Source organism: Chelmon rostratus, chromosome 13 (genome assembly GCF_017976325.1).
Source record: "Chelmon rostratus isolate fCheRos1 chromosome 13, fCheRos1.pri, whole genome shotgun sequence".
NCBI lineage: Eukaryota > Metazoa > Chordata > Actinopteri > Chaetodontiformes > Chaetodontidae > Chelmon > Chelmon rostratus.
This window is the reverse complement of record NC_055670.1, coordinates 8,285,147-8,417,917: the sequence shown is the minus strand read 5'-3', so window position 1 is coordinate 8,417,917 and position 132,771 is coordinate 8,285,147. Positions and strand designations below refer to the sequence as shown.

General features: G+C 43.9%; 4 protein-coding genes and 1 long non-coding RNA gene across 6 annotated transcripts; all 5 read right to left on the bottom strand.

Moving 5' to 3' along the window:
- Nucleotides 1-28,324: 28,324 nt before the first annotated feature.
- impg2a (interphotoreceptor matrix proteoglycan 2a) lies at nt 28,325-51,060 on the bottom strand. Its single transcript, XM_041951036.1, has 21 exons — nt 50,853-51,060; nt 48,538-48,704; nt 48,405-48,420; nt 48,251-48,283; nt 46,646-46,713; nt 46,387-46,542; nt 45,335-45,393; nt 45,206-45,226; nt 42,577-42,785; nt 41,450-41,493; nt 41,269-41,283; nt 40,386-40,581; nt 39,051-40,051; nt 38,075-38,362; nt 37,769-37,988; nt 35,153-35,363; nt 33,650-33,838; nt 32,891-33,092; nt 32,060-32,139; nt 31,506-31,569; nt 28,325-30,410 (listed from the first exon to the last, which is right to left on the bottom strand). Exons 1-20 carry the CDS (start codon nt 51,058-51,060, stop codon nt 31,533-31,535), a joined length of 3,420 nt encoding a protein of 1,139 aa, XP_041806970.1. The 3' UTR covers nt 28,325-30,410; nt 31,506-31,532.
- A 2,584-nt stretch (nt 51,061-53,644) lies between these two features.
- On the bottom strand, nt 53,645-72,108 carry senp7 (SUMO specific peptidase 7). The gene is made up of 23 exons (XM_041950616.1): nt 71,977-72,108; nt 68,817-68,905; nt 67,984-68,049; nt 67,769-67,884; nt 65,106-65,360; nt 63,796-63,917; nt 63,237-63,343; nt 62,466-62,796; nt 61,705-61,865; nt 60,926-61,036; nt 60,800-60,833; nt 59,516-59,743; nt 58,686-59,134; nt 58,246-58,373; nt 57,844-57,960; nt 57,631-57,747; nt 56,709-56,813; nt 56,402-56,622; nt 56,191-56,237; nt 56,017-56,060; nt 55,856-55,924; nt 55,618-55,768; nt 53,645-55,431 (listed from the first exon to the last, which is right to left on the bottom strand). The coding sequence occupies exons 2-23, from the start codon at nt 68,868-68,870 to the stop codon at nt 55,294-55,296; spliced, it is 3,171 nt and encodes a 1,056-aa protein (XP_041806550.1). The 5' UTR covers nt 68,871-68,905; nt 71,977-72,108; the 3' UTR covers nt 53,645-55,293.
- An 8,988-nt stretch (nt 72,109-81,096) lies between these two features.
- LOC121616601 lies at nt 81,097-83,149 on the bottom strand. Its single transcript, XR_006007311.1, has 3 exons — nt 83,043-83,149; nt 82,168-82,257; nt 81,097-81,762 (listed from the first exon to the last, which is right to left on the bottom strand). It is a non-coding gene; the product is annotated as an uncharacterized LOC121616601 (long non-coding RNA).
- A 3,388-nt stretch (nt 83,150-86,537) lies between these two features.
- Nucleotides 86,538-93,872, bottom strand: atp6ap2 (ATPase H+ transporting accessory protein 2). The gene is made up of 9 exons (XM_041950870.1): nt 93,760-93,872; nt 92,170-92,300; nt 91,362-91,490; nt 91,175-91,270; nt 90,936-91,073; nt 90,252-90,305; nt 90,009-90,158; nt 89,791-89,910; nt 86,538-87,405 (listed from the first exon to the last, which is right to left on the bottom strand). The coding sequence occupies exons 1-9, from the start codon at nt 93,833-93,835 to the stop codon at nt 87,211-87,213; spliced, it is 1,089 nt and encodes a 362-aa protein (XP_041806804.1). The 5' UTR covers nt 93,836-93,872; the 3' UTR covers nt 86,538-87,210.
- Nucleotides 93,873-97,412: 3,540 nt separating this feature from the next.
- bcor (BCL6 corepressor) lies at nt 97,413-131,161 on the bottom strand. Of its 2 annotated transcripts, XM_041951185.1 has the most exons (14): nt 130,392-131,161; nt 120,119-120,200; nt 116,710-119,895; nt 115,230-115,286; nt 114,581-114,746; nt 113,182-113,523; nt 111,823-112,107; nt 110,100-110,413; nt 108,585-108,872; nt 102,186-102,352; nt 101,369-101,514; nt 99,001-99,078; nt 98,690-98,843; nt 97,413-98,590 (listed from the first exon to the last, which is right to left on the bottom strand). In XM_041951185.1, exons 2-14 carry the CDS (start codon nt 120,119-120,121, stop codon nt 98,260-98,262), a joined length of 5,517 nt encoding a protein of 1,838 aa, XP_041807119.1. In that variant the 5' UTR covers nt 120,122-120,200; nt 130,392-131,161; the 3' UTR covers nt 97,413-98,259. The 2 variants fall into 2 exon arrangements, with proteins under 2 accessions (XP_041807119.1, XP_041807120.1); XM_041951186.1 differs by lacking the exon at nt 115,230-115,286.
- Nucleotides 131,162-132,771: the final 1,610 nt, after the last annotated feature.

The window sequence follows — 132,771 nt, the reverse complement described above, 5'->3', positions numbered from 1 at the left end:
CCTGGTTTGGATATTCTGGATATTACATTCTTACATGGAATTTGAGAAATCTGGTTATTCATACCTATGTATACATGATTGTTATAGCACCCAGGTTTGTAATTGTCTTTGCGACAACCCTATGACCAAATAAAAAGAGAATTAATAAAGCACAAGCCAGTCAGAGATCAGAAACCTGATGTTTACATACATTATCCTGGAATTCCAAATAGTATGTAGCTCAAAACCAGAATTAGTCAAGCTAGTCTTTCTCATGCTGCACATCACAAACTTGCCTCAAAGGGATTTGTATAAGACACTCTATGGATAAGAAAAATATTCACCAAAAAGCCCTTAATGGGAAAACAAGAGGGAGACTTCAGGAAGAGCAACAGATGGAATCCCCCTTCTAGGATTGACAAACCTGAACTGTACCATAAAGATCTGGATAGATGACAGACTACACATACACACACAAGAGGCAAGACTCAAGGAGGGAAACACACAGAGGGAAACAGATGCTTAGAGACGATGAGACAATTAATTACAGACAACACGTGATTTGCTGAGTTTTAAAGTTGTGCTGAAGTGATGCAAGAAAGCATTATCCAGTTTTCTGAAACTTTTCTGATTCAGTGTTTACACACAGAAACCAAACAAAATGGAAGCTGGGCCAGTGGGGTGCCTGTGAACACACACAGTGTTTTAGCATGTGCATGTACAGTATGAGGGTTTTAAATTTGGAATCTGTATGCTTACTTAAATCCACTTTTTTTTTATCTCTTTCCCTCTTTTCACACACAAAAGTACCTACAGCCGTGTCTTGCATATCTTTAATTTCCCCCAAACCTGACCTTGATTTAAGCCTGATTCTGAATTTTAACCTAACACCAAGTCATAACCCTAAACTTTGCCGTCAAACACAACTTTCTGGTCCCCAGAACAGAGCCAAGTCCCTGTAACGTGACTGGGCTTCCAGGTTTGGGTCCCCACACTGTCATATAAACATGAGTGCGCACTACACTCATGACATTTTGAAGGGTAATTGGAACAGTCGTGTAAGCTGCGTGTATCTAAAAAGTTATGAGTGTATGGGATATGGCTGCCGTAACATTCCACGGAAACAATGTCTCTCATCATCGCGTCTATAAATAAATTCTCTGCCAGTGACAAAAAACACATTAATGTCACGTGCGCCACAGGCCAGCTGACAAAAACATGCCATTGCAGCCATGTGTCGCACATTCAAACACGACTTTCTGGTGCATCACAAACACATGGTGACAGCGCTGCGTCAGGGGCTTTCTTTGAAGTCAAACTCAAAGTATATCCTTGTTTACAGCCAATGACTTCAGTTTTTGTTTCCAAATTTATGTGTGTGACTCCTTGAGCCAGCTTTTGTCGTAGTCGGCCAAAACTCTCAGCCAGAAAAGGGCCTCAAGAGCAAGCTATGTGTGCGTGTGTGCAAGGCGCACACATGTCCGATCGCACGTGCATGTGTGTGTGTGTGCGTGGTCCCGCATCTCCACCCACTAATGTAGTTGATTATATCCCACATGTCATCACACGAGACAGGAAATGATGTCGCGCGCCAGAGGGGGAGTGTCTCCCGAGGAAGTCCCCGAACAGCCTGTTGCAGTGGAACCCCGGCCTTCACCACACCAGAACCAATTAAACACAGATGAATCTCAGACTGAATTTACAAAGAAGTCTGGGGTGGAATCACTTTGACTGAACCTGTTTTGCTGTTGAGATTTGTTTGTCTATGAAGTTGCGGTAACGTTAGGGTGAGGGGAACTGAGCCCAATGAAGACCACCACACTAATGACCCACTATTGTCTCTTTAAACTTCTCTTCCCAGTGGTGAAAAGTAACTAAGTACATTCACTCAAGTACTGTACTTGGTTTCAACTGAAACATTCACCATTACCATTTTATACTACTTTTAAACTTTTGCTCCACCACATTCGTCTCACAGCTTTAGTTTAGTTACTGTGTCTTTCAGATGTTACAAATACTAACCCTGTAAAAACAATGCATTGTGAAACATTAAGTAGTAGTTCCCCATTTTCCTTGGTTTGGGACCCATGCAGATGTCTGTGAGTCATTAGCCGTTCCACCAAAGAGAGATTTCCCTTTCAGACTTCTCACATGGTTTTATTTAAGTAACTGCTGGAAGTCCAAATTGGTAAAATTACCCAGAATTTTCACCAGAAAGAGGGAAAAAATGTGAAAAGTCCAAAAACTGAACACAGATTTTTTCAGGAGAACCTTTGTTTTTTCTGGTTTCCTTTCCTATTAATCATCAAAAGACCCCTCAAATTGATTTGAGACCAAAGACTGGACTGGGAAACACTGGACTAAACCACCAAACTGTGTATGAAGTAGTAAAACCAGACCTTAAACAGCTACAGCAGTAAAATGCTGCAAGCTTGTGAACTAATGCATCAACATTAAGTCATCATATACATTTATGAAACAGACTTACAATCAGTGTTGATCTTAATCATGACTTAAAGTTCCCCTCCAGCAAAAAAAAATGTGTTTTTTCTTCTTTTTCCTTCAGCTGAATGTTTGATGCTGTCTGTGCAGTTTGGTGGAAAGTTCCTCTGCGCTCACTGAAAAGCCCATTTTAAGAGGCGAGCCTACGAGCATGATTTGTGACATCACAAATAGCTCGGAGGCCAGTTCTGGTCCAATATTCTGCTTATACAGATGTGATGTAGGAGCGTAAAGCCTCTGGTCTTTTCAGTGATAAAGGTTAAACTTTGGAAATCAAAAATTATTAAACATTTGTAGATTCTGAAATTGTAAATGAGGGAAAAGGAGTAGATGTCACTTTAAGGATTTTTTAAGGAAAATGAAACTTTTTTATGGAAAAACTATTTCAGACACAAATTAGTAGAGCCGAGTATTTTTTAGATGTACATCTTAAAACATGTTTGGATGGGACCACATATAAATCCTGACTTTGACATGGAAATGATCTCTATAAGTGAAGTCTAGGCTTGGCTCAAGTGATTTTCCTGCAGGTTATTTCAGGGAGTTGTAGTTTGGGACACACACTGTATGCACAGAAGCCTGTGGTGAACCTGTATGAGCTTTATGAGCAACGTAATAATCAATTTCATTTCTGTCCCACCTGGTTCAATACGGTGCAACACACTGACTGTTTTGCCTTGTATGTCAAACCACCATTTAGAGTCATACATGTTGCCTGGCTTTTATCTCCTCTAACATCTCGTCTTTCAAAAGGTTTGCTTTTCTCTTTTCATGCATGGACTGAACCCTCACGTGTGCTGGCATTATATAAGGGGAAATCACAGGGCAGGTGCCGTCAATTTAAGCTGATTTGAGATTTATAGATCACAGGTGCGTAAGTTATAAATGGGATTCTTAGAACCTGTTAAAGCAACGTTTTTTTATGCTCACCATCTTTTATGAATCGAACCTTAAGACAAAGTTCAAGCATAAACTTAAGAACATTTTTATAAATGAGGCCCCAGGACTTTTACTTGTGATGGCACATTTTTCCATGGCTTGCTTTACAGATAAAAGTTTCACATAGAAAACAGATGACAGCTTGTAAATTGCATCCGTACAGATTAAACCATTGTTTCCGAGCCAGAAAGGCTTGTGACCCTGAACGAGAAGCAGTTTGGTCTCTATTTTCACATGGTTCAGATGAGTTGTTAGCAGCTCCACCAAAAGACATTTTCCCTCTAAACTTCTCACACTGTTGCACTGAAATAACTGTTCAAGGGCCAGAGAGGCAGAACGGAAAGGATCAGGGAAAAATCCAAAGAAACACAAAGTGTGTGGGTTTGTTTTTCCTTCTTAATCACACCCCGACTCCTCAGATTTATCTTGTGACTGTTTGGAGGGAGACTGACCTCAGCTCCACCTCCACCAACTACAACAGTAAAAGGCTACTGACACCTTCATGCATTAGCAATAACAATCTGTTTTCATAAGATATACGATAAATCTGCAATTCTTCTGCAGAATGAGTACTTTTACTTTTGATACTTCACGTATGTTTTACTGATAATACTTCTACTTCAGTAGGACTTTGAATGCAGGACTTTAACCACTTCCACCACGACCTCCTCCTCCTCTTCCTCATTTCTTCATCCTCCGTTTCCACTCTCCTGTACCGTCATCTCCTCTTTGCTTTCATCTCACTTTCTCTTCCTCTCTGGGATGTAGTCTGGTTCCTCTCAACAGTAGAACTCACCTGTTAAGTGTTCAAATGAGTCTTAATTGGACTCTAACTGACCTAATTAGTTTTACCAGGTGTGACAGCCTGAAGGGCCTTTGAATGGAGTCTCTCTCTTTCTCCCAGGCTTTCTATGCCATTACTTTTCATTGGTTTTGAGGCATGTCCCTGCTCTTTTGTTGTGGCAGGAAGTGAGACTTTTAGCAGCCAAGCGTTCTTTAATTTCCCCTCTAATGAACAGGGTTTTATTGCTGTTTTTAAATTTTGGAATCCGGGATCGATCATTAGCAGATTTAGGAAGAATATTCTCTGATGCTTGTAAAGTTTGGGCAATTGTGGGAAGTGCATTTCAGCCTGTCAGCCTTCTGACTTCTGCTGCCAGACGATCCGTCACTCAGTCTGAACATTGTGACTGTCTGAGTGAGTTTGTCAAGTAAAACCTTGGAGGTCCATGATCAAAATGATGTCGCTAAGAAACACAGTCCTGACACGGTGCAGGAGTTCAGCTTTTTCTTTCACATGATTTCAGTTTGCATCAGTCAACTATGTGTCTATTCTAACAGTTTGTTTGAGTTTGTTAACAGAGAGATAAGAGGTTTAAAACTTCTCTGTACATACAAAATGGGGACCCTGAACACAGACTAATAGCTGAGACAGAAGCTCCAGCAGCTTCCTGTGTATAAAAAGGGAAGTTAAGGGCACAATGTGCAGGTTTTGACCATATCTGACATTGGTGCTTCCCAGTGATTTGTTATAACAGAAGATATTTGTCTGGATGTTGTTTGGCTGTCCAGATTTGAAGAGAATTTCAACAAATATTACAAAAAAATGCTTCTAAAATGCGTAATCTACTCTAGCTTTAATTTGAGAAAGGTGTCTCCTCCTCGCTCCAGATACAGATCTGATGACGGACATTTAGGTCACATTATCCCTGTATGTCATGATTCACTTGCTGCTTCAATGTCCAGTGCACTTTGTCACAATCTGCTTTTATTGATACACCAACTCTTCCACCTCAGCCACATGTACGAGTTTTGTGTGATATTTAACTTTTTATTAGTGTTTCCATTCAGATTTGAATGCATATAAAAAATAGGTGCATGAATACACGCCTCAGGTAGCAAGGCATGCTAACAGCCCCTCCATGGAGTGCAGCACTGATGTACTTTTATACACCTGAGTATTTTTTTATTCATGCAATAAAGACGCAACACTTTTCAGATTTGAGGTACGTGACTCTTTCAGGCCCTCTGGATCCTTTATCGAGCGCAGGTGAATTTTTAAGGTCTCCAAATGTTCCATTATTCTAATTGTTACCAGACTGCAGCTCTTCTTCACTCCTCTACTGTGAAGGAATACATGCGTGTTCATCACCAACTCTGAATGCAAAGTTGCTATTTTCATCACTGATTTCATGACTGAAGAACTTTGAGTCTACAGTTATTGTTAACAAGCTCTCAGGAAATTTTAAATGTCTTCTTTCACTTTGTCTTGCATCAGTGCATCATTTTATTCCCCTCTCGCATCCATGATCCTTTTCCGGCTCTGCTTTCGTCCCTCAGGGTTAGTGACTGATGCGTAGGATAGATGAGAATGGGTCAGGCACGCTGTCCCTCGCTCTGCTTTTGTCATCACAGATTTGTCATTCTTTTCCCTCATTTTATTGCTTTTCAACACATCATCAGCGCAACCTGCCAACATGCGCCACGCAGCCGGAAAACTGTGTCAGGGATGGGTACAAAAAAAAAAGATTTTTTAAAATGGAGCGGTCTTACACACTCACACATCAGGTCGTGTCTACGTCAGTTTCCATAAGGCTGATGATACTGAAGGAAACAATAGGGTTTTCTCCTCGTCATCCACAGGCTCGCAGCCACTACGCTCCCTGAAGAAGGATCACCTTTACTCAGGTGGAAAAACACTCACCAAAATCTTTCTCAATATGAAACTGACATGTTAAAATTTTAAGATCATGGCTTTTTTTTTTTTTTTTTTTTTTGGTCTTTTTTTTTTGTGCATCCTCCTTGATTTCTTCCTTCCAGTAGCTGCAGGCGATTGGAAAACTATTGCTGCTGTGGCCAAGAGCAGAAGGTCTTTCACAGCTCAGTCGAGCGTGTGCTAGTTTCCTCACTTGGACTGGTTGTGATTTTGAGTATGGAAAAAGACAATAATTTAGATTTTTTTCCACTCACTTTTTCCAATCTGCTGATGCCATGAATGGAGTGGCTTATTAAATTACAGACTTCCATACCAGGTCAGAGCAGTTTGAGGATGAAAATGTTGCAGACATTAAAGGACTCATATTCATACCTCTCACACTCTCCTTCATGCCACACCACAGAAATCACGCTCCTCTGTCATCACTATATTACCACGTTTCTATATTATAGACCTCTATACTGATGCATACTTTGAAAGAATGTCTCTGACTTCTGACCCTGCTCCATTTTTGGAAATTTATTATGTGCCTGTCAGGATGTGTGGTAGTGCAGTAAGTCTGGTTTTCCTGCCAGATAAACGGGCTCTGCATTCTGTAGCAAAGTGGAAAATATGATGTATGGAATATTCTTCCAAATATTCACAGTTTCTCAGAGGTCACCGGCTCGTTCAGTTCCATTTGTGCACACACACTTTCTTTGTCATGTGTAGATAATAGCGCCATATCAGCTCATTCTGCCGCATTGCTGATAATGATATTAAGTCAGAAATATCAAAATCGCAGCAGTACCTGGATGCACCCTGAGGATGACTTCACTGCTGATCACTTCAGCAGTTGTTGTGGTCGTCAACAACTACACAATGTTAAAACTTCACATACGCCCCCACACACTCACACGGAACAGGTGAACAACATGTGTGCATCTTTCCACATCTGCTAAAGATTTTTGAAAAGGCAAAAACCTACATAACAGACAATTCTTGATCGGTATGTTCAAAATGTTCACATTTACACCACAGGCCAGGACCAGTAATTCTTTTGTGAAAATGAGACCCACAACCCAAATGATAGACAGGCCAGTGTTATTGCCAACTGCCATGTGGCAGCAAATCTTTCGTTCTGGAAAGCCATGGGGGACAGCAGTGTTGTGGATGATGAAGCAGAAGGATTTAGGGGGACTAGAGGACAGAGAAAAGAGACAAATATAATTCATCCACTCCAAATTTGTCTCAGAGAGCAAAAGAGAGCAACCAAGAGCTAAATGTGGTTCTCATTTTGTGAGCCTTTGTTTGAGTATGTGTGTGTGCGCGCTCACTGTGTCTGTACTTTATATATATGTGAGTGTGCTTGTCAGGATGGATCTTCCATCTGAAAGATAAATAACCATATTACATGGGAGGACCAGCAGTGCAGCTTACAGCTGACAGCAGATAGGATACTAGACAAATCCACAGGCATTAACTAAGAATCTGGCTCTGATACGCTGAAACAAAAACATGCAGATGTCGGCATCATAAAAGTCACACTTTTTAGACACTTTCTGCCGCGCTACTACGATGTTTTTCACTCCCAATAGATTTAACAATCTTACAATATACTAAAAATGTGATGTAAATGGAGATTGATCCATTACACATGATCCCTTCCCCTTCAAAGAAAGGAGTAGATAGTTAAGGGGATGATGCCACTAGAGTGTCTGTTGCATTAGATTCGCACTCACCATTCTCATTAGCATCATTTTGAGCCACAGCAGGCAAAAAAAACTCTAAGCCTAACTCTGCCTGCACGACAGGCAGACAAAGTAGCAACGAGCAGGTGAACAAATTGGAGCATTTAGCAGCTGAAGGGTCAGATATTTTTTCTCAGGATTAGCTAGAAACCAAAAACACAGCTGAAAGAGAGTGATTGGACCAACGTTCTTCAGCTGGCCAGAAACAAGGCTCCAAATGCAAATAATCTCACTGCTCTAAAGGGCAATGTATGGTAGAAAGTTCTTCATAGAACAGAATAATATGTCAGTGTTGCCTTTAAAGCTTTGGTCTGCTGCCCTCAAGTGGCCCAAAAAAAATCCATGTTTAAGTATTGCCAGGAGATGGTTAGCTTAGCTTGGCATTAAGACTGGAAATGGGGAAGCAGCTAGCCTGGGTCTGTCTAAAGTTATGTATCAGACTTCTGTAATGCAGTGACTATTACACAACTTGCTGTTACCACAAAACAGATAAAAAATGTTAATTCGTGGGCTTTAGGTGCTGGTGGGTGCACCTTCCCCATTTCCTGTCCTGATGCTAAGCTAAGCTAACCGGCCACTGGTTTTAGCTTTATATTTAGTGCACAGACGTAAGAGTGGTGGCATTCTTTTCACCAAATTTGCAGCAAGAAAGCAAATTTGCGCATTTCCCAAAACGTTAAACTATTCCTTTAACAGAACCCAAAGGCTACTCAAGCTGCAGCAGAAAATAATTTCTGCAGAAGAAAAGAATGGATAATGACAAAACAAAAACAAGGTGAGGCTCAATGAGGTGTGTTATTAACCACTCAACCATCATATATTACAATATGGACTGCATTCTCAATGATTCCACCAGTCCATTAAGCACCCAAATGTAAAACGCAGACCAGTCAAACAGGGAAGAGGCTGCATCCTTGACTATAGTTAAAACAGTTATACCTTACGTAACACGTTTATGACTAAAATCATATAGCAGATGCACGTCAGGCTGAAGTCATTTTCGAGCCCTGACACACTGAAAACCACTCACCTCTGCCTCCTTTCAAGTAAAAACCCAGCATCATATGAAGTTTTAAGGTTACAACACGTTTCTGAAATAATGTTTTATGGTGGAACGTTGGCGGGCTTTAGGAGGGCAGTCTTGTACTGTACACAAGTGCTGTAGAGTGGGTCAGTGTGCACACAGCGGAGCAGACACAGGAGGCCTTCAGAAGCCAGCAGATAAACTGTTTAGATGTGTTTGTACACAGTACGCGTCTGCTCGCTTCATTCCTTCCCTGCATTTCATCATTTGTGTTATTGTGAACGTTGACGTGGCACTTTTGTCTCCAGAAATAAAACAAACACTTTGAGATGACATTACAGTGTCTGTTGTCTTACCCAGGAAAAAAAAAAAAAAATTGGATGATGAGTGAATGCTTCTGAAGGGAAAATGTAAGTTTAATGTATTTTTAATGCTTTCTTTCGATCACAGTGACATATCACCCCATGCTAAGGTAGTTTAGAGCCATCTTGAAATAGTGTACGGCCTGTCATTCGACGACAGGAAAATAAATAACAAGGAAGAGGTTCAGCAACTGGGAGAGAGGTGGACGGACAGAAAGCAAAGGAGGAGACAGAACCTCTGATTGAAGTGAGTTTGTTTTCCTGGCTTGGTCATATGATTGAACTAAAGCCTTCTTTGGTCTCGGCTCCGTCTTTGTTCCTCTGGGTGATTAAGACAAATAAACCATGGGCTCAGACTAAGACGGGCTGGAAGTCAGGACGGAGGAAGACAGGACAGATTTGAACATATTTAGTGCAGCCCTGCTTAGTAGGTAAAAGCAAACGGGAAGGCAGTGTACTGGACTGTGGAAAATAATCACCCACTCCACATCACATCATCACATCATTTCACACTTACTGAACAGAAAACAAATGCCACAGTTTACAGTAAATGATGTAACAGCCTGAAAACCGGCGGTGTGACACTTTCTAGAGAAACTAATTGCTCCTTCTTTCCATTTTTCGATTCCTTCATTTATCTGTTAAACCATCTGGTTCATGAGGTAGAAACAAAAAGGGCTCTACCAATGAAGAATTAAACTGGATTTGAACCAGAGTAAATCAACATGTGACACAGGATGAAGTAAGAGGCACTACATAGACACAAAGCAGTCCTTGTTCGACCTCACAGGAGATGCATATAACTCTCAACAGGTGTCTGTGCACGCTTTCATCTATTTGCCTTCATGTCAAACAGTGAGAGGCTGGCGCTGCAGCAGAGCTGCTTAGTGCACAGTGTGCTGGCACAATATTCATAAAATGATAGATTTAGAGAATGAAAGAAGAAGAGACAGAAAGAGTATGATTGTTTAAAGATATATATATAAAAAACAGTAGTTAGAGATGAATGATTCTGTGCCAGTGAGAAACACAAGAAGACAGAAGCCCATTTTCTTATAGGCTGCCCGTAAGAATCAGATCTGAAAATTCCTCCAACTTTGCCCAAAAACCTCCAGATGTTCCCCTTCTAACAAGAAAACGTCCTTGGTGAAAGTGTACATGTGGCAGGACTGTGTTTTGTAACTTCACTGGACTGAATTGGAGAAACAGAGAGGGCACATGGGATTTACAGGGAAATTTAGATTTATTATAACCAGGGTCCAAGTTCACTGTACTCATGTTACACGAGTTAATTGTTGAGACCTGGAAACATGACATCACTTAAAAGAAGTCAGACAAGCCGAGAAACACGAGCAGCCAGGTGATCACACAGGTTGGAAACAAGCAAAGAGTTTGCACAGATTATCAAAATGAATAAACAATTATCTGGAGGTAATCCCAAAATGAGTGCAACAGATATAACAGTGTTGATCCCTGACTGCCACAGCATGTACCGTGAGTCAGAGATCAACCAGGAAGTCCCAGATCTCAGCAATTCACTTGTGTGAGCACAATATCAGTCCATCCATGACTTTATTAATTAGCAAACAATTGTTTATTTAGACATCCATCTGAGAAACATAATCATTGATTTGTTCTAAAAAAAATACCTTTCTATTTTATATGTTTGTGTATCTCATGATCCGACACTCTGGATGAAGGCGCTAGATTACATTTTCTTCAACAATTGTTCGTTATAAAGAACAAACAATGTTTTTCTGTTACCAGTGATTTACAGAGGGATATCCTTAAACCGACAGGGAGACTCATGGAGCAGTGGTCTGTGGTTGTTTACTGTGTTTTTCAATCTCGCCTAATGACAAAACCACTCCATTCTCCTTCACATGGACTCACATGGAAAGTGGATTTCTGTGCTCGGCAGGGGAGGATTACACATGACATAAGCTGGGGAAGAATTGGCTTCCACACAAAGACACTGAGACTGTGACTTGACGCATTTGGAAAATGTTCAACATGTAATGATAACGTATCAGCACCACCCTGCAGCTTCACGAGCAGCAACAAATCCAGTCTGAACAAACGTGTGGGATTACAGACAGTTTTACAGTACGGGCAGGCAGTCAGGGCTTAGAGATGCTTTGCTAACTCCAAAGTTATGACTTTTACCATCTTCCAAAGACATTTAAAGGAGACAGACTGAATATCAGAACTATCCTACCTCATGAGGGCAATGATACTTAAGTTATTATTAATCCTTTGGCCCTCAGAAACAATTGGTTTTGCATGTTTTAGCCCATTAACTGATGTTTTACTTTCCATTTTCCGAAGCACATCATAAGGTGTTTTTAATTGCTTTTCCTAACTTCCAGGAAGCCGTTTGGTTTCAGTTTGCTATAAAAATCAACTTGACTTTTAATTTGCTTGAGATGCAATCCATCACAAAGAACATTTTGTTACTTTTACAGTATTTCATCATTCAAGTTATGTTATGATTGGTTGTGGATTCATTTGTTTGCGGCGGTCTTTTTCTTTTCCTCCTTTGAAAATGTTTCTTGTTGGTGCGCTGCAGGACACTCCGTCCACCTTTTGAGAGTTCAGCTGCTGAACAAAAACTTTATACAAATACATACAAAAACAGTACAAACACAGTATATATAATGTTTCACCTCAACAGCACAATTGATTTTTTAAATATCTGCTTATTCTGAATTTTATGCAGCAATGTGTTTCAAACAAGTTGTGACAGGAGCAACAAAAGGCTATTAACAGGTAAACAGGTTAATTGGTAGCAGGGGTGAGTGGTATACCAGCTTCACATTCTGCCACTAAATGGATTTTGTAATACCATCGTTACCAATGTAAATGTTTCAGCGTGTCAATTATTAATGTGCTTTACTGTGACCGTGACAACATGCAGGTAGGGGGCTACAGACGTACTCATAGAACTGGAGTTACATCCAGTGTTTTCCTATATGCTATAACACAGACTCTGGTAACAGGAAGATGTGGAAGGTAACAGTACGAGCAACACACACCAGTTTCTCTGTTGTTGGCTGCAAGAAACAACACAAAAGAATACTGTGGGACAGTCAAGAGAAACTGTGTGAAGCCTCATCTGAAGCCAGTTAAATAACCAGAGTAGTAGGTTGGATGTGGGCAACTGTTTTTTCACATTGCTTTTTGTATCGTCTCACACAGCCAGAGCTATCGTTATCTCCACACTTCATACTGCAACACAAGCTCAGCTGGTTTTGTTGTTGCAGGACAGCCTCCTCTGCTCTGTGCTGCACGGGTATGTGTGTCTGTTGCTGCCTTAAGTAAATGTACTTGATAGACATGCCCCGCAGTGCACTGACTGTATACGCACTATATATGCACTTATATGCACTTTGGTATGAAGGTTATTATTGTATGGGCTCGCGAACACTTTGTAAATTTGTTGTGTTTGAATGTAGTTTATTTACCAGTGATAGCATTCTGTTGTTCTTTATATTTCACAGAACATCACAACTTTGTTGGGCTGTTCATAATAAGCACCACTTGGATCAGACAGCAATGAAACACAAAGCAGGAGCTCCTGATGCACAGGTATGAACCGCTGTCAGCATATAGGAGACCGAATCCCAGAAAAAGCCAAGGCACACTGCTTCATACAGAAGCTAAAAAGCCTTTACAACAGTGGCTACTTGATTAAAAACAAGAAGCATATCGACCACACACCGGTCTTCCTCTGGGTCAGAATAAACCACACACATAGACAAGTAGAAGCTTCAATCGCACGCGTAATCACACACATTTACTTGTTCTTTTGTTTTCCGACAGTGTTCTTGAACATGTGTGCAATTACAAGCACAGACTTCATCCATTTTAAAGAAGGGAGCACAAGTGAAAACGATCAGATTCCTGGAACGAACCCTTAACTTCACTTAAACGTGCACAACTGCTTCCAGCAAAGATCAGAAAAGTGAATGTATACACACCTGCAAGGCTCCCGCAGTCAATGGAAGCAGAGGCTGCAGTGAACTGCACATAACCTGACATCATGTGCAGCATGTGGGAGATATTCTCCATGGCAGCAGTCGGGGCCAGGTCTGTAATGACCATGCTAATGCCTGATTGCATTTAATTTGATACAAATGAGCACATTATCCAGCAATTTACCAGGAGCAATTATTATATAATACCTCACTTTGTTAACAAACGGGGTATCATGACTGGCGTGTCACATCTAACACAAGAGTCAATAGCGAGCTGGGAATTTTTTTAATCTCCTCTTTCTCTGTTTCTCTCAAGGGATCGAATACTCTCTGGTGTGGTGAGGAGATGTGCCGCTGGTGTAATAAACTATAATTCCCCAAAAAACTGCTGAAAGATTTCTGACAGAAACAGGCCAACATCTAATTGGGCCTGGAGAAGAGGGAAGTTCTAACTCTTAAGTCTTTTTTTTATTATCCATCTCTGTGTTTCCCATTAAAATAGTTTCCAGCCACTGAAAAGAGGATTTGAAACAGCCAGCCTCAGGTAATACCTGCTGGAGCATTTGCCAGACAGTTGGGCTGAACTCTAGACCCTGGTTCTGGTGTTGGACTAGTTGCAATAACTCTTCATCTTTTCAGATAAGTCCATGCTATTTATTTATTCCTCTTTTTAATCCAAAATACACAAGTCACTCTGCATGTAAGAGCTCTATCTGTCACTTCTTTGTGCTCCTTTACTTGGAGCTGAATACTAATTCATCTGCTGCAGGAAATCTAATTTTAAATTGAACGTGCTATATTGTTTTATTGAATTCAATCCGTGTAATAGTAACTAAGGTAAGACTGATCCAGAGCCATATGGGCAACGTGCTGTGTGTGAAATAAGACATTTAAAAGAGGGAGAAATGTACACCAAAAATGGTTCCATCTGTAGGGGCACAAGATTTTTACCCAGCTGGAAAAATCCTGTCTGTTAGAGGAGAATCATAGAGGACCATCTTGTTTGCACATTTTCAATCAGGGGAAAGGCAAAGCAAAGAGACACAGAGTTTGGTAAACAATTAAAAAAGGTGAAATGAATAAACCAGAAAAATAACTAACAACTGGCCAAGCATGTCCAAGATGTTTTTAAAACTACATTTGATGAATTGATGAATAAAACTGTAATTGTCAAAAGGAAATCGACATATGCAGTATGCAGCATGTACTGCACGCTGCTCCGACTGTTTTTCATAGTAATGTGCAGTTAGTTTTTTGTCAAGCTCAAGATTGGGCAACATGGCTTTAGGGTTAATGATAATGATGCTAGCATTTGTTTGTATCCCACTTTTCAAAACACAAAGTGCTTCACCAGCAGTTTCCATTTCCAGCCAATTAACCTTCTGACTGTTTCAGAAGGTTTACTTTTTAGATTTCAGATGGCATCGCAGAAGCAGTGATTTTAAACTTGAAGCTGCTTTATTCAGTGTTTTCACAGGTTTCACTTAAAATAAAACAGCAATGGTGGTTTAAGGATGGAGACAACAACTCCCATCATCCCACACTATTTCACTTCGTCATCAGTCTCAGAAAAATTACATATTGTGCATTGAAGCCTCCCAAATCGTTTAAACCCATGTATTTTCATTTCACTGTCGTGCTCTCAGATATGTCCTCTTGCTCATGAGGTTAAATTGACTGGAAAGTCCCCCCTTTTCTGAACGACACAAGGTATAGCACTCCAAGGTTTGATATACATTTGATTGATAAAACAGGCGTTCCAACCATGAATGTTTGTGATTAGCGCTAACTACACAGGAAAATTGCCCCGAACCATTTGGAAATGCACTTGGAATTATCCATGCAGTGTAGTCTATAATTTAACCTAATCTACGAAGATTTCGAGGAAAGAAAACACCCCTCATTATATTGCCAATTACAGTATGTAAGGATGTGTGTGATGGCTGCCACAGTTTTAGCAGCCAGCAGTCATATTAACGCTTAGAAGTCACACCCCTTTGGCTTATAGTCTGATTAAGTGTGAAGTAGATTCAAGTCAAAGATCATATCCAAATTGCCGACAGAGGATAGGTCTCCAACATTCCTTTTCAAGTCGCAGGTCAGGTTTTTGGGGCTGAATTAAAGGACCTCAGGTTTAGACTCCAGGAAGTTTTGTGACATCCAGCATTTGATATCAACAAGCCGTAGCATGAGAAAATTATTTCTGTTGCTACCAGACAGCAGAACAAGTTGTGTGTTGGCCATGTAACAGTGGAAATTAATATTATACCTGCAAATTATCTGACCCAAAGGACGAATATCAGTAGAAAATAGCTTGGGGCTAGGAAGTGAACCCTGGGGAACACCACATGAGAGGGGGGCAGGGCATGAGGAGAAAGGTCTGCCTGGGTGGTAGAAGCGAAACCAGGCAAGAGCAGTGTCCTGACTACCAGCACATCCTTCAAGGCAATTTCTAAAAATATTGTGGTCAACCATATTGAGTGCAGAACTCAAATCAAGCAGAATTAAAACTGTCCCAGAATCAGCTGTGAGCAGTAAATCATTGCTAACCTTCATAAGAGATGTTTCTTTTTTTGTCTTTGCAGTTTGCAACTGCTCTAAAATTGTTTAAAACAAGAAGGTCAAGTATAGAGGTCAAACTATTGCTTTTTCAAACTGCATGGGACAGATCCTGTCGACAATGAGCAGTTATTAGAAGATAGAATATGTGGACCAACAGTGTGAAATACCTCTGTCAGAAATCTTGTGGGGATAATGTCTCATTGACAGGTGGAAGAATCAAAGTGGGAGATTAACTCCTCTAATTATAGCATTGAAATTTATTCAAAGTGAGACATACTGACAAAGGGTTCAGTACAGATGAGGAGATTTCTGGTCACAGGTGTGATATGAAGCCTAATGTCATCTATTTTATTTATGAAATGATGGGAATAAAAAAGCTCATAAATCACAGTGGCTGTTTCCAAATGCTGGCAAGGAGGAGGTTGAAGGATGAAGGACTCTATGAAGTGCTGCATGTCTGATAGCCAATTAATTGACATGAAAGTGCATTTCTGAGCTGTGCTTCAATGCTTTGATTCTAGTCCTTGACGTGTGTCAGAAAGGCCCAGTCTGGACTGTTGCTGAGGCCATAGATGGAGAGAAGAGCAAAGACATCCAGGTCTACAGTAATTGTGAGCAGGTGACTAACAGTGGATAGCTTTAAAAAAAATATATATAACCACTTCCAAAATCATACCCCATGCCCAGACAGATGCAAACATGCACATGCTGATGCATATGCTTTCACATTTTGCCTTGCTGGTAATATAATGAAGGTTTCATTATATTACCAGCAGATGGATGTGTGTGGACAGCTTTCACTGAAGCGTGGTGCTCACAAACCACAGCATGTTTCAACAAACAATGGAGAGAGATCCACAACAATCAGAGTGAAGGACAACCAGGATACGAAGCGGTCTAAGTAACATCATGTTACACTCCGTATGATACGGCGTACGAGACTGGGTTGTTTATCTTCAGTTGACAGGTTGGTGTGTAAGCCACAATCTCTTGATTGCACACGCTGGTTAAAGCCTTGGAAAATTTGTTTGGGCAAAGGACCATCTGGTTTCCATATGTTTTTCAGAAACAACCCTTATTACTGGCTGAAAGCCAAAAAGTATCAGCAATGCTAAGATCAGCAGTTGGCTGAGGGGCTCGTCGCTTCCTGAAAAGAACAGAAAGCTCTCTGATCTATTAAAAACACAAAGATGGATGCTGAACTCCGTGAGTTTATTTAAAATGAATGTAGCTGAGCTTATTAAAAAAACTCATATTTTGCACCACACAGGTGACTCTTAGTGAACATGATCTCACGGCACAACCGCCCATATCCCATGAAATACATAGCAAACTGTGAAAAATATCAATTTCATTTGTTTATTCTGTTATTGAGTCTTTTTAACTGAGAGTTAGATGAGAAGACTGATGCACCTCTCACATCTGTCATCCAACAAGAAGTTACAGCCAGCAGCCAGTTAGCATAGCTTAGCATAAAGACTGGAAACAAGTGGGAACTGCTAGCCTGGCTCTGTCCAAAAGAAACTAAATTCACCTATCTGCACCTCTAATGCTAATTTCCACTAATTAAGAGATTGTATTGTTACATTGTTTACGTAATTCAGACATAAAACAGAGTGTATGAAGGGCTCATTGTGGTTTTATGGGGGATTATGTGTCTGATACATAATTCCATGTAAAATTGTGTCAGTAGGTGGATTTTCTTTTTTTTTTTACGTTATTTCTGAAAAAAAAATTCAAAAGTGTCAGACTATACCTTTAAACAGGTAAAAAAAACTGTTCAGAGCAAATCATATAGTGTGAGGTATGATAGTTTTGACAGCTGAGACGTGCTCTCAAGTGCTGTGATGCAAATTAGTTTAATACATTATTCATAATTTCCAAAAATATCTTGAAACACAAAGATCCATTGAAATCAAGCAACTCCCCGTTGCTAGAATTGTCAAAGGTTAAGAGTAGTTCAGGGACATGCTTTGGCTAATATGAAAGTTCCCTCTGATCCCATGCGGCCGAGCCAGATCCGTCCTCTAAGCTATCACAGAGCCCATCAGGACAGAGATATCATGTCACCCAGCCAGCTGGACTCGAGCACAGAGAGGAATGTGCCAGGCTCCAATATTCTATCAGATTTTAAAGTCAGTGGAGAGAAGAACGTAGACCGAGAGGCTAAGACGAGAATACGGGGGATGAGGTTGGACAGAGTGAAAAGAAAACATGGAGATCCGGGAGGAAAAAGCTAAGTGGATAAAGAGAGAAAAGGAGTATTGTAATCACAGATGGTTTAAAACATCGTCTCCTGTTAGGACCAGATGGTTATTCCTGCTTAGGTTGGTTGGTAAGTCACATCTTCCTCCTCGGAACTCCACGTTTCTAAATATTATCGCTGTCGACCACAGATGTGACGAGAAATACCTCAACAGAAGGGCCAAGCAAAACGACTGAAACACAGACTGAAACACGACAGGGTCGATACAGAAACAGTTGTGTAAAATCTTTTCCTCACTTGCTTTGAGATCTCTCCTTCAGCCTCCTGCTGCACCGCACCCCAAGAGACATCCATCGCATCGTCACCCTGTTGGAGATTTTAATGTTATTGTTAAGAAGGTCGACAGCAATCTCATATTTGTATGGTTGATATGTGGCTGGAGCCAGCAGCCGGCTAGCTTGGCTCTGGTATAGAGGTATGGTGTACATGTAGGTGATAAGTAACAAGAGATGCCAAATAAGGGTTAGAGGTCGTTTAGAAACAGTATCTCCATGCCATAGTGTGCCCACTGCTGATTTTTGCACTGTAAAACGTCCCTCTCAGTATATCATGTATGTACCGTCTAACAGATCTGCATCTGATTGTCAGTGTAAAAAATATCAGACAAGCCAGAATATTTCACCCCAGAGGGTTTCAGGGTGGTTTTGACCAGCATCGCCGCAGTAACCCGTGCCGGTCGTTTCCATGTGATGTTTGACGGTCTTTTACAGACGGCCCCACAGGTTTTTATGGCTACTCTGAGGCCCGGGTAAGCAGCGCGTCCCAAGAGGAAGAGAGAGGAGCACAATGTGACTGACAGAACTGAACCGTTACGCAACACAATCTTTCAACATGACACACAGTGCGTAGCCTATTTCCCATCTATTTTGTCCCATAAATAACCGAGTAAGATAAAAGTGCCATATGTGTTTAACAGAGATAGTAAAGGTCGCACAGGTTCTCCAACCTCAGTTACATCCCTGTAGTTGGTTGGATAAGCAGCTCAACAAAGCCGAGTTATCTTTTTTCCTGCTGTTGCAAGTGAACATGCTACAGTGGTTTTCCTTGTTTTAGCCCACAAACTAAAAGCTTTGTATATTTCACTCTAAATCCATCCAAGTATTTTGATTGACTTCCTGCCTTCAGGCACCCACTGTTGTCAATTAATTTCAGCACGCTACGAGAAGCTTAGTTGAGATAGCCAATCGATCACAGCGAACATTTAACTGGCTTTTTTGCCGCACTGACGCATGGTAACACAGATGCAAGCTAGGGATGTTTTGGAAAATCTTTCTTGAAAGTGCATTCAAGGAAACTCACAAACATTCATGTTTTTAATGCAAAAAAGCACCAAACAAATAAATCCCTAATGCACGCTGCAGCATTGCGGCTTAAAAAATTGGACTTCATTTTCACTCTGATGGATTATGCTGTGCAAGTTTCTGGTTTCCACAAGTTAATTATCATCTTGAAGTGAAACTGCCAAAAACCTATGGCTAACTGGATGTGCTAATATCTGCCTCAATCTTCTGGTATGCTTTTGAAATGGTCTGCAGTAGACTTCTGCTTAATAGAATTAAAAAAAAAAACAGGTACGATCCACCAAAGACTGTTTGCAAAGTACTGACTAATGGATCATACTGTAGGAAATGGCAACGAGATGTCATCACCTGCATGCATGAGCGTCAGTGAATAATGACAGTGCCAGATTTTTGTATCGCTCTTGAAACGATTCTTTGGTCATCTGTGGACTGGCTTGTCTCTATTCTTTTATTTAGAGCTGCTGTGAAGTACCTTCTCCCATTTCAATTATACTGTTTGTAAAACCAAGTGAAAATGGCCCAGCCCAGAGCATCAAACTGCCAAGTTCTGTGAAAACAATACTGCTTGACAGATGGGAACAGAGAAAAAGGAAAAAAACAGAGGAACCCCAAAAAGCCACCTGCCACGACTATTACTCAACAAAACAAAAGTGTCCAGAGGGAACACACAAACCCTGCTGCAAAATGCATACATCAAGCAGCATAATTACAGCCTCAAGATTACAGAGCAATAAATAACAATTTCTCCTAAAAGGAAAAGCATTAATACTGCGCATGCAGAATGGATATTGTGAACATTTACAGAAAGTTGAGTAAAAACTAGTTATTGAGACTCTGACCAAGCAATTATGATCTCAAAGGGTTTATGTTTGGTTCAGATGATGATGATGACGATGAACAGTCTGATAGTTCTGCTACTGTCTGCTGTTTACAGACTTAGACACTCGATCTCCTCTCTCCACATGTGCAGGAAGCTTTTGGTCCTATCTGGTTTCTACACCTGCACGCTCTCATGGACTAGTTTCCTTTTCCACACTTCCAAATGTTGCCTTGATGCTCCTGCCAGGAGGTCAAAAGTCACACACACACAACACACAAGGCACATGTGGTTAAAATGCACCGTGGGTTAAATGCTAGACGAAGGAGGTGAGTCAGGGGTTGCAGTTGTAGGTCAGACATGTCCAGAATAACAGCACGACACAGATGGCTGATCAGTGTAGAACTCTGTAGGCGGCAGAAAAAGCTTTGCATGCTTACAAATTTATGATTCAACTTAAAATCATGGAGGTTTCGATTTCTAAGTGCTGTAGTGGATGACATTTTGACTTAGAAGCCGCAGGAACATGCTACATTTTTTTTTACATGGAACAATGTAAGAAATGCTTATAGAAGATGTTGGTGCAGAGACTAGTTTCAACGTGAAATCATGAATTTGACTATGTGGTTTTGCACAATCTGCCAAGATCAATAGCCCAACATTCAGGTCACTATGGTGAACAGCAGCCCGATGTTGACTTTGACCATTTCCCATTTCTACTCCTATTTTAGATGCTGTGATGTCACGGGGAGAGTACATTTGGGAATGATTGAGTATTGTTATTCCACACAGAAAGCCACCAAAGAAAATAAGGAGGAGCGTTCATGACTTTGATCTAATTTTATCCTGGATCCTGTCTTGTCCTCTGTGACATTGCAGTCTTCCCTCATTAGCAGTCAGTGTGGAGCAAGCAATTGTGCAACCAAAACAACAAAGACCTGCAGATGATCACTTACGATCTCACAAAACCAACAATGCAAAATCATAATCTCATAAACAGAGAGCCTTTATTTATCATAGCGGAGCAAGAACTTATTGTTTGTTCCTTTACACACTGTGGCCACTAAAAGCTAATGTGAATGACATCAGTTTGTGAGCTCAGTGGATATGTGAGCAGCGTCTCCCCAGTCCAGGAAAGACATGCCTGTCCCTTACTATAAGCTGAGCTGAGGTTTCCCTGCACCGTCCATTCCCTGTGAGGAACTGTGTGTTCCCACCCGGCCCTGCTGAGGACAGAGGGTCTGGAACAAGACAGCTGAGATCATGTTTTTCACACTCTTGATTTAGAAGTTCCAGTGCAGTTATAAATAATGTCACACAGTAAACGCTCCATTACGCCCATACAATAGCAAAGGGACATAATTGGAAAGAAGAAGAATATTCATTCTGCATTTTTTATGCCAGTGGGGACAAATGCCTCATCGCATCAAAGGTTTTTTTTTTTACACTGACTGTCCCAGCCTATGACTGTGGGTAAGTATTTCAACACAACAACAATCACCAAAACAGAAGGATAACTGGTGCCAAAAGTCCAACTGATACTTGCTGATAAATAGCCAACAGGTTTGTGTTTCAGCCAAAGAACCTGTTCTGAATCTACCCCAGACTGAAGAGGGATGACAGTACAAGCTGTTTTTGACTTTAAGCCTCATTCTGTAGCATAGATGCTCAAGTTTTCTCTTAAAACGTCTTCCCACATTGAAATTTATGATATCAATCAATCTGATAAAAGAGAAACTACTTCCTGCGAGGTAATAAATATGCTGCTAGATGAGTATACAACCTGTATACATACAGTACTCCCAACCACGGGTATATGCAGGGCATATGTGGAGTTTGTGGAGTAGCTCAATTAATTAGAATACAAACTACAGTTAGATTTTTATTAATATTTCCAAATACAGGGACAGTTACGTTAACACAACATGTTGCAAATGAGTGTGTGCAAAAGCTAGTCAGCAAGCAAGCAGAGAAGTTGAACCTGCTGCCTAAAAAGTACCTCAAAGGTTTAAAGTGTTTGCTAAAAGCAGAGGACAAAGGTTGAAAGTGTGGCCTACAAGTCAACTGAAACAGTTAAGTAATGAAAAAACAGTTGAAAAAGCTAGATAAAAATAATGGACAGGCCTGAATGGGCTAAATGTAATTGATTAACAGTTGGAATAGCATTAGTTTGTTTTAAAGGAATGAACAAAACCATTGAAATTGCTTGCTAGAAGGAAAAGGCTCAACAGTTGAAAGAGTTGGCTGAAACTTGATGGTTGAAATAGCTTGAAATAGGTTTTAAAAAGTAGATAAGCCCTTGAAATTTTTAGCTAACGGTAATGACATGGATGAATGGTGAAATAGCTAAAAATCAACAGATAAATGGTAAAATAGCTAAAATGGAAATGATTTTGTTAGCTAAAAATAATGGCTAGTTTAAATAGACAGTTAAAAGTAAATAGTGAAATAGTGAGCTTACCTAGAAGTACAGGATAAATGGTAAAAACATTCAGCTTCTGCTACTGGAAGTGATGTTTGTATGAATGGAAAATTTACCAAACCAACCTAAATAGCTCAAAAATGTTGTTTCAGTATAAACGTCTATGTGACTGATCTTCAGTTTGAGATCAAGTCAAAGGGACACTTTTGGAGCTTGAGTTCATCTGTCGGGGCTGTGGGTACACGTCAGACTGCAGAGGTTGGGAACCACTGTGTGGGCTATAGTATAACTTTCCTGCCTTTTCTCGCCGTGATCGTCACTGGAACGGAGCGAAATTCTCCAAAATGGGAACAAAGAGCAGAAAAGCGTTTTTCATTACAGTGCCGCAAGTGTTTCCCCTGCAGACTACCTTGGACAGTTCTGTATCACAGCTAATGGCACTACACTCATCACGCAGGCTTCCCAACAGGATAACTGCTCATCCCAGAACATCTGCATGGTATAAATCACCCTCAGAGAGGTTACCTCACAAACCACCAGGCCTCCGAGTGAGAGAGAGAGAGAGGCCCTTGGCAGCAACCACCAAGCATGAGAAAGGAATTTAACATTCACAAACTGCAATACATCATTTTTTAATTGCCAAAACACTGAAATTATGCTTCAAGTGGGATTTGAGGATGAGAAGTAGAAGCAGGCTGAAAAATGGAGTGATGCAACGGCAAGTTGAAATCAACTCCCCATTATGCTAAATGTATCTCCAGAGGTCTGCGTTGCTGTGTAGATGTTAATCTGTCTGCCTTGGATGCCACTACACTACTATGAATTATATGTTGCACATAAGGAACTCCAAATACTCCACTTTGCTGGGAGCTGGCTCATCTATAACCTATGATTTTTGGGAAGTATCATTAAAACTTACATGAATTACACTTCAGAAATGCTCTAAAAATGTAATACTGAAAATGAAGTGTAAGATGCTTTTAGCAGCTTTCTCTCTTAGAGGAGTAACCTTTAGATCCTGCATACGTATCTGCTGTGTAAATCATGTCCTGTGTTCTCCTTAGAGAAAAAACTACAGACACTAAACAGGAAATGTATGTTTTATCATTTCTGGTTTAATGATGCCCCCCATTTTTGTATTCGTTCGTGAGAATACCAGTAGCTCTCAGGCCACGTAGATTTAGAATTGTTTCCATATAGCCAATCAAATCTTGCATAAAGCAGTGATGTAAGCATTAAATCACAGGCTGAGCACTTAGCTGGCTAGTTTGCTAGTTAGCTGCCCAGCTGCAGCACACATAAAACTTACCAGCAAACGTCACGTCAGCCCATTTAAATGCCGGTGCGGTGCTTGTTCAGTGCCACAGCAAACAAACTACGGCCTGCTCATGACTTAAGCTGCAGCAGTTTGTTTTACTTTATCTCTGGTTTCCTGCCGGGGCTCAGCCTGCCAGCTGCTGTCAATCAAACACTGACACCCACACGCAAGAAAAAGAGCATTAATGCGTTTTTTTCTTCCTTTTAATAATAGAATTAATGAAGAGCACAATTTGGAAGAACACGTTGCCATTATTTTTACTGCAAAAACGACAACATCTGATTTCTGTTTAAGACTGAAGTTGCTCTCGTACGATGAATTGTACGTATCCTCAGATCAGGAGCAGCCAATCAGACACGAGGATTTACCCTACACCTGTTTTTATGCTTGTTCCTGATCTGCTGGTGTTGCAGTTAATAGAACCCTGATTAGAAAATGGATTAGTCTATTGATATTCATAGACTCATAGCTCTCTGTAAAAACACCTTGACCCTCTTAGCACACGATTGGTCGCAGCCAAACTTCGCAGTGCAGCCCCCTGATAGTAAACATTATTTGTCTGTTGGATGGTGCTGAGCAGGTACAGCCCACAGTGGGTTGTTAGAGCTCTCACAGAGGGGCCAGAGTGAACCAAAACAGTACAGCTTCTGTACGGAAAGCCAAACAGAGAGTGAATTATTGCTAATTCACTTACAGCAGTTTGATAAATCAGGTCCCTGGTCTGAGCGTTTTATAATGGGCAGATTTGGGCCCGTGGCCATGACAGGACTTGTGAAAAGCTAATGATGACTTGTATCAGCAAGTGAACTCTTGGTCACCCATTACATGCACTACACTGCTGGTGAGGCACGTGGGCCAAAAAGAGAGCAGTAATCCAGCCACGTGCCTTTTCGGATTCTTTCTCGCTCCATCCGATTCGCCCTCCTCTCCCGTCCTTCTCCCGCTGAAACACACCCACAGAAAACATACTGGAGACATTAATGGGTCCACATCACGCTTCGAAAGAAAAGAGACAGTCATAAGATATACGATGAAATGATGAGAGGAGGGACTGGTGCTATTACAGTGCAAATGATAGAAAGAGATCAAGAGAGTGTATCAGTACTTTGGAAAGTCATCGATGACTTCCATAAATATGCCATGTGCCATAACTTGACTTGACATGATCTTTGATAACAAAAACTTTCCCAAACAGCTGCTGAGAGCAATGAATACAGGTCTTGCAAATGGGGTCACGTTCAGAGGAACCAGCTTGCCGGTAGCCAATGACTGCAGTGATGGGAAACACGCCGCACAGGTACAGGAGATAAACTCTTTCAGGGTTCGTGTGCAGTGTTTCACAGCCAGCTGGTGGGGGTCAGGGCTGCACTTCCCGCTAACTCATTTATCTGCTCATAAATCAGCAGGCTTTTACAAGACACTTAACAAGAGTCCACACAGACACGAGGGAATGAGCGGCAGACTCATTGAGACATCAGATAACTCCTCTGCAGTCTTATCAGTATAATTATGTGCTGTTGAGGAGGGGGACAGGAAAAGACTCATTCTCTTACAGAATCACGACGGAGTGAGGATTAAGTGTCTGTCTAGAAAGTGGGACTATGTAATCTGTTTTTGTTTTTTTTCCTGTGCTGATTCATCTCCAGACTACACTGACTTCTAAACACACACATGTTTGAGGCATGAAAACACAACTAGGGTAAACTGGCTCTGAAAATACTTTAAAAAAAAAAAAAAAAAAAAATCAATAATACCCTCAGTGCCTTGATCTGTGTTATGTATTGTACAGTCAATTTCAAAGCAAAGTAAAAAAAACTGACTTGTGTTCAGCTGAGATTGACGCAGCTGACATCTGAGTGCACACAAACAGATACGTGGCCCCCTTGTGGTTGCACAGAAACATCCAAAACACCACAAACTCTTCACTTCCTGTGAGCTGTGAATAGATGGCACAAGCAAAGGGCCTGAGTATCCTTACATTTATTCACAATTATATTTATCAATTAACTGGGAAAAAACGGAAGTTTAATCAATAATGCAAATAATCGTAAGGTGTAGCCCGAACCTTTCACAGTGACTATATAGTGCGATCGGCCGGCCTGGCTTGGGCTCCTAGAAGAAAACGTCACTGCATTTTGGGGGGGGGCACAAAAGGGTCGAGGTTTGTTGCAACAGAGGCCCTCACCTGGAACCACTATAGTGTCAGAAGACAAGAAAATAATATTTGAAAGAAATAAAAGGTACATTTCTGATAAATACTATTATTATCATTATTATTGCTACTACTACTCGTACAGCATTGAGGTCTGCGGGGCCCCAAACAATATGGGAGTAATCCAAATGTCAGCTAAACACAGGGGTTAAATTAGTCCTGACGTTTTTTCCAGAGACTGGTTGCAAACAATTGTGTTGTCATAAATTACAAGCACAGCAACTTGGCAGCAGCGCGAGCAGAGGTCTGAAGCAGGAGGCAGATGCTTCTCTCACACAGGCAAACATCAAGCCACCATGTCAGAATCATCCTCCGCCACGGGGACTTTTCATCTGTTCCCCGCTCCTCTACCCAAATCATCCTCCAGCATGAAAACATTACATGTCAGTCTCTCAGCATGCAGTAATGACTTCCTCCCGCGCTTTGCGCTCTCCATTTTTCACCTACTGCCCTGCACTGCAGCGACACTGACTCCATGCCGGGGGAAGATCCAAACCGAGCCAGCGCAGAGCCACTTGTTGCTGCTGCTGGTGCTCCCCATCCATCACTGACTTCTAACGTGAAGAGACGCAAAAGCAGGCGCACCCTCCTGCTCCGTCACCATGGTGACTGTGATTTTTTAAGATTAAATTACATTCAGTGACGCCACCACTGGCCACTAACACACCCAGTGACCTCACCAAACCACACCAAATATAATCCAAACCTCTGGAACAATGCTCATGCTGAAACATAACAAAAACAGCAGCTGGATCCAATTTCTTCTCCATGCGTGCAGCAATATGACACACGGTTCACAGTTGTATTGTTAAACCAGGCCAGCCAAATCCTGGCACATGTGAACAAGTGTGTGACCCAGGCTGATTACTGGTATACACTCTTTTAGAAACTGTCATGGCCACAGACGAGCCTATAATCCGTACCTGCTGAGACTAATCTTCTCTTCGAATTATCCACTTGCAGCTAAACACCTGATCCAACAGCATAGTGGAAAAAGCTAATATACCAGTTACTGTAAGAGAAAGAGCAGGTCTCTTCCCACGCTGTGTGTTTTCTGGACAATGACAGCAGCAGTGGTTGAAGCATTCACATCCATTACGTTTCATCTTTCATCCAAGAGGCTTGACTTGCTGTGGCTCTAGCAGCACACAAGTCCAGTTGCCTTTGGAAGTACCATGACCTGGATGGATGTCAGTACCACGGTGTAAAAGCTCTGTTAAGAAAAAGTCACACGTTCAGACATTTTGGGCAATATGCATGCTGTAAAGACGAAGCTACAGTCAGGAGACAGTTCTCTTATCTTAGCATTAAGATGTGGTGCCAACTCATCTGAGATTACAAAAAGTTACCACAACATGTCACAATTTTTTTGTACAGATTAAACAAACAAGACATAGCATGTTAATTAGTGTGTTTTAGAGGTGCCGGTTGGCTGACATTGTTACCTTTGGACAGAGCCAGGCTAGCTGTTTCCCCAAGTTTAGGTCTTTATGCTAAGATAACAGGCTGGTGGCAGTTTCATATTTAGCATCCAGACAAGAGAGTGATGTTTTCTTATCTAACTCCCAACAAACTCACAAAAATTAGGGCAAGGTGCTCTCTAGAGCCAGTGTTTGACTCGTCTGTTCTGGGCTACCATAGAGACGTGGCGGTGCATCATGGCAGCCTCTGTGGAAGAGGATTTGTAGATGTGAAGGGCTCCTTCTAAGGCAACAAAAACACAATGATTCTTATTTTCCGGTGAGTATACACGAAAACATATTTATATGTATTATATTCCATTTCCTCCAATAGATCCCTCTAAATCTTACATACTGATTCATTAAAGTAGCAAAAGTAAATTTAGTCATTTTACTGGATTGCCTCACTATACTATAATGGATATTACATTCTTATTCGTCTTTTTATTATTATTATTATTATTATTATTATTATTATTATTATTATTATTATTATTATTATCATCATTACAGCAATTTGTTGCAGCTTATCGAAGTGAAGCTCTTTGTTATTTGATCATGAATCATCATATTTTACAGGCTGATCACGTTTTGTAAATAAAACATAACCTGTCACATTCCACTACTAGCCCAGACTCCGCATTTAATATAAAATGTTTTTATTTTTGTACATGTTACACTTTGTTATTAGTAATTTACACAGCTGCACGTTATGGTAACACTGTTAAAGTGGTGACACAGTTATCCGTATAAAAAGAATATGTTCATATATTGACACATATATATATTGAAATATACACATATATTGAAACATTTGAGACACACATGATTTACATCCTACAACTGTTAACAATACCTTCAGTGTTATTTACATGACAGAACACTGTATGGGATGATTGGCTGCTTGTCATGGTGGCAGATGTAGACACTGACAAAAACTGTATGCAGACACAAAAAAGCATACATACAAAAATAAAGCTGAATCTGCAGATTGCAGAAGGCATGACACTGTCACGAGTCTGCTTCACTGGTGTTTTTCGCTCGTATAGACCTCTAGAATAAGGGAAAAGGATGAGAAGCATGTAATGTAAACAAGAAGCTAGGACATGATCTACGTGTCTGGTTCTGACCTCCTAAGAGAACTGACGAACAACAACAAACGAAAACCTACCGATCATAATCAGCTGCAGCTGCGAGGTCCGCTCAAGGGACAACGAGGCTCAAACATGAGTCCAGGGAACATATGACAATACCAAAGAAAACACTGGAATTAGTCTGTCAGGCGTTTGCACGGGGCAGATCATTATTGAAGAACTGCTGGTAACCTTGTAAGTTTTTTCAGCAGGAGACGCAGCTTGAGGCTGTCTTTCCAAAGAGCGCACGTTGTTTATCAGCTTGCTTTTCCTGGTCTCCCTGCTCTTTCAGATGCATTACATACGACATCTAAAATCAGACCATTTGATCAAGTCTCCGGGCCGCTTGCCTCACAGCCTTTTTCCACATGCTCTCATTTATTTCTGGATCACAGAGCTGTACTGAGTTCATGCTCTCCGCCTTCCTCCCATCACCGCTGCTTTCGCTTCCTCATGTCTACCAGTCATGCATTTACAAACATACAGCAACGCTTCTGATGGATGGAGCTGCTAGAAAGTCAGAAAGATCACCTGCCAGTAGAAAAGCAGGTGGAATAACGTCTGACTCAACATTCAGACTGTAAAAAGCTGCTTTTACATTGATGAGCAGTATGATACAGACACTAACACTACATTTGGCCACCTTAAAGGAATAGTTCCTCATCTTAGGAAATTGTTACTTGCTGGCAGATTTAGATCCATACCACTTTCATATCTGTATATTAAATAAAGGCTAAAGCCTTTCAGCTCAGCTTAGCAGTAAGACTGAAAACGGGGATACGGCGAACCCTGCTCTATCCAGCAGTCACAAAATCCACCTACCAGCACCTCTGAAGCTTAATTAACAGGCTCTATCTTTTTTTTTTATGCACACGCTTACATGGGCAGATTTTGTTACCATTGGACAGAATCCGGCCAGCTGTTTCCTCCTGTTCCCAGCATTGCTAAGCTAACAGTTGCTGGCTGTAGCTTCGTCTTTAACAGACACATAGTGAGAGTTCAATAGACCCTCATATCTAACTTTTTGCCAGACAGGGAATACGTGTCATTTCTCAAAATGTTGAACTATTCCTTTAACGTACAGCAGCATATACAGAGTTGTGTTGCCTTTAAATTGTAAAAATGAAGTCATCACAGACCACTTCATTTCTAAGAGTACTCTAAAATAGATAGCACCATCGACTAAGAAAGATCAGCGCTCTCTGTGCCTCTGTGAGGAGAACTAAAGAGTACATTTGAGCTTTGTAGAGACAAAGGTAGACAAAACTGTTCAGAATAACATCTTAACTAGCAAACACTCTAACAGCGACACTATATACATATTCACAGTTTTAGTTCTTCCCTTTAAAACTGTACGGATGCGACATGATGAGACTAAACTGCTTGTTCCACTGAGCAAAAGTACTGTAGGACAGTATTGTGATGTGTCTGACAACATTTCAAGTAATAGGATGCGGTCCAGTTTTTCCCAGAGGGAGACGTCCAGTCGATGAGCAGCAAACGCGTCCCCTGATGTCACAGCCGGCTCACCCAGTCGAGAGAAGGCACCAAGGAAGGAGGAAGAACAGTCGACGCTTCTGCCCACGCAGGCAGCGCCGTGCAGGCTGATCAGGAATCAGTCCAAATTCTGAGGGCCGTGGCGAGCAAGCCTTGACGGCAAGCTTCACTTTTCAAACACAGAAGCATGTTTCTGTGCAGCAGAAAGAGTGTGTCAGTAAAAAAACATGTATTAGACATACAGTAGATAGAGGAGGACAGAGCCTGTCTAGCTGCTCCCCTCTGTTTCCAGTCTTTATGCTAAGCTAGGCTAATCATCTGCCAGCTGTAGCTACAGATTTAACAGACAGACAGTGGTATCAACCTTCTCATACAACTCTTAGCAAGAAAGGAAATAAGTGCATTTCCCAAAGTTCTGTTTATCCTTATAAGTCATTTACAAATCATTTTAAAACCATGTTTGCAAATAATGAACTTGAGTGTTGCAAACTGATGCACAGTGTTTGACCACCCGGCATGCTGGGTGGCAAAGGCATGACCCGCCCTGCTCTGCCTCTGATTGGCTTTTATTCCTACCCTAACCCAAACCAGTCTCACTCCTCAAGCCTAAATGTAACCAACCCGGCCAACAAAGACAACAGGTCCTTGCCAAACAGAGTTGAAGTAGGACAGAGAATGACTTCCCTATCCTGAGAAAAATAAAAAATTTGGCATGCCAGCGTGGCTGGTGCGACTCGTAATTAGACTTTTATGAACAAATCAGCACAGATTCCAACAGGGAAAAAAAGTCACATTGTTCTGCAAATTTTGCCCGCTGGGTCTTTAAAAACAAGACCGGACATCAAGCGAATGATGATCACAAGAAATCACTAACAAAGGGTAAGACCACGAGCCAACAGCTGCAAAATATCTGCACCCAAGTCAAACTCAGCCCTTTGCAAGGCACCAGTTACCTTCTTTTCCCAACAACAAGTATACAGACTTTTAACATAATAGACTTTATTGTAGGAGATCTGCAGCCTTTGCAGATCATTTGAAAAAAAAGAACAAAAAACTGAATAAATTAATGTGAACTAGTTCATTTTAATCTGTGTGAACTGTGACAACACTGGTGTTGACTGTAAAATGTGTAGCCACCCTTTTTTTAATGGCATTACACTTGATCTGCCACAATTTCCTGAATTAGATTATATCTATTTATGTTGTATTTTGCCCCTTGGTGTTTTTCTGATCTTGACGGGAACTGTAATTGAAAGCTGTGACACATCTTTAAATGAAGAAAAAATACCTTGTTGTTCACGGGAGAGGTTCGTCTCTATGTAGAGGAGCTCTCTCTGCGGGTATCCAGAGCGCTGCAGCACAAACAAAGACAGTCGATTTCATTTTTCTAGGTACGTTTGCTACTTCCTTTACTACACAAACAAGTGCCCACAACTTAACTCTGGTTTATCTGGCACGAAGGATCTCCATGGCACACAGCGCGGTGAGCTACAGCCAGATACGACTTAAAAACAATCACCACCGTTTAACACGGACACATTGCTACTGCCAGACTGTTGGCAGACGAAGGAATGTCTGTGTCTCATAATGGCCTCTGTCTCACTGTATCAGCTCCGGGCCTGGCTGGTGAAGATTTAAGGATGATAAATCAGTTTCCACACTGGTTTGGCATGGCTTGAGCCCTTCATCTCCTCCAAATAACAAACTAATCCTTTTTTTCAGTGCAATCTTGCCAGGCTCCTGTATCTCTAACTCACTTCCCTTTTTCCTCATATCCTGGTTTGTTTGGCCAACGCGTTGACCTCATTACAGCAGAAGAGGGAAAACAATAGAGGCACTCACGCTTGATGCTGCCGTACAAAATCAGCAAACTGCCGGTCCTTAGCGTAGAGCTCAATAATGCGTATCCTGTCCTGGATTTCCTGCAGAAACACATGATAGCAGTTGGGAGGGAACATCACATCAGAGGCAGATAAACGGTAAACAGAACAGGCTGCGGCTCAATCAAAACGTGACATTTTACACTCAGAAACTTTCCCACTAAAGGGCGCAAAAGGCAGCTGGTGATAGAACCAGAGATGTCCCAATTCAGGCTGTCGCTCGTCAGGTGAGTGTGGAAGATTGAAGTGACGTGCCCCCACCTGGCTCATGACCTTTAGCGAGACACATTTCCCACCTGCACTTTTCAGTATAACAGTATGAATTGCTGTGTGTGAGATGAGTTTCAAAAAAGCACTCAGGCTACGTCCACATCAGGCCAGTTGAATTCAAAAGTTTCAATTTCAGCCATCTGGTCAGACAAAAACAACGTTTTTCCAAAAACTAAGCTTTTCCAAAGCAGCCCTCTGGTCTTTTAATGTGTATGATGTAAGCCAGCCCAGTGAGGGGCGGGGCTGTGCGGCAGTAGGTTAGGAACACAACCTTTAGCTGCCTCTGACTTCCTCTGTGATCACCTGTTTTTCACGTATTCACAGAATAAATGTTAATCTGTGTTTATACTGATTTTATTTATTTAATGGTTTTATTAGCACTGCAGTGTAGCAATGTCATGTGACTGCTGGTCAACATTTAAGGGGGTAGTAAAGGTAATGGGTTAAAAAAAATAATGTGGACAAGACATCTCTTCTAAGTCAAGCAGTGGATAGCAGCCCACACACACACACACACACACACCTCCTTCGTCAGTTCACTGTTCTCATAGATGTGTCGTATCTCCTCGCTGCTGAAGTCACTGGAGGCCTCGGCACTGGCGCTGCTGTACACAGGAGCCTCAGGGTAGCGGCGGTAGTAGTGGCTGTAGCCTGTGGTGGCTTCGCTCTCGTACATGGGGTTGTACTTGGTCGCCCTCTCCAGCGACGGGAGACTCTCTGCTCGCCTGCGGAGCAACACGCAAACATAGAGGTCAGTCGCAAAGTGGAGGGATGATAAACAAAGAAACGCATCGCCCGGGAGGCCAGAAAAGACACCAGAGCTGAAGTGAATAAGACTTCAGCGTTAACCTTTATTGAACTTGGATAAGTCTGACTGCCTGTTGTGTTAGGTGTTTAAGGCTGTTTGGAAATGCCATATCTGATCAGTTAATTGGCTGAGGTTAACACAATGTTTCTCCAAAAGCTGCTCTGGGAACCATGACAGGAACCAAACACACACACACACACACACACACACACACTTTGTGTGTCTTTGTGTCTGCAAAAGGGTGAAAAGGTGAAGGAAGGTCAAAGCGGGACAGGAGGAAAGGGACCCCAAGGCAAATAATCTTAAGAGGATTACATGGAGGAGAGAAAATGTCAAACGCACGCCTCAGAACAGTAAATGAATTTTGGTAAACTCTTATGTCAGCACGTCAAACAGTGACACGGACTAGATGTCAGAGTTAATTCATGTGTCTTTCACTATCGAGGGTGCTTGTTGAAAAGTGGTTCCCCTCACCGTATTGGGTCCTCTGACTCATCCTTGTCATACTGGTCCCGTAGCGTCCTGGCGAGGAAGAAGATGACGCCGGAGGCCACCAATAGGAATCCAGCAACGGAGGCGATCGCAATGCCGACCACCAGCGGCTCAGATACGTACTCCTCACAGTGCTCTCCTCTGTACCACCAGTTCTCCCCCACGCGACACCTGAGAAGACGGTGGAAACCGGTCAAAAACTTTACTAAAACCCTTTCAGCATTGAGGAAACAGCAACCAAATGTTCCAGTATACCCATCGCTGCTCTGCTTTTTAATTCTGTGTTGAATGATTCAAGAATGCAAAAATGAATGACAGAATCCTCAGTCATATCCGTATTTTGTCTTGACATCGTTAAAAACATCCACATTTACAACATTCTGTATGTGTCATTGAATTATTAATGCTTTGTTTTGGAATAACTGGAACCATCTTCAAATGTTTGTTTCCTGTCTCCATGGAGCAACGCAATACTGTCGGTCGGACAGTGTGAACTAAACACCAATCCAGCGGCATCTGGAGCTGGCTGTATGCTTTATGCTGCGGTGGTGGGTGTGAAACAAAGGTTAGCCTTCATCTTGGCGCCCGCTCTCCTGTCTGTCTGTTCACAATCATTTAGTTTAAAGTGCTGCACACACAACAGCTTGAGCGGAGCAAGAGGACACGTTTCTGTCACTGATTTGGACTACTGGCATATCGTCTCACACGCAGTAACCCATGCAAATGTGTTTGGACATGGAACCACAGGCGCAAACATGCTTAGACACAAACACACACAGAACAATTGTTTACAAGTAAGCCTTAGAAATGTTTAGGATAATAAAAGACAGCAAACAGGGCTGTAACAGCATGTAATGAACAACATTTCACTGAAGAAAAATGTGATAATTTGCATCCCGGAGCTGCAAAAATGGATCACAATATTAATCAAATGAAGCAATTATATGTCCCCAGATGGTACTCATTGTTTTCATTTATGCACAATACATTTAGTGCCAGAGGGCAAAATCACATTAACAAAGTACACTGCCAAAGGTTTGAGTGCTGACTAAAAATGTTGACATGCTTTTTTTTTTTTTTTTCTTTAAAAAAATGTTGATCTGGGCCAAAGAATACAAACGTCAGAAGACTGTTAATTGGTGTTTGGAGCCAACTAAGGTGTGAAACAAAATCTTTCCTCCATGTCGTTGGTTATGATTATAATTCATTAGGCTGGAGCACATGTTTATCTCCCAAGTATGAGGAGCCAAGTAAAAGAAAAGCTTTTGAACAAATGTTTGGAGTGCATTGGACATCTCCTGATCAACATCCAGCTATGCAAACCCGCTTTAAATCTAGAAGCTAAGAATCCGTCCTCCTGCGTGAACTGTAATAACATATTTGAAAAGCTGTTTAGTTTCTGTGATGAAGCACCGGCCTCGCAAACCTGCAAACTCAGACACTTTCCCGCACGCACGCAGATCACTTCCCCTAATCCCCACCCACCTGCAGATGGCTCCCTGGCCGGGGATGATGTCACACTTGCCGTCATTGAGGCAAAAGTCAGTCCGCAGCTCACAGATGCTCTGACACGGCAGGCCGTCCACGCTGAAGTAGCCAGCGTTGCAGACACACTCCGCCTCCCCCGACCACTTGTTCACCTTACACTCCGCGTACTCATTACACGCCTGGAACTTACAGGGGTCAGCCTGGTCACCTGGAAATGAAAGAACCAAGAGCGTTGACGTTAAGAGAAACCCCAACAAACAGGTTGACTGCAAGTTATTTATATGCTCAGGTGGAGATCAGCATTTAACAGAGGCGACTAAATTCTTTCACCTCAGAAGATTTTGAATTATGAATATACAACAATTTCTTTCCAAAATGATATGAATACCAATTTTAAAGGATGAGAAGATTATGCAATGTTTGCACAATAAATATGAAGCTACAGCTAGCAGCTCTCTGTCCAAAGGTAGCAAAATGCAGCTATTAGTACCTCTAAAGCTCAGGAACAGATAAAAAAAAAAAAAAAGATGCAAAATGTTAATTACTAGTTTTAGAGATTTGTTTGAAGTCACACTAGCTGTTTCCTTGTTTTCAGTCCTTATGCTAAGCTAAGATAACTGTGTCACACCGCGGTGAGGTTTGTCTCGTCTTGGGTTTTTGTCTTGTTATTTCCTGTTTTATTTTGTGAACCTAACTCTCCTCTCGTTTCAGAGCACTTGCCCTCCTTCATGTGTCACCTGTGCGTCCTCCTGATTACCTATTGTCTCCACCTGTTGCCTATTACCCTCCATGTGTTTAAATAGTCTGCGTCTCCCTTGTCTCGTGCCAGTGTGTTTTTCGTCTGAAGGTCGTTTCACCCGTGCCTCCCAAGATCCACAGCCATAGTTCAAGTCGCCTAGTAAGCCTTTGATCCTCTTCGTGAGCGTTTTGTGTTTTGTAAAATTTCATAGTCTAGTTCTGAGTTTTTGAGTTCCATAGTTATTTCCTTGTAGATTCATAGTCCTCTTTGTGAGTGTTTTTTGTTGTTCAGGTTTAGTAGTCCTTGTCCTAGATATTTCATAGTCCTCCTTGAGAGAGTTTTTCAGTTATTTAAGCTTCTTAGTCCAGTACCGAAATTACCTCGTGGCCTATTCATTATCCTCCTTGTGAGCGTTTTTTGTTCTATTAATTTTCAGAGATAATTGTTGATAGCTTTGTTATTTTTCCTCCATCTGGAGCGATTTCTGTTTTCTAAGTTTTATAGCCTCGATTCCTCTCATCAGAGCGTTTTGTGTTTTTCTAAGTTTATTTTGTTCCCTTGTGTTCTGGCCACTATCTGGTCCAGGACGTTTGGATCAAGTATAAGTTTCATAGCCTTTGCTTTCACGTTTATCAAAGAGGTCATTGGTTATTTTTTGTGTACAATAAAAGCCTGTTACGATATAACTCTGCACCTGAGTCCTCATTCCAGTCCCGGCCTGACAAACTGGCTGCCAGCTGTAGCCACATATTTACCATGGTTACCCTTCAGACATGAAAGTGGTATCAATCTTTTCCTCTAACTCATTGCAAGAAAGCCAATAAGTGCATTTCCGAAAATGTTGAAATGTTCTTTGAAATGACACAAAAAATAAGCACATAATCTGTTACACACAAGATCCTCAATATTTCAGATTATTAACTCAACAATATTGTTTTCCAAAATGCACATATAGACACGTACGAAGACCACTCTCCCTCCCCTTCTAATGCAGCCCTAATGCATGCTGGGATCCAGCTTTGTGCATTGGCTGTGAGTCAGGCAGATTATGGCAGCTGAGTCATGATTGTAAACACAAGCATGAGTCACTGATATCATGAACGGCCGATTACAACCTGACTGATGTTGTCAGACACAGACGCCCCGAGATCAATATCACATGAAAAAAATGTGCGAACAAAATGTCGTGCTGGTCTATAATTGGGCCACATTATCAAAAATGAAGGCATTATAGTGTACACACACACACACAGAGTAAAACCAGAGCTGCACACAGTTATCAGTCAGGCAGAGTGAAGTTAATGATATGTGTTAACTTGGCTGCTGTCCAGGGAAGCCCTGATTATCTCATCCCAGCTGATGTGAGCCTGACATTCGCCTCTCGAGACCAAGAAGTGTCAGGACACTGATGTAACACCTGTTTTCTCAGGCCTTTTCACACACTAACATGTTTTAATGACTGACTCAATGATTTCTAAAAACAATGATCTGAAATTACACCCATTAAGGGAATAGTTCAACACTTTGGGAAATGCGCTTTCTAGCAGAGAGTTAGAGGAGAAGCCTGAAACCGCTCTCATATCTGTACATTTAATATGAAGCTGGAGGCATCAGCTGGTTAGCTTAGCTTAGCATTTAGACGCTGCTACCCCCTGTTTCCAGTCTTAATGCTGAGCTCAGATAACCATCTACTGGCTCCACCTTCATATTTCATGCACAGACACAAGAATGGTATCAGTCCTGTTGTCTAACTCAAGACAGGGAATAAGCATTTTCCTGCAAAGATGCTGTCAGAAACATTTGACATGCTGCCTCCAACAGTTGCTGTCTTGTTGTTAAAACAAGCACTCATAAAAACATTGGCGAGAACCCACCCGACTCGACGTCCAGTGAGTACTTATCGATGGCCAGGTTCATGGTCTGGTAAGCTGTGTTACAGAAGTCCTCCAGGATCAAATAGACAGTGGTAGTGACGCCTTGTTGCACAGGCTTTCCAAATTTCATCCGGCTATTGACCACAATGCTCCCATTCCTGAAGTTCAGGATCTCCAGGTTCTCAAAGTTACTCAGGTTGGACTGCAGGTAGGGCACAAGCTGGGAAAAAAGTACAGTTTGATGTCAGAAAACAGAGGCTTAGACAGAGCAGTTAACCACATGTTCAGTAAAAGTGAGAAGTTTACCAGCTCCAGGAAGCGTTGCTCCAGAGCTTTGTATTCTGGGGAGCTCTTGTTAAAGAGATCATCTGAGAAGATCATGTTGGTGACTCTCAGGCTGAAGAACACCATCAGTGCTCGTCCAGGGTTCACAGGCATGGCGATACTGGCTTGGTCTGTGCCGGGTGCCACACCAAACGGAAAGTCAGTGCTGCCCTCCTCCGTGTGGTTAATCAAACCATAACCATAATGGATCACACCAAAGCCCTGGTCTCCAATGGTGGCATCATCCAGGCCTTCATTAGAGGTCTGGACCTGGGGGATAAAAATGTTGATTTTGATATGAGACTTTTTTATTTCCAACTGGTGTACAACAATGTTTGTTTTGTTTATAGGTCTGCTTTAAAGCCATAAAAATGTAGCCTCAAGCTGACATTAAAATTAGTTTTAGCTAACAAATATGTGTATGTACTAGTTGCTTCTTTTGACTTGTGTACTTATTCGGTCAAAACTCATTACCAAAAAGAAGACATTTAAGTTTTATTGACTTTTCTGCATAGACAGCATGCCCTAAAGAAATGCTCTCCAGTGGGTGTGATTTAGGGCGTAACCTTCAGAAAGTTGTACTCGTATTTTGTCATTCCACCAAGGATATGATTATCGTACGAATACTCTGAAATGTTCTGAGTTTTGGGTCATTTCATTGGTACCATATCTGTGTGCACTAGAAATAGTTTGCGATATTATTTCAATGGTCGCACATGTCTTAGCAACACCAACTCTCAAATGTCAGTCAACTGTTGCCAAGGGAAACTCCCAAAGGTCTGACACCTAGATACAGTTTCTTCATTTAAATATGAACATTAGCAAACTTCAGTTTGACTTTTAACATTGAAAGAAAAAATTAAGACATGATTCTTCTATTTTACTAGAACTGTGTATTTTGTGATCTTTGATGTATTTGCTACTTTTTGCAACATTAACAGTATTTCTTTTTCTTTACCTCCACCAGTGAAGGGATGATGATGTCAGGTTGCCCCTCAGTGGCAGGGTTAACGACAGAGATACTGGTGAAAGGTGACTCCCTCTCTGGAGACAGGGCGGTCGGTCCTGCAGGACTCAGAAAATCTGTCACTGGTGGCTCTGGTTCATCCTTGTTGACCAGTAGGATCTCATCTTCTGTAAGATCCTCTGTTGAGATCTCCGGAGCTGCCGGGGCCTCTTCCTCTACCGCCGGAGCTTCAGGTACAGTCTCTGCCTTCACCTCTTGTCCCTCGCTCTCTGACGCTTCCTCCATTCCACCCTCTTCAAATACAGGTTCCTCAGGATGGGTCAACAACACATTAATGTCTGCGTCTTCCACAGGCTGTTCAGGGTTAACTTCCTCATCCGCAGGTGGAACATCTATGACTTTGGACTCTTCTTCTGTGCCCTCCACCGTTTCTTCATCACCAGGAAGCAGACCTGCTTCTGCTGCCGCTGGCTCAGATGCTTCACTCGCTACATCTACAGCCTCAGGAGGTGGGACTAGAGCAGGCAGGCCCTCTTCTTCTGTGGTCTCACTTGCAACAGTGGAGATCTCAAGCTCCTCTGGAATCTCTGCCTCATTCACAACAACCTCGTTCAGATGCTCCTCTTCCACAGCTGCAGCAGTAGGTTCTTCTCCCACTGCCGCAACCTCAACTTCCTCTGTTTCAGCTTCAGAGGTGGCATCTGCACTGATGGTGATATCTTCTGTTAACAGCCCATCTTCTGAATCTGTCTCCTGAGGAGACACTTCTTCTTCTTCTTCTTCTGTCTCTGTGGGAGTTGATGACCGGACAAGGTCCTCCATGTCATCTGTGCCTGAACCAGAGGCCTCAACCTCTACAGGTGGTTCAGGCAGTGTGACTCCCTCTGGCAGCTCTGGGGCTGGAAGCTCAGCTGGGAGCTCCTCTGGCGGGGGGTTTTCCACAGCAGGAGTCTGCACAGTATCCTCCAGTAGCAGACCCTCCTCCGCAAGGCCTGGAAAAACAAAAGATGAGGAAAAACTCAACTCAGTCTCTGCAGAGCCCACAGATCTACAGAGCCCACAGATCTATCCGGCAAAGCAGACAAAACATTTGATTTACAATTGACAAAATGAGAATGGAGCGATACAGAAAATCATCCATCCCTTTCCTAAGAAGTCAAGTTTTTCGCATTGTGCTGGGGTGCATGCTTTGATGCGGCCACCTCAATAAATTCTCATGTGAGAGTGTCACAAACAAGTAAAACAAAAGGTCGACGTGAAAAGGAAAACTACAGGGGGATAAATTGCCTGCATGAATGAACGCTTGTGTTGAGGAAGAACACTCACTGCCAGCTTCAGGTGTGCTGGTGGTCAGGACAGGAGCTGGAGACACAACTGCGCTTTCCTCCAGAACGACGACGTCGTTTTCTTCTGTCGCCACTGTGTTGGTTTCGGAGAGCTCGGGCAGAACAGCGTCTTTGTTGACATCTTCAGTGTCCTCTTCTAGGATCACGTCCTCTTGTGGCTCATCGGCAGCATTAATCTGCATCACAAACAGGCTTCATTATCGAAACCTTTCGCCGCTGTTTCACTGGACTGTGCCGTGCAGCAGGAGCCTTGATTGGCCAGGTGTTTAGTGTTCACAGGCCAGGGCAGTCAGAGCTCCTGCTGCTGCTCTTTGGGTTCAACAGATGCTTTGGGTTGTTAAAGTTATCAAAAAACTGGAACCGTAAATGTTAAATAATTTTTTTAGCATACTGCAGGCTCCATAGTTCTTATTTCAACTCAAAGAAGGTTTGAAAGAACAGCAGTTGAATCTAAAATGTCCCAAATCAGGGCAGCAAAGTGCTTTGGTGGCACAGTAGCTCTGCACTCTTGCCTGTAAATCAGTTACTGATGAGAAGTTTGCCAAACACTCCCAATTCACATAATGAGTCAAATTAATCACTTAGCAAGCTGGGCTGTAAAGTGAAACAGCAGACACATTCAGTGCAACCCAAACTCTGATTACCATCAAAGAGCACAGTCGACCACGAGACAGCACAAATAAAGAGAGATTTTAGACGGTATTACTTGTCTGAGTAAACTCATATGTGCTGTCTCTCGTCTTTACTCGCTGCAGTGTGGTTCGCTCTAGCCTTTGCCCCAGAATAGCAGCGGATTATTATAGCAAGAGCCAAACTAATCCTCAAAGCTTCACTTGATCCTTGCTGGTGAGCTCATCCCCTACCTGCACCGCTGCGGTCTGGATAACATCACAAGCCAATTACAGGTTATCGCAACATCAGTCATATTACAACTGTCAGCTTCCTTAAACAAAAGTGATTTATCAACCTTGTGGAGCTCAAAGCAGCCGAATAGCCCCGGAGAGATTGCTTTCATGATCGTTGCGGAGGTAGCTTGTTACTCACCGCGGCTCCGTCTGCAGCGTTGACAGAGTCAGGGACCTCAGACACTGTGGAACCAGTGGAGAAACAAATATTAATACGAACTGACACAAAAAAGGCAAATGTGCCAAATAGCTAAAATAATCATGGCTGCAGGAGTCTACAGAATCCTTTTAAGTGTAACCATTTCAGCACAGCCCTCATTTTGACAGGATTACCTTCGGGGGTAAATATCTACAAATCAGTGCTAGAATCTGGAGTGAATATCAGCCGCTGTGAGCCAAGGCTATTACTGCATCACCACCAATGCAGAAAAACAAAGTCCTGCTGAGTCTTTAAGTTCCCAGCCACACATGTCAGCCATATGAGAGTGTTTAGCCATCACTTCACAGGTCCAAGAGTATAATTAATGTGAGTATCAGACCGCATTCATCTCCAGGGGAGCTCGTTAACAGAGTACACTAATGACATGCATTCTCTCAAAAGCATGAGCAGGGAGATATCTCACAGGAGGAGGATATGCTGTAGACGTTATCACAACCTTCAGTCTCTGCATTCTGGAGAGGGGCCCCGGTCACAAGTCAGAGGTAGCTAAAAGTGTGATGCTAAATAGGTAAGTCACTCTTAAGGTCCACTGGGTGGAAGCCAAAATAAAGGACCGTAGCAAAGCAAACGCAGAGCTCAGATTTCAGAAATCCTGTTTGCTTCGTTTTTCTTTTGCAGACCGTTTAATGACAAGGATTTAACTGTAGCACAGAATAAATACACAGTTCCTAAAACTGATGACTCGGTTATTTGTTCATTAAAAATGGCCCACTTTTGAGCTGAAACTTCTTATAAATATGTCTCTGTCGTCTTTGACAGAAAGAGCAGACAAATAAGAAACAGATGAGACTATTAAAACCCTGGAATGTTTTCTCAAGTGGTGTAGCGTATGTTGTAATATCAATGCTGGGTCTACTGTGTCTCTATTTGATATGACACTTGGAGCTATGCCCTGCACTGCATGCAATACCTCTGCCAGCGCATTCCCAGTGACTTCACTGCCATGCCAATTAAATAAATAGCTATAATGGTAGCGTGTGTGTTCTGCTAGAGTGCGGGGAATATCTTTAGGGAGCTCAGCAGTCATGCACTGGCCATCATCTTACCACTCTCCAGCTTGTGGTGATGCAGGGCTTCAGTGGCAAAGTTTTTGACCTCGCTGATGGTGTAGATCACCGTCGGGCGCTCCATGACCTCGCGGTACGAGTTCTCCACCCGGTTTGACTGCAAGGTCAGGTAATCCAGTTGTTCACTGCTCACTCCTGCTCCATCCACCACCACTGTGACAGCGTAGTCCACCACCACGCCATCCAACCTGAAGACGCAAATATGTACTTGTTTCACCCACATACAGAGCAGTTTCAGGGATGCTCATTTACTTTCAGCGAAATCAAAGTGTGACATGCACTCCCTGGCCGCTTTATTAGCTACACCTATACAAACTAATGCAATAAAAAACTGATCTGCTACAAATTTTACATTTAAAAAGATTATAATGTTCAGTTTTTGTTGATTCATCTATAGTTAATTCAACTATATGCTTATGACTGAGGTCGAGGTTAGTGTTGGTGTTGCACTGGACTACATTATATTGATAGGAGTTTCTAATGATTTGCCCACCCAATATGGGAATGAGACTATGATGAACATATTTCAATATAATGCAGTCCAGTTCAGTACCACTGTAAACTGCAACCTCAGCAATAAACGTAGAGTTAATCTAATACCTGTAACTGAACGTTATTGTTTTTGTAAATATATTATATAAATTGTTATTATATCATGTTATTATTAATATTAAAACTAAAAATTGTCCTTAAGATTTTTTATTTTATATGTTTGAACAGTTTGGTTTGATGTAACGTTGGTTGCATTGAAAATCAATATAATTCAATATATATAATATAAAGATTTTTTATATATCAGGGAAATATTTTTATTTACTGTAAGGCCATATTTATGATAAACACATGTACATTGAGAACACTGTGGAATAGATAAAGACTCAATATATGTACAAACAGCTAAATGGACCTTGCAGTGAGACTGATTCATCTACTGAAACCAGGCTACTGTTTCCAAGCTCAACAGAGAACTTTCAATCACAGTTCTCATTTATATTGTGATATTGATTTAACCCAAACTTGGTCAGGAAATTTCCCAATCAATGCACTAGTATCTAAACTTCACCTAAACCCCGTTTCCATTCATTTTATAGACATATTTACAATACGAAACTATAACATAATGTCTCCTGGATGCAAGAGCAGTAAGAGCATGAAAAATCGCTCAGGCATTAGCGTGATTTAACGTCAGACCTGTTAAAAGAGATGTAGAGCGCTCACAGATGACTGATGACTCGGGTGATTTACTCTCGCTTGGAATGCAGGAGAGCGACAGTATAGGCCAAAAAACAGCCGAGTCAGCAGAATGATCAATATCATCATAATAAACATGGAAACCTCACAAGAGATTCCAGGGCCTGGAAAAAGCCATCTATCAGCCTTCATTTGACTACTGGAAGCCCTCCACTCTGACCTAGTTTGTCGGGTTTCTGGCGGACAGCAGAGCATGTGCCGGCCCACAGTCGGCCACATTTAGAAGGAGGTCCAATTTTTCCCCCCCTTTGGTTTCACACATACACAGAGACACGCTGACAGAGCTCTACTCCTGCTGTGCCCTGTGATCTGCAGTTAGCAGCGGCATGCAGGGCTAATCAAGGCATCACTGTGAGATGATATAAATATATTTCCCAGTGTGCTTAATGTACTTATGTTTGCACAATAATGGCCGAAAAGGATACAAAGTAAATTTAACAACAAAAAGAGATGGACATGTGTTTAAAAACTTGTTGAATTTTACTTGTAGCATGGAGAACTGGATTGTGACTAAGTACATTTACTCAAGAACAGAACCTAATTATATTAATTTGAGGTAGTTGTGCTTTTCATTTTCTGCTACTTTGATTCACTATATTTCAGGGGCCAATGTTCTAATAGCAGTTACTTTGCAGATTAAGAATTTACATACAAAACATATGATCAGCAAATAAAAGATGACAAATGTTCAGTTAAATAATAAAGAAAGTTGGTCAGACTGGCTCCTCCGCCCCAGCTACGGCATTAAAGTGCCTTTGAGGTGCTGGTAGGTGGATTTTATTACTTTTGACCAGGGCCAGGCTAGTTGTTCTAAGATAACTGACTGCTGGCTGTGTGAGTGGTATTTCCCACAATGCAGAACTATTCCTTTAGATGGAAATTTAAAATGCAAGACTTTTTCTTGTGAAAGACAACTTTTACACACTTTTACAGAAAAACAGTCACATAATTATGTCTAAGTTCACTCCTTCAATTTACTTAGGTCTTCTCTTTTGCTCTTTTTCACCTTCGCTCTCCTGACACACACACCTTCCCTCTACCAGAGGCTGATTGGCGAGGTCGTAAAGCCCTGATAATCGTCTCTATACAAGAGCACCTGCTCACTCGGTGGGACCCATCCTGATCCCACTTAGCAGGTGAGTGGCCCAACTAAGACCATTAACACAGGCAACTAGTGACACATCTTAACACGTGCCCTCGCTCACAGGTAAACACTGTTCGAGATGAAGGTGACACCACACACACCAGCGCAGATCTAGCTAAGGAATGGTTGATAGGGATCTGTGGGCTGAAATACAAGAAAGGGTGGGGAGAACGATTCAAGGTCATGTTACCACAGCCTGGACTGATGACTCACCCTTGGGTGTCCTTCTGGGGCCTACACAAAACAAGGAGAGTGAAAGTGTGTTAATGCTAAAGTTGAGGCAGTTTGGGTCATCTTGTGGGCACAGTTCTTCTGTCCAGACCCAGGATTAAAGACACTGACCTGAAGTCCAGCACAGACACACTCTTGAATCCAGGAAGGCCCTCCAGAGCATCCTCTATCTGCAAGGACAAATATGACCAAGCATCATAAACAAGCCCCAGCTAGACTTTGATTTTTACTTTGACAGGGCTGCAATGAACTTGCTTGGAAAAATAAATCACATTAATTGTTCCAAAAAGGCTCATTCTGTTCAAAGAAGCTGGAAGGTTTTGAGTCTTTTGTGCTGCGGCCCACATCGTTATTCTCAGGAGGCTTTTTTTTTTTTATTGGTCTACACGGCCTTGCTGCTACACGCTGAAAAAACAATACACGCACTGTTCTGCGGAATAAATGACCCAGTTTATTTAATCCATCAGAGAAAGAGGATACAAAAAGGTCTCCAGGGCCTTTTGTCTCCTGGCTTGTCCTCCCATTCCTCCTTCTCTACGTTCAGTTACTACCTCTGAGCCCTCAGTCCTCCCCTCCACTCACCCCACACAGGTTTATAATCTCTCCAGGGCACGTGAGCTTGCATGTACGCCGTGTGTGGGTATATATGTGAAGGCACTTAGATCTTACGCATATAGCAGATCTCCACTGAGAATAAACAACAGGCCAGTGAGTATAAGTATATGCTGTGCTATGTTGTTATTTACAAAGTATGTGTGTGTGTGTGTGCCCTCCCACACCTGTGTGTCAAGCTGACTGCCAGGGAAAGTAGCCAAACAAAATTTACTGAATTTTCCAAGTACCTGTAACACCACTGAAATTGCCTCCACCTGCACATACGTGTGCATGTGCAAAAGTGTATCTATTCCCAGGACACATCATAACGCTATATTTTCAGCACATAGTTATTTCAAATTCGTACCATAAAATATGCATTTTTGAACTCCTTCCTAACAGTTTGGGCTTAACTACTGCTGCTGTTAAAGTGCGTGTTATTAAAACTAACAATGCGTCCATCACAGACCATAAAGCAGGAGATATAGTGAGTCCAGTGTGGAGCCAGAGAAAGCAGCGCTGAGGGGAGCCATAAAGGGAGCAGAGGGAGCTGAAAGCCAGGGACAAACCTTTTCAGCAAGCTGTCTGCTGAGTGTTTGGTACTGGAGGCTGGCTGGATCGTCGAGGTTGTCGCTGTACATCTCTCCGGTCAGGAGGATGCTGAGCTCCACCACCTGCTCCAGCACGGCGGGGGTGGGGGGCTCCAAGGCGATGTCATTGTCCAGCTGTGACGAGGGAAGAAAAAAGAAAGAGGAAAGAAAGAGCAATATATCAAGTGTGTGCATTATTTAAACATCATGAATTCCAGCAGTCTATATGAGCACTTACAGAACTCTCCTCCGCCTCTGGGACAGTGACAGCTGCTTCCTCCACCTCCTCCCCTTTAGCTGCATCTTCTAGGTGGTTGAGTTCATGTCCAAAAAAAAAGGAAAAAAGGGACTGTTGGTTTATTTCAAGTGAACGTGAGCTTAAACCTCTGGCAAGTGCCGTGCTTCCTGATGGCTGCATGGATTAAACTGTCGTGACCCGCAGCACTTTTGAAACCTCAGGCTGAAGCGGCCTTCAACCACCCAGCAGCCGCACAGAGAGAAAGGTCCTCTAACTTATAGCATAGAAAGATGGAAACCAGGACTGCTGCAGGAATATGCGCACACAAGATAATGGCCTGACACTGAAACAACACTGCTCGAGCACAGGTACGTATTAAACGTCCTTTAGCTGACAGGGGTGACACTAACCCAGCTCAGGAGCCTCAGCAGCCTCCGGCGTGTCTGGTGTTGGAGTGCTGTGAAGCAGGAGAAGATTGCTTTAACGATGCTGACATCACATGACTGAATCCAAAATAAAAAGGATAAACGGGCATTTTAAGGGAGATGCACACTGTGGGTGGATATACGAGTAGGATTTAGAGGATAGGGCTGGGGTCATTAATCAATGAATCCTCTAAATGTGCCAAAATCAATAGATCCATTCACTCTGTTAACAAGTACTGTATTGTCACAGCCAAAGCCTGATATAGATGTCACTAAAATTAATTTTCCTGAATTCATTGTAATACTTTGGGAAACATGTTTGTTTATTTTCTTTCTAAGAGTTAAATGAGAAGATTGATGCCACTCTAATGCTTGTAGTCTAAATATGAAGCTACAGCCAGCAGCTGGTTAGTGTAGGTTAGCATAAAGACAAGAAACAGGGGGAAACAGCTAAAAGCTAAAGAATCCCCCTATCAGCCTAATTGTGCCCTGTTTGCTTAATTGATACAAAAACTGACTGAAATTGTTTTGCAGACGTTACGTGTCACACTGTTTCTTGGCCGGGCACCTTGGGACAGAGCCAGGCTAGCCGTTTCCCCCTGCTTCCAGTCTTTATGCTAAGCTAAGCAATCCTAAGAGGCTGCTGGCTCCACTTTCACCTTTTCTTCTAACTCTCAGCAAGAAAGTGAACAAGTGTACTTCCCAAAATCTATATCGCTTTCAAACATCCATACTGTGGGGGGACATGTTATAGCTTCATGTTGGGCTGACGTCACTGAGCATGCCCAGACAGTTTAGCATTAACAATCAAAGGGAGAACGGACTACACTGACCAATGTGATGAAGAAATATGTAACCTCAGCATCAGCGTATAGAGCTGTGTGGATGACAATAACATGAAGGTATAAACTATATCAGAGCGTGGCTACACAGTCAAAACTTGTTAGCAGGATGAATTCACCGTTATCGGTGGTGATTTTTTCATGGGATTCATTGAAAATCCTAAAAAGATCAAATAATGCCAGTGTCATCTTTCAATCTCCAACAAGTCTAAGACACACAAATAAATGAGGGGACGAATCAAACACGAACACACAAACACGAGACATCTGCAGTCACGTGTGGTAACTGATGAGCGGGAATATGAACAGGTAAGGTTGAAGAGCTTTGACAACCGTACCTGCACATATGTTGCCAGGACCTGGTGGGCTCACTACAGATAGAGGGAAGAATGACACATTTACAAAACACAGGTGATGAGATCATAAATGTATGATTGAAATGGTGGGCTAACACTGGGGAAGAGGGGCGGAGAGTCTTTTACCTTTTCACACCTGGCCGTGACATTCTCTAGAAACGGAAGAGAAACACCAGGTAAGGTACAGAACCGGCCCCCTGCAGAGGTGAATATTTTGTTCTGCACTGCTCACATTTATGTTTCTATTGAACCGTCAGCCATGCACAGACCTTTTTAACCAGAGCCTGATGCTCCTCTGATTGGCTGAAGTAGTTGCCAATATCCTGTGCCGTGACTGTGCCCTCCTGGCACCGGCTCATCCAGCTTTGGTACTCTTCTTGCTCTGGGAGGCGGTCCCAGAAGATCTTGAAAGCCTCCCATATGGTCTCCTGGCACACTGGTCAGACCAGAGAACGGCACAATCCACTTCAAAAACAAGCTGCAGAACTTGCTTCCACAGAAGTGATTTCAATATTATTTTGGTTGGGTTACATATCAGATCAGGACGGACAAATTCAGTTCTCAAAACGTTCTCTTCCAGGCGACAAAGATCACTTAGCATGCTCATTAGCTGGGGAATAAAATCAACTTTAATTCATTCAAACAATGATAGACCTTGATATCATTAGCTGGATGTTCTGAAGCCCAAATCTACTGTCATGACATAACTTCCTTTCATGAGTCAGCCCACTGGGCACTGATCCAAAGTCAGCGCTGACATATGCTCCAGTCTTCTTCCCTACACAACACTATCTGTGCGGCCTGAGACGCCCGTGGTCACCTCCAAATCTAGCTTACATAACAAACCTCAACTTTTCAGCATCACACAGAGTCTATTGGCATCAACAAGCTTAATTCTAGCCGCCCACGAGGAGCTCGCTGACAGGAATTACACCTTGATCTCTGCCCAGTCACGTGCATGACAGAGTGCATCTCAAGCCTCATGGGATCAATATGTCATACATCAGCTTGTGCCCACCTGTGGTGCGCTGCAGCCCCCTTTTGCATCTCTTTCATGAGGTGTCAATTCACCAAAATCACACACAAAAATACATATTTGCTCATTTAGCCTTGGAGGTATCTCAAGGTGGTGGAAGGAGAACTTTGTTTACTCTTTATTTGGATAAAGCTAGAGTTACCACAACATAAAACACTCCATAACAGGTGAAAGTCCTGCAGTCATTGTACTTAAGTAAAACAACACAAATATAATCAGCAAAATGTACTTGAAGTATTAAAACTACTCAGTGCAGAGAAAAATGACCCCCATGAGTTGATCTATATATTCTATTAATGGCTAATTATTACAAACACTTGAGCATTTTACTGTTGTATTTGATTTATTACAGTTTGCACATCTCTCTGAAATGTAATGAAGTAGAAGTATAAAGTAGTATATAAGGATGAATTGTACAGTACAGTATTTGCTTACATTTACTTAATTACATTCCACTGCTGGTTTCTGCTGCTACACCAGTACTTTGCATGTGTGCTTTTCATGAGAAACCATGTTCCTTTCGTTCTGCATCCACAGACAGTGCTGTCAACAGTTTGCTTTGCAGCTATTTTCTACCAAAAAATAGTCCCTATGAAACGTCTGTCATTGCTGTTGATGTTTTAAAACGTAACGTCTGATGCTTTGAGCAGCAGGAACTGAATGACACTCACCTCATACACTTGCGTGGTGCCGGAGATTTAAAGGGGAACTCCACAGGCCTCAAAGTTTGTTTACAGGTGTTGGGGTGAACTATTACACATGTGACAAAAGGTTGTCGCTCCAGACGGAGCTGCGTGACATGTGATGAACCGCCTCATGTGATGTCACTTGAGTCAGCATTAGTTGCAGCTGAAAACGACTAAGTTTGACAATGAAACTCTGCCGGCGTGGAGTCAGAAAGAAGCGAGCTTACCAGACCTCTTCAGCCAGCTCTTCATCTCTACTTGAGGAAAGCGACTCGAGGCTACATTAACCGCTACTAGCATAACACACCTGAATCTCTGTTTCACCTGTCAGAGGTTGAGCTGCATTGTGGGAAATGTGGGCAGCAGGTTTTGACAAGGAAGAAGAAAGCAGTGATTAAAAAAAGACGACATCTCTGGTTGTACCGAATCACTTTTCATACTTTGAGTTTAATGCTAAATCAGCGGAGTACTCTTTTAAGGTTAAATATCTCAAAAGCTGGCCACATTAAACAAAATTATCGCATGAGCAGATACTAAAAGGGTGAGTGAGAAAATGCTTTTTGTTTGTAATTTGGGTGACTGACCCTGTTAGGAGGCACAGCTACCTGAAGTGGACCACAGTCTGCTTGAGTGCAAATCTCATAAGGCCTAATTGCAACTGGTGTCCACACAGATGTCAACTGTCATACCTCTCCTTGACCCAGCTGGATCACTTGATGTAAAGGCGGCAAAGGTTAACACTACTGCCTATTGCACACTTCATTCCTTGCACACTGGGGACACAGAGAGGTTGGAAGGGTCCCCACCCCTCATCTAACCCAGCTACATCTGCAGAACTGCTCTCATTTATGCTCAGTATTACCTCTGAGATGAAAGTAGCTCAGATGGTTTGCAAAAACCTGCTGGGCGGTCTCCTGTGCACAGAGCTTGACTCCGCTCGGGAAAAGGATGTTCCGTTTCCGTCGAGAGATAACTGCATGGCTTCCATGAGATGCCTTTGCACCAGATACACGAACCACACCTGGAAACCCCGCCGGCTCCTGGCTGTAAGGCAGGCTCAGGTAGCCCATAGAGGAACCTTCCAGTGTTGCATCTGGGGTACCACAAAAAAAAACAGCACATGTAACTTGTTTGACTTATCTTTGGCTGAGTAGCGCGCAAGAAGCGTATGGTAATATTGCACATACCTGTCCTTATGTCCAAAAATATGACCACAAAACTAAATACAACCGTGTAGAAAACACATCTCCAAGATACGATGCTCATGTTAAATCCGTGATTGTGTTTAACTCCGCGGACTTGGAAAAGGATCAAGCAGACACGTACTTCCTCTCAAGTCATGGAACAGCAACGTGGACAGCTTCTTACAAGTTTGCATAGTTCAAAAGTCTCCAGACGCAGAAGAATAACAGAAGCCCGTCCAGAAATCATCTGACGACACCATGACACACTGGTTTCCTGCTTTCCTCGGCAGCTGAAGAGAGGTGTGTCCCATGGTGCTGAGAGGACAGCTCCTGGCTCAGGTACATAGGCAGATGGCTCTTGGAGAGAGGGGGATTTTTTAATACTCTCTAATCCTGTTTACTCTAAGCCTTTTAGAAGAGCTCGCCAAGAAGTTACTGGAGCAACACTGGGAAGGGAGGGCGCTTAGTGTGGAGGAAACGTGGACAGAGAGGAGGTAACAAAGGCCACAGACTCAACAGCAAGCCGAGTGATGGACCACATGCAGAGATTGGTTTATGGATTCTTGTAGGCAGTTAGGTTGGAATTTAATGTTTCCTACAAGAACTCAGCAGAGCAAATGTTTCCCAGTAAAAAAAATAAATAAATAAATAAAAGACTTGATCCTGGTCATCCAGTTAAAGGACAGACGTTACTGTTAAAGCACCCTGCCACACAACCAGGTAAATGGCATTAAACACATCCAGCTGTTGGAGCTCAGAACATTACGCGTCCGATGCTCTAAATGCAGAAGAAAGTGCTGATCTGACAGTTTTTTGTTAAAGAACTGAACCACCTCAGATAACTAATCTGTCTCAAGCTCCTTATAAAGAATTTATGCTATTTTGTAGAGACCCCCCCACCCACTCCCACTCAAAAACACTGTGATTATGCATCAGGTTGGTCCAGCAGCTAAGTTGCTGAGCTGAGAAGCGGCAACTGAAATCCTCTCAGTATGTATATATTGACAGCAGAAAGAGTCATGGGCTTAGTCTGGAGCTGACCTTTAACCCCAAATGCTTCCTACAGGGTTTATCCTGTTTTTAAAAGGGAAACCTTCCTCTTCTCATCTTTAAGTAGCTGCGTTATGCATGTGAAAAAAAAACAGAAGAAAGGAGAGAGTAATGAGGGCTAACTAGCTTAGGGTTAAGTAAGGCAGTGCATTAATTTTACGTTTCACCTCATTATCCTCATGCAGTGTGGAGGTGATGCATTTAGAATGCTCCAAATATTGCTTTGCATCCTGCCACCAACATTAGCATGCTAACAAGATCAAAACGAACCAACATGCAAAGGTCCTTTTGCAGGTTTTTAGCCATAAACCAAACAGATGGTGGTGCCTCATGAAAACTAGACAATCACCAGATCATTAGCAGACATCATCTGGGGACCATGCATGTCTGCACAAAAAAACAGCAATCCATCCAACACCGTTTATTATACATCTTTCTACGTTAGGTGAAGAATTCATAAATGAAATATTATAAAACTCCATCTTCTTCAATGCTTCAAAGGCAAAAGTGATCAGTTTGATTGGCCTAACGGCCCCCTTCATGGCGCTGGCTTCTGGCCAAATACCTTGCCATAGAAGTTGGCTGAACAATAACTGCGTAAGCGCCAACGTGTGCTTGATCCTGTACTTTGAGATCATGGACAGCTAGCAGGGGAGCCAAGTAGGGCTAGAGGGCAGCGGTTTGACTCCATTGACTTACTGTATGTGAGCGTTCCTGGGTGGGAGATTTCACTGATGCTATGAGAAGCATTCCTCTGTTTCTAATGGTGCAATTTTAAACATTGAGTTTCAACAATACTGTGTGCAGACAGTGCACAGGGCTTGCTATGCACAAACAAACTAATATACTGGCAGCTTGGGTGTCGATGTTGTGTACGCCGAATGGCTGGCATACAAAATGTGAGGGGGATTACTCAGTCAGAGTGTGAGGGGATCTGACAGACTGAGACAGTAAATACACCTAAGCCGACCATGTAACCCCCTGAACAGATTACACTGGAAAGCATTGTAATGTGCTGTACAGGCATTTCCAAATGAAGCCTTTTGGCCAGAGAAGAGCAAAGTTGGCTCCTCTGGTCAAAAAGAGAATTATTAACAGCAACAGGAAAAAGAAAAAAAAAAAAAAAAAAAAAAAAAAGTTTTGCAGAACAGGAGCCAAAGAAAACTTCTAAAAAAGGAATAAACCATCTGATTTACAGCGCAGACATTCAGTCTCCGTTTTAGTTACCAGCCTCTAATCCTCATCTTGCTCTGAAAACCAGTTAGGACAAGAGGTCACGAGTCAGGACACCCAAAACATAGTCCAGTTGGCATTTGTCATATGATGCGTCATAGAAAACCTACTAGGCTCGTTTAATGCAGCTATCTATGTTTGTGGTTCAGGATGAAAATAAAACGTTAAAAAATAAATAACAAGTGCGATTTGTTCTGCAAGTTTTAATATACAAATGAAACCAAAGATAATTTGGAAGCAGCTTCTGTATAATGAACACAATGTCTAAAAAGAACATGTCACAGAGGATGTCATGAGGTGTTAAAGGAGACTTAACATCTGAACAAAAACCACAGGACTATCAGACAGAAGGAGTGATAGACGGCAACGTCTCTTAGGTCTTACTTAAAAAGGTTTTACGTTTGCATACTGCTTGACATGCTAATGTATGTGCATTGCTGATAAATGGTAGCATACAACATTTCAGTTTTGTTCCAAAGAAAGGTGAGTGAGCGAGTCTAGCTTGTTACTATCTTAAGACACTACCATGTCTCCTATCTAGCACTGGGAGGCTAACGGGATAACTGAGTGAGGCACTGAGTGACGGAAGGAGTTCATTTCTTTGTTCCATGTATCCAACAAGGGTCAAAAGACGGAACTGCTGTTTCATGTTGGGATTCCAGTTCCCGAGGATTTATCGACATGTCACTTTTTTCCAAGTTGCAAGCAGACTCCGGCAAACTGTCAGCGCTAAACCGTCATCAGGCAAATGGTTTGTGACCATGAGATTCCTTCTTAAAAAGAAAGTGCCTGTAAGTCTGCAACCGATAACATTCTCCATGTGCAGGCATAGATACAAAACTACTGTATGACAGTCTTCAATATCATAAATGGAGTTACAAATTACAACACTCTGTATACTAACATTCACAAATGTACTCCCAGAATGCTTACATTAAATGGGTGGATTACTATGAAATGCCCTTAATTATCCCTAATGCTTTGAGAATGAATTTAAAATTTTGGGGATTTAAGCATTCATTTTATCGTTATCTACCCATTGAATGTAAGCATTCTGGGGGTACATTTATGATTGGTACTGGAAACTGTTGCCTTCCTACTGCACACGGGGGATGTGATTGGTTGCAGACTTAAAGCCACTTCCTATTTAAGCTTCCTATTGTCACAAACCACTTGCCTGATAATGCTGTAGCACCGAAATGTAGCAAATAAATTTCTTATTATAAGTTACACAGTACGCAGGACTGTGTTTGCAACTTTCCATCCACTAGTCCCTCTCCTGCACACCTGTCTCATTTTGAGCAACTAAGGTAATTTTATAAAGAAATTCAGAAAGAAACTTAGAATGTATTTTGTACTCTGCCTGAAAATCAGGAGAAAGCGTGCCGAATCAGAACAGTTTTGATTAGAAAGCCCATGACTGAAATATGACGTGAAATGAACTGTCTGACGAATGTCAGCAAAGCAAGTCAAACCAACTACAATTTGCAGCACAAACTAGGCTTTAACGTTACACTTTTACACAATTTGACTTGTGATTCTGCATAAAAAATTAAATACAATGAATCGCTTTTATAAAATATCTTTCAGCATAAAAACAATCAGTAAAAGGTGACGGGACATACAAACATTTTTTGTATCATTTTGTGCCTTCATGTTCACTCACAGGACCCACAGATGGTCAAAGCTTTACACGTTTTATTCAAGTTAACATAACAACAGCATCTAACTTGATGGAAATATTTTCAGTTCACACTGAAGTGTCCGTCGCTCGGTATGAGCATTGATTTACAGTGAAATGGCTACGCACTGAACAGCAGAGCTGCTTCACGTGTCTTATCTGTTACTATCCAAGTTTTGACGTCGGTAAAGGTGCAGCACCAGATCTCTGATTTCATCTCGTTTCCTCCGCACCTGCTGCCGTGGAAACCAACGTACTAGATGTAGAGGGAGATCAAAGTGTACCACAGGGTCCTGAGAGCAGAAGCAGAAGCAATTTCCCATTACTGTGTACACGCCATGAAAACATTTTAAATATCCCAATGTTTTCATGTAACTGTGACAATTTAAAGCTGCTGCTGATCCAATGTTACAATGGACATTTTTATAATACGTCAGACTACACGAGCCCTAGAAAAGAGATGCTGACAAGTTCTTTACCTCCAAAAAACTCTCGACATATTGCAGCAGGTAGAGGCCACAGTCGCTGCTGTTGTCCTGAAGCGGAACGTGGCAGTGTGAGCTTTGCATGCGATCAGGACCGAAGTCCCTCAATGAACCGCGACGGGCCTCCCACTCTGACTCCAAGTAGCTGAAGGGCAAATTCGCATCATCTTACATGCATTTATTAACTCACACAAGCAGCTACAGACAGACAGACTGAAAGCGTCATACTTACTCCCGTAAGAGTTTGAAGACTCGCTCGTGAAGAGAGCGTTTGAGGGAATCCATGACGAGAATACACGGCCTACAGGGCGGAGAGGCACGTCTGTCATTCGGTGTTTAAACCCACAGAACCCGTACATTTTTCTTCTCACGTACGTCTGATCACATACTCACCTCTTGCAAATTGTTTTCTTCTGATAGGTCCGCTCTGTGCAGCTCTACCAACAGAGAAACAACATCAGGCTGAGCAGATTTGGAAGAACAAATAAAGACAAGAATCCCCCAAAAATTGTCTGCAAAAAAAATATCGTTATTCCAAGTGAGCGCAGAGAAGAATGCTTTACTTACCACTGGACCAGGTTTTGGGTCTTTGTTGGATTCTTCTTGAGTGTTTTCTAAAACACAGAAACAACCACTGCTGTCAAGCTTTGCAATCACAACATAAATAATTCACGTGCTTGAAATAAGCAGCAGAAATATCAGATAGTTGCAATTTAAGCCACTGCGTGCTGGTCTTTGATCCCAGCAAAGGAAGCATCTCTCATTTAGTCAAACAGACCTGTCTCAGTGTCCATGTTGTCACTGTGGTTTAATGCAGGTGGTGTAGGTGGTGTCTCTGTGTTTTCATGTGGGCTTGTAGATCCTTGAGCCAACTCTAGATTCTGTAACTCGCCAGTCCCATTGTGGCTCTTTCCCCCCTGTGAGTTTGGACCACTCCAGGATTCGGATTTTGGCTCATCCAGTCCAGGAAAGCAAATGACAACTAAATACCAATGAGCCCTGAATAGACAACAGAGAAATACGATATAAAATGTGATGTACCAAAAAAAAAAACCCCTCTGCACTCCAGGTTTCACGTAACTCACTCCTGATTGACTGGCACAAACAGGAAGTCCTTCTTGAAGATGTCCACGTGGCGTGTCCATGTCTTCACTCGCTGGTGCCGCTTCTGCCTCTGACAGCTGAGAGCACTAAAAAAAAGAAAACAGGGGAAGTTTTTTCACATGACCACAACATACACACAAACAGCTGTGCACACTTGAGAGTAGTGCTGAGATGTTCAAGTCTTATGTTGCTCCAGTGTAAACCAGGTCTGGACCTCTATGTATATCAAACTTTAGAGTTTCTTGAATTCTCAAACATTAGGTGTTATGCATCAAGAGCGCAGGGCTCCTGTGGTCAAAAAATGTGCCAGTCCTGAGTGGAAGTAAAGCAATTTGAGCTTCATTAAATTTAAATTCATGTATGAAACAGTCTCAGCAGCAATTAGTAAACCACTCGGTCTCACAGTGCTCAAGTTAATTTGTGACATCATTCAAGGTTGTAAGGTTTCCATTTTGATTCCTGGCTGTTCGTTTGTTAATATAACCCAGATTCCAAAAAAGGCCGTAAATAAAAACAGAATGCAATCATCTGCAAACAAACTGTGATCCTGAGCCCATGCAGTAACATCCTGAGCCTTTCTAGGATGTCCCTTTCATACCCAATCATGACACTATCACCTAACAGGTATTTCTGGAGCGTTCCACAACTTTCCAAGTCTTTGTTGCTCCCAACTTGTTTGAAACATGTTGCTGCATCAAATTCAGAATAAGCATTTATTTACAAGAATCAATGAAGCTGATGAGGTCAAATATTAAATATATTGTCTTTGTACTGTTTTCAATTGAGTGTATGTCAAAAAGGATTAGCAAATTATCACATTCTGTATCATTTCTGTTTTACACAGGGAAGAAGAGAGCTTCCTGAAAACATGTTTTTCGTCCATTGTTTCCGAGCACTACTTACGTGTCCTTGGTGCCGCCTTCACTGGCATTGTCCCTCCGTGTCAGCTGCTTGTAGAAGAAGCTGCTGAAGATGTGGGAGCGCTCAGTCACAGCAGCAGAGGCGTTATGGAGGAGGTATCTGTTCAAAAAACACAGCGACGCAATCAATTCAAAAGTGGTTCTCTTTTCAGCAAAAGTAAATCTGAAGCCTTTTGCTTGAAACTGCGTTACTTACTTGAGGTAAAAATCAATGATGACATCGTTGAGGAACTTTCCACTGTCAAGGCACTGCAGGTCCTCCATTGTGACAGTTATTCCTCCTTTCAGAGGCGGAGGAGGAAACTGAATCAACCTAAGCAAAGGAGGACGAAAGAAAGATATGAGTCTAATCATCTGCAGGTGGAGGTAGACTTGAATTGTTACAAATTTAAGCAGATCTGGCATTGGCACTCACATTAAATCCAGCTGCTTCATTAAAGCCAATATAAAACTCAATGTTTCATCTATAAGTTACATTCATTCACTCACAGTTGGTGCAGCCTTAATTTTCATTACATTTCTAATCCTGATGTTGAAATACGCTGACTGCAAGAATCTTGCGTGAGAAGCTGCATGTGGGATAATGCAGGTTACTTGCCTTTGAGTCAGGCTCTGATGTTTATACTTAGTCCAGCTGCAGTCTGGTTTACACAGGGACACGGAGTAGGATCCTTTGGTTCTGCGATGGCACAGTGTGTATACAGGAGCGGGTTCCTCCTTTCTCTTCTGTGGGAGCCAATATAAACCATAGGAGAGAAATTTACTTTGTAATCATTTAACTTACCAGATCACATAGATCAAAGGCTCTCAGCCTCACATGGGGACACAAAATAAACCTTATATACCTTTCTGCTACCCACAGTTATGCTTATTTTTCCAGACTATCCTAATTACTTTGGGACACTATGAATGATTTGAATATAGCAAAAATCACTGTAATTGAATAGGTCACAACCATTACACATATACATTCCCTGAGGAGGTAGATACTGCTACATTTTAAGAGGTCGCAAGCCAAAAAAGTTCGGAATAACTAACCTCAGAAGGATGTTCGAGCTCTTGTTCCGTCCGGTCCTCCTCTGGTCTGAGCTGTGTCTCTGTCTCCTGTTCTGTCGCAGTCTGCAGCTCCAGTATTGTCTCTTTCTGTGGATCAACCGAAGGGATGAATGGAGCGGTGTTTTTGTCTGTATCAGAATGTGTCCCATCCTGGTCTGTGTCTAGTCTGGGATCAGTGCCCTCCAGGCCCAGTAGAGACAGCAAGTGAGAGTCTAGTCTAGTTCTTCTTATCAGCTCTATGCTTTCATCCAGAGAAAGAACAGGAGTGACGATTTCTAAAACGCTGACTGAGTCTGCATCCTGGGGAACAATGGATTTTTCATCTGCAAGGCTGTTGAGACAGTCCATTTCCAGGAGGGAGCGCAATAAAGCCCCTTCCATTCCCACCAGAGGATCTCTCAAAGTCAGAAGAATGAAGGGGCTCGCCTTGGCTGTTAAAATAATCAAAACAGAATACCAATGTATCAAACAATATTGACATTTTTATAAGAGCTATGAAACAAAAACCTGTGGCATTTGTAAATTTAAACACTTGGCAAAGCTGCCAGCAGTTTAGAGGAAATCCAGTCTGAATCCCTTAAAGACTTAAACCCCTTAAACACTTTCAATTGCTTTGACTTGATTGTGAATAGAAGTCAAGTTTCCCATCTAAGCTCTGTTACTCATCAACACACTGGTTTACACAAAAATACAGTGAATCAGTTTTGAGTAAATGTAGTCTAAATGCTATGTGGCTCTAAAAACAAGAAGAACTGTCAGGTTGAGCTACTGACTGTACTCTAAACTTGTATCTACCATGTGGACTGTCTCACCGGTATCCGTGGTTCCATCTCGTTTGACGCACAGCTTGAGGAGGTCCTGCTGAACAGCAGCTGCAGCAGCTTCTGACACACAAAACAGAAGGACAGCAGGAGGAGAGGGCTCCTCGCCACCCTGAAAGAGAAGCTCCTGCGCCTCCAGCTCCTGCTGCTCCCAAACACTGTACCTCCGCAGCGCTTTACGCTCAAAGGTCAGCATCACCTCCACCTGTCCACTAGCGTCTGGAGACAAGAGGTGGTCAGGTTAGCTTAGCAGCTTGTGGTGCTGGTATCAAACATGTGTTGATTAATATTGATTTCTTCTTGTTTTAGATTAACAGAAAACATATTTGAGATCTAAAACAGAACACGACTAAGAGTCCACAGCTATGCTAGCAGCAGTGCTTTGAGCTAAAAGCTAACATCTGCACGGAAAAAAGTTTGGTGCCAAGCTTGTCATGCTGGCGTTAAGCTGAAAATATCTGGCGTGTTAATCATTTTAGGTTAGCCTGTTGGCATGCTAACATTGGCCAATTAGCATTAAACAAAGAGAGCACAGCTGAAGCTGATTAGACTATCATTAGTATCTGGTCATAAACCAAAATGCTTGACAAATTGAAGCTGTGATGTGAAGTCATTTGAATTCATCCTCTGGGGACCATGAGTGCATACAAAGTTCAAAGGCAATCCATCCAATAGTTCTACACACAGACAGACAGCCATCCATAGCGCCACGCTGCTCACTGGGTTAAAAACATACATTTTTCTGTGCAATAGTTGGATTGCAGAGCTTGACCGATTACATGCTGTAAATGCTTGTCAAACCTTCTGAAGGCTACGAACAAGCCTTAAGTACTGAGGCATTCAAGGTTATATTAGGCATGATTTGTTTATCTGAAACAAACTTGCACTTGCTAGAAAAATCTGCGCAAGATGTTTTGCAGAATGTGCAAACAATTTGTTTAACGAACACATTTCTTACACACACATAGCAAAAATCAAATCTCAAGGAATAATCACCTTGGTTCCTTTTACAGGTGCTTTCAAAAGTGGAAGCACACTAGAGCCTTGAGGGTCTAATCCAGAAGCGCGCACACACACACACTAACACACTTGCATCTGAAATAGACCACTAAGCTGAGGGTGGATGGTGTGCAGACAGTATAACCAAAATAAGATGAGATGGGCTCCTGTTGGGTCTGACTTTACGCAAGCAAGACCAAAGGTCACAGACAGGCCAAAGCTGCTCTAAGACAACTGTGATTATGCAGTGAAAAGTTTAACTATTTGCATCTTTACCTTTCAGTGGGATGATGATGTTTTGGTCTGCTATCTGTGAAAGGGGAGTTGAAAATGTGTTACACTTGCTAAATGTGATGCTATCAGCAAATTGCATGTACAGTATTTGTGGGTTACATTAATCACCATGAAGTCTCCATTCGATTTCCCTTGGTAACCTCCACAGTGCAGGGTGGAGAAGGCCACGCCCATGCAGCAGTAGTCTATACTTGGGATGAGAGAAACTTCATGCACCCCCTGCAACACACAAACAACAGTTTGGAGAAAATGGTGCAAACATGGTGAAAGGCCAGCATTTTAAAACATGCACATTTAAAAGAAATACACAATTACAACACAATAACCCCCATAATGCAATGAGATCAAGCAATGTGGTTAAAACCAACATTTCAACAGAGACTGTTCATTTCATTTTAAAGCCGCACTGCGCAGGATTGGAAAACTCCTTACTTTGGCACCATCTAGTGGTGGAACCAAGTATGTCATCATAGTGGCACCAACACATGGTGCTGCTTTTTTGTACTAGAAATGTATCTTGTCATCAAAACACCTCTCGCAAGAATATCTTGTTAGTATGACAGGATATGGGGGATAAAAATGATGACAACTCTGTTGGTTACAGCAGGTATTATAAAATGAAGCTTGTATGAAGCTTCTGTGATTGCAGGCCTCTCTGCCCCTCTAACAACATGCTTTTTCAAATACAGATATGTTTTAAAACACATGCAGGCACTATAATCTGTCTGACAAATTTCTACAGTCAACCAGTTATTTTAACACAGACAACCACCATAGTGTTAAAACTATTAACTAGTTGAGTTGAACATTATTGATCTTGTATGAAATGGGAGTGTTGTATTGAAGAGGTTTGTGTTAAATATAACACAGGGACACATTCTGCCAACCTGCATGTCCTCTGTGTCAGAAGCTTCTTTCTGTTTGGCCACATCTTGCTGTGGGGATTGTCTCTGTATTACTGTGTCTTCCACAGGGACCAGTGTATGGACCGGTGATCTGCCGTGCTGAGGCACATCACAGCTCTCCTCGTCATCACTGGACAGCACAACTGAAATACAAGCACGAGGAACACAGTGATCATGATCAAAAAGAGGAAAATATACTCAGCTGCCTGTCTATTATGTACAGCTAGCTAAAAGTGATGCAGTCTAATACAACAGACCTACAATGAATCCAACCTTCATGACGTTCAGTTTTTCTTGAAACTGTTTCGAGTTGATAAATGAACTTCCTGCTCACACTGAAGGACCATCTGTTAAACTGTATTACATTATGCAGAGAGATGTTCCTGTTATGTAGTCTCTGCTCACTGATATAGATAGGATAGACAAAATAATAGAAACACCTCTCTGTATAATGCAATCCAGTTCAACAGCATCACAAACTGCAGCTTCATAAATGACCATGCATAATTGCAAACTTTGCATTTGCAGCCATGTTTGCTTAGCTAAAAACTATGGACTATTGGTACGCTTGTGTGTCCTGATGCATTAGCTGGAAGGCTCTGCCTTAATGTAGTAGATAACTTTATTCAGCTTGTTTTACCAAAGTGTTCTGTAAAGCCAGTTCAAGAAAACATCCACCAGAAGAAATCAGATGCTTTGAGGGGTTTTGTTTAAGCTCACTCATCCTGTGTTGGTGTACTCACTGGGTTCTGAGGGGCTGCTTTTGGTTGTGTTGTCCTGGCTTGACGATACACTTTGGCTGGGAGTACCAATTAGGTGTCCAACCTCCAAATCAGCACTGATTATTGGGACCAGAACTTCTGCTGGTTCATCTGCTCCCACAGTGAACTGTACAATGGTACGATCCAGGCTCTCCAAATCTCTGTCTTCTCCACTTTCTTCCAGACAAATGCGTATGGGGGCCGGTCCTCCATCTCTTCCCTCTTCTCCGTTGAGGTGAAGCACACTCTCACGGTGGCGTTTGGGACTGCCTGGTCCATTGCACTGGGACACTGCGTCCTTTCTGTTCCTCTTCTGTTGAGACAGCATAGAACAGATCACCTCAATGTCGGTGTGAGTTCACCAGACAACCACAGAACGGAATAAAGCCAAGCCAAGTGCAAGACAAGAAGATAGGAGAAATATCTTGATGTTGGCTTCATCTATTTGTAGTGATGGATTTCATGCATTAAAACACAACACACAAAAATTGGTTCTCGTCAAGTTTCACTGAAAAAGAGACACTGAAGAGTCTGATGTTAAGTTTTGACAACGCTCACAGGCTGCATGTCAAATCTTTTTGCCAGATATTCAGAATTTCATCCATCTATCTGCATGAACATGAGGCTGACGTGATAAGATGGATGCACGTTTTTTTAATGCCCTTGTTGGGATGGGTTTTGTTTGGATAAAGTTTACTCCTTGGTGAGACTGTGAGTTCTGAACCCTCCTCTGTGACTCTGTACGGTGCTCACCGAACTGTGTTCTGGACCAGTCCACCTGTTCGAGATGCTAGCTGGGGAGAACTCATCACAACCTTGTGTATCCTTGGCAGACTCCCAGCTCACTGACAACCCACAATCTATATGAGGCAGAGAAACACTGATCAAACCATCATGCTAATGTAAACTTACACAAAGCATCCTGACAATCTGACGACTACTACTATGAGAAAATAGAAAAGAAAATGGTTAATTTGTGAACGGAGATATGAGAGTGAGGGAAAAGCTGAGCAAATTATTTCCGCTAACAGAGCTGCACTTTCCCTACAGCTGTGTTTTATTTTACAGAACTAAAGTGTAGCATCTGTTTATTTACTCAGGAAGTAAGGCCGGAGGAATTTTTCCCATTGGAAGAACCCTTACATTAAGGGACAGCTGAGAGGTCAGGGGAAAGTAGGAAAATATAAGCATGATGCTTTTAATGGTGCAATATAAGAGAAAAGTCCAAGCTTCATTGAAGAAGAAAATGAGGTTTAGAGCAGCGTCACACATCAGCAACCATGTGAGTCTGAATTTCTTCGTGTTTACACACCAACAACTTCAGCGAACTTGTAGTCCTCTCCGCGATCCTTTCCTATTATCACCTCCTCGATATCTTTTTCTTCTTTGGCTACGTCGTCATCAGCATTTTGTAAGCTTCTCCTGAGTCGGGATCTGAAGACATGAGAGAATTAACAGTGTGTTCTGATTAGGCTGTACACACCATTCTCATTTTGAGCATGAATTCGTGTAAACACAAAATATCCGTGACCAAACACATTAAAGAAACACGCAGAAACACATATGTGAACTCGGATCTCAAGTTCTTAAATCTTTCTGTGTGGTATTATTCCAAATAAAATCACCAAGTTTTCTGCCTGGAAAATAAACAGAGCCAAGGATGCAGACTGCCGAGCCAAACTCCATTAAAAGATCATTTCTCCTTAAACTAATCAAAAACAAGCAGAAGAAATTACTCTAATAAAGAATATTGTTTTTGTGGCTGTTTTTGTTCATTCTTCACAGGTCTACACGGAAACCCACAACACTATCCTGACTTGAGGTTCAGGTTTAGCACTTTCCAGAGCAAAATGACCCGACAGGCTTTTCATGAAAGTGGGTCAAATTTTCAGACTAATTTTTCACACTCAGACACTTAATGGTGTGAGCCTCCCATTCTCTGATGCAACTGTCTATCTATGAGATTAATAGCATCATTGCTATTGCAGAGATGCTGCGAGTCCCCAGGAATAAAACTGTGCTGAAGCCACTGGTGGGACTGGCAGCAACTTAACATCCAGGGACCCAGAGAGACTTCATGCCGGTCAGTAATGACAATTTAAAACTAAAATAACAGTAACTGCATGATCAAAATCTGATTTCGGTGTCATTCAGGTATCCAGGTAATCTGCCACACTAAATATGTGCATTTTAACATCCAGGGAGGCAGTTGGAGAAACTGTTTGAGTAACACACTGGGTGAGCAGCTACCACTGGAGTAAATAGGCTTGATGTTGTGACACCTCATCCATTAATGTCTGATTGTGGGTTGAAAATACAGAAGTGGAGTTATGTGTTGGACTTTTTCTTGGCCAGGTGCAGCCACGTCCACTGTCTGCCTAGCAACCCCTACAAAAAAAATTAATCCATTAAGACATAAGGTGTTAATTAATGAGCCTTAGAGGTGCTTACAGGCAGATTTTCTATTTTTTTCGAGTTGAGCCAGCATTTTCCCCATTTCCAGTCTTTATGCAAGCTAACTTGCTTGCTGTAGCTTTATATTCATATAATATGATATGACAGTGGTAATAATGTTCTCCATTATCAGCAAGTCGAACATTTCCTTTAGCGGCGATTTCCTACCTGTGAGAGGGTGAGGAAGTTGTCTTCTGGCTGCGTTTCGGGGTTACACTCTTTTTTTCATCATTCCTGGCGTCCTGCTCACTGGACCTCGTGAGTCGGCAGATCAAGGGTTCCTCTCTGCACCGACCACTCTTCCTCCGCATACTTGACACTTGTCCTTGATTTCCCAAGGTATGACTCTGTTTTATCCTCTCCATATGAGCCTTGCCCTGTTCTGTCTTTAGGACATCTCTCAGGATCAGACAAGGCCTCCTCCTACAGGATGAAAAAGAGAAGCAATTATTCACAACCTTCCTGGGGCAGCGTCTTCGCCGCAACATTGTGGCCCCTCAAAGTATCCTGACTTATATCTCATCTGCCATTGCAGGCCAGGCTTTATGTATGCCAGACGATCGAGAAGGAGGGGTAGGCAAGTCAACTGGTGTAGATAAGGAATGTGCGCAGTCATGATAAGCCAGGCCTTGAGTCATGTTGCTTATAAGCAGTGTTAGCTTTAAGCACTTGGAGCAATGTGCAAAATTAATACTGTACATACAAACAAGAGACGCAATAATCAATATTGAAGAACAGGCAAAGGTGGTTTTGTGTTTGCTGTTTTTCAGTTTCAAAACTTTTTCAAATAAAGTTAACTCTCAACGATCAAAATTATACAAATAAAAAAAACAGCAATAGTACATTTATCATACAGTACATCAATTCACAGTCATCTTATTTATTATCTTAATATCGTTTATGGAGCTGAAAACAACACAGCTGTAATTCACCTCCATAAGACTAGTATTCAGCATGACAGCGCCATCTGGTGAAAGGTTCAGAAACTGCAATGAGCTCCACAGGCAGGGCAGGTATATTTTAAAAGCACTTTTCAAAAATACAGCATTTCTAGGTGCTTCAAATATGACAGAAATGCATTGAAAAAAGACACACGGGCTATATGAAGAGACAATGAAAAGAGTAGAGAAAATAAAAAACAAACTATAAATAAGCTGCAGTAAAATAAATCAACAGTAGGATCAAAATTATGGTGCAGCTAAAGTGCAGTGAAAGATATGAATAACAGTCCCAAGATAAACTTCCTAACAGGCAGCGACAAACACTGACGTTTAAAGCCCTGACTTAAAAGGACTGAGAGTTGGAGCAGATCTCAAGTTTTCTGCTAGCTTGTTCCAGATATGCGGTTTACAAAAACTGAATGCTGCTTGTCTGTGTTTAGCTTTGACTTTGGTGACAGTAAGCTGACACGTCCCAGACAGGCAAACTTTTGGTGACCTCGCTGGCGATATCTGTCTAATCGGCCCAGGCAGAAGAGAGCTGTTGCCTCTTTTTGGAGCGGGCAAAGTGAAGAGGGATCCGTGAGCTGGTTGTCAACACGCTGACACTGAGGCTGTGATGTTTTGTCTTTGTGGTGTAGAGTCTGTGGTGTATCAGGCTGCATCATCTTACGTCTGGTCCAACAGTACTTTGACTCTAGATCTGCTTGGGTGGAGGCCATCTGTCCTGAAAAGACTGAAGTTATAAATGTAATGCCTTTCAGACTGCAGGTTTTGTTGAGCCATGTGTTGAGTCCTGGGAGTCTGCTGACCCTGTTGAGGCCCATTGGCAGCGGTCTCTGCAAACATCACAGGCCCACACAATATCTTTTTCTGTCCCAAGCTGGGTTTTCCATGTCTTATTGCTCCTGTTCCTGCCAGCAGCGTCTCCCACAACCAGTTACTGGTTGAACCATCTTTCAGTTTTTTCTCTTCTGACCCACCTCAGATTGTTTTGCCCTTTTCTGGAGGCTGGCACTCTTCACAGTGCTCCACATCGGTCTCAACTCAATTTATTAATGGTTCAAGCCTGGTGTCACTGTGGTCTTTGTTAATGCCCACCCAAATCTCATTCACAGCACGACTTCATTGGTTTTATTTCAGTTGTACAAGAACTAACTCACTGGCAGAGTGTTGTGGAGCTCAGACGGCGTCTCCAGAGTGAATATCCTTGTCCTGAGTGCAGCAATGTTCTGTAACAACTTACGACAGTCTGTGCATTTTAGTGATTCAGATGAACAATATGCATAGTGCAGATCCAGGTATAATTTTGTCAGTAGTCCAAAGGTTACAGCTTGGGTTGCGTTAATGCTGTGGGAAGCAGAAGCCAGTTCAAAGTATTGTATATAATCCCAGAGTTGTCATAAACTATCCTCCAATGATTTTGTCGTTATGGGAAACCTCCTTAAATGTGTTGTAGCTTGAGTCAAGTAGGAAAACATGGTAAAAACTAGCAAAAGGAAGAGCGTCCAGCTTGCAGCAAAGCAGGAGGAAAAAATAACTGATTGAATTCACAGCCCGGTTTACATTCATCAGTTTTCATTCATCAGACAAGTACAAGCATGCTAGCTAATGGCAGGCTCCATGGAAATAACATTAACATGTAAAATTGACGTTACATCTAAATTGTGATGGCCAGTGTTCAATAATCAAAGTAACATAGCCTTGTCAGGCTAATTACCAGTCCCAAGCTTGGCATTTCATCAATATGATTACGTTTATCGTAACACTCGTGAAAGAGTTTCTTACCTTAAGGTATGCAGGCAGTTACAAACTGACCTTCCAGAAACAGTCTTTAAAAAAACAAACAACTCAGAAGGTTAGTTCTCAGTTCATTCCCCTGCACCTGCTTACCTGGACATTTCAAACGTGACTTTGGCAGCATGGTTGCGAACAAACAGCCTGGATCCATTTTTATGCTGTGAATCAAAATGTCTGCGTTTGCGACCTGAAAATTCTTTCCAAGAAACCTGTTAATAGAGGGAAACAGTGTGAGTCTCAAGAACGGTCATGTTATCACCATATCATTTGTTTGTGTGGTCAGACAGAGAGCAAAGATATGATTATACCTGACTTTCAAACTTCCCACACTCTGATGCAAGACGTGTCATGGGGATTCTGAGTGGGCTTTCCATCTAAAATTCACAGGCTGGTTAGTTACCATGCTTGTAAAAAAACAAATGGCATGCAACAGCCAGAAATTTGTGAACTTTTGCATGGATGTGCAAATACAGCAAGTGCAAATGAGTGAAGCTTGTGACTTTGACCTGTAATGCGTTATGTTGAGATTATTTTTCTATGTGTTGCAAGCATGTGGTTGCAGCTGTTCTGCCTTGGTACTTTTATAGCAGTATACATAAATTGGCACCACATTGCACTTGTGCTCATGGGTAGCAGGATTTGTTCTGTCTAAAGACATCAACTTAAATTTTAACAGCCATTTGGACAACTTTCTGATATTTTATAGACCACGCAATTGTGAGAATAATCAGGAGACAATTTCAGAATGAAAATCATTCTTAGTCCGAGTATCATCTTATTATGGGAACAGTAGCATAGCAGCATCATAAGAGCAGCATGGCAGCATAATGGTTTACTTGAAAATATGCTAATTGCATCTGGTCAGGTGTCCTGCACTCACTGTGATGCAGTATTTCTAACAACAGGGACGTGTGCTGTCTACAACCACAGAATATTAAACAGCATTAAACAATACCAGATTACACTGATGTTGGGATTGGCAGATGATTAGCACAAGTTATGATGGTAGCCATAAAGCAGGCACCACTACAATACTTTGTCTGGATAAAAAACAATTCAAGCAGTGCACTAAAAGCTCGCTAATTAAAATATACAGTATGTCTTGCAAACTAGATATTTCAAAAGCATGAGTCATACATACCAAGTTATCCTCGTCAACAGCAAATGCTATAGTTAAGGCGCTGTTTCGCTCCATCACGGTCAAGGATCTGGTAAGGCACGGCAAGTTCACTGCAAGAAACATGCACAAAAAATTACAGCCTAGTCTATGTCAAAACAAGTCAAACCTGTGTGACTTGAGTTCTGTACTACAAAGCAAGATTTCGTGTTATCGAGGCAACTTCAGGTTTAACCCCGGGTCTTCAGAGGTCTCCAGAGCTGGTTATGTTCGACATAACAGATTGGCGCATATAAAAAAAAAAAAACACCTGCCGGCCAATCCATCTCTTGGAAAATGGCATCACCATTCGCAGAAGAGCTAGGCACACTGACCATGACGGGGTAGCTTTGCAGGGCAAGAGTGTTCAGAGATCAGGGGGTTTTTTTGCTCCCAAGTCCGTTTCAAACTGCCAGAGTTGCAGCAGAACAAATAAATCTAAAATTTTCATACGTACCATAAAAATACATCTAAGCAACCAATTAATTTTATTGCATAAAACATGCATTATAATCAGATCTACTCATGCCCGAATGACAGGGCTGTGGTACTATAAGCCTAATAAAGGTCCAGTGCATAGGATTTAGTGGCATTTAGCAGTGAGACTGCAGACTGCAACCAACTGAACAACCCTCATCTCACCCTTCCCTAGCTAGGCCGTGAAAAATGTGAAACGTAGACACATGACGGTGCAACATGGTGGACTCCATGGAAGAGGACCCCCTCCCTCTATAGATATAAAGAGCTCATTTTAAGGTAATGAAAACACAACCACTTATTTTCAGCTGATTATATACCAATGAAAACAGAACTGTGTATATCACATTTCTGCCAATAGCTTCCCCTTAAATCCTGCACACTGGACTTACACACAGTCTGCAGTTCTTTTGCCAGCTGTCCTTCCTGTGCTACATAGTGTTCTAGCTGTCAATATTTGTCCCTGTCACTGGTCATTTGTCATCTGTCAACCTATCATCGTCAGAAATGTGAAAAACTACCCACAATAGAAAAAAGTCCAAAGGAGAAGCTCTGGACAGGGGCAATGGAGTGACGTATTACAAAACAGAACTTAGTTAATGATACGGTTAGGGTTAGCTAATGTTAGGCTAACTGAAAGCTAACAAAATGTCAGCTAATCGTACACGATTCATTTATGTATCTAGCACAATGAAACAACATTAGCCGACCTTTGTTTCTGACTGTACACTGTGACATTTCATGTTTCGAACCTTATTCAGTATGTGATGCATTTTGTGCTAGTTCAGTTCTCTTTGACCCCACCAGTAAACAGCCAGTGGATGGCACACTTACCCTTGTAGATCACATTCACAGTTATGCCAAGATCCTGAGTAACTATCAAACCATGCCGTCTCTAACTGCGTAACACATATGTTATAGCCTACATAACTACTAAAATGTCTAATTTAATCTACCTACCTAACATATCTCCCCATCTATCTGAAAGTGTGAATATGTCTAAGCCAGGGGTCGGCAACCTTTACCGCTCAAAGAGCCATCTGGACCCATTTCCCACAGTAAAGAAAACACTGGGAGCCACAAAACTCCTTTGACATTTAAAATGAAATAACACTGCATATAACATGTTTTTTTTACTTTATGCTATGTATAAACCAACTGTAATGTGTTGCAATTGTGAAATCAATGAACGACTGCAGAGAAAACGAAATGACATTTCTGCATGCAACAAAAACATTTTGAACTCAGATATAAAGACGTTGGGTTAAAGGTTACTTTCAAGTGAAATACTCAGTGTCTATTTGAGTCCAGCAAACCAAAAATGCCGTCCACTCTCTGCGTGCCGTCATCCGTTTACTGGCGTGTGCAGTCAGCTGTCAACCTGAATAATAAAATGACTATTTCACTGAACAATGAAAAAATGTGAATATATGCTAAATAATAGGCAATTAAAATATTAATCAAACGTGGTTAATGTAATTTCTGCTCCTGAGCCTCAGCGCACAGCATCTGCACATCAGGGCTGTGCGCCGTCACCTGCATCTTTACGCAGGATCTTAAACTGTCATCTGTGAGGCGTGCGCAGTGTTCGTTTCAAAACTAACCAACTAAAATAAAATACATTTTAATTAAATGCTCATTAATTATTTTCAGGAGCCACATCAGAGGGGTGAAAGAGCCGCGGGTTGCCGACCCCTGATCTAAGCCATAGTCACACATTTACTCGGTCTGTCCTTGGTTCCTGCACTCACAGCCTCAGCATGAGCTGTTGGTTTGTTTGTTTGTTTGTTGCTGGTGTGACTGGTTGTTACAGTATACAGTGGTCAGCGGCCATGCTGAAACTGAAGTTTAACTGAGTTGCTCCAACTGAACGGGTTGAGACTACCTAGCTAGCTGGTGTACAGGTGACGGTTGGTATCCTCCAAAAACGAGTTGCTGCTGAGGCGTCACTTTCCCCATCCCCTGGATTGCTATATTTGCTCTTCGTTTGTAAAACATGCCGCTGTGCTGCCAGTAGACTTGTCCGTGTTTGAGACTGGCCACCTGCTGCAAACACCGCCCGTCTAATGTGAACGCGCTCATGGCTAGATTAAAAAAAACAGGCTTGATTATTTTCTTGATGGTGATTATAGGCCTAACAGAGTCAGATAACGAAAAGACATCCTGGGTATGTTGAACTTGCTTCGCGGAAGGTGGTCATGAACATGCAGAACTGAAACAAGTAACATGATCCATTCTCCAAGGGATAACCTATAGGGATAGCTTTTTGCAGAGTAAAAAGGTCCTATTTAGGTGGCACAATCAAGAAAGCTCAGCCAACGTGGATTTAGTTCCATTTAATGTTAAACAGGGTGTTACTATTGAGCTCCGTAAGAAGACACGCGTTTAACAAAACGCCAAACAATGGTGGCCAACAGTGACAAATCCATAAAATCAGGGAAGCTATTGTTTATGTTGAGCAGATGGCACGTGTATCGCGACCAAAATGCCACCAGTAATATAGTAATTTTCACGCTTATTACGGCAATACACGCATTTGAATTTAAAGCTGTCTTCAAGTGTCTGGACACAATAGAAAGCAAAAACCTTATCAGCTAGCGATAGCGTTAGCAAAGTTAATGCTACCTTGTCCAAGATGCTAGCTAAACGTAAGAGAGTGACAGCTTACCCTAGACCAGGGCTTCATTTGTTGTTAACAGAGAATATAGGGAGAACGTAGAAAACTATTTTCCGGCGAACGTTTCCTCCAGCACCTTGCAAACGCAGTAAGTATACATCCCCAGTTGGATTCTGCAGCTACTTAACAGTGGCTCCAATATTCAGCAACATCCGGGAAACACCGGAAGTACATCAGGGAAAAAAGCGAGGAGCAAAAGAGTTAACAATTCGTTCCGGGCAGGATGGTACTATGGATCAATCAAGTGTGCATTATGATTACTAGTGCAGTATCCCTTAAAAATATGAAGTCTGGAATGGCTCTGAGTATAACATAGTCTATAGTCAAGGACAGCACTTATTTATTTCTTTTATTGATTCATCCAACGACTCTTTTAGATTAGTCAATTAATCCAATGTTGTTGCCCATTCTAAAGACTATCTTTTATCACTTGATTAAGTTAACATTGTTGAATTAATCAAGTGTAATACTACTACTACTAATAATAATAATAATAATAATAATAATAATAATAACATACCAAATTTGTAATATGCCAAATTTGTCATAGCAGCTCCCTGTTGCTATGAATTTGAACCCTGAACTGGGGAATCAATATTTTTACTTCAGTATTTTACTTAAAATTGGAAATGGTTATGATATTGGATTTATTTCATCACTGGAGAAAAATGCAGTCCAGATAATCACTGGCAAATTACATTTTGCATCATCGTGTCGCAAGGTAAATAATTGAAACAATTTACAGATAGTAACAACATTCAGTTTGTCATTTCCACACTCAAACATGGCTGTTAAAGTAAACAGAAAATATATAAAAAGGCCCAAAAACCATGTTACATTATGGTCTAATGTAATGTTAATATAACAGACCGTGGCAAGTGTGAATGAGTACAAGAGACAGTCTTATCTGATCTCTCAGTCTCAGACAACAACTCCAAGTGCCTTGAGATCCAACATCTACCTGAGCCAGGCATAGGTCAGATCACAGTAAAGCTGACAGCCACCTTTGCTCAGTATGATACTCCAAAAGTGCCAGTGAGCAATACCATTCATCAGATGGTTTCAAATGAGTAAAGTGAGAAATATGATGTTATTGTAACATCTCGTCTACATTATGTCCAGAGTACTGGACAGAATGAGAGGGCAGTACAGGCAGCAAAATGGATTCTCATGCAGGCAGTTCCGCCTTCTTCCTCTTCTGGAGTCAGTCCTGTAGAGCTGCTGATGGGTCTGAAGATTCAGACAACTTTACTGACTCTGTCTGATTCTATCTGTCTTCTCCTCAGTTCAATGTCGGACAGGTAGTGGCTGTATGGACAAAAATTAAACAGGTTGGTCCTGTCTTGCTGCTCCTGCAGTCTTGAAAAAGTGCTCTGGGATGCTTTCTTGTTTGTGCATAGCAGGTATACTGCTGTCATACAGCATTTCCAATTTGCAGTGCTTACGGAGCATTATTACACACATTATTGGGTCTCTGTAGATAAACACGGGTAAGGTTTTTTGCTGCAGCCTGTAAGGAAATGCGTGCTTTGAGTGGATGCAGCCATCTTTGCTGTTGGAATGACTGAATATCATTACTTGAGGTGATTTGCAATGCATGCAATTGGTCTGTGAGTTTCCGTGGCCCAAACCAGTGCCATAAAGTGGCAATTAAAATCAAAATTCTCAGTCAAAATCTAACAATTCTCAATAATTTATTGCTTATAGGTGATCCAAACTACTTCAGACTTGACACTGCACTTCCTTGGGTCCTTTGCAATACTCCAGCCAAGTGAATCAATGTCAATCAATGAAGTTGATCATGTAAACAATTGTCAGGAAAATTAATGGACAAACAGACATACAGTACGTAGAGTCTGACAGATTCCTTCCTTTGTAGTTAGGTTACAGTGGCCAGTGTGATGGCACAATTGGTTATGAAATATTGAAATCAGTCATCAAAGTCCCAAAAAGTGGACCAGTCCAGACTGTTATCTAACAAATATTGGATGGATTGTCCTGAAGATTTGCACAGACATTCATAGCCTGGCCCAAGCAGACATTCATGGTCCCGAGAGGATGAGTCCTTCTGGTGTTGCTGTGCCCCTAATTTTTCCTCTAACACCACCAGCAGATCAACTTTTCAATGTGTCCTTGGTTTATGATCAAATACTGTAGTTGCAAATCTAATGATACTCCCATCAGCTTCAGCTGTATTTTGTGTCAAGGCTGGATTACCAGCCAGGCCAAACAGGCAAGCGTCCCACGCACAAGACCTCCACGACCTTAGTTTACTGTGCATCAGTTGCTTTTTAATGATTTGCTTACTTGCAATTTGTTTGGGAATTTGAACCAACGAAGTGCAGCATGAAATGTGTCATGCCATTTGTATGGTTTTGTGTGCACTGTACTTCATGGGAATTTGAAGGGTGCAGCGACATAACAGCAATATTTTCCCCTGTTGACCCTGAACAGGTTTATCCAGTCATGCTTTGTTTGTAGTGCTAACATGCAAGCGTTGCATGCAAATGTACGAAACTACGGCAGTGAACATTTTGTCACCAAACTTCAGCATGATACCAAGCTTAGTATTTAGTTCAGACGGCTTTGAGGCTGTAGACTAGTATGGGAACCAGAAAACAGCCTATATTGTTCTAGTTAAATAATGCATTTTGCAACTATATATAAAGAATGAGACAGATTTTATTAAGTTTGTTAAGATATTTGAAAAATAGATGTTTTTGCATTGCATGATTTAAAATCAATTAACATATGAAAAAAATGAATGTTCATTGGTTACATGAACAATTAGAGGTTTTGATCAGTGTTTTTAACAACTTGTAACACATGCTGCTGATGATGATGTTGATGATGATGACGTCAAAAATGATATGTTTTCCAATTTTGACTTTCCATGTAGGGCTGCACGGTGGCTCAGTGGTTAGCAGCATCGCCTCACAGGTTCGATTCCGCCTGGGATCTTTCTGTGTGGAGTTTGCATGTTCTCCCTGTGCAGCGTGGGCTTCCTCCCACAGTCCAAAAACATGCTGAGGTTAATTGATAATTCTAAATTGTCCGTAGGTGTGAATGAGTGGTGTGCATGGTTGTCTGTCTATATGTGTAGCCCTGTGGTAGGCTGGCGACCTGCCCAGGGCCCCTGCCTTCGCCCGAGAGATGGCTGGGACCCTGCAAAGTATTCAGCGGTGTATAGATAATGGATGGATGGATGGACTTTCCATGTCTGACAATAACGGATGATGACGGCAGCCTCTCTCAATTGCTATTAGTGGTCGGTGCTTTATGTGTGCCAGTCAGGTTGAGCAGCTGACCCCTCTCCTCAATCCCCAGTGACCTCCCTCTCGCAGGAGCTGGAAGCAGCAGAAACGGCAACAGCAGTGCAGCAGATGTTGCCAGCTTGCGGCGAAGTTCACTGTCACGGCCTCCATCAGCCGCTCCCTGCTGTGAATTTGGGAGGCCAGTCCTGCCAGCCGTATTCTTCCAATAAAGTAAATTACTTTTACATGGCCTCCAAGCATGTTTGTTCCATCCACTACACACTCTGACACACATGGTGGATCAGATGTTAGCACTGTTAATATAATATATATAGCATTATGTTATATTATTGGTTGGCCAAACATGCATTGTGAGGGTGTCACTTTGGGCTCTGGCTCATGGTGATGAGCATTTCTCAATATTTCCTGAAGTTTTACGAAGCAGCGGACGCGAAACAATCAATTGATTAATCAAAAAATAATAATCAGCACATTAATCATTAGCTTCTGTTCAATACAAAAGAATTCAAAATGAGCTCCACCTAAACAAAGTACAGCAGTAAAATGCTGCTTCAACATTAACGCATCAAAAGAAAACAAAATAAATAATAATAATATGAAATAGTATAACAGTCACATGGGCCATTTTAATACATTGACTTCTTTTACTTTGAATTTTCATTTCAATTTCATTTCCTGATTATACTCACATATTTTCCCTTAAGAATAATGGTAGGTGGTGTTGGACCAGATGGGAATTCATTTCAATGACCAGTTGGGAATTAAATCATAGGAGTTCATTGAATGGATTTAGTTCAGAAACTGCTACTGAACTCAACAGCAGGCAACACCAGAGGCCAAACGACCGGCCCGTTCTGAACTGGCTCGCTTTGAAAGGGAACTGAACAACTGTTTGTCTAATGGGGGGCTGCACTGACAAATGTGACCCTGTGTGGGAAGGAGTTCTTGGATCTGGATCTAAACAGCCACTTCTCACAATATCCTGCAACGCACCAATCCACACATTACATTTAAAAGCTTGTTCATCCACTGTATTTTATTACTTCAAATTTAAAAAAAAATGATTTTTTGATTTTCATATTCATCAAAAACAGAAAAAAACATGACAGACTGTTGACAGCTTTGGCTGTCTGATCAGGTTTAAGCCTGAAGTACTTATATTTGGTGGTTCTGGTTACATTATTACTAATACACACTTTTGGATACACTGGACTGCAAGGTGTAATAATTCATATGAATATAGATTCTATATTAAAAAAGTAGTTTCATTCTATATTATGACCCTCATGCTTGTGATATTGTATAATATATAATAGTACAAATTATGATATGAGTATTAACAATTATGAAGGAAGGTTAACTGGAGACATGTGTGTTATATATTATAGCTACAAGCTCCAGGACAGGAGCAGGAGTCTGAGCAGTTTCTGTCAGTAAAACTAAAGATCAACGTTCCCTGCTGGATTTCTACTGCACACATTCATCATTTTCAAAGTGATGTGACTGCTGTTTTCTATGGTGGCAAGTTTACATATATTAGTCAACTAAAACTGGCCACACCATCAAATGTTTGACTGACTTTATAAATAGTTTCATCATGTTGACAATATTCCGCTGCAGTCAGCCAAACATCTGGCTAACTAACATTAGCATGAGGCGATACCATGGATGGAGCAGGTTGGAAGAAGCGTGCTGTTAAACAATACAGGCCAATGATCACAAGTCGTTTGAATCTTGAATGATTTCATTTACTTACTTCTGCCGAAGAGATGAAGCCACATTCTGCTATGAAAACAGAACTAAACAGGCTTTCATTTCCTGCGAGCCTACAAATTAGATTCCTATACAACTAAATAGCAACAGCAAACATGATTTAAAGGAATCGTAATGTGGACCGAAGTATGTTTTGTGTTAACATAATGAGGAATACTGTTAACTAACGTATCTGACAAGTGGCAAAAACGTTGATATTGAAAATATATTTGCTGACAGTGAAATTTATTTGTTTTCTACCAAAATAAGCAATCCTACCCTGTACTCTCCACTCGTAGTGACCACAGCATTATTCAGCTTTTTTTATGACCGTATTGAGGCACTGACAGCATTTGGTTGCTGATAGAGAAAAATCATTGTCTATTTGAACACAGGAAAAGTCTTTCTCTGACTTTAACCAAAGCGCTTCTGTTGCCTGAACCTGAGGCAACCTCCATTTGTTTTTATTGGCTCTCTTGCATGACATATGCGTTAGTGATGATTGGATCTTGAAGCGCTTACGACAATGTTGGTGAATTTCATCCAAATTATACAAACGGCAAATGTTCTTTTTCCTCACTTGGAGAAAAGTGGTGGAGCATCGCAACAGTGCGCTCCAACAGCACTACACCTGTGGACGGGTGTGTAACTATGACAAACTGTAGTTCCACTCAGTATTCAAGCTCTGTGGTGTTAACCTGTATTACTTTGCTCATTCTGCGCAGGGGTTCAACAAGGCCACCAACGACCTCATCAGAGAGATGGAGGAGGAAAAGAAAGACTTCCTGCAGAAGAAGCTCTCCAGCACAGAGGAAGAGAACAGGAAGTTTAGAGCCAATTTGAAGATGGGAGAGAGGGAGGAAGTACATGCCTTTGGTCTGCAGCGAAGATGCAACGCCGCCATCAATGCCTGGAGCCACGAGTGCAAGACAGCGAAGGAGGACCGGGAAAAGAGAGTGGAGGACATCGTCTCTCTTAAGCCTCCTCACTCAGAGAGGAATCTGAGAGGGTGAGAGCCTCTGTGTATAAATCAGAAGCCTCCAGTGGAGCGAGCGCCATGAAAGAGAGGTGGCAGGCAGAAGTGAGCAAGCCGAAAAAGGTCATCATAGAGAAAGACAAGCAGGTCAGCAGGGCCCAACAAAACAAGACGAGCTGGCGTGGACACCTTTGCCCTGCTGAATAAGACAGAGTCGGCTCTAAAAGAGAGCAAAGCGACCTGTGAGGCTCTTGAGGAGAAATTAGAAGAGCAGCTGGCAGCAAGAGACCAAAGCCACCAGAAGGAGCTCTCCGAGAGGAAGGAGAGCTTCAGAAGGAGCTTTCTGAGAGGAAACGCCTCAAGCAAGAAAGCATCCAGCTTCAGGTTTGCCATCTCAGCTCATGTTTTGGTTTAACAGCTTCTTTCAGAAAAATTCAGACCTTTAGAAGTGAAATTAAAACATGCTGTTCTTCTCTTTTCAGAAGCTCACAGTGAAAAACAACAACAAGATCTTCTGGAGCTCACATCTCTAAACATAATGACCCTCCCTCTTTTTCCCTTCCCCTTCCTATATTACTTGTTAATAGTTGAATAAACTTTCCAAAACAGTGATAAATCTACCTTTTGCCTTTGTGAACAGACGCAATATAAGATAGATATATGTATAGTATTATATATTTATGTTATATATAGAACATGTTGCATTATATGCAACATATATGAAGCTAAAGTATATTACGTACAGAGTTGATAAAATCCATTTCAGCATCCACATCATCCACACTGTGTCTGAATTGTTTGCTTTTTGTTGTGTACACACAGCAGTCCAACAGGGGACGCTGTTTGATCATTTTCAACATCATATCCAGCTTCACCAGACAGTTTTACAAAAAATGATTCCACTCATTGGCTAATATACTGTATGCGAAATGTGGCTAAAATACACAGAAGAGCTTTATGCTGTTAGAGGATCATTATGTTATAGTAGAATATGTACACAGAGGCCAGTGCCAACATGTCTGGCTTGTAATGCATCACTGTTGACAGAAGATGATGCTGCTGTCTGAAGGAATGAAGAACACCATCAACCAAACATGGTTGTTCACAAGCAAATGAACAACCAAAAAAGACAAATTTACAGAGGTGGAAGAAGTATGCATTACAAGTAAAGTCACTGCCCTGCGCTCAGAATGTTACTTGGATTAATATTACAGATGCAATGATAAGTGTAAGTGTAATTTTTAGGTCTGGTGAAGGGTAAGCAAATTTGATTGACTTTATATACTGCTGGGTAGTTTAACCTATAACTATGCATCATGTTTATACAGAAAGCTCATTGCTGTGTTTTAATGCTTAAATGTTGTCGAGTAACAAGAACAACATTTCTCTGACATGTAGTGGAGTTCAAATATAAAGCAACATTAAACAGAAATAATGAAAGACTATACAAGCGTGTTGAAATAGTGCAGCACTTGTTTACTCCACCACAATTGTACCTAAACACACAGAAAGAATAAACCAGTGAAGCATTAGCAGAATTCATACATATTAATTTTTAGAAATTGTTATCATGGATGAAAGGCACAATTCATGATCCAAAATCCTAAAATACTGTCGTTGCTAAAGACTGGACCTTGTTATTGCTCTTAAATTTGGTATTTTAATACAATTACTGGTACCAGACACCTAAACACAGATTTTTATGTTTTTTGATCATATTAGAAATACTTTGTTTTGAGAAATACAATAAATAAAGTAATACTCAAGTCATATACTGTATGCATATCACATGTCCTAAACTGGTATCTGTAATTATGTGCAGGACAGACAGTAGACATGGAGGAGAGGAATGAGAGAGGTGTGTGTGTGTGCATATATACTGTATAAAGGTGTGTGTGTATTTAAGTAACAACGTGGTCCCAACCCAAGATGGCGAGACGTCAGAGGAGTGCCCATACTCAGGGGGCCCCTCTGTCTGTGCTCGCTCACTGGATCTGTGACACAATCCACAGGTATGACTTGATGGGTCACGATCATCTGGCTGCCTGAGGGCATACTCCAATAGGGGCATCGCGTCTTTGACAGCACTTTCAGGGGTGTCTCAGTGGAGGACAATTGTCTAACCACCCTCTGGTCCTCCATGTCATATCTCAGGGACATGAGTCCTAGTTCTGTGTCTCATTCTGTGCTTGGTGCACTGTCAGGGGGGACCTAGTCTGGAGCAGACTGATTTTATGGCATCCAGCTTTTGCTGATATTGTTGCATTCTGGACAAGACCCCCTGGCAGGTGTTGCTTGGCTGTTGGACTGCTGTCACCTCTTGATTTTTTTTTGGCAGGGTTCAGACTATGTTTGTTCTAAGTGAGCAGGGACCACAGCTTTCTCCTCAGGTTTTAAGAAATAGCGAAGCCCAGTGGAGGCAACAGTGGAGCACATGCAAAATAGAAATAGCAGTTTCCTGAATATAACTCCAGTTCTATGAGTATGTGCGTAGCCCTCTAACTGTAAGCCCACCTGGCCCTGGTTGTGTTGCTAAGTTTCAAAGGGAGACAATTCATCTACTTGGGCTTTATAGGGGGAGGGTGCTATCCCCAGGGTCAGGTGGCAAGGCAGAGCATTGTAAGGGTAAACCACTAGCAAAGCCCATTAGAGGGCTAAACACGTACACATAGAACTGGAGTTATATCCGGGTAACTACTATTTACCTGTTTTACACACATATGCAGTTTAAATCTTGTACAAAAATGCATATTGTTGTGTCAGCCCCACTCTAGTCTTTGCTTTTTGTAATTACTCATGTTAAATAAATATGATTTTTATAGAAGATAATTTGACTTATAGCAGGACAAGTAGAGGTGTATTTGATAAAATAATGATGGTTGAATTCCATTTAACTGTTCACTGCTGTTGTCATCATTAATGTGACTTGTTACACCTGTGCTTTTCCTCCCATGTCAAGACAAAATGTTGCTAAAAAGCTTTCTGAAAACAGTTGTTTTGTTTTTTAAAACATAAGGTTTCATTTCTTAGTCATCAGTCAGCCTAATGACCATTACCTTAGGTGCATAAGTAAACAAACATCACCCTGCAACAACTTGTTTTGTTTTTTTTGTTTTTTTTATTGATACAGAAGCAGAAACATCAGACCTGCTCAGCCCCTGGACAGAGGTTGATGAGTCGGCCTTCAAACACTGCTGTTCATAAATATAGGCCTTTCTCACAGATAACATGTTGACTAACCAACATTTCATTAAAAACAAACGTCTCGATTACATTCAGGTGTCTATGGTATTGTGTGTAGCTCCCCAGCAAACCTGAATGGGAAAGAGTCATCATTAATGCGATTAGTTGGTCAGTCAAAATGTCTGCTGTGAAAAAGGCCTAAAAGTGTTTCATTAGGAGCTGGACGTGGATCACTGAGTACAGCCTGGACACTAGAAAGCAGTAGAATAATGTTCTACATAAGTGTTCAATTTTTGCTTTGATAAAATTAACATCTTTGTATGTTGATGGTTCTGCATATACAATCCCCCCTGATAGTGTATTACTGTTGTGTGTAAAGCAAAAATACAAAGAAGACAGTGATATTTTTCCATGGAGGTAACCACAGTCCCAGTGTCCAGCGTGATCTTTAACGTCAGGTGCCACATTTCTGCACAGCTGTCTCTGAGGACGTCCCAGAGCCTGCTGCTCCACCGACACCTTCATTAGGTGCACAGGTCAGTGCAGAACCTGGGACATATCCTCTCGACGCTTGTCCCGCTCTCATTTCAGCTAAGTAGAAAAGAGACGCCCATGTGAGTCAGTGACAAGTACAGTATAATGCTCCTCCATAAGCCTACATGCACTCTCTTTCCCTAACTCTAATACCCCTAATCTCATGGACACGCTGCATGATGTAAGGGCTAGATAAAATAAAGTTAGACAGATTTTGATGATTTGATAGAAAACACAGACTCATCAAAAGGTCACACTGCGTAACATGGATCACAGATTAACAAAGGTCTGATGTTCACCATAGACATCATTCTGCAAAAGCCAAAATATGTGCAGGAATCAATCAGATAAAGTACACAGTTATGTGTGTTCTTCAGTCTACATACAGGACTAATTCTTCTCTACTAGCCTTTGAACTCTGAGTTGCTCCTGTTTTCATAATGGTTGTTGTCAGTATCTTACCAATAGCACTACATGGTGTTATGATGGGCTTTTCCAGTTGCTCTCCCTCAGCGATGGAAGCCCGGATCTTCCTGACCACATAGATGCTAGCTGGAATGTGAAACACAAAATAAGATAAGATTTGCTGTAAATAAGGCAAAAAACAGCGCTAACGTGTTGAGTATCATTTTGCAAATGTATTGCATATGAGCAGGTTGTCTTCATTTAATTGCCTTTCAGAAATATATGAAGATAAAGCTGTTATTTGCACTTTAGATAGATGAATAAGCAGAAATCATGAATACATTTTTGCACATGAATTACTTTACTGTATATTCAGTGGTGGAAGAAGTACTCAGATCATTGACTTGAATATCACTATTACTATTTCTTACATTAAAGCACATTAGCATCAAAATGTACTAATAGTAATTTATAATTACTCAGTATGCAATATGGCCAATTTCAGCATAATAAATCTTACTGCATTAGATTAATTGATGCATGATTGCACAATTCAATGCTGCAGCTGTAAAAGGTAAATCAATGACTTTGGTTGAATTTATTGGTCGTAATTCTGTTTGTACTCATAATCTGAAAAGTATAAAGTAACATGACATTGACTTACTCGAGTAAAGTACAAGCACCTCAAAATACTGCGGTACTGTTTACCTTTCATCACTGTGTATTTGCCTTTCACATAACAGCAGCTCACATAACAAGGCTTTGTTTTCATAAGGCGTTACCTAAGACTAGACAGACAGACAGACAGACAGGCAGATAGATAGATAGATAGATAGATAGATAGATAGATAGATAGATAGATAGATAGATAGACCTCAGTGGGCGTGGTCAACAACCCTGTTAGCATACAATGAGCGATAAAGAAATCCTACCTTTAATTAACAGTCAGACCATGGCTGCTTCCTGCTTTCTTATAAAAAGGCTGAGATGACCTTGTCCGCTGCGGATCCGCACTGCTTTCCGTCTTCGCCTTCCAATATTAATAACCGAGCTGTTACAAAAGCACACCGGATAATAGCGAGGGCGGGACTTACGGCTCCCACCTGCATTCTGATTGGCTCAACTGTTACGCAAAGAGTAAAGTCAAAACGTGATGTAGAGGATGAGCGAGGCCTGAGGGCATATTCATAGAAAAGAGGATTGAGACTAGTCAAAGTGTGCTGAATCATCCCGCAGTCATCAGCCCACAATACACGTTGGTTTGAAAGTCCCCTCTGACTGGCATATTTTTATACATGGCATTATTAGATACTGATGTATCAGTCGGTGAGAGGCAGACTGCTGTCGCCGGTTGAGGTGGAGCTGGTTTAGACAGTTTTTAACTGCTATAAAAAGGGGGGTTAGGTAGCTCAGTCCAGTGGCTTTCAACCTAAAGGTCAGCAGAAAAAAAGGGAAATATTGCATTATTTAAAGAGCTATTTAAATGAAAGCATTTGAGTTTATAGGGGAAATGCCTATTTGGTGATGTAGACATCTGAAACTTCACAATGAGCCACAAGAACACATGTAAAAGTTAACAAGCCAAAAATGAGGGGATCCACTGGCTTATTTTTATCAGCGTAAACCCGATTTATAATTTGCATTTGTACAATTTGTAATTTGCCCAATGTTCTCCAAATGGGGATAGAAACTTGTATTATTTCCAACTAAATACAGGTGGAAACAAATGCCAGTGTAAGATAGGAAGCATTTAAAGCTTATGTAAAAAGACAAATATTTAGATAATACAATGACAATGCAGAAACAAAATACAAACATTACAAAACAGCGATTCTGCAACTTAATAGTGACAAGCTCTAAATTTAATACAGACAACTGACAGAATGGTTCCTATGGAACAAACAAACAAATTACAATCAGGGAGCAAATCCAGGAAAATGATTGACCTGGCTGGTAAAGAAAATGAAAGCCAAAAGAAAAATCAACATATATAACATTATGTATAATGACAACATCAGGCAATTTAACTATACAACCAATTGAAATCAATGATACCTTCAGAGATTTCTCTTAATTACCATATAAGTCAGAATGTACAGAAGTTTGACAGCAACAAGAATTATTTCTCAATAACTGCAACTTCAGACCCTGTCTAAAAAATGGAAAAGAGGCCCAGGATAGTGCATTAACAGTAAGGACTGTTGTGCAGCTCCAAGCATGTGAACACAGAGAAAGCAGGAGAGATACATGGAGTTTTATAAAAGGTTCAAAGAGAAACTCATGCAACCTCTATTAGACATGTATAATGAATCATATAACACTTGCACCATTGTGAAGACTAGCTAAGAGAGCTGCATTATTAAAACCAGGTAAATCACCCACTAACTGTTCGTCTTTTAGGCCTGTTTAATTTTAGCTTAATGGGATGTGATTCTGAGCAAAGCTCTCTCCTAGAAACTGCAGCAATATCTTTCCCAACTGGTCAGTAATGATCAGAACAGTTTTATATTAAAAGGACAAGGTTTTCACAATATCAGAAGAGTACCCAGTGCATTTTTTGAGAACGGTAATGCAAAACTACAATGCAGCAACTGATCAACTGATGATGTCTCCATGGCTGTTTGTCTTTGCAATTGAACCTCTCACAACAGCAGTGAGGACACACAGGCAGACATCTGGCGTAAAACTCTGGAGAAAGAACATGGTATAGTGTTGTATGCTGATAAGATTTGTTTTTTTAATGAATTTGAAGATAGTATTTCAAGTCCGATTAGTTTGACACCTGCCTGGCTAAACACTGAACAAAAATCATTACCAGTAAAGCTATATTTCTAGTCCTCAGATATCAGGATGCTGAAAGAGCTGACAACAACTCTTCTGTAACACTATCAGTAAGGTACTTTAACCAGGTATGGTATGGTCAGAAAAAGCCATCCAGATGATTTAAGATCTTTATTTTGTGGACAACTTTCTTTCATTTGAGCAGCTGTGTCAGGTATCAAATTCACAGGAACAGGAACAATTAACACAAGGTAAAAGTCACTTCAGCTCTCCCCCCCTGGTTGTTTCTGTCTGTGTGTTTCCCCCCTCTCTGTACCACGTTGTCTTTTTACCTTGCGTCAGGCGTTGCAGCCTTTTCCTGGTGTTTTGTTCTCCGAGTATTTTTATACCTTTGTCTTGTTCTCTGGGACCTTGGCTGTTTTTTTGGACTTTTGATTCCTGTCTGCTCCATGATGGATTTTGTTTTGCCTGCCTCACCGTCCTGTAAGCCTTTTGTGCATTTGATTTTTGTGTGCAGAAATATTCACTGAACTGCTTCACCTCTGCCTCTGGTGTCTGTATGTGGGTCCTGCCTTTTGTTTTCCTGCTACTCTGCTTGCACAACGGTATATATGTAGCATATATAAATAACATACAGGAGAACAGATTCTTCTTTTTTATTTATTCTATAATTGAACTTATTTGTATTTAAGTTTTATATATTATTATTTTTAGATAGATTTACATCACATTTGATTCTGATTTTAGCCAGAGAGAAGTAGAATAAGATATCATCACCCTTATACATGTATATATCAACGGTGAGTTTCTCTTACATGAATTTTATGAAAGGAGCTCATAACAGCTTATGAATAAAATACTTTACAGACTGAAGCTTTATAGATGACTTCAATACAGGGGTAGCATCTCTGCTTAGTAGTAAAAGGCACCTTTCACTGCTCTGCAAGTTTTTATGAGCAGATGTTGCATTCCAGAGAAACGTCCATGAGAGATTTGTTCCATTTAAACACATGTAAATATCCATTCATTATATATTTAGAAATTTAAACTCTATTCTGCATATATGTTGAACTGACAACTTGCCTGGAGACAAATTTCAAAGGTTGCATGAAGAATATAGCTTTGGAGCTTTCGATCGTATCACATCTTCATCAGCAAGATGAATGATGGTAGTTGTGCTATTATGAACCTTTGAAGGACTTCTGGTCCACGTTTTCCGAAAACATTAAAATTTCAAATTCAGATTATATTAACTGGATTCCATTATAATTAATTAAGACAATTAGTTGGAAGTGTATAAATCAACAGTCTCCATTTTGTGGGAATTTTTACCAAATTACATTGTCCTTTCCAGGAAGTTCTAAGAAATAAGTTCCTTATCAGTGTCTTCCTTGGAAATAATGAGAAACTGTGGGATCCCTTGAATAAAGCATAAGCCCTGAATCCCCTGCAGCCATTTGTCACTTTTTCAACTTTCAAGGTGAGGCGGAATTCATTCGGCTTTACTCTGAAACTCCAAATGAGACTTTCCCAAAACTGAGTACATGCTGCAAAATGAAATGCCACTACTATTTCTGTACAAGGGAGCAGCCTGTGGAGATACTGTCTATACTAGGGTCTTATTAAGCAAACGCAAACCAGGGTGATCCATTTAATAATTTATTGTCAAGCATTTCATTGCAATTTACACAGCTTCATTTATCTTTGTTCAAGCCTAACAACCAACATTATAATCAAGTATTTATTTAATCCAATATGCATTTACCATTTGGAATAGAAGCAGGGCGAAACCTACCTGGAATAAACACTGCGCAAAACTTTTCACAATAAGAGTACAGCAGTTTCTCATACAGTTGCATTTGTATACTCAATATATACACATACATTTCATTTAACTTAAAACAGCTTCACACAGCAAGACAAGCACAACTTCACACAGAAACCAGACAAATCGCATTCTTTCATAACATTACAATAGTTTTTTTTTTTACAATAAAAAATAAAATTGCAATCACCGTGAAAACAAATGAAACAGTTAGTGAGGAGTTAAAGTCATAAGGAATTATGTGAGGTTGAAGGGAGGAAGTCTGAATTTGTTCAGTGTATACACCAGTGGAGGATGATATTAAACTGCATTGCGTAGAACCACTACTGTAATGCTGATACCTTTTTCCATTATCGTTTCTGTGTTGTAAACAAAGAGGTGATTCCTCTTCCCATCAAGCTGTCACAGTTTTTTCACTAAACGAGACCTCACACGAAACACAAACATTCACTAGAGGGGTCTAAGCGGACAGCAGGTGTGCTGGTGGTCAGGATTTAGTCCATCCTGATCTTCTGATTGGTCATCCTGTAGATGATGCTGTCATATCCTGGGTCCATGTTCCACAGGTTGTAAGCGATGGCGATGACAGCGAGGGCCAGGGCGATCATCAGCCACAGCACAATGTTGAAGACCACAGCATAGTGGAAGTTGTACTTGTAGGCCAGGTTATAAGGGCTGCCAGGGTTACTCTGCAAAAAGGAAATTAAATCCAGAAAGGTAGATGCATTAGTTCAAAAAGGCCATGAGAATAATTAAGAATAAACCAACACTCAAATTCATCAAACTTAAGTGCCGCTCTGCTTGGATATAGTATTAAGAGGGTCTAACAAATATCTTCGTACCTGGCTGGATCAAAAATATGCGTTCAGATTTCACAGTGACACACTTGTCAGCAGGCTTCAACAAAAATTGGATATTTGTACAGAAACAGAGCTGATTTTCCTCCGATAAGTCGGAAGCTGATAATTGAGGCTGTCTTCTCATCTGTCTTGGATTATGGCGATGTTATCTATAGACACGCTTCTGCCCCGACTCAGTTTATCACCTGGCGACAGCTATTCTACTCATCATTGCATCTTGTGAAAAGTTGGGTGGGCATCTCTAACAGCAAGACATAACAGGCATTGGTTTCTCTGTATCTATAAAGTCCTTAAGGACAACATGCCATCATAAATTATTTATTCTTCTTTATTAATCTAGTACCATAATCTTTATTTGGTTTGACTAGTCCCGTATGCAAACACTGAATTTGGGAAAACTGCTGCCTTAGTTCTTGTGCTGCACACACATTTTACAACACACATTCAAACTGAACACAGCTGCACCTATTGATGAACAGATTACTCTTGTATGTAACTGTTTTTAACTGTGTTCTGTTGCTTGTTCTCTCATTAATCATTTTGTGTGTATTTCTTCTAAAACCACTGGAAACATACAGGGGCAAACCCTGATTCTTTGAGATTTCAGTAAAGGAATGCATGAAAAAGTAGCCATTCATACATGGTGCCAGACCTCAGGCCTTTTCCCCTCCATCACTGTACATGCATGAAGTACTCAACAGGATGTGTCATAGAAGAAGGGCAACATCTGATAAGATGCATGAACATGACCATTAGGACAGTCTGCACATGGACCCCCTCACACCCTCTAACCCCATTCCCCCAACCCATTTTTACTGAGCGTGAATGATCAAAGCATTCTTTGGTTCCAGACCCAAGTCATAAAAACCAAGAGGCATGGACTGGAACTGGGTTTATACTTCATGCAAGGGGTTGCCGTAAATACCAACGGTTTTTATTTTTAGTCCAGCTTCAGAATAGCACAACCACGACACTACACACATACTCTGTATTACTTACATGTCTTTTCAACAGTAATTGTCTTTACATTCAGTTACTGTGTGATACATAGGGCACATATCACACAACTGGAGATACATCCAGGGAACATTTATTTCAATGTGTCTAATTACTGAATAGGAGACCACAGCTGTGTAAAAGACTATTTGACCTGTCACAGCAGGAAAAGCACAAGTGAGGTGAATTTTTGTTAACACTGACTCAGTTACATCAAGTGTCCATGCTAGGGACTTAGTAAGTGAACAGAAATCCGGGTGATCCATTTAATAATATATTGTCAGGCATTTTATTGCAATTTACAGAGCTTTATTTATCCTTGTCCAATCCTAACAACCAACATAACGATCAAGCCATGACAGTAACACAAGCAGGCCAAGCCAGACGATCACAGTTCCTCTGGTCTCTGTGTGGCATTTTCAACACACCCAACACGTAGTTAAATTTTTAAGGTTATGGTGTAACTACAGCATGTATGTGCAACAGAGACAGAGTTTCCTGCCTTCAGCTCACACCTACACATGCTGCTATTACTCGGTAAGCACATCTAAACAGCCACCGCTGACCGCTGCAGGACTGCCGACTCTATTTGAACTTCAAGCTGTGTGGCTCGCCCTATACCGATGATAAAAGCTGCATCCAAATGAATCCATCCGTGCTGCCTACAGACTACATAACCCTCCGGTCATCACATTTCAACGTATGCCACCAAAGCTTCTGTCCATGCATCATATTAGGGTAATATGCAATATGATGGTATTCTGATCTGAAACAATAACTTTTATTGAAGTGCCATACACAAAATGGGGGGCCAACCCTCGTGGGGCTTGCATACGGATGCAAGAGAGAAAGCGAGCAAGCACACACATGGCTGTGGATATTCAGGTTTCAAACACTCACTCAGTTGAGAATGTATTAGGCACACCTGACTTAAACTAATGCAGTCTAATACAACAGCCCTGTAATAAACCTCGTCTTAATGACGGTTATTATGTTCAGTGTTTGTTGAAACAGTTATAGGGAGGGGTTGATTCAGCTTCATTTTGCAGGCTGTAATTTGTGTTGCTGTTGAAATGTAGTGCACTACACTGACAGGAGTTTCTAATATTTAGCTAACTCACTTGTAATGCCTTACAAATTAGAATTAATGCCACACTTGAATAACCATTATATTTAAGTTTGGCAAACAGTTAAGAAATAGGTCTGCTTCAGACTTACAATCTGTTTGGATTCCAGGATGGAACGGGACTTCCTGGTCAACGGAGCCTCAAAGGTCTTAACTGTAACAACCTCCACCACAGCACTGTTGCCATAGAGACCATACACATCCTCTCCAAACTACAAAGAAAAAGGAACAGAGTATTATTATATGACAAGGTTCGATTAAAAACTGAGGCGACTAAATAAAAAAAGGCCTATTAAGACCTTGTCCTTACTTTCTGCAGAACAGAGGCAAGAATAGCAACGGCATCACGGTACTGTGGAGAGTCTTGTCCATAGAGCCTGCTGAGCTCCTCCAGGCCAGACAACTCCAAGGAGTACAGGTCAGGAGAGTGGTCCTTCGCCAAATGTCTGTGTCTCTGCAGCTACAAGACATTACAAGCACAAGACACATGTGCCACAATGCAAAGACTGCAATCATTTCCAGGAGAGAGATTCAGCAAACCCAGACAACTTACCAGAGCTGTGATATCGTGCAGCACTTGGACCTCAGACAGGAAGAGCAAATCAGCCTGGAAAGCAAAAACAGTGAAGAGGTAAGAAAGGAAAAGACTGACCCCCAGTGGGCCACTTGATAAAACTTCCCTTTAGTTGCAGATCACCCCAGAATCCTAGGATGATATATATTTTTTAAGTATACTAACCACAGCAACACTTTATACTAAGGTACACATATTCATCATTAACTAGTTTCTTATTAACATGCACATTTGTATGCACGACCATATTCTACAACTACTGGGCCATTAATGCAGAGTTTACCCTCAAAAACCTCTATTAGTTTATTGATAGTAGGGTGGACAGTTGTTGTACATGAATTGTGATCTTAATAACCTATCCCCCAGAATAAGGCATTAATAAATGCTTCACAATAACTGATTGTGACCACTATGCTACTAAAATTCATGCTAATAAGTAGTTCATGGTGAATATGTGTAGCTTAAGGTAAAGTGTGAATCAAAACAACACATGGTGAATAATGTAATCTAACTGCATTAGAATATGCTTTAAAACACCATATTAGTACACCGAGTAACGGTGCTACAGGAAACCCATCACTTTGCTCTCTAAATTTGTGATATACTGTAAAAAGCCAGTACGGCCTGTTGTGTGTGGGTACAATGCTGGCATGTGAAAGTGACCTCTGCATTTCTGCTGAGGGAGCTGAGTGGCAGGGAAGCCAGCACAGAGCCATCCTGGGACAGACGAGCACGGATCTGCTGCAAGGTGACTGGTAGGTCCTCAAACACAGCATTGGCCTTTCCCAGCATATACAACCTCTGAGAGAGACGACAGACGGACAAGAAAATAACAGATGAGCCTCCTAAGAGTGATGTCACAGATGTAAGTGTGCCCTGTTCAGTTTGTTTATTTTCCTTACCTCCTCACTCGGGGCCAGCTGCAGAACTACAGGGGTGTCCTCAGCAAAAAGAGAGTGGACCGTCTCTGCAACACTATCCAAGGTAAATGGCACCGGCTGCAAGGAAGAAGAATTCCCACTGACTAACTAAGCCAAATTACACGGCACACTTCACATCACCATAATGCCACAGTCTAGTCCGACTCACATTCTCCAAGGGATAGGAGGCCACACTCTGAGGCAGGGCCAGGCTATCGACCCCTCTCACCACCACCAGTATATTAGCCCGGGGACGCTGGAACAATGGACCAGCCTGAAGGCCAGGCCAGGACAAATCCTGTACAAATGAACACACACAGTAAAGGTTAGGCTAGCATAACCATCATCTTAAACCTGTTACGACGCAGTAGAAACAAGCTGCGGACACAACATTAACATACCATCACCATTTAAGTTGATATGGTGCACTAACAGTTGCTTATGTACATGGCCAGCAGTTACAGAGCAACATTAGCATTAATTTGAAGTTGTGTTCCTGGCCACCTGGCAAATGTAAGTCTAATATTCACACTTAGCACTGCTTTTGGTCTCTACACCTCCTGAGGGAAAGAGCTTTCTTGTTAGTTGCTAAATGCTCCAACTAGTTGTTAACTGTGTCTGTGTGTCATTTGGTGCTGAGCAGGGAGTGTACAATGGTTTTTTAGGGCTTTTACACCTCTGCCTTCTACACCAAAAGCAATGATATGAGAGCAATGAGAATGAACTAAAACAGTAAAGTTGTGGGCCGGTCAGCTAAACAATGAGATGAAACTCACTACAAAGTTCTCTAAGGCTGAGGGGAGCTGCAGACTCAGGTAATAATTCTCAGTAAGTTCATCACTACAAGCAAGCTACAACAATGTCACACTGTTTTCACGTCATCATTTGACACTGCTATTGTAATAAATATAATTCATGCTTCTGTAAATACAAAAGTGAATTAAAATTATGGTGCATTCTGTGAAATAACAAAGCACCTCTTGAACAGAGAATCCCATGGTTAAAGCCACCAGGTCAGGGATCTTCTCGCCAGAAACAGGCCAGTCTCCTTTCTGGAAGGATACACATTCTGGAGCCTGCAGCACTGTTAAACTGTCTCCATGTACACCTGTGTGAAAAAATGAAAGGACTGTCAAAAATAGAATAGAGTCACAGTACAGATACTTCCAAGAAAAAAAAACATTTTCTCAAGCTAACAAACATGCAAAAACAAGTTCACAATCTGTCAGTGTTAATATTATTGGCTACTGTATGTTTACAATCTATTTTTTAACTAACTTTAATTTTAATGCCATGTTTTAAATCACTACATTTATTTGCCTGCACTATATCTACTTTTTGTGATTTGTCTTGATTGTCCAATTTCTGACCATATTGTTTGTGAACTATTTAGTTCCCTGAAAAAGTCCCACAAAAAAAAACAATGAAAAAAGTACTGTTTGTGACATGTTAATAGTTTTTACAAACCATCCCAATTGTAATGCTTTGCCATTGACAGAAGTGAATATTACAGTTTCACAGCACTTCACATGTCAATGATGGTGCACTAAAATTACTCATAAGTGTCCAAAATGTATTTTTACTGCTCAGTACAGAGTGAACACCTGGTTGATTATTAGTGGGAAATGATTAATGAAAGAGGTGGTAAACATTTCCTAAACTATTGACATGGCATAAATACTACACATGGAGTGACTGTAAACAGCAGGGCCTGGCTTTACATGCCCCTATAATGAAATTGGATGACTACAGATATTTAAATTGGACGTTAACACATTTCATCTTCACCAGTAATACTGGGACACACCAATCACTGAGCTATAAGGCTCAGCTGCTGTTTTGCAATAATAGAACGTAGGATCTCTGAAATGAGAAGTTATGTCACTGCTGTCAGTGTGCTATTGTCATTCATTCTCACTGGCATGTTAGGTGAACACAACAGCAAACACCAGCACCTGCCTGACTGCACTTCACTGGTCAGAGTAAAGATAACACATGAACATCACAGCCGTGGCTGGAGGCATAAACTCGTGACAGAGAGCTGATGATGAATGTTAAAGAGGAACTACCGCTTTACAGACTGTCACATGACAGTTTGGTGTAAATTAGTGACCAGCAACAAGGAAGTATATAAATGTACATTTTCTTTCAATTTCATATATCCACGAACAATTTGTGAGGTTTGCGTTCCAACAAGAAAACAACATTTAGACATTTTCACGCTCACTGATCGTAGTTTACACTTAGCAACAAGCTAACACTATGATTTTCAGTTTTTTAACCCGCTTGTTGGCACCCCATGTCCATCCAGTGATACAATACTACAAGAACAGGAGGATAACTTGACACAATCCCATCCATTTAGCTACGTAAGACGCTAAAGTATCTAGTGTAAGCTTTTTTTTCAGTTAGCTAAACAGCGAATGCTAACGAGGTTCCAAGCTAGGCTAGCGAGTTGTCATTTGCAGATACGGCGGATAAACTACTCAAACGTGGTAGATTTATGTGGGAGGAAAAAACGTCCCAAAGAAGTGAATCATGACTGTCTATCGTTGCACATTTCTTACCGGTTGTTATTGAGAAGCAGAGGACAAACGCCGCGGAGAAAACAGCCTCCATCCTTCGCCAGTTTGTCAGCGACATCTTTCTCCTTGGTAGAGCAGAGATCAGCTGACCTGACGTCACAATGCCGCAAAGAATGATGGGACAGTATATGACACAACGCAGGTACTTACTACTACCAAACATAATAATATTGTAGTATTTTTACTTTTCTCGTGGTATAACATATGATTATAGGACGCCAGGAATACTTGTTATCCCCCAAGTCCAGGTAAATAGATTTTATTCTTCAGTCTGTGCCAGTTGATCATTTTGAGACCTATATAGTTATAGACATATAAGTATTAATGTTTTGGTTTCTATACGAAGTTTTTTTCATATATGTGTGTCATGCGTCCATGGTCTGTGGAGGTTCAAGGACTGGACCTGGAACAAAACCATTAACAAGTCAATGCACAGAAAATGTATCTGCAATTTCTATTTTTTAAGTGTTCGTTAATCAGGCAAAAGGCCTAACATTCCCATCCAATCTCAAATTGTCATCCTGAGAAATTTGCGTCTGATTTTTTTTTCTATTTTCCAGCCTCAAAAGGACTAAACAAATGATTTATTGAAATAACGATTGATCAACAAACAATCATTATTGCAGCCCTGCATGGGATTTAAGGTTTCCAACAGACAAAAATCTATCAAAGGTTCAACAGAGTGGAATATTCCAAATTACATCAACTAAACACTTGTACATCTTTCAGTAACCAGTCAAAACACTGGATGATTAAAACATACACTTGTCAGCCCCAAACTCCCTCTTTGCTGCAGCTATCATATGTCCTGCTGTGTTTGAAAGATCATTATATGTATATGTCACAAGTGCATTACAGTTTTCAATAACTATCCTTTCCGATCTTTTGAGTGCATGCCATGTTTTGTTTTTTTAATGTACTTTAGGAAGCCTTTTTAACACCCTTCAGTGAAAATTCACTTTCACATTTGATTCGCCAAACAACAAAAAGCTTAATTTATTATCATGCTTATCATACAATAATCATTGTTCACTCGAATGTAAAATGAATGAAAAAGAAGCAGTTCAAATGTACTTTGGCAGGAAGTAAAACTTGGAAAAAGCTCTATCTTGAGTCCCAGCTCATTTGGGGAGTAATTTCAACTACAAAGTTTTCAAAAGCAGTTGTCTGTATGACTGGAAATATTGATTTGGTAGACTTTCCCACAACACGCTGTAGAGATCTTTGAATGTTACACATGAGTTAATTCACCGGACGTCTTTCTGTTAATTTCTACGTTAATAATGCAGAAAATCACAAATCACACGTTAAGAACCAAATGGCTTTCACGTTAGATTGTGACGGTGCAGTATAATCCTGTGTAATATGCACGCCTCACAGAAACTTAACAGCCTTTTTTTTTTCCCACCTACACGATGTCCATTTATAAAACATAATAGCTGGCTATTAGAGGCTTATGCTCAGAGCCATGCCTTTATCTCTAAAATTACATCCTGCCGTTCAGTAAAGAGGCTGAATGTGACCCTCCTGCGCCTTCTGCCTCAGGATATGACTCCCTGACTTCGGTGTTTGGGCTGAGAAACTAAGGTCTGCCAGGCTTTTTTTCAGCATCTCAATTAGCTGTCTGACAGCCTCTTGTCACTCCACGACCTTTAGCGGGATACGTGAAATGGGCCAACTCCTCTCTGCCTGGAGACGTCCGCTGAAGCGTCGACCTCACCCCATAAAGTGCTCTGAACTGCGCTGCTAAAAAAAAAACAAGCATTCATGTTACACATTCTTAGTAATCTTCCCAGCATAAAAATAAGTCTTGAGCTCACCCCGGCGCCTGATGATGATTTTAGTCTGCTTTCACCCTTTCTTCAGAGGATTTCACCAGGGGTTTATTTATGGCCCGAGGGGCTGGATTGCCCATGTCCCACTCTAAAGCTCCATTGTCAGCTTGTGGATCAACTAAACCCCCGGCCCCACCCCCCCCCTTAATTTTGCCGTGGCTCTTGGCAGGCGGCCAGGTATCTCTTTGCACCCACTCCGCAGAAAGAGGGCAGTTGGGAATTTAGTGAGAGTCTATCTGTCTTGTCTGGCTCCCCTTTACTTCAGTCGTCATTTTTGTTAAAAGTTCAACCAGATCATGATGCTCACACCCGGCAGCTCATTCGCTGCGTTCTCCAGAGCCTCCCAGACTTATGTGTTTTTCTGCAGCAACCCTTTACAGCCACATTGATCCATACACTCAAAGCATATTCAGGGTGTGATGCAGACCCTCATAGGATTACTGGGGGTCATGGGCCAGTGCTGTGGTACCCCCTAACCTCATATTCTCCCACTCTCTGTACACCATTAATGTACCCAGTAACCCTCTAGATATCTGGGGTGCCTAGAGCCTCAAATATCATCCAGCACCCTGTAAACTGGAATAGCACCGGGCCCCAGGTTTTTCCTGTCTCAAATTATCTTGTGGTAGTTATAAGCCTGTCGATATTCTTTATTTTTGATCTCATGAAAGAGCAGAACCCAATTACCTACTCTGCCTGTGGCTCTCAGCCCCAGGCCCCTTGTTCCTACAAAGACCCACAAAAATGGGTGATAAATATATACTTTCACTTTTTAAAAAAAGGCTAAATGCTTAATATAATTTCTTGAAAGAACAGGCCACTGTAGTTTTTAAGAAACATCACTCAAGCAGGAGTAAATAGTTGGAGTCTATTTTAAGCTGCAGATTTTGTGCTTTGTATTTCTGGCTGCAGGATGGTGTATGTGGGAATGATTCAGATAAAACTGCCCATGGTCATCACAGTGCAGGGACACGTCACTTAGTGCAGCACTGCGCCTCATTTATGTGTTTTTAATAGTTTTTGGACAACAATGGAACTCAGTATTTACACTGGAGTAAAGTATATCAAACTTTCGCTGCACAGTACTTATTAGTTGGATGAGTTCATTCTGGGTTTTGGACTTCTGGTTGACACAAAGAAAAATGTATCTTTTGAAAAAAAAAACCCATTAATCATAAGCAGATATCATTTCAGTTGAACTGTTGTGATCAAAAGGTGCAATTTCCCAAACCGATTTGTACGTAATGAATGACCAAATACTGAAACACAGTGAAAATGAGGCTCATTTTGCTCTGTTGGTAATCCTGCCTCCATGTGGATAACAAAACAAATTCCCTTTGGTCCTTTATATTAAAATAACAGTATATGTATCACAGCTTTTGAAATCTTAGCAGTCATGCAAATATTTAGTTGCTTACAAGCTATGATTTAAAAAAAACTCACTTAAAACACCAACTCATAAAGTGGAATCAGCATCGAGAACCCATTAAATTCATCACCTAATAACAGTTTTAGCACACTAGGGGGCGCTGCAAGCCACAGGCATTTCAGCGCAGAGAGACAGCCAGTGGGAGTCACTCAGTCACGGCTGCAGCAATAAATTGCATGACACCTACAATACAGAAATATTCCAAGAGATGGCAATATAGGATTGAGTTGTGGTTCACACCTCGCTGACATACACGAGTACAATATAATAGTTAGGAAAGAAGATTCAATTTGACAGGGCAGCCGACAAATCTGAAGTTCTCACGGCGCAATTTCACTCTACACTGACAAAAAATGCACAGAACACGTGTCCTCTTGCAGTTTGTATATTTATTTTAAAGCAACTTCTTTTGTAAAATATAAATACAAATTATGAGATATTTTAATTACAAAGTTAAAACAAAAATGAACACACCAAAAATTACTTTACTGCAGTAGCCTCCCTGTTATATACAAGCTCTGTGCCGAAGGGTGAATATCAACATCTTAAAACTTTATTATACAAACAATTTTGTAGTTTTGCAGGTTAAATTAAAGACCAACAGGAAGCAAAATCTGAACATTAAAAAAAAAAAAGATACAATAGAATAATTGCCCCTGAGGCTCAAGCGAGCGCTAAAGTCTGAGGAGAAAAACAAAAAAAAACAGGACATCATGTGCTTCCTATAAACACAAATACCACATTCAATAGCACAGTCTCAGTACTATCCTGTACAGCTACACACAGGCACAATGTGCTGCGCGCTCACACTCCATCTAATTGCTGACAGCACGACGATGCTCTGTTATCTTATAAAATCTTTCAGAGGAGTCGAGAGCAACATCCGAAAGAAAAAAAATCTCTTGAGATTTTATATATATATATATATATATATATTTATTTATTTATTCATTTATTTATACATAAATTAAGTTATAAAAATAAGACCATTATTAAGTCTATTGAGTCACAAATGTATTGATCCTCAGTTAACGGAGGGTAGCGTCTCAGCAGCCTGGTCAGCCAGCAGGTCAGTCTATCTGTACAGTGCACCAGTGCTGCAGGGCCGAAGTGTGGGAACTAGGGGTCAGGCTAAGGCATATCATCATTACCTCTGGCTGGTTCTAAAGCAAACTACAGTCGGTATGGATCAAGGTCTGGATTTAGTGGCTTCAAGGGTCAGGATGAGCCCAACTTGCCGACGGCCTTGATTTTGTCCTTCAGTTTGTCCGCCGGGTGGTCCCAGTGGTCGTCCAGACACTCCAGTGTGGATCCCAGAAGAGCGGCCAGCTCTGCGCTGTCTTCCACCAGGTCCAACAGGTCCTTGCTGTCTGGATGGAAGCCCTCCAGCTCTTCTGGGCATGAGAAGAGCTGCGACAGAGAGGCCTGCCGGTAAAACTCCGCCTCTGCCACCGTCACCACCTCCATGTGGGGGAAGGTCTGTCGGAAACCGCGGGCAGACATCCGCAGCCTACGGAGCACGTCCGACAGGAGCAGCCAGTTTCTTGGCCTGAAAGAGGGAATCAGACAATGTTTAGGAACGAGGGGCAGGCAGAAAGGGAAAAAAACAAGTAAAAAGGTGTGTCAAAGGTGTGTGATCAAAGCTTACCCTTGGGAGAGGGACACCTGGATGTTGTAGCAAGGCAGCAGAGGTCGGTCAGAGAACTCAAACTCAAACACCTCCTTTTTATCCTCCTCCTCCTCCTCCTCTGGGCCCGGGGGGTCGGCCAGGATGTCATAGACACCGCCCTCTTCGCTTGACTCTGACACACCAACAGAAAAAACCACACAGGAATAATCCCTCTTGAGCATCCACATTATCGGGGAGGTGCAGACATGTATCACTCAAAGGTAGATGGCACTGAAGATTGAGGAGACTTTGTAAGCACTAAAGCACGCAGAGTGCTGATCAGTACTCACCACACACAGCGCTGCCATAGAATTCCCAATAAAGTCCTGGGTCGTCATCTGAGCGGCCCTGAAGGTCAGCAAAATAATCTATGGAGAGAGGAGAGGAGCAAAGCCTGTTATTCAAGAGCCACAGCCCTGGGGACAGGCAACGAGGCAAATACAATTGCCCTTTAAGACTACAGCAGAAAAATGGATAAAGAGCACAGTAAAATAGAAGAGGAGGAGGAGGGGCGGTGTCAAGAGAGAAAAGAGAAACAAACAGAGCAAATGTTTTGGGGGAGGAGGGGGGAGGGGGGAGCCGATGGTCAGGGGCCAGCGGCTGTACCACGGGGGAGGAGAGCGACTGTCTCCACTGGGTTAGAGCTGGCTCAGTTCAGAGCAGGGCTGCAGAAGGCTGCCAGGAATCAAACAAGAACCACACACAGTCGCTGAGTGCGCACGCACACACGCGCACGCACGCACACACACACACACACAAACACGCAGACACACGCACGCACACACAGAGTGCGAGCTGGAAACAAACAAGCAGAGGGAGCTGGATAAGCACACACAGCGAGAGCAAAGTGTGTATTCAGCACACGCGCGCGCACACACACATTCACAGAGTGAGAGCTGGGCTTTGTGCCAGTGCTGAGGCGTGGGGCGTCTGGCGTGTGTTTGGAGGGATTAACGGCCTCCAGATGAGTGGGACCAGGTGGAGGGAGGGCAGCAATCGCTCGCTCTCGCTCATTTTCTCCGGTGCTCGATCTCCCTCTCTCCCCGCTCTGTCAATCTAGCAGCCATCGATCTATCCGTCCACGCTCTTTTCAAAATTCAGCACCATCTTTCCTCGCCGTCTACATATAAATCTCCCCTTTTTGCACTAAACCGGTGCGCCCCTCTGCCGAGGCGTGAACTTACACCTGTTCATTTTCACCCTGATCTACCATCCTCCCGTGTCTCGCCGCTTCGACTAAAGCCTCCGGTGTGTCTCAGATCATCGCTTTTAACTAGTTAGACGTCCATGTAATATTAAGCAGCTGGCTACAGAGGAAGAGTGTGCGTGTGCATGCTTTCATATCCTCCTGCTGGTGCACAAACCCGTGTTGTCTGTACTTCACTACAAACATTTAGACGAGCCCTATCAACACACACGGCCCCGAAAACCGGACCACGTCAGCCTGTAGCGTGGCAGCCTGGTGAAAAGACACACTCAGGCGCTCACACGCACGCATACAAAAGCAGAGTCTCCAGCCAGAGCGAAGCCCATTTCCGCACGTACGCTGAGCAAACACAGTTGGCGTTGCTAAGTAACCAGATAGAGGAGCTCAGAGGCAGCAGCACGCACCCCGGCAGGCTGAGGCTCCCTGTCTAACAGGTGGTCGAGGCAGGGGGAGAGGAGCAGGGGGGCGGGAGGGTGCCGGAGGGGAAACGGGATGAAAGAGGCAGACACGTCTTGAGGGTGAGGATTTACAGAGAGGGACTCACACCAACAGGTTGCACAGAGGTCAGAGCATTGAAAGAACAGCAAACAGCGAATGAGCCAAGATTGAGGCATTTGGGAACTGGGTTGCTGCCCAATCCTTTCAACAATTTACCCTTGCCCCACCTCGATATCCACTTTTCTGCTGCACCCGCTGTCTAAAAACCCCTTCATCTCCTCGGATTTTAATTCATTCCTTTTCGAGCATTTGTGATTTCATGATTTGTGGTCAAAGGGCACATTAATATGCAGATTTCCTGGCTTATGCATTCCACTTTGTCTGCACAAGGGAAAAAAAAAACTTTCCACTCTTGGACAAATGCATCATACAAATGCATTGTAAATTTTAGACATTAAAAACTGTAATTTCAATCATTTAAAACCAAGGTCAAGTCCTCTGTTTTTTTTTGTCTGGGGTTTAGAGGCCTGAGGTGCACTTCACAAATTTTAAATGAAATTTCCACACCATCTGCAACGTTCAAGAATAAAGCGATAGAACTGTGGGCCTGTTGTAAGCCTTTTTCCAAACTCAAAAAAACCTGCTGTGCAGTTGCTGCTTCTGAGCACTTGGATGTTTGTGATCTTAATTCATGGACAATTAAAGATCAACATTATTTCCAATTGACATCACTTGCAAGAGAACTCTGACTTAAATAGTCCTCTAAATCCCCCAGTCCTCACTACTTTTGCCAGGGAATGACATGTGACTCAACTGATCAAACCAGCCTGGTCCAGGTTCAGAACTCTGGGCGAGCCTGACGACTGAAGGTGGGGAAAAAACGGCCCCCAACAGTTATGTCTGCTCTCAAAATGCACATATTTAGACTCTATTCTTTGAAAACCAGAGTGGGGCAGGGTGAGGATGTGGACTGCAACTAAATAGCTAGAATGAAAAGCCAGCCGGGATCTTACCAGTGAGGAAGCGCTCCATGCTGTCGCTGTGGGTCATCTTGAGCAGACCACGGCCAGAATATGTCGCCAGGGTGGGGTCGGCGCCATAAGACAGTAGGATTCGCACCACGTCCAGGTGGTCGTTCTCCACGGCATCATGAATGGGCCTAGACGCACACAAATGTACATTCATTTTATCAAGAACGTTCAGTGCTGACAACATTTGTATGGGCTGGTGGTGTTTAAGTTGTCCCACTTCGTCTCCTGCAGATGCTGCTACTCCTGCACGTCCCTGCTATCGCTCCATGTGAACCGTGATGATTTACTGATGAGAGTGTGCCTTTCAGGTCATTTCAAAGAACCCACACGTGTGCCATAAAACATTTTTACCTATTTAGAGTTCCCCTAAACACTGACACAGGGAGACATGTAGTAAAACGCAATGCACAGATTTCTAAGACTGCCATTCTTCTTAGCAATGGTCACCTGTGTACTGTAATGCTATGAATGTCACAAATCTGGTAATGGTTTAATAAAAGCTGAACTGCTACTCAATGCACCTTTAAGACCTGTGCACAGCTTCCTAGAACAGACCCCCCACTGTAAATTTTAATAACACAGCAATGAAAGCACTGGCCATTATTTAAAACTGCAGCTAATCCAATGCTCTTGCTGAGCAATTTTTTTTAAATCCCAGAAATTTTGTTATGAGCAAAACTCAAGTGAATTAACTGATGGCTGAGCCCTGGTTTGCTCTATTGAGACATAAAGCCACGATGTTTATGCAAGCATACGTTTCTGGGATTGTGTGCGCATGTGAGTGAGTGCGTTTGTTTACCTGGTGCCATCCTGTGCACTGCAGTTGATGTCCGCCCCGTAATCCAGCAGGTGCTGGACTATGCTGAGCCAGCCACGGGCACATGCCTCATGGAGAGCACAGTAGCCGGCGTAGTCTCTGTGGTTCACCTCGCATACTCTGTTCTCCAGACAGTACAGCACCACCTCCTAAAGAGAGCCAACACCAGAGGGTGAGCAGGGTTCAGTGTGCGAGACCATGTGTGTGCAACCGAAGCGATACAAGACCAAATACTCGAGTCAGACGGAGGAGACGCATACACAAACAGTCCTTCCCGTCACAGTTCCTGTGGGAGAGAAATTAGGGAAAGGAAGAAGTGAGTGTGTTCCTGTGCCGGACAAACACACACACACACACACGCTCACTCACACACAAATGCTCCATAATGCTAGAGACATCGAGGAGACTAAGTGTGACTCAACTGTATTTAGCCTGCCAGATTCTGCTCGTACACGTGAGTGTGTGTGTGTGTGTGCGTGTGTGCCATGGTCGGGGCTGGACGCCATCGTGGCAGCCAGTTACGATGGTTGGGCTCTGAGCACAGCATAATGGAAGCGGAACAAAGAGATTTGATAGAGGCGTTCAAGAGCTGGAAGCGTTTCCTCTGGTCTAGGGCTGTGACAGTTGGCCATCCAGCACTAAGTAATCAGACTGGTTTTTATTGGACTGGAGCAGAGTCTGCTGCTACTAAACAGAGAGGGGACACAGAGATAGGGAGCAGCCCGGCACTGTGTGTTGATATGAGGCCCGTCCAAGTCAGACAAGTGTGTGTTTCAACATGAAGTTAGTGTGGGACTAGGCACATGTATTTGCAGACCCATGGAAAAGCTGAAAATGCTTAATTTTATGTATGTTTTATTATATGTATTTATACGTGTGAATGCAAGACTCAGACATCCAGAAACGCTCACACTGTCCTACTAACAGTCCTGCGCCGAAGGGAGGAAAGCTGCTCATCTGAACCTGGGGAATGACTCCAAACTTCCATTTCTATGCTAATTCTAGCTCGCTGTCTCGTCCAAGTGTTTATCTCGCTCTTCCACTCCCTCTCTCTTTCAGCGCAGGGCGGATGGAGGGAGGAAGAGGGAAGGAAAGACGGGCAAGCGGAGAGAAAACAGGCCGACGGAGGCATGAGAAGAGGGCTGGAGAGGGCGGGAGGACGGGCGACGCGCGAGGCAACACCCCAATAGATGACAGATTAATGAATCTGTGGATGAAATCTGCCGAGGCTGTCCTCTGGGCTGCGGCTGATAATAACAAGAGATGAGTGGTAGTCCTAGTGCGAAGTGGGGGGGGGGGGTTGGTGCAGCGATAGCAGGGAACAGAGGACCGGTGTGGGGGGGTGGGGTGATGAGGAAAAGTGAGAGAAGTGGAGAGCGGGATTGAGAGAAAAGAAGTGAGCAAGTGTGAGCAAGGAAAAAGTGCGAGAGGAAGGGAGAGAAAAGGGAGGAGTGGGACAACGCTCCAACTGGTTTTTGCTCGCTGCCAACACTCTGTTTGCCTGCTGGAGAGAGATTCAGGAGCGCTGTGCCGAAGCTCCCCTCTGGGGGATTCCTCTCGCTCTGTGTGTGTGTGTGTGTGTGTGTGTGTGTGTGCATGCGTGAGTCTGTCTGTGTGAGTGAATGAGAGCAAGTGTTAGAGAGACTGACGGGTAGAGAGTGTTGATATGCAGCTTGCCTAAATGTGTGTGCGTGTGTGTGTGTGTGCGCGCGTGGGTATTTTTGTGCCGCTGACAAGTGTGTGTGTGTCTGGCTGCGGAGGAGGCGTAGCGCTAAACCTCCGAAGCCGTGTTTAATATCGCTGGGAGAGAGCGGGGAGCTTAGCACGAGAGCCCCGGCTTCCCGCCTCACACACACACACACACATACACACACCTCCGCAGTAAAATGAGACACCACCCCCCTCCCCCCTCTAATCTCCCTCTCTAGAATGCTTCCCTGCGCTCGCCTGCAATCAATGCATCACTCAGACATTTAACCCCTTGCAGAGCTGCCTTGCATGCTCCTCGCATACAATAGATGAGAGCGCACGTGTGTGTGAGTATGTGTGTGTGCGTGAACGTGCCCTTACACATAAATGCAGATTACATGTCGCAGGTGATGCACGAGTGGCTTTCCCTCTGCGATGACGAGGCAACGGTGGAAGCTTTGAGGCCGATTCGTGCCTGGACGAGCGGAACGCGTGGCTGTTTGTCTGTGTGTGAGAGTCAACCTGCTGTTCAATGACTGTGCTGGGGGAACAGGGGAGGCCGGAGAATCTAGCCTCTGATGATTTCAGATTAATCTCACACACATGCTGTTAGCTATTTGATGAAAAAAGATGGAATAAAAAGGGAATAATCACCTGTTTCCTATTCGTTCACTTTAAATGCCTCCAGTCTAAACCAATAACCTGCTCTGCATATTAACGCTCATCAGCTGTGTGTGAACCAAATGATAAAGCAGGCCTCTCTTTATTGAACAGTCCATAATGGTTCTGGTGTCAGGTCATACAAGAAAGTGACATAACGAACTTCATTCAAATGTCCTTGTGAATATGAGCTGCTGCCAGCCACACGTTAGCTCAGAAATCGCTTGTTTATTTGAATGTTGATGTAAATTTTGTGGGCTGGATTGTAGATTTTCTAACACGTAGGTCTCGGAGGGTGGGAGTGAATGGCTTTCTGTCAGACCGGCGGTCCTCTTCCACCGGCTCTGCTCAGGGCCGTGTCCTGTCCCCTTTGCTGTACATTCTTCACGCCAATGAGCGTGGAAGCCAGCATCGAGCCCGCTCTATAAAGATGAATCTGAGGTAGAGGAGTTTGTCAAATGAACATTATAAATATCCTGAAACTGTCACTGACAACCTGAAATTTGATGCAAATTCTGATGCAGTCAGCAAGAAGGCTTGCACTTCTTTAGGAAGTCATGTTTTTAATATATAGTAGCCTGGTATGGTAACCTCACAATCAGTGACAAAAACCACTGGAGCTGTATTGAGAAGGTGGATGATAAGGTGATAGGTGAACCTCTGATGGCTATCTTTGACCTCTGCTAGGCCAGGTCTATGCTAGGCTGCACAAACCACCTCCTTCACTTCAAGTGCAAAGCTTTTGCTTCAGGCTGCAGATTCAGAGTAGAGTTCAAGTGCAATAGGAGTAAAAACGCCTTTGGTCCCTGTGCAATAACCTGACTGCTGACTGCAAGTCGAGTTTCCCATCTGGATTACTAAACTGAACTGATGGCACCAGCCCACCAAAACAGGTCACTGAGATATCTGGCCTGCCACCAGTTAACTAACAACCAGTTAGAAAGCTATCCAGCTCAGTCTCTACCATTAATAACTTAAAATGGTTAATTGAATTTGTACCATCCACTGACTGCAGACCATGCCATACTACATTTTTATTGTGAAGCCATTAACCCTCAAGCAGAGTAATGTGTGCCAACAGTGTTCTCTGTAAAGACTTTGTGGGTCTTTGTTCCCTCAAAGGTCGACACGTCGTTTGCTATTGGTCAAAGGTGCAAATTTGAGAGCCAAAGTTCACCAAAGTTGAACTTGAAATGTCAGTGTGGATTTTCTTTGTCTCCATAAGTGAATCTATTAATTACTGCAATTTCCAAATTGATGCTGGTCTGACTGGGCACCTAAAGTACGATGTAGTCCCTGTCTTCGCTTGGATCATACATGGATTTGAGAAGGAAAATCAGAAGTGATTCATGTGGGGAGAATAAATGACAGATTGCACCTTTATCTAAGCTTTCAATGGGCAGAGCTGAGGGGCCCCAAGCCCCGGCACGAGGGGGAGAGGGATGAAGACATCCGCAGAATCTCTCCTCATTACCATTTCAAATGCTCAGAGAGCGAGGCAGATGAGGGAGGGCGAGAGAATAAAAGGGGAGCGAGGAAGAAAGAGAGAGTGGGCTTTCGTGTGCAGAGGCACGGATCGCAAAACTAAACGAACATGAAATATGCACACTGTCGGCCGGGCATCGGGAACAGCACAGAATAGTTGCGCCAGTGTTCAATTACATGCATGTGTGCATGACGTGATCCTGCATTCGGCGCGTGCAGGTCTGTACACGAAAGGACGCCTGTGCATGTGCTCGCACGGTAACAAGCTGCGTTTCTCTGTGCGTGTGCGCTCGAAGTGAGCACGTAGGCTGCTGTGTGTGTGTCTGTGCGTGCATCTGTGTGTGCATGAGGTGATTCTGAATTTGCATGCGCAGGTCTGTGTGGGTGTGCGACAGCAGCGAGCGTGGAGAGTCGTCGCTCTGTGCAGCATATGGAGTAGAACACGTCAGGATGCCTGTGCATGTGCTTATTGGGTCATAACGGGTGTTTCGCTGTGCATATTTCTGTGTGTGTGTGTGCTCATAATCAGCATGTGAGCTCCATGTGCGTGTGTGTGTGTGCCTCTGTCTCTCAGGCCCTCATATCTCTCTGCCTGTGTGTGATAAGCCCAGAGCTTGCGGCGCTAAAACACCAGCGTGAGACAAGCGCTGCGCGTCTACAGGCTTGTATGCAAGTGTGTGTGTGTGTGTGTGTGTGTGTGGGGTGGTATGCATAAATTGGTGTGTCTCTCCGCGCACGTCTTGTGGGTGTGTGTGTGCGTGCGTGCCTGCGTGCGTGTGTGTGTGTGGGAGCCCCAGGGGTCTGCCCCAGGCTTATCACACACAGGCAGTGAGAGACAAGCTTCCTGAGAGAGAGCGAGAGAGAGGGAGAGAAAGAAAGGGAGGGAGGGACGGAGGGGGGGAGGGGGGAAGGCGGGGGTGTTGTTTGCGCAGCGGTCAGCGCCTTGTTTGTGTAGTCTCAGGTTTTCTCCTCCCTCCTCCCTCTTTCCCTCTCTGCACGCGGAGCGCAGGAAGGGAAAAATGCGAAGGGGGGGGGGATAAAAAAAAAAGGGAGAGGGAGGGAAAAAAACGTTCGAGAGAGACGCATAAATCAGAGAGACGAGCCAGCTTCTCTCCAGCACGGCTGACTGAACCCTGCTGCTGCTGCTGCGCTGCACCCTCTGTGTGTGTGTGTGTGTGTGTGTGTGTGCGAGCGAGCGAGCGAGGGAGAAAAACAGCCGCCGCCACTGCTAACCACAGTCACCACGGCACATTAGAGGGCCATTAGAACGCGATTATACTCCCAGTGCTTACCTCTCATTCACACTTTTGCTCTCTCCCACTCCGACTTGCACGCACGCACACACACACACACACACAGGCCTCATCATCATAAATGTGTACAACAAACACACACAACCATAAAGCAACCGGTTAATGAGCAACAAAAGATACCCACACCTATTTACAGTTCTGTGAAGATACCTCTGCTGGTGATAAAAATTATCACGCGAACACACACACAAACACAAAGATGGTGTCAGAGGCGAGCGAGAGACGGAGTGGACACGCACACACACGCACAGCACAATGTGCGGCTCAAGTGGCATTAAAACCACTTGGATCAATAAATCAATTTGTAACATCTGTGGGGGGTTGGGGGGGGCAGAAACACAAGGGATGATGGAGAACAGACAGCGGGCCATCCAACTTTAATTAAAAGCTTTCAGAGCAATGGGAGTTGAGAAATTCAGCAGAATATACACCAGCCTCATTCTTCCTCGTATGTGCGGAGAATGAGAGGTTCTGATTCAGCAGCGAGCGATCGGCAGCTACACACAAAGAAGAAAAAAAAAAAACTTCCGATGCTAGAGAGGCAGCGAGCATCAGTCTCCGTATAATGATCCCACCGATCCCTCATGCTGCCTGCGCACGCACGTTTGTGTGTGTGTCTGTGTGTGTGTGTGTGTGTGTGTGTGTGTGTGTGTGCGCGCACGCCGCCTGCGTGTGTGAGTGTGTGTGTCACACTTCGCCTCACGGAAAATTAATGAGATGTGAGTGCGGAGCGAGGCAAGAGGAGGGGAGGCGGGAGGGGAGGGCGCGCTTGTGTGTGCGCTCGCGGGGAGGAGGAGGAGGGGTGCCAGCGACAATCTGAGTCACAAAGAGAGGAAGAGAAAGAGTGCTGAGAGGAAAGAGGGGGGAGGGAGAGAGCGGAAACCTGAGAGAGAACGAGAGCAGCGGGCAAGGGGAGCAAAAAAAAAGATGGAGTATGGCGAGAACAAAGCGTGAGTAAGGGTGAAATAGAAGGAAATTATACAAAAAGCAAAAGAGGGAGCTAGAAACAGATGACAGACGCCAGAGAAGAATCAGATGGAGGAAGACAATTTTGGGGGGGAGGAAAAAAACAAGTCGAGCTATGTCTGCCAGAGTCACAGAAAGGAACAAAGTAGGGGGAGAAAATGAGCTCAATTTAAGAAGAGAGAGCGAAGATTTGGAAGAGACGGAGTGTAAGAGTGTAAAATATGAAGAGAGAGCGCAATAAGGAGGGAGGATGAGCGCAGCCTATTACCTCGTAGCCCAGCCGTGCCGCTCTCTGGAGCAGAGTCTCTCCGGCGTTCTTGTTCACGATCAGCCGACGAGCCTCCGGCGGGATCGGACGCACCGCTGGGGGCTCGGCAGGGGGGGTCCTGTGCACCCCCGCCGCCGCCTCCGGTGGGACACCGCCCGCTCTGCCGTTGGCCTGGGGCTGCAGGCAGGGCGGACAGAGCGCGGCGGGGGAGCAGGGCTTGACTGGAGAGCAGGGATAATGATTAGGAGAGGCGGCTCCCTTCCTCGGAGCGCCACGCTGCTCACTCAGCTGAGGAGAGAGAGAGAGAGAGGGAGAGAGAGGGAGGGAGAGTGTTACAGCCGCTGCCACAGAGCAGACGGGACACACACACACACACGCATGCACACACACACGGACACTCAAGGGCACATGAACACTTCACACAGACGTATGCACACACACACACTCAGGCGATGCACGCACACTCACACAAACATATAATCGTTTATGACAAAATAATAAAGCGGCACAGACAAAACTGATAAAAAGTATACGACTGTCAGTGGTGAAATCAAACCAATAAGAATAATCATATTTTAAATAAAGCTTGATGTTTATTCTCCCTTATCCTCGCATGTAATTGACTCTCTATATATAACTTAAAATATAGATGGATTGTTCATTACAGCATCTGTGTTTATGTGTGATTACCGTGTATGAGAGACGCGCTACGCATCACTGAAACACACACACGCACACAGATTTCACACCAACTGTTCACGCCCCAAACACTGCAGGTTGGCACGCCACTTTTCTTTAACCGCTAAACCAACACAGCCTTTGGAGCGACACACGAGAGAGGGAGTTGCCTGCCTCTGTCTGCGTGTGTGTGCGCCTGTGTGTGTGTGTGTGTGTGTGTGTGTGTGTGTGTGTGTGTGTGAAGTGCGCGCCCTCTCAGTGGAATTCCATGTCGAAGCAGCTGTCAGGCTGAGGAGGAGCAGGGGAGGAGAGCGGCGCGGGCGGAAAACAACTAGCCTTCTTTTTTTCTCTCCTTTTTTTCTCCCCCTCAAATTTTCCCCGTGCTCATTTTTTTTCCCCCCTCTTTTGAACTCGGGCACTTCATACGCTCGACCGTGGCCGCCACATTCCTCGCCGTGTGAGCGAGGGAGTGTGTGCGCCGCTGAGTGTGATGTATAATTGCTCCGGGGTTTTGTTGTTATGTCAGGAATGCTCACAAACACACAAACACTTGCAGCCCTGGCACGCACCTACACACAAAACAGCGCCGATGACACACGTTCGACAATTAAGGCCAGAGACGAACGCACATGCATGCCGGCGCTCCGCGGGGAGTCGCTAAGGGCACGAGGAGGTCAAAGCTCCAGCAGCCCTCTAAACATTGTAAACATACTTCCTTCCTCTCCCTCTCTCTCCCAGCTGCATAATCAGAGGCGCCGACAGGCATACTGAAACAGACTCCGCTGCCACAAACATCCAGACGCCCGTATCGTGGCCAGACACCCTATCAGCACTCACCTTGTCATCTTCAGCTGCTCCCAGATCAGCTACACAACGCTGGCCCGGGCTGTTAGGTGTGGCCTCTTTCCTCCGCTCCCGCTCGCGCTCCCTCTGACTGGTGTGTTTGGTCTTGCACGGCCGCTTGCCCTTGGGTTTGTCCGTGTCACTATGGCGACGGGGCTTGAGGGGAGGGGCCCCTCCCGCGGACGGCGGCGGGGCCGGAGAGGGGGGGCCCCTCCTGGGCTCCTTGAGGCCACGGTCACCTGAGAAGGGGCCCAGCGGTTGCGCCCTGTCCTTCAGCTGGCTGGGGGGAAGGGGAGAAGCGGCTACTCCTGGAGAAGGAGGAGAGGGAAGAGGGAGGCAGAGTAAGCGGCTGATAGTGTGAGAGCTCAGTGGAAGGGGAGGATGGGAAGGTATTGCAAGGCCATCTCTCACCCTCTGTTGGTTTATTAATGAGTGCACAGAGCTGTCTGGGAGCGCAGCATGCCTGCTCGCTCAGGAAAATAAGGAGAGAAAAAAAAAAGAAAACACACACTTGCAGGCTCACATAAACACCCCCGTAGTGACTTGTGTGCTCTCATTCACTGCAGCAAGGACACTGCTGTGAGTAATCTCCTTAAACAAATGTGGCACTGTCTGGTTTCAGCCTCTTATAGTACATATTTACACAAAAAATAAAAACCTGCCCTTGAAACCACAATGTCAAAATGCTGTTTAATAGCTTAATGGAAACGTATTTCCTCCTCAGGATCACTGCGAAGCATTTCTAACTACTCAGCAATGAGATCTAGGTCTGATTGGTGTTACAATGTACCTTTTAGAATAAACAGCACATTAAATCGACTGAGAACCAGTGAGGAAGAAAGTGAAATTATGCATGTTGCTTGAATACACTGCACAGGCACTTTCCATGTAACCCCTTGAATGAATGTGTTTTATCTGATTAGTGGAATCAAGGAAGAATAAAGAAAGACAGCCCTGACAGACACATGGTGGAATAACCACATTCATTGTCAAAAAAAAAAAAAAAACGCGTCTGTTGCCACGGTGATGTTATCTAAAAAGGTGAAAGCACAAAAAAAAAAAAAATTCAGTGGCCAATCAAGGCCTATGGTTTCTGCAGAAAACATAAAACCAAAATCTCCCCTGCTTTATTCACTCCCTTTAATCTCTCTCCTGCCTTTTATTCTCTCTTCGTCTGTGCCTCCCTCTGCTTCAGTTTGGGCACATGAATAAGGGAAAGCCCTGGTTTTAATAACTAGACACACACACACACACGCAAACACACGCGTGCGCGCGCACACACACACGCAGCCCTCCCTTTCCCTCTGACTGGTCTTGAGGGGAAAAAAAGAAAAAGAAAAATCACTGATCACACATTAGTCACACTACACCTGCCCACGCGCATCTCCACCAGCCACTTCCCTCATTCGCACTTTCATCGCTCTCACAGAGCCGGCTGCAGACCAGCTGAACAAAAAGCCCGAAACCACAGGGGAGGAGGGGGCATTTCGGCTTTTAGTCCCCAGGTCCCGTTTCTGATTCCCCAGCCTTTTCTCTGGCAGGAGGAAGCATCCCCTACCTCATTTCCTCTGCGCCCTCCCTGAAGGCTCACGGGAAATCCCCCAAAAGACAGACTGCTCAACAAGAAAGTGAAACGTGAGCCAAAGATAGATTTCCGTTACCCTAGCTGCACTCAGAGATACAGCAGCGGTTTGCACGGCTGCCGCTTCATTCTTACCATTAAGTAGCTTCTCGCAGCCCCATTTCCTGTTGATGTCGGCTCTCTGCGCCGCAGCCCTGTCCTCCGGCTCGCCGGCCCTGATCTTGCGCTCCCGTAGGCTCTGGGCCGGGGCCATCAATCTGGGCTGGGGCCACGGCCTCTCCTGTTTGATCAGGGAGCCGTCGGGCGAAGCTGCGCCGCCAGCGGGCTTGCTGAGCCGCAGCCCCTTCAGCTCGATGCAGACCTTGAGCTTCCGCACCTCGTCGTCGTCATCTTCATCAGGAACGGCCTGCTCGCGCTCGTCTGCAGACAACGCAAACACATAAATATACTGTTAGCTATCTCTCATTTATAGCCTGGAACCGTCGTACTGTGAAAACAGCTAAATGCAACAATTTTGGTCTTTTCAAGTTTTAACCTCAGCCAAAAGATAATGGTGGATAAACTCAGACATGCACTGCTCAGACAAACACAACAGTTATTCTTTAAGTGTCATAACACGCATAACACACCCTTTGAAAGATACTACTCTCACCTTCTGCAGCACACAGAAGTATTGTATATACATAGTACATACCGGCCTGCAAACAACTGAGCACAAAGAACAAAGGCCATTAATCACTACATTCTCATGGTTTGTAAAACCCCCTCTGAGCCTTACATTTAACACACACGCACTCAGGCAGGAGAGGCACGGAGCGGGATTTGAAACAGACAGATTGAGGAGTAAAAGGGGAAGAGAAGTCAAGAATCGGGCGGAGACACAAAGCAATAAAAACCGGAGAAGCAGAGGGAGAGTTCTCCCCCCTGAAATTCACGGGGGACGGGTATTTGACTCGTCTGCCAGTGCCGGGGAGAGCAAGCGCGATACCGCATGCCAGAAATAAAAAAAAAAAGGGAACCCAAACAGATGAGGGAAAAAAGAAAGGAGATGAAAAGAGAAGAAAAGAGCAGCTTTGAAGAGGGTGGGTAAGCGCAGCAGAGGAACTGCAGAGCCGAGAGAAGAGAGAGAGAATGGCTGTCCCTCTTCCTCGCTTCTCTCCCGCACTCCGCTCAAAGGCAGGATTAAACACTTCTCTGAGCTGGCTGCCACACAGAGCGAAAGATGGGACAGAGAGCGGTAAGAGGGGGGAGAGCGGGGGTTGTGATGGAGCGGGCTTAAGGTGGAATTGATTGGGAAGGAGGAAGCGACAAAAGGAATAGAACGATTTTTTAAAAAGAACAAGGGATGAGACAGGGCTCAGCATAACACAGGATGAAGGGAAAAGAATGGGCGGAATTAGATGCACTGAAAGCAGATGAAAAGAGGGGCGAGGGGGGGTTTGAGGAAAATGGAAGCGGCATGTGGGTGACGAGGCATGTTCAAGAAATTCTCACCCGTAGAAATCCTGGCTCTTTTCTCTGGGTGAAACACCCTGTCCCCTTCGTCCCTCTCTGTGTCCTCCGGCTCAGTCTTGAGGCCGAGCGGCCGTTTCCTGGTGGGTCCAAAGCCAGGGATGACCTTCTCCTCGGGGTACCCTTTTGCTGGAGTCAAAACTGGGGGCACACAGTGACCTCCTTCACACTCTCTTATTGCCTTCCTGGCTCCATCCTTTAGCCCTCCTTGACTGGCACCTCTGGCCCCATCTCGGGCCCCGTGCCCCGGGGACAGAGGCTCCTTCTGGCCGCCACACCTCTGGAGGACTGGAACTCTGTTGTTGGTGTACGCCGGCCGGACACCTGAGCAAAGCAGAGACAGACGGAGGGAAGCGGGGCAGGGAGGAAGGGGGCAAAGATGAAAGGGAGACAGACACATGGGGAGGGAATACAGACAGACAGACCGCAAAAACCAGACAGACAGAAAGAGCGCAGGGGAAACGAGGGGCGGCGGTGAGACGGGGTGGGGGATTGACAGAGGGAGAATGCCAGTTAAACACCAGCCAGCTTTTATTCTGCTTTAAAGACAGGCAGTAAAACTTTGATGGGGTAAAGACTTTTTAATCTGATGTGAGCCGAGCCAGCGGGCTGACGGGTTCAGCGCAGACGCTCGCACTTCCAGCGAGGAGAGGCAAGAAAACATCCTGCGCCCTCGCTGCGCACGGCGACTCCCATCCCTCTCCCTCCCCTTTCCCTGTCCTCCCCCACGGCATGACCGCACCACGCCCTTCTCACACTGAGCGTGACTCCCTCCCCCCCCGCTCCCCCGCTCTCCTCGACTCCCTCTCCCTCTCTGTCTCTCTCCATGCCATAATTAGGCTCACACGTCAGCCGCGGCCTCGCTCCAACACACAGCTGGGCTCCCAGCCAATGTAACTAACCCCCGCCTCCCCTTCCTCTCTGCACCCCCCCCCCCCCCTTTCCGTTGCGCTCTCCCATCCGCTTTCACCCACTAACTCTCCCCCTGCTTTCACTCTCTCGCTCTCTCACTCACGCAATCTCTGCCCCTCCTTCTCCTCTTGCCCTCCCTCCCTCTCGATCGTCTCTCCGCGCAGATAAGCACAAAAGACTTCTTGAAAATAAAACTCCCCCTCTCCGTCTCTCGCTGGCTCGGTCGCTTGCGCTGCCTCGCTTGTGTAAGAGTGTGTGCATGTGCACGTGTGTGTCGAGTCTGTACGGAAGAGCGTGTCTTTTTTTAGAGTGACCCGGTCTTGCCTCAGCATTTGCTGCAAGTGCATGTGAGTGTGTACGCGCACCTATTGTTTGTGTGTGTCCCTTTCTGAGTGTTCATTTGCAGAGTGGGTGCATGTGTGTGTGCGTGCGTGCACTACGAGTGTGTGTGTGGTGCTAGGTTACTCACCCTCCCTCTCTCCCTGCCTGGTGGTGTGTTGGCAGTGTTCCAGCGCTCGCTCTCTGTGCTGGCCGTCTGCCAGCTCCCGTCCTGCTGCCGCTGCCGAGGCAGACACACACACACCGCCGCCCTCCTTCTCCTTCAGCTCCAGCTCCGAGAACCGCATCATTGCCCGCTGTGCGCACACACACACACACAAATGCAGAGAAAACCCATGAAAACCACTCATCGTCTGCCCACGCCGCACACACACCTCTCTAAGCCTCAATCTGGCCTCAACAGCTAAAGAAGCAAAAATTGCGTCAGAAATCACATTGTCTCAAAAATCAAAGAAAATGCCAAAGAAATTAAACCCACACACACAAACACACACAGGACAAAAAGGTAGACAGATAAATCACAAGCATGGCATCAAGACACAGATTAGACTACTGCAGCCACTGTGAGTCCATGCGCTCTGGGGCTTAAGTCCTGGCATCTCCCTTCCTGAAACATAAACATGGCTAGGAAACATATACATCTAAGCCCTGAGGCAGAGAGAGGAGATGAAAAAGAGGAAAGAAGGGAGTGGGGGAAAAAAGGAGTGTGCAGCGATACAGAGTACAAAGGAGACAGAGCCCATCAGAGGCAGATGTGATAAGAAATGTAAAGAACTGACCTCCCAGTTAGCTGCAGGTTGACTTATATTACTCCCCTCTCGTGATATGACTTCCATCTAAGCAATTAGAATGGGGGGGCTCAATATATCTGTCCATCATTTCATCTTTTTTTAATGAATTTATGTTATGTTTCTCCACATGTTTCTTTATACACAATTGGCAGCCACAATCCCAAAATAACACAATCAAATTAAAGTGACTCAACAGGTCAATTAACACTGCATCAAAACTATCAAATGATTTCTGAACTGCACGAATGGCAAATTTGAAAAAGATAATCCAGACAATGTGTTCATTCCAAGCCTGATTGATAACGCTAATTCAGTTTCAGCTACCTCATTTTTTTTTTTTTCCAAACAGACTTCTACATTGAATTTTTACGTGTCCAGAAATAGAGCGTTTGATAGCTTTGTGTTGCAGCTGTACATTGACAAGCATGACACAGACAAAACCACAGTTTTCTAGGGCGTGTTCACAACATATACAGACATGTGCAACCTATAAACATATCTGCCTCTGAGCCAGTGGACAATGTAGCATAGGATTCATTTGTGTTTCTGTGAGGAGCATTGAGCACAAGGAACCAGAGATAACAGTCTAAAATAAATGGCTCAATGTGTGTATATCAGTGACAGGGGATGATGGCCAAGTGTAGGGGACGTCGCTGTAATTGTGCATTTACAGGTGTGGTGTGATGTGTGTTAGGAAAGAGGGTCTTTTAGCCAGTGGTGTGAGGAGAATTATGAACTTGGACAGCAACCAGGCAGGGCAGCACAGGCCATCAGGGGGAGGAGGGTTAGGGGAGGATAGCGACTGGCGGATGGGGGCATGCAGAAAGCCTAAGAGCGAGCCCTCCACTGCCCTAACCTTGAGGTTAAGCATAGCCAAAGGCAGTGTGAACTGTGAGGCTGCCACAGTCATGCTCTGGAGCTACAGTATACGGCTCTATAGCACAGTCAGCAGCACTAACACATGCTTTAGCCCCAAGGCAGTTACACAAGGACAAGCACGTACGGACACACAAACACGCACGCACAGAAATAACCTTTACAATGACTGCTCGCTAATCAACATACAGAGACGGCAGCCCTGGTTAACCTTTGAACTGCCCTCCCTGATAGAGGGCCTCAACTGGCCTTGCACCAGCTCACTGCGACAATGATAAACTAAGGGGAGGGTCAAGCCTATGGCCAGGACAGTTGCATGACAGCACTTACATTATTCTGTGCTGTGTTGTAAATGCGGTGTATGCCAATTACATGCAGGGTTTGTTTTACAGGCAGAATATTGCAGCACGGGAGTAAAGACAGTGGGCCTTTGGGGTTTATTCCTGCGTGGATGTTAGAACTGAAAGTGTTTGAAATGTCTGCACGTAAGAAACGTTGGTCGTAATGACCTCTCTCCAGCCCACCACCAACTTGAGCCCGATATATCCTGCGCTGCATATATTCACACGCACGCAAGTGTTAATGGTCTTACCTGCAGAGCTCTCTGTTCACGGCTCAGCTTGCTGGAGTCAGCATACAGCTCAGTGGTGACACATTTAAAGCGGTCGCCAACGTAGCCTGAGGAGTTTGCGATCCTCTTGGCCAGACTGGATCTACGAGAGCCTTTAGATGAAGTGTGGCTACCCTCTTCTTCTTCGTCCTCATCCCCTTCACCTTGAGACTCCCCAAGGTCAACAATACTGTCCTCCTTTTCAGTGTCCCTCTCGCACACCATCTCCTCTTTCACCACATCTGTGCAGTGCTGAGTGAGGTGAGGAGCACGGCTGTCTCTGTCCCCTTTGTCCTTACCAGAGCTGCGCTCCCCGGACGTGCGGGCGCAGCGCAGAGTGCTCTGGTCTTGGTCTCCGGGGTCTGGGCTGGGGCTCGGCTCCTCCGGGCTCTCCTCTGCTCGGGCCACCTGTCCTGGAGAGGCTGGGGATGTGCCAGATGTCGCCCCAGGACAGCCTGTGTCCTGGAGAGCCTTTGGTTTCCCAAAGGGAGCTTCTGGCTGTCTCTCAGTGTGATTGGGCTTAAGGGAGGGGCTCTGTCCAGAGTGGACTGGATAAGGATGGGAAAGGTGGTGTTGGTGTTTTGGCTCGTAGTCAGTCTTTGTCAGATTTTGGTTACTATGACAACATTCGTTTTGGTTAACCTTGGTGCTGGTCTCAGCAGAGGGCTGTTTGTGGGCTGTTGGGGTAGACTCAATATCTGTGTCTGAATGTACAAGGTCAATGCAGACAATCTTCTCTCTGGATGTTACAGAGGAAGAAGGGGTTTTGCTTTGACTGCCAGCCTGTCCATGTGCTCCTGCCTCCCTATCAACCTTAATTTGGCTTCCTTCGCCTGTCTCTTTCCCAGTGTTGTGATCTCTGTGTCCCCCGCATTCTTCGACAGCTCCCCGGGGTTTCTCCTGTCCCCGGGACTTCAAAGCTGCATCTCCCCTTTCTGGCAGCTTGTTGTCTGAGTGAGTCTGCATCAGGGGATGGGCCATCTCCTGCGAGTTATAAGTGAGGTATTCCCCTCCTGGACCAGCTGGGAGGTTGTGGTATGGTAAAGGGTGTTTTGCTGCTAAGTGGGTTGGGTAAAGGCTGTTGCTGCCCAGCAGTACTGGGTGAGGGTAGACTGGGCTTTTCCCTGCAATTGGCAGGGAGTGAAGCGCCATGCCATCAGGCATGGGGTAGTGCAGGTATCTGTTGGCATAGGCCAAACTGTGGTTCAGGTAAGCGTCACTTTGAGGAAGGTAAAGGTGCCCAGGAGGGTGACCATTCTCTAAACAAGGCCTCTTGTATGATGACACCTCTGGAGTTGTTTCACCTCTCTTAGTGGTCTGAGAAGACTTCTCTGTTCCGTCTCTGTGGTGCCCCACGACTGGCGTATGTTCTGATTGGCCGGGGCTGTGTTTGACCCAGTCACTGTTGGATTTCGGAGAAAGAGGCCTTGAGCTGACCAGAGAGGAGTGTTGAGCAGATGAAACATTATGGTTGGGCTCCCCTATCCTTGGGCAGGACGAGCTACGTTGCTGAGGGACGACTCTCTCCAGACCCTTGTGTTTGATGACAGAGGGTGAGGAGCCTTTGGCTTGTGAAAGGCCGTGGTCTGTGTTTGGCCTTGGAGAAGGGGGCAAGCCTGGTGTGTGCTGCGTATGGGAAGGAGAGGGACTAGGTACAACCCAGGAGGAGTGTAAAGTGCTGATCATCTCTGGCCTCTCTGGAACCTTTGAAGAAGTGCTGCTAACCACAGAGTGAGGATGGGAGGGAGGGGAGAGAGACATGTTTTCCTTTAGGAGCTCTCGGCTAGGCGGCAGTCCATAACGTGCGCCTGATGCCATAGGGTCCATCTTAACTGGGAATCCATTAGGAGGCAGTCCAAACTCCAGTATTCTTCCAGACAAATCCAAGGGCTTCTCTGCTGAGTCTTTGGTTGCTTGGGGTTGGTGAGCTGGTCTCTCAAAATTGGGTTTGGTGGGTGACCTGCTGGGTCTCCTTTCAACCCCTGCACTCCTGTGCTCAGGTGCCCCTTCTCTTGGCCTAGGCTTGTGGGGGCTGGGCCGGGCGGGAGAGGGCTGCTCTGATGCCATGCTGCTCACAGAAAATGGATGGGGAATGGACTGCGTGGATGAGGATGAGGCAGATATCGAAGAAGTGGAGGAGGTGGGTGGCTGGCCTATCCTAGCGACTGGCCTTTGTAAATCCAGTGAATTGTCAATGAGAGCAGAAGGAGGGGGAGGTTGGGGGAGACGAGAAGATGCATGTGGAGAAGAATCAGTGGGCAGACTGTTATTACTCCCGCTGCTGGTGCCACTAGTGCTAGTGCTACTGGTGTTATTGTTGTTGTTAGAGCCCTTCCTAGAGGGAGGTCTGCTTGGTCTGCTGCTCCTGCTCGGGGACCGGTCCCTGTCTATAGCAGCCTGATGGTGCTGAGAATGAGGGGAAGGTTGGTGAAGCTGCTGTGCAAATGGAGGTGCAACACCAAGTCCCTTGTCCTGGCAGTGTACCAGTGACGTGGGGGCCACTGTGACTGCTGGAATCCTCATAGGGGGTGCCACCAGAGGAGAGGAGATGGGAGAAGGAGGATAGGGGGGCATATAGTAGAGCCTCTCAGCAGCAGAGGCGGCTGCAGCGGGGTTAACATTGCCCCCCTGGGCTGCACACAGAGAAGGATAGGCCAGGTGCTGGGGAAGATAGGGGTTGGGTTGGCTGAGCAAGGAGGCTTTGTACATGTTTAGAGCCGCATACTTGGATGTGTCCATAAAGGGATACATGCTTGCTTCAGGGTAGGGGCTGAGCCATGGCAGGCGGAGGTAACCACCACCAGCACTTGCCAAGCCCAGTTCAGATGCTTTATCTCCAGGCCCTACTCTGCGTTCCAAGCCTAAACCTTCAGCTCCAGCTCCAGGAACCAGCATAGGCTTGTGGAGACTTGGAGGGGTGCCTTTGTAGAGGCCCAGGTATCCATTAGTGGGCTTACGACTGTCCAGAGGGCCTTCAGGCTTGTAGATGAGCTCTGGAAGACCATCCCTGTTATAAGTGAGGGGGAGGCCGGGTGTCTCTCGGCTCTTCTCCGCTGGCAGAGCTCTGATTCCTTGGTATACAACCCCGCCGTGGAGACGAAGACCATCGTGCATCAGAGTGCCTCGGTCCAGCCCCATCGCTGCCAGTGGTGTCAACCTTGCATCCACCTGCAGCAAAAAGGGGATACCATAGAAGTAAATGTGACAGATCAGATCCCTCAATGAAAATTTGGAAAATATGACACTGAAACAGAGCACAAAAGCGTTTCTTAAAGTTAGGTTAGCTGCGTGCGTGCACACAGTGAAACAGACCAAACGTTAATTTCCAAGCAACAGTGACTCATGTGACAAATGAGTGTGATCGGAGCGGAGCACGAGCGCAGGGACTTGCCATGTTTTGTGTGATGTGGTTCCCTTGTCTTAGTTCCAGGTTGGTTTGTGTCTCAGCATCGACATCACGAACAGATGTTGCCCTGTGGAGGTGAGCAAACAGTTAGCAGTCAGTGTCTTGGCTCTGACACACACACACACACACACACACACACACACACACACACGAAGAGTCCCGCTGCCAAAAAATGTCAGTTTATAAAATCTCCAAAAACACAAATTAGAAATGAAATATCACACATTCTTTCATTTTTGGAGCAGGCAAACATAAATAATATTTCAAGATGTACATTGTTGCTGTACAGCAATCAAATGTGGCACGGAGATGTGAAAGTGAAATGAGACGCAGGGAGCAGGCTGAAGGTACAAAGAAAAGACAGATAATGGCATCGTTAGTTATAGTCATCACACTCTTCCTCTCTCTCTCACACACACACAAACACACACACACACACACACACACACACACACACACACACAGAAGTAGTCGCTGGAGATGAAAGCACTGTGTGGGCTCCCCTCCCCTCTCATCCGTCAACACCCCTCAGCAACCCCCACCCCGTCCTCCTGTCCCCCTCGCCTGACCCCCAGCCTGCCCACCCCGTGGGCTAGACGTGCATTGTGGGGCTGCGTCTATTCAGTCACGTTCCTCACACACTGGTTTTTCTGTGCCCTCTTTGACCTGCTCTCTCGGCTGCCTCAGCCAGCGAAGCGAGCAGAGATTATACATCAGAGACCACTTCGGCGGGAGACCATTTACCGCCCGCCAACACAGAGCCACAGATCAACAAACACTCACACCTACGAACACACGCAGAAGTGTAGCATGTGAGACAGAAAGAGACAACTACGCCAAAAATGTACGATAAACCATTGATTCAACTTCAGAAGCTACAACAGAGGACAGGTATAATGATAAAGAACGTGGCCATGGAAGTGAAAATTGTGTTTCCTTGAGGCTTTACCAAGATCCCTTTGTTTTTAAAATGGCCTTTAAATCTGCCACTGTTTTGTATACATTTGAATTTCTTTTAAGCGCTGGAGCATAACGGAGCTGTTATTTCATGTTACGGAGATACGAAATGAGCTACAAAAGGACTGGTATCAATTATTAATTAGTGGAACATTTTTGGAAATGGCAAACGTCATAATTGGTCTTTAAGATTTAATTTGTGCTTTTATCTGGTGGGTGCTAATGGGGCTGGATTTAACAACTTTTTTAGAATACAGCTACAAAAAGATGGCTTTTGCCAGTTTTGGGTAAGTAGCTAACCCAAATGTGTTTCTTTTAAATGCGTATTTGTGCATATAACATATAGGTCAAATGTGAAGCTTGACTTTTATTGATATACAGCGAGAACATGGACAAGACCTTCACGTACTGTGGTGGCAGCAAATCTAATACATCAATTTTAATTTATAATTATGTAATGGTTCACTTCAGTGGATATGAAAATCTACTTTTTAACAACTGTGACAGGCCTGCCTCTGCATAACAGAGTGAGGGATATCACAGTCGAGTGAGGGGGAAAAAAACAAAAATCTTTTTTGTACAAATGGCAAAATGGAAAAAAAAAACACCTATGAGCTGGGTGACTCAAGTGCCATCTGAATATTAACAGAGTGGACTTCCTAATTTCAAAAATCCTCAAACAGGTGAAACAACAATGGAGGAGGTGAAATTACTGCTCTCAGCCCGCAGATTTTATTTAAAAGGAAATCTTGACGTTTGAATATTGGACTTGATGACTCGTTTGGTCATTTCTGCAGGCCGTTTGTTATGGGATTGACTGCCGGAATTAGGTGGGAGACACACACACACAGAGAAGTGCTTTTAAAATAGTAGAAGGGAAGGCTTGCCGTGCTCGGCGGTGCTGAGAGCAGCAGAGAAACTCGGCTCCTCCATCATCGCAGAGAAACGCCTCTGAGCCTCGCTGCCGCGCCGCTGGCACGCCACTTTTATTGCCGTGACCCGGGGGCCATTAATCAGCCTGTTGTGAGCCCCCCTCGGCACGGCTCCTCCCTTCCCCAGCGCTCCCATCCCCCCGCAGCCCCCGTGCTCCGGCTCCCCAGGGCCAGTCCCGCTTCAACAACATCCGCATGTTGAGACGGTGTGCGTGCATGCGTGGGCACAAGTGCAGTGTAGCTGCGAATGTGCGCAGGGCCACGTGTATGCGTTTCTGCAAATTACAGACATTGTTGAGAAATCACATCACTCCTGCTTCCTGCGTTTCCTGGAGCGACACATGCAGCTCTCGCTCCGTCTCACGCACGCGCGCGCGCGCGCACACACACACACACACGCCCCCTCTTCCAACTGAAAAGTCTGCGCTCAACGAGACCAAACACGACAACGAAAAAAATAAGCCTCTTATACAAACGCAGATGTTCAATGACATGCTGCCTGTGTGGACATTTCCGTCCAAACGAACGTGGCGACGTCTCTCTCCGTGGAACAGAGGGGAAAAAAAGGACCGCAGCTTTCAGACCACTGAGAGAGGAAGCGGTCTGCTCGTGCATAGGTGCGCGCAACAAGAAGTCAGTCAGGTGTCGTACGGCCTGTTATTACTTCACAGCGTGGCCACAGTGCGCGGCCACGGCGCCCGTCTTTTCCGTGAAATGAATAGCAGTCCTGCGAAGATGACAGGCTGCGCGGGCCTCAAGGTCAGGATCAAGCGCTTGACGGCGCACTGCATGCACCGCCGGGAATAAAACGCAGCTTTTGCATGCGCGCACACCTGCAGGCTCTGAACTGCACGCTGAAACCTCGTAAAAAATTACGCATGGGAGGGAGTGCCACATCGGTCACTGTGCTATCACCAGTATGGTAATCCTTTGGTTCATGCTGCGTGTTATTGGGGAATAGATGCTAAATAATACAATACTGTTACAGTCTCATAGACGGACGAATCTGATTTCCGACGTCTCCTTGTTTTTTAAGCTTCCAATAAAAACTAATGGGGAATTATTTAAATATGGTCGATAGTTAAATTGTCTTTCATATATTTCATTTTAGATTGGACAGAACTGATGAAGTTTTGTTGATTTGACAGGCTGTTGCGTCATGATACTTATACAAGATTCTTCATATTGTTTTCAGAGCAGAGCGTTTCACTTATACATGCAATGCGTTTGTACTTTAGCCAATAAACCGCCACTTTACAGCTGGACTTAATTACACTTCGTGCATGCATAATGCCCTTGCAACATTGCAAATCACACTGACAGCACCATTTGACGCTTTGTCAGCAATGGGACGGCGCAGAAACGGCACAGTGAAGAAAAGCAGAACACTTCAGGAATCGGTATAACTTCTCTGACGGCAGAGTCGCCACTCATAACAAAACCACACTTTTCAAGTGCTGCTGTTGGTTGAAGGCTGCACTTCAACTGTATCTTGCTCATGCTAGAGTTGGCTGCCTGACTCCGGTCCAGACCTTTCTGCCACGACACATCAAAACAAATTACTACAGGAAACGATAGAGACGAAACATTACAGGAAACCATCTGGAAAACTCGCGCCAGGCGCAAGAATTAAAATAAAACACATCGCATCGACGTCGCACCCCGAAGTCTAAGAAACAGCAGCTTTGAGCCCACACATTTCAAATCTGCAGGATATTTATACTTTCAGTGAGGTCTGAACCTGCAGTAAAAAGAGCTTTTTGTGCCTGGGTGGTGGGTTATCTCGCATTAGTGGCCTACAAACCGGATGCTTTGAGCACACTTCTGGAAGAAATCCTGCTATAGTGTGACATTATGAGTGGAGGGACAGAGGGTGGAGGAAGAGGCCGCGTGTTGACGCCCGGCCCCGCTGCTAAGAATAGTTTGCGCAACAAACAACTCCCGACGGCCGCCCAATCCATCACACTGGTCGGCAGCGGCAGGCTGTCAGGCGGGGGGGCGCAGCGGTCGGAGCCGCGTTTATAAAGCAGACCGCTGGAGCGGAGCCCCGACTCGCGCCATTAAACAGAAAACCACCGGGCGTTTTTAGCGGAACCTCGGCGAGCTCTGCATCCCGGTGTCGTGCGCTTGTTGAGGGAGGAGGAGGAGAAAACAAGGGCAGAGGGGGAGACTGACAGAGAAAGACAGAGGGAGAGGGAAAAAAAAGACAAAAACAAACTCGCCTCTCCCTCTTCTCCCTCTTTCTGACGACAATGACTTGAACTCTCCGTGACCCGCGGTATACCAGCCTACGCACCGGCACCGCAGGACTCCAGTCCAGCGCTGTCGTGGTGTGCGTACCGGTAATGGGCCTGTGCGCGTGTGGGAGACGCTGAGGACGGACGGCGGAGCTGGTTCTATCAGTACCAGCAGCCTCCTCTCTCCCTCTTCACAAGTCGATAAATAACCAACAACAAACGCAGATCCTAATTTAAAGGACCCAGGGCATCAATCGTTAGCAAACGCCTCCTGCGTGACCAGGATATGGCTGTTGCGCGGCCGGGTTCGCACGTCTTCTCGGTGGTGGAACGGCAAACTGGGAATGTGGGTCTTTGCTGTGTAAACGGGAGCGCAGGCACCCTCTCGCTCTTTGTCCCTGGAGCTTTGCCAGGCTCTCTGAAGCGCAGAGCTCCGATCAGCTCTAAAAAAAAATGCAGTGTGACGCAGGATAATCTCCGCAGCGACGGGGGTGGGGTGGGCATAAACACGGATTAAATGCGGGCGCGCGCGCGCGCACGCACCATCGCGCCGCTCTGTGCTTCTCTCTCTCTCTCTGTGTGTGTGTGTGTGTGTGTGTGTGTGTGTGTGTGTGTGTGTGTGTGTGTGTGTGTGTGTGTGTGTGTGTGTGTGTGTGCGCGCTCCCCCGAAACGAAAGGAAATCTGCACACGCTGCCGGTGAACAAAATAGAAATCAGCGGGAACAAATCTTTGAGGGGGGGCGAAGACAAATATAAAGAACGCGGACCAAAACTACGGCATGACTACTAAGTACACAGCCTCAGGGCCACACTCTCACCAGCATCAACACCCTGCATCAAAAAGGGAGAAGGCGAGGAAAAGAACGCGTGCCAAATTTTAATTGTTATTGATTATCAGGCTGACGTGTGCCAAATGGTCCAATTGATCATCTCAATGTAGACCCGAGAGCGCAATCTATGGAAAGTTGACATACTGTTTGTCAGTGACATAACAGTGCGGGCTGAACAGAGACAGAGGATATGAGGGAGAGCCAGAGGAGACAGAGACGCGGAGAGCGCTGCTGCTGGTGGAGCGCAGAGCTGGAAAGAGCCAGCGGCGTCTCCTCAGCTGTCACATTATTAGCGCCGAGTTGTAAACAAGGGGCCCCTGCCTCCTCCCGGGCCGCTGCACAGCCGCATGCAAGTCGGTGCACGGTTCAGTCCTCCCCCCCCTCTGCAGCACGGCCGTCAACAACGGCGACATTGTGAGCCCCCCCGCCCCGTGCTGTCACTAGGGCCCGGGCGGCGGCTGCTGAACTGGCTCTATTCATCCCGGGCCAAATGGGGACTAAATGGCCCTTTATGCCACCAAAGGACCCGATTGTAATAGGGATGCGCATGCACGAGTCGACCCGCGTTTACCGGAGGTTTCTTGACTCTCCTTTGAAATGCTGGCGTTGCTTTCATGTGCTGGATGTTCCTAATGAAAGCTCACGACGCTTAAAGGACTCACACCGCCGATACACGCGCGCGCACGGCCGCGCCCGCCGCATAGGATGAATAGTGTTTAACGAGGAGGCTTAATTATTGGTGGTGCGTAATTTAGGCTGAATGAGTGTCAGTTTAAACAGGTGCTCAGTCAGTGTGAGGTAAACCCAGCGTTCACACCTCTGACATGGCCTAGATTTCTGGCTTTTTAAAAGGTCACACATGTGAGAGTGCCACATGAGCAACGAGACTGCTGTGGCCTCGATCACGTACGTTCACGACACACATTCATTCTTCACCACTTTTGAGCGTTAACTTGGTGCTATGGAGCAGAGTGACGGCCCCCAAACCCTGGTCAAAACATAGCCAACACGAACCCAGCGATGTGCCATCCAAACAGATAACACATTCCTGCTTTGAAGGCGGCTGCTGTAATAAACTCCTATCGCCATCGCCCCGCTGCGCTGCCAAGCGTCTGCGGGATTTCGTCAGAGAGACGCCCGAGGCGCCGACATCTAAGACCCAAATGAGGAGGCCTGATCAAGACTGAGCCTGCAGAGACTCGGATGGGGGAGCCGAGGTGTGCCATCATTACTCGGCTGCTAAATCAATCTTCCGATAGGCCAGAGAGAGGTCAAAACTAAATGCAATCACAGCGAGGATTGGATTTAGTCCCTATTCATATCACATCACCGCATCTAACATTCATCAGAGAAACCATTTACTTCCAAATGTTGATTCTGGAGACATGATTATTATACTTTATATAAAAGAGGAGCTTCGTGTGTAAAAACTGGACCTTAACAGCCCTGCTGCAGAGACATCAGTGTTAATATGTAAGACACAGAATAATGTGAGATGAGCGGTTTTACGGGCCGTCCTGACCGTCTCTGTGCCGGAGAAACAGTTCCGGGGGCCGACACATCTCTGCGGGGAAGTGATCCGTGCGCTCCAGACCTCGTCGAAACAAAAAGCTTTGTGGAGCGCTGAGAGAGAGAGGGAGAGAGTGGAGGGCGGGAGGGAGGGGGAGGAGGAGGAGGGGGGGCGGCTCTCCTGTTTCATCGCGAGGTCCCGGGAGGCCAGCACGGAGCATAGCTTCAATCAAACCGTGACGTCTCCTCCGGGAGCTGCGCAGCGCCTGGAAAACCGATCTCTCCTCGGCTCTCTGCCGTGCCTCCGCTTTTGTTCACACGCACCTCGCCTCAGCAGCGAGCGCAGCGCCGGCAGCGACAACACTGTTGTTTTTTGTTATCCAGGCGCGCGTGAGAGAGAGGGAGAGAGGGAAAAAAAAACAAGCGCGACAACAATAAAACAGACCGCATCTCTCTGACTGGATATGAAACAGAACACGCGCACTTCTTTTGACGAATTTCACCCATTTCCCTGCCTATTGACCAGCACTTTAGAACAGGCTCGGTGTGCAATAAAAAAAGAGGTCCCGTGATGTTATTGACGTGCTCCCTATCTGTGCGTAATATTCCCCCACGTGGTCCCCATTGATTGAAAAAGCGGACGAACAGCAGGTTAATGGCTCTGAAATGGGTTGGCGTGGTTGCTCCTATATACACAGCAGATCCCCACAAGCGCCACGCTGACACATCCACTGTCACACATCACTCAGCATGACAATATGCCCCAGCAGGCACGCGGCTGGTGCTGCTTTCAGGTGCACCTTCCCCCCTCAACATGCAGGGATCCTTAACAAGTGAATTTCTCTAACAGAAAGCTGTTAAACTGGGATTCTCCGACGTTTAAAGCGCTTATTCGCACATTAAGTCCTCGCCGCAGCTGACTGACAACATTCAGTGCAGTATATTGTTGTATTTGGATTGCGATATTCATGGATAGATAGTAGAGCCATTTTCCATAGCTCTAATCAGTAGTGGTTTTTAATGAATGAAATATACGACTAATGGAAAGGATGATTTTGTTTGGGGACCACCCTTGAACCCCACTGTGACAACTAATGGGTCTGAGCGATAAAACACTGAAGAGAGCAAGAAAAAAAACACTATGTCAATCTATGGTAAGCAGCCCTCCCCCTCTGTGTTCCAACACCTGGAAAACAGATCAGCCCCGCGCTGACATCACAGCACAGTGGAAAAATGATGCGCAAACAGTCCGACGGGGTACACTATAAATAAACTCGGCCCACACAAAATGTGAAGTATTTGTTTAGCGCTTCCACAACATGCAGCACTTAAGGAGCGGGCCATCATACCGAAAGATCAGACGTAGCAGTTCAAAAACCCGACTAATGAGGACATCTTTGCCACAAAGTTTGTGTCGTACTGAGGGAGAGGCCGAAGAGACAACACAACCACAGATTATTCTAGCTGCATATGACCTCCACCAGGGTTTCTAGTGAGAAAGCCAAAAGGATGTAGCCAAAAATACCAATCAGGATGAAAACCCAGTTTAAAAGTCGAACTGAACCTGAAGCCATGTCTTAATACACTTCAGATAATTGACACATTACGGAAAAGTCTCTATATATCATCATTTCCACCAAAACATACTAAATTCAAGGGAATAAGTGGAGCAGTGCTTCAGCGCAGCATAACAGCATACTATTTGGGCACATTGACAAACAATTAACCACATGATCTTATAGATCATCGATCTTGATGCTCAAATGTGCATTTTTACCTTTTAAAAAACTACAAGATCACTAGATCCTTCACCCTGTCATATCAGAGGTCGCCGTTTAATTCAACTAAAATTACGCCCTCCATCCCCCCACCCTGGTCTTCTCTCTGCTCTGTTCCCTCGAAAGGTCCCAACACGAGCTCCAGCCTTCCCGAGCGCGAGCCGCGCGCGAGCGTCACGAGCGATCCTCTGCGGGCTCCGTCCTGAGCGGATTGGCTGCCGGGGCTGAAGCGGTCTTTCAGTAGCTGCTTCCCTCACTAAGCTCGTCAATGAGCTGGAGCCAGCCAATATGAGGCACATCGATCGTCCTAAGAGAGCGTCCCCTAATTAGTGCCTGTGTGGCTCCAGGACAGGCAGCAGGCGCGGCGGCACGGGAGGAAAACTGCCGCGATGTGAGCCGCTCTCCTGCGGTGGTCCTGTCTGACAAAGTCATTTTCAGAAGAAGAGGAAGAAAAGAAAAACCTTGTCGGGTTAAAAGCTGCTTGGCTGGTCGTGGCCCGCAGAGGAGCTTTAAGGACTCGTTAGGAAAGACCATTCACTTCCACATCCAACACGCCTTGCAGCACTTATTCCAATTAAACAGCAACTTTATAAGAAGCGGTTCATACTGATCGCTGCCGCCCACAGTGCTGCAGGAGGAGCACGGCTGGAGAAGAAAACAAATGTTTTATAGTTGATAATAGAGTGGAAATTAGTGGATTGGATTAAAGGCGAATTGCAAAGTGGCTTTAAATTCGCAAGCGCTCGCCGAGCTGTTCAAGCAATGAAGAAATCATAGCGGCAGTAACAGTCAAAGTGGCACTTTATGAAACTATTTTTAACGTTATTGAAGAGTCTGGGGGTGACACTTTCTTCCTACAAGAGAGCAGCGCGCATCGGAGCTGCAGGGGGGGGGGGGGGGGGGGGTCCGAGGCTGGCTGGATCCTCCGTGCGCAAAGGATATTCCCCCGCAATGAAAAGACGAGTCTCACAGCGAGACTGCGTGCGAGAGTGGAAGACAACATACTGCAGCGCAAAGTCATAGCGGAGAACACCTGCAAGACATGAGAGAGAATGTGTGTGTGTGTGCGTGTGTGTGTGTGTGTGTGTGTGTGTGTGTGTGGGTGTGTGTGTGTGTGTGTGGGTGTATGTGTGTATGTGTGTGTGTGCGCGCGCGCGGTGGCACGATGCCAGAGCGGTTTCCATCAACTAGACAGGAAGGTGAGCGGTGCAGTCCCGTCTCTCACCCCTCCCCAACACTACCTTTGGGACTGATGAGACGACTGATCAACGTCCACTCTGTACAAACAAAAGCCCCCAACACCTCCCCCCACGAACACACACACACACACACACACACACACACACACACACACACACCGCGGGGATGCCCTCCAACTGAACTGAACCGTGCATAAACGGAGCAGCACCGCTCGCTTCCCTTTGGCAGGGCGAGGCTGAATTCCGTAACCTTGTTTAGCGCAGAAGCTCCGTGTGCGCGCACGCACACGCGCCCATACACACTCCCACCCTCGCCTCACAGGCGCTCACACACTTCGTCACTCAGCGGAGTGCGAAAAGCCTGAATATTCACCGTCGAGGACGGCGCCACTTTCAAGTCCGCTAATCTCTGGGACGTCCTTCTCACCTTGTAAAAAGGCCAAGCTCACGGTCGGATCATTACGTGTGTGTGTGCGTGTGTGTGCGCGTGTGTTATTTATCAACCACATGCCACTGCCCCGCCGAAACGCACAAAGACCACCCTATGCGCTATTCTTAGAAGTGGCCGATCCTCTCCCAGCCTCTGCGCACAACACCGGGCTTTCGCGTCCACATTCAGCCCGACACGAGGACCGTCTCCGACCAGAAAACACACCGTATGAACGCTCTGGCTCGTTTAGAAGCATCTTGGCCGTTGTAGCACTATTTAAAAAAACACAGAGCGCCGTGCGTCCTCCGTCCCCGTGCAGGAGATCTCACGCCACCAAACACACACGCGAAAGAAATTACATTTGGATTTGTCACTGATTGCCTCACCTGGTTAATTGGTGCTAGTTCCAGCCGTCGTCCGTGCGCCTCAACTCACGCCTTTTTCCTGTTTTTCCAAGTTAACTCGGAGGGCAGCGATCCGTGCGTACGTAGACTAGCCCGGTTGCGGTCCTGTCTGCTGGAGACAGACAATCCCGGCCAAAGGCGAGAAAAACAACTAAAAGTGTCTAACAGGTTATCCACTTGTCACGAAACAAAACAAGTCGTGCATATAAAGCTCTCGGTCCTTACTCTATTGTCTACTGGCAACTCTCATCCATTAGCCTATATTTCAAACGGACTTTTTTGCGGCTGCAAATGTCACTTGGGTAGTCATAAAAGCAACAAAAAGATCCTGCGCGGAGGAAAAACAGCCGTCGGGATATGGAGAAATCCACAAAAGAAACAAAGGTCCTTTAAGTCGGAGACTCGGCGCGCCGTGCGGCTCGGGCCCCCTAAGGATACAGGTGGCGAGGTCGGCGGACTCGCGGAGAAATTAATTCAGCTCGGCCGTACCTCGCAGCAGCGCCATGTTGGGTTTCAGCGGAGCACGCCGTCCTCGGAAAAAGCCCCTTTCTCCCGCTCTCCGTCACTCCATGTCCTCTCCGACGCCGGAATCCGTGTCGCGGAAGGTTTGCTGAAGGTTATTCCGTGTGGCCTCTCGTCCCGCGTTTTCTTCGAGGAGCGTTGAGAACACCCCGGTTCGCACCGAGGACGCACGGAGCTGTACGGGGAGTGCCGCACAGAATGGATGAACGCTGCCGAGACCGAGCGACTCGCTCCACTCCCACTCGCGCAGACTCTACCCAGAAGGCCAGTCGGGAGACCGCAATTACCATAAGCCTCCAGCGCACGGCACTGGCTGCGCGCGCACGCACACACAGAGGGAGAAACACACACACACACACACACACACACACACACACACACACACACACACACACACACACACACACACACACACACACACACACACACACACACGTTCAGGCTCCGCTGAAACTCTAAAACAGGAATAGGCGAGGTTTTAACGGCAGACAGAAGGCAGAAAATAAAATAGATGTAGCATAATAATAATAATAATAATAATAATAATAATAATAAATTTTAAACATTTTGTAAAATAAGGCAGCATGCAATTAAAAATGATATTTGACTAAAGGGAAAGTGCACAAATTAAGCTCAATCAGTTCAACATATATATATATATATATATATATATATATATATATATATATATATATATATATATATATATATATATATATATATATATATACATATATTTCCATACACACGCACACATACACACACTGCATACGTTTAATATTGAGTGAAGGTGGTGGAGGACGGCCAGAATGTATACTGTGACCAACTGGGTGTCAGTTTTATTATTACTGGTACAATCACTGGTCAATCCACGTCTTTTTAGTTTTGATCACGCTTTCTCTACAAAGTGTGCAGACTGTGCAGTAAATTAAATTAAATGGCAGTTTAGTTTGTTTTCTTTTCACAAACCAACAGATAAGGTAAATCTGTGAGGCACGAGGCAACAGAGAGGGGGGGGGGGGGGCGAGAGACGGGGGGAGCAGGAGAGGCAGCTCAAGGCTGGGGCACATCTGTTAAGGCTCCCATGTCAAGTGAAGGAGGAGGAGGCTATGAATATCAAGCCTGAGGTGTGTGTGCGTGTGTGTGTGCATCATGTGCCTGCATGTGTGTGTGTGTGCAGGAGAGAGAGGGAGAACAGAGGAAGACAGAGAGAGAGGGAAAAGCCAGCAGACAGACAGACAGAAGCAGAGTAGGAGTAGGAAAAGAGAGGGGAACTTGGAAATGGAAGGTCTGGCTGCGTTTGCCACAGCTGTTGGAAGTAGGAGTCAAACCAGACGCTCATACGCAAACAAACACAAAGCACTCACATACGGACGCGTTGAAAAGCTAATCTGCATGGGCAAATTGTCCAAAAGTTAGGAGACAGGGGCACAAAGGGAAGTGAGCTGAGAGCAGAGGGTCTGTGAGATGAGGAGAAAGGGAAGGAGGGCGGGGGTATTCATGCGTGGCACGGCACAAAACTCCACTTTCTCTCTCTGGAACAACGCTCCCGCGTCTGAGCAATTTAGCTCCTTCGAACTTCAATAAATCCGAGGTAAATTTCCAGTCATGTTTGTTCTTATCAGCCCCACCCTCCAGCTTCTCATAACTGGGAGTTGCCCGCTGCGACCACAGCCTCTAAACCGCCGGGTTCCGTCCACACTGGGCCGGCTGCGTCTGGAAACACGTGTTTACGCGCGAGACAGACGGATCCACACACAGCGCTCTCTGGTAGTTACCGTCCACGACGGACTGCCTCACGCACAGCAGATCGGTTGAATCTACTCTTCCCTCTCTTTGG

Excerpts from the sequence above, each read along its gene's own strand:
- impg2a (XM_041951036.1), bottom strand. The coding sequence starts at position 51,060 with ATGGGCTACCTGAGCCTGCCTTACAGCCAGGAGCCGGCGGGGTTTCCA. Across the intron at positions 40,052-40,385 it reads CAGCACACCTGAAGCTGGCA|GCCTTGCGGAGGAGGGTCTG; the intron begins GTGAGTGTTCTT and ends TTGTTTTTCCAG. Across the intron at positions 33,839-35,152 it reads GGCCAGGGAGCCATCTGCAG|GTGTCGCGTGGGGGAGAACT; the intron begins GTGGGTGGGGAT and ends CCGTCTTCTCAG.
- senp7 (XM_041950616.1), bottom strand. The coding sequence starts at position 68,870 with ATGGAGCGAAACAGCGCCTTAACTATAGCATTTGCTGTTGACGAGGAT. Across the intron at positions 56,814-57,630 it reads GAAGGCGGCACCAAGGACAC|TGCTCTCAGCTGTCAGAGGC; the intron begins GTAAGTAGTGCT and ends TCTTTTTTTTAG. Across the intron at positions 55,769-55,855 it reads GTCTTCAAACTCTTACGGGA|CTACTTGGAGTCAGAGTGGG; the intron begins GTAAGTATGACG and ends TTTGCCCTTCAG.
- atp6ap2 (XM_041950870.1), bottom strand. The coding sequence starts at position 93,835 with ATGTCGCTGACAAACTGGCGAAGGATGGAGGCTGTTTTCTCCGCGGCG. Across the intron at positions 92,301-93,759 it reads CTGCTTCTCAATAACAACCG|GTGTACATGGAGACAGTTTA; the intron begins GTAAGAAATGTG and ends TTTTTCACACAG. Across the intron at positions 89,911-90,008 it reads TTGCCTCTGTTCTGCAGAAA|TTTGGAGAGGATGTGTATGG; the intron begins GTAAGGACAAGG and ends TTTTCTTTGTAG.
- bcor (XM_041951185.1), bottom strand. Across the intron at positions 113,524-114,580 it reads CAGGCAGGGAGAGAGGGAGG|GTGTCCGGCCGGCGTACACC; the intron begins GTGAGTAACCTA and ends TGCTTTGCTCAG. Across the intron at positions 108,873-110,099 it reads GAGCAGCTGAAGATGACAAG|CTGAGTGAGCAGCGTGGCGC; the intron begins GTGAGTGCTGAT and ends CTCTCTCCTCAG.